Source organism: Meriones unguiculatus, chromosome 18 (genome assembly GCF_030254825.1).
Source record: "Meriones unguiculatus strain TT.TT164.6M chromosome 18, Bangor_MerUng_6.1, whole genome shotgun sequence".
Taxonomy (NCBI): Eukaryota; Metazoa; Chordata; class Mammalia; order Rodentia; family Muridae; genus Meriones; species Meriones unguiculatus.
In genome coordinates, this window is record NC_083365.1 from 49,870,967 (window position 1) to 50,015,145 (window position 144,179).

Here is a 144,179-nt window from a genome sequence, read left to right on the forward strand (position 1 = left end):
TTTCATATCCTCAGACCTTAAATAAACTCCATTCTTTTTCTATCCAGTTATTTACCTCGGTGCACAGGTGGTTGGTTACTGGGAGCAGTCACTGAAATGAAGGAATAGTAAGCTACATTGAAATCTGTTTACTTTTTAGCATAAAGCCTGTGAGCAAGACAAACCTCTTTCCTTCTTAAACAAGAGACCTAGTACCTAGTAGTGTTAACTAGCTAATGAATTGACTAATAAATTAACGGTGGATCTAATTGTCTGCTCTACGGCTATCAACCTATCCTTAGCCTAGCCATCAGTGTGATCAGAGACCTGAGAAGAATAAATTGTAACCTAAATCAATCTATGTATCAATCAAAATGACAGAGATTACCAGTCAGTCCACCACCTAGACAGCAGTCCCTGGCTCTTGTGGTTTCATGGAATCATGGGCAGAGGCAGTCCAGCCATCAGGTACAAAAGACGAGAGGCTATTTCTGTGGAAGAAGAACACGAGAGACTGACCTCAGCTCGTTTTCAGCAGCACGAGACAATAAATTTCCAGGTGTCCAGTTTTGTTCATAGTTCAGGCTGGGCCTTAGTAGCAGGCCAGTTGAGGCAGTCTTGCCCAGTGGTTAGTATACCACAATCCAGAGTTGAAGCCATCTGTTGTTGTGCCCAAATCTTCTTGGAAACCAGGGGTCTCTGCATCACACGGGCACACACGTAGGGTGCCCTCAGGGTACAGGGTGCCCTCAGGGGACACAGCCCCTAGAAGAACACACACTGCAAGGCCTCCCCTTTCCTGCAGGGCTGCAGGCCCCTGGGCATGGGCAGACACTCACAGAGAGCTCAGCAGGCTTCCAGCAGGGTGAGCCTGGGGCTGCCTGGAGCTGCCTGGAGCTGCAGGGCTGGGCACAGGGGAACACCCTAAGCTCTGCCACCGTTGCTGCCCCCTGTGCAGCCACCACCATGGCTAAGCCACCTACCACCGCTGTTGCCTCTGACTGAAACTATCAGCAAAGTGATCCCTGCCTCTGCCAAGTGGCCGCCCTACCTGGAGGCACACACGACAAGGCGCCGGCATGGCTGCAAGGGCTCCTCGCCTCTCACTGGCCTGCTCCCCTCATCTCCCATCCTCTAGCTGCGCACGCTCTCACTCAACCCCGCTGCACTGAAAAAGAGTAAGTAGCAGCGATGGCCACTCTTGCCTCCTCCTTGCTTTGATGGTGCCACGAACCGGGAGAGAGGGCAGGGGTGCTGAGACCACCGCATCAACCACAACAATGAGCCAATTATAACAGTTAAGGCGACTATGGAAAGAAACAACAAAACATTCCCAGGACTTTGTTCCCTTTTCTGATATCTTATTTCATGTAGTCCATGCCAGCCTTCACCTCCATATGAAGCCTCAGATGACCTTGAACTGATTCTTCTGGCTTCAGCTCCAGAGGCAAACATCACTTGGCAGCATTTGCTTTCTATTGTAACAAATTATTAAAAAAAAAAAATCAAGCCCTGTACTCACTGTAATGGAATCTGTGTGTGTTAGCCCATAGGCAAGTAACTGTGTGACCTTAATTAACAACCTTTCTAAAGTAGTTTTACCTTATTTGCTGGTTGTTGGTTGATTTTTGTGGTACTTTGGAATTTTTGTTTGTTTTTCTTTTTTTGAGGCAGGGCTTCACTGGTCCTGAGCTGGGATGAGGATAGATGAAAGAGCAGTCCTTGCGTCTTCCCTGCTCCCATGACATCTTCAGGTCTGCTTTTCAGCTTTCCCCTCCCTGACCACACAGAAACAGGGTTGGCATACTCTCCCCCAGAGGGTTCCAGGGGCTCCAGAACTCTCCACGGCTTTGTAATTTCTGCTTCAAATAACATAAATCTTCATTCACGTGAGCTACATGATTAAGCAGCTTTGTTTTATGAGACAGGAGGACCTGAACTCAGGCCTTCTTCTGAGTCGGATGAGTCTATCAAAGGCCTGGATTCTCTTCTGTTACTTTCATGCACACTGGAAACTTTGCAGTGTACTACAGAAAAATGTTTATATAATATATATATAGTATATATTATATCTGATTTACATATTACATTTTATGTTATATAACATTATATACAATAAAAAGAGACTTGCATTCCTTTTCTGTTTGTTTTTCAAGATAGGGTTTCTCTGTGTAGCCTGGTTGTCCTGGACTTGCTTTGTAGATCAGGCTGGTCTTGAACTGACAGAGATCCACTTGCCTTTGCCTCTCTGTCTGCTGAGATAACAGGCGTGTGCCACTATGCCCAGCCAGACCTATATTCCTTATATCTCTCTATTCTTCATTCTTAGACTGGCAGTAAGAAAAACATGGGAATTACCTGTAACAATGACATATGGGAAAGAGAGGGAAAGGGAATATTTTTTGAGACAGGGACTCATGTAGCCCAGCGAGCCTTAAAGTCCATATGTACCCATGTAGTCTAGGATGATCTTGGACGCTCATCCTCCTGCTTCTCCGGTTGGGTGCTGGAATTACAGCTTGTACTACGCTGCCTGGCTTATGCAGACTGAACATGCTAGGCCGGCACCCCAACTGAGCCACATTCTTATCTCAAGAGGAGTCTTTCCTTCCCGCCCCTTCTTAAAGGAAAAAGACAAAATACAAACATCTTTTCAAAGTTTCCCCAGCAGACACCTTCCCATGAGTCACTGGAAGGAAGTGGCTCATCTGCTATCACCTGAGCCAAGGGCTGCCCAAGACCAGTGTGTGCTAGCAAGGGGCAGTCCTGCCTACAGGAGACATTCGACAACTCCTGAAACATGAACGGTGTGGCTGTGGAGAAATCTGTGTGTGGTGGAAAAATGAGGTTGCTGGGAGCTGAATTTGTTGCGATGTCTACAAGTCATGCTGGGTGGGTTCCTTGAGTTCTTTGCCACCAAATTAAATTCAATTTATCTAATAAAAAAAATAAACTGACATCATTCTGTAAGAGGAAAGGCAGACTCTCTTTGCTGCACTTACATTTCCTATTTTTGTTTTGGCAAAGTGTCAAGTATTCCAGGCTGCTACCTAGCTAAGGATGAGCTTGAATTTCTGATCCTCTTGCCTCCATCTCTCCATGCTAGGATTACAGGCATGTGCCAGCATGTCTGGTTTTATCCTCCTGCTTTTATTAGTTCCTTAAGGAACAGTTAGACCTTCTTATGGAGAACACCTTTCTTATGGCAGAAAGGTATCATGGCAGGCTATGTTCTGGGGAAGTTTGCTTCCAGGTTCAGGCAGAGTGGCGGAGTTCTGTAATCCTGAGCATGTGGTAGACAGAAACAGAAGGATAATAGGAAGTTTGGGGCCAGCCTACCCTAAATAGTAAGTTCTAGACCAGCCAGGATCAAATAGTGAGATTCTGCCTCAACTGATCAAAAAGGAGCAGCTGGGCGTGGTGGCGCACACCTGTAATCCCAGCACTATGGGAGGCAGAGGCAGGTGGATCTCTGTGAGTTGAGGGCCAGCCTGGTCCACAAAGGGAGTCCAGGACAGCTAGGCTACACAGAGAAACCCTGTCTTGAAAAACAAACAAACAAACAAACAAACAAAACGATCAAAAAGGAAAATAAAAAGTTTATTTTCAAATTCCTCTGATGGGCTTTTTTCTCTGAACAGAAGGTTGTAACTTGTCTTAGTCACTGCTCTATGGCTGTGATGAAACACCATGACCAAGGCAACTCTTAAAAGGAAAGTATTTCATTAGGAGCCGGCTTACAGTTTCTGAGGTTTGGTCTGTTATCATCATAGTGGGGAGCATGGCAGCATGCAGGCAGACATGGGGCACCAGCTGAGACCTTTACGTCTTGGTCTGCAGGCTGAAAGGCACAGAGAGAGAGAGAGAGAGAGAGAGAGAGAGAGAGAGAGAGAGGAGAGAGAGACAGAGAGAGCGCTTAGGCCAAGCATGAGTTGGTTTTGTACATTTGTTTGTTTGTTTTGGCTTTTCAAGATAGGGTTGTTCTGTGTAGCCCTTGACTGTCCTGAACTTGCTTTGTAGACCAGGCTGACCTTGAACTCACTTGAGATTCGACTGTTTCTGCCCGCCCATTTGAGACGGAGTGCTTTAATTACAGGTATGTGCCACCACACCTGACTCAAAAATTCCTTCCTTCCTTCCTTCCTTCCTTCCTTCCTTCCTTCCTTCCTTCCTTCCTCCCTCCCTCCCCTCTTTCCCTCCTCCCTTCTTTTGTCTTTCATGGTAGTGGGAACTGAATTGAAGGCTTAGCTCTTAACCAGTTTTTTTGTTTGTGTGGGGGATGGGTAGAGAACAGTTTTCAGTTGTTCTTTCTCACCACTTGGGTCCTGGGCATAGAACTTGGTTGTCAGACTTCAATATGCTTTTACCTGCTGAGCCATTTTGCTGGCACTCAACCAGTTCTTTTAATAAAAAGATTGACATAAAAGTAGTTGTGAATGTAGCTCAGTGCTTGTTGCAGGATACTTGATCCCATTGTGAAACCCGAGATTGTGAATTATAAAAACCTGTTTCTAGTTGTGGTGAGGCTCAGCCCTAGCGCACGCCTTTGGTCCAAGCGCTTTCTGTACACAAGATTAACTAAAGTTAACCTTAGGTCAAGAAGTAGAGTGAGTAACCAGCTGACGGGGATTAAACAGAGACATTTGAGTTGAAAGGTTTTTAAGACATTGTGGGGAAAAAGAAAAGGCTTCTGGATTTTGGCTCTTTCCTTCCGGGATGTGCATCCAGTAGGAAGATCAGCTGGGTGCTTTCTCTGCCTCTCTGAGTTAGCAGGTTTTCACCCCAGCCTCTGGCTCTTGAGTCTTTTTTGGTAAAATCAAACGTTGGGATTTTCTTTCTCTGTAACAGTAAGTGGCAGACTGCATGCCTACTAAGTGCAAAGCCCCTATGCTCAATTCCCAGTACTGGACAAGATTCGGGAAGTTACATCTGCGATGAACATGCACAAACTTCTTTCTTGTCATTATTCCCTGGACAATATGGGACAACAACGTTTTCCATGACACTCACTTGCATTACAAACCATCAGTAAATTACAGGGGACTTAAGGTATACAGGGAGGTTACAGGCAGGTACCATACTGCATTACTGTATTACTTGGACTGTTTATAAGTGTGTATGCATGAGACCAGAAGGTGTCATATCCTCTGGAACTGGATACGGGTATTTGTGAGCTGCGTGACATAGAACTGCTGCTGGGATCTAAGTCCAAGTTTTCTATGAGGGCAGCACGTGCTCTTCACTACTGAGCCATCTCTTCAGTGCCGTATTTGTTCTCCTGTGGCTTTTTGTTTGTTTTCGTTTTTTACACTGGGGATTGAATGCAGGGCAAGCCACAGGCTCTAGCTGAGCTACCCCCAGCCTGTAACATCGTGTGTGGGTTGAGTGCGTGTATTTGTGTGTGCACTCGTATCGTATTGATGCTCGTTCAAATGCACATGGAAGCCAGAGCTCAACATTGGCTGTCTTCAGTCACTCTGTTTTATTCTTCTTCTTTTGAGACAGGTTCTCTCGCTGAACCTGTAGCTCATTTGTTCGGCTAGACTGGCTGGCTGGAGATCCCCAGAGATCATCCCGTCCCACGTCTGGACCCCTCAGCACAAGAGTTACAGATGTGCACCACTACATCTGGTTCCGACATGAGTGCAGAACATTTGCTCCAAGTCCTCATGCTTTTATGATAAGAACTTTACTGAGCCGTCTCCCCAACCTTACCCAGAAAAGTAGTTTATACGAAGGACTTGAGCACATTTGGATTCTGGAATTCACAGGGGTTTCTAAGATCAACCACCCGTAGGTACTGAGAGGCAAATGTAGAGACATCAGGTCACTGGCTCATTTCCAACCCATTCTCAAAGTGTGTGTGTGTGTGTGTGTGTGTGCGCGCGCTTCACTTCCAGAATTTTTTTTTTCACTTCCACAGTAAAAACCTTGGTCTTAATAGTAACTAACCTATTAATTTGCTCAATTATATAATAATAATAATCTAGTCATGTAATGTAATGAAGTAAAATAGTTTCTTTTTCTTTTTTTATTATTATTTTCCATTTTATTTGAGACAGGGTTTTTCTGTGTAGCCCTGGCTTTTCCTGAACTCTTTCTGTTGACCATGTGGCTTTGAATTCAGAGATTTGCTTGCCTCTACCTCCCGAGCACTGGGGGTAAAGGTGTCCATCACCATACCTGGCTAGAATAGTTTCTTATTCATTTCACCAACGTGAAACACAAGCAAACTTACCAAAGCAAGTTTAGAATCTGTCTCTATCGTCGTCCTGCTCTGGTTTCTGAGCCATTGCCACTCAGCACAGGTAAGAAAGACAGTAGCATATAGGAAGTAGGAGCTTGAAGAAAAAGGGGAGATATAAAAACTGAGGGTGTCTGAAGCAGAGGATACGTTTTAGAGCAGCAAGCAATCCATTTGTGGTGACCCTAGTACCCAGAAGGCATTTTTTTTGGCAGCCACATTGGCAGGCTAGGATAGGGGTAGAGAAGACAGATGGCTAGGATGGATGGTTGAGCCAGAGGTAGGGGGCGACCAGATGGAGCTGGTAGGAAGACAGAGGGTGAAAACACTGGAGTGCTGGCAAGAGAACGGTTGACGTCAAGGCCCATGGAGTCCAGGCTGAATGGGAAAGGAAGAGAGACCAAGAAGCTGTAAGAGGAATGAATAGAGCTTGGACAAGCTTTCCTGAAGTGACTTCTCATTGATGAACACAATGTTCTAGGAGCAGTCAGCTCAGGGTGTCTGTGAAGTGAGACGGCATATGCCAAAGAGAATCTGTACTCAGCAACCAAAGAAGCCTTGTTACACCTAGAGCTAAAATTATTGAAACCCCTGCTGGCCTGGGCTGAAGTGGGGCACTGCCTATAGCTCATGCAATATATGGCTAACAGCAAAGAGTTGTGTTCAAATGAGGGAGACTTCACAGGGACAAAGGGAGTGTTTCACCTGCAGTCACATCACTTTGAAGATTTATTTATTTTTTATTTTCATTTTCTGTGTGTTTGCATGTATGCATGTCCACATGAGTACAGATCCCAAAGAGCTGAAGTTAAAGGTAGCTATGAGCCACCATATGGATGCTGGGAATTGAGCCACAGTCCTCTGGAAGAGCAGCCAGTGCTCTTAACCACTGAGCCATCTCTCCAGCCCCTGTAGTAACTTCACTTTAAATCTCAGGAAGTCAGCCCAGTACGTGGCACAGGCCTGCAATCCCAGAAATCAATACATGGAGATAGGGGAATCAGGAGTTCAAGATCATCCTCAGCTACACAGTGATTTCAAGGCCAGCCTAGGCTAAATGAGACCTTCTTTCAAGACAAAACAGAACAAAAACCTGAAAAAAAAAATCCAAAAAGGGCAGGCGTATGCCTTAGTTGATGCGGTTTGAATGATTATGGCTCCCATAGGCTCAAGTATTTGAATGTTTGATTCCCAGCTGGTGGAAATGTCTAGGAAGGATTAGGAGGTGTGCCTTTGTTGGAGGAGGTATGTCACTGGGGGTGGGCTCAGGAGTTTCAAGACCCCACACCAGGACCAGTCTTGATCTCTTTCTCCCTTATGGTTGTGGATAAGATGAAAGCTCTCAGCTGTTGTTCCAGTATCTTGCGTGTCTGCCTGCTGCCATTCTTCCTGCCACGATAGTCATAGACTAGCTCTCTGAAACTGTAAGCAGGCCCCCAAGTAAACAAGCTGCCTTGACCACGGTGTCACCTCATAGCAACAGAACAGTAACTAAAACAGCTGAGTATGTGTCCTTCACCTAGCATGCGTGAGGCCTAGGTTCAATCCCCAGCATCAGAGAAACCTGGCTTGTTAGTGCATGCCTACTATCCCAGCCGCAGAGGCAGGAGGGTCAGGAGTTCAAGGATGGGCTAGAGACATAGCTTAGCAGTTAAGCGCTGGCTTTGAAATCAAAAGGACCAGAACTCAGATCCCAGGAGCCACAACAAGTCAGGTGTTCTGTGCACACCTGTAATTCCAACTCTGAGAAGGGTGGAGACATGATGTTTGATGGAGCTTGGCGGCTTCCAGTCTAGCAAACATTCAAGGGGAAACCCTGCCTCAAAGGAATAGGCAGCCCCTGGTCCTGGTGATGAACGTCTTTAATCGTAGCCCCTGGGAAGCAGAGGCTGGTGATCTTTGTGAGTTCAAGGCCAGTGTGGTCTATGTGTTGAGTTCCAGGCCAGATAAGTCAATATAGTATGATCCTATCTTATATAAAAAAAGCAAAAAGAAAAAAAAACCCAAGAAAACCTGGGCATGGTGGTACACGGCTGTTATCCCAGCAGGCTGGGGGGAGATATCTGTGAGTTCGAGGACAGCTAAGGCTACACAGTGAAATCCTGTCATGAAAAACTAAACAAACAAACAAACACCACCACCACCAACAAAAAGCCAGAGAGATGGCTCAGGAGTTAAACCTGATGCATTTGCAGAGATCTGGGTTCAGTTCTCACAGTGGTAGCAGGTGTGACTCCAGCTTCAGGGGTCCTGACACCCTCTTCCAGAAGCCTCAGGCACCACATGAGTGCACACACACATGCAGGCAAAATATTCATACACATAGAATAAATAAGTCTTAAAAAAAAATAGGTAGAATAGCCAGAGGCCAGCCTGCCACATGGCTGGAAGTGAAAACCACTACAATGTGCAAGTGTGTAATGAACAGAGGGGAGAGAAAGAGAAGCAGAATAGTTTAAGCATTGCGAGGCAGAACGGGAGACTCGAGGGTGCCAGAGTAACAGCCCGCACTGGCACTGAGGCCATGATGAAGTCTTGGCTGTGCTGCTGCTGAAAGCCATGTCTGGGTCTGAGTCCATGCAGCAGTAGGGGTCTGTGTCAATGTCTGTGGCTCATATTACCCCCAGAAACCATGGGGACATCCCTGGTCTGGGCTTCTCCCTGGGACCACGCTGATGTCCAAGGCTGTGCAGAGCCAGCCCTGTCCCTCACTGGCTGCAGCACTCAGGAGAGTGCCTCTCCTGGCCGCACCTCACCTGGGCAACCAGTAGAGCTGGCCCTGGTGGAAGGGGCATGGGTAAGACCGCCTGAGGACATGATGGTGGGAGAGCTGTGCCTGCGCCTCATTGGCTGCAGCACTGGGTGAGCTAGCCAGGAGAGCTTCCCCTGGTGGCGAGGGTGTGGAAGAACTGTCAGCTGACCAACTCAGTTACCACCCAGGCCCAGATCCAGCACTCTGACTCGACCTACCCCAACATCTACCTCATCCATCAACAACCGGAGCATGTGAAGGGGGCCAGTCCTGCTGACCCAAAGCCCTGGGTTCTCCATGATACAGGGCAACAACAGGCTATCCAAGAGGAGTCCTGGTGAGGATCTGTATTGATGGTGTAGCAGAACCCAGAGGCCTCAAACCAAACCAACGACTCAGACTCACCGATCTGCAAGTGAAGATGCGTGGACAAAAAGACACAATGTGAGAAACACTGAGACACACTACAGCTTCCACAGTGACAGGATTTCTGGTTTGTTTATTGTCTTTTATTTTTTAATTTTCTTTTGACGGGGAGGTTGAAAGGGCAGAGCATGGCTACAAAAGGATGGGGAGATGAGTGAGACTGGGGTACACGGTGTGAAATCCACCCAAGGGTATCTTCAAGCACCCATCGTCACACGCCCGAATCCCACCAAGCGTGTGACAGCACTCTCACACACAGACACAGAGACAGACAGGCTGGAGGCTCAGCAAGCGAGGGTCCAGAGCAATCATGCAGCTGTCCCCTTTGTTCCCCACTGCAGCCTGGAGGGCTTGGAATACGGTGGTCCCGGACTCCAAGCTGGTGACACTCCGACTGGCTTGTGTGTGCTGGTTTGTGTTTGCACGGTAGGGAAGCATAGTGTTGCGGTTCTCACAGTTCTGAAGTCAGTCACTGCTCCACAGATCCTTCCCGATGATGAAATCAGTGGGAAAAGCCCATCTTGGGTAGACAAGTGGCGGTTTGAATAAGGATGGCCCCGATAGGTTCACGTATTTGAATGCCTGGGGAGTGGCCTGAGGAGAGGTAGCCTTGCTGGACTGGGTGTGGCCACGTCTGAGAAAGTGTGTCACTGGGGGGTGGGCTTTGCGGTTTCAGAAGCCCAAGTCGGGCCCAGGGGCTTTTGCTGTCTGCCTGCTGCCTGTGGACACGGATGTGGACTCAGCTACTTTCCAGCACCATGTCCGCCTGCATGCCACCATGCTTTCTGCCATGGTGACAAATCTCTCAACTGTAATCAAGCCCCAATTAAATGCCTTTCTTTTCAAGAGTTGCCATGCCTCAAACTCTTTAAGTTCGAGGCCAGCCTGGTCTACAGAGTGAGTTCCAGGATAGCCCAGGCTACACTACACAGAGAACTCCTACCCCTACACACACACACCAAAAAAAAAAAAAAAAAAAAAAGAAAGAAAGAAGAATTGCCCAAGGTCATGTGGTCATGGTGTCTCTTCACAGCAACAGAACACTGACTAAGACAACACGTCAAATGAGAATTGGAATTTTCAGGAGTGTCTGTCACAGGTTCAACATCTTTTATCTGAAATGCTCAGGATCAGAACATTTTTTATTTTGGACTTTAGGATCTTAGAAATTTTGCACACATGCAATGAAATGTCTTAGGGAAGGAACCCAAGTCTAAACACAAAATTCATTAGTGTCTCATATATACTTTGGACACATAGCCAGAAGGTAATTTGACACATAATTTTCTTCATGTAACGTGGTTTGAAGGAGTTGGAGGGATGGCTCAGTGGTTAAGAGTGCTGGCTGCTCTTCCAGAGGACCCAGGTTTGGTTCCTAGCACTGGTGGCTTACAAACATATGTAACTCCAGTTCCAGAGTGTCTTTGGGCTGCTGTGGGCACCTGCATGCACAGGCATGTTTTTTAAAAACATGTTTTCTGATGATCATCCTTACATCCTCATGCTTGTAAGGCAGGTACTCTAACAACTGAAAAAGGCCATCTCAGCCCTTTTTCTGAATTCCTTGGCAATCTTTTACTTCTACTACCACTCCCAGACCCACCCTGTCACTCTCTGACAGGGTCTTGCTATGTAACCAAGGCTAGTCTGAAACTCTGTATGTAGCTCAGGTTGGCCTGCAGCTAACTGTTCTCTTGTGTCCATCTTCTAATCCAGTATTATAGATGTAGAACACCACATTTGGGTTGTCAATTATTAAATGATCATTATCAGGATGTGAAGGAGTACCAGGCTTTGCCATGGTGGATTTGTCAGTCAACATATACATGCCTCTGTGAACCTGATTTCACGTGAAAGTTTGGTTTATATAGATCACATGACAACTGCACAGAGCCTCGGTGGAATCCACTTACCATGGAAAATAGATCCCAGGTTTTTTTTATACTTGCTGAAGCAGCTTCAGGGTAAAGAAATGAGTATAAAGATGTTGGATTTTGGCTAGCACTAAGAGAGATAATCTTGGGCTAGAGAGATGGCTCAGAGGTTAAGAGCAGTGCTTACTCTTCCAGAGGTCCTGAGTTCAATTCCCAGCAACCACATGGTGGTTCACAGCCGTCAATAATGAGATCTGGTGCTTTCTTCTGGCATACAGGTGTACATGAAGGCAGAACATTGTTTACATAATAAAAAAACAAAACAAAACCCCACAGATGATCTTGCCTTTGCAGGAATACTTCACTAAGAAATGAACAGAACTTGGGCAGTAGTGGTGCATGCCTTTTATCCCAGCACTTGGGAGGCAAAGGCAGGTGGATCTCTGAGAGTTTGAGGCCAGCAAGAGTGAGTTGCAAGATAGCAAGGACTACATAGAGAAGCCTTGTCTCAAACAAACAAACAAACAAACAAAAAAACAACAAAAAAAAAAAAAGGAAAAGGAAAAAGAAAGAAAAGAAATGAACAAAAACATCCCTGGTCAAATTTAATACAATTAAACTGAGCCTATACACTTTTTAAATTGTATTGAAATAAGGTCTCATGCAGCTTATGAGACCTTGAGCTCACTATGTAGCTGAGATTGGACTTCAACTCTTTTTTTTATTTCAATTCTTTTATTATTATTAACTTTTATTTTTTTATATTAATCACAGGTTATTTACTTTGTATCCCAGCCGTAGCCTCCTCCTTCATTCCCTCCCTAATTTGAATTCTTGATCCTCCTGCCTCTACATCCCAAGTGCTAGGATGGATGGCAGGCCTGCACCATCACATTCAGCTCTGTCTTCATACTTTAAAGGACAGAGTAGGCTTTGTAGCTTAAAAGGGATCTGGGGAAGAAGTTGCCAAGTCTCTGACCTGGAAACATCTCTGCTATTCTAGATAATGAAGCCAGAATTAGTGTGAGAACAGCTTGGAGAACTTGAAGTTAGCATTTCTGTTTCTGCAGAGAAGAGCATTTTGTGTGACATTTCTCCCATTTCTCCACCAAGCATTGGGAACTTTGTTCCAGTGTGGCAGTGTCCATGGTATTTGGAGGTGTGACTCTGGTAGGTGACTGGGTCAGGAGGGTGAATGGGTTCATGGGTTAATGAACTGATTAGCAAAGGAGGGCTTTGTAGAAAATCAAGATCTCCCTGGCTCATGTGTTCTGAGCAATGAGGGGAAGGTTTTGATTGCCATGAGACTCAGTGTTGTCTCCAGCAAAAAGCATTTAATGAATTTAAATGCTTTACCTTGGGATTTCTAATCGTGAGAAATGTGTTTTGCGCTAGACATGCTGGCTCAGGTCTATAAACGAAGAGCTCCCAAGGTACAGGCACGAGGGCCAGAAATTCAAGGTTATCTTCAATACACAAACGTGAACTCAGGCCAGCCCCAGCTGCCTAAGATCTTCTCAACACCTATGCCCTCAAATGAGCTTCCTTTATTCATCAACTCCATTTCCTGCACTCGGTTACAGCATCATAAAATGGACTCGGATGTCTTGGACAAAATTTTGTGACAATATCACTACAGCTAGTGGTCATGGGAGTTTCTGCATCGTCAGATATCCGGTAGTTCTCCAAAATTCTTACGCAATCCCTGCCTCCAATATAGGGTTTGATATATAGTCTAGGTTGGCCTTGGATTTTTGACGCTGTGCCTCAGCTTCTAGAGTGCTGGGTTACCGAGCATGCACCACAGGCGGCTCAAGTGACTGTGCTTTGACTGTTGTGCTGCTTAGTGTTCCGTTAACTTGACACAAGCAGATGAAACCCTAACCGAGACAATGCCTCCCTAAGAAAAATGTCTGTGGGCAAGTTTGCGAGGGCAGTTTCATGATTAATGACTGATGTGGGTGGCTCCAGCCCACTCTAGGTGGGGCCATTCAAAGGCAGATGGTTTGGGGCTGTCGGCTCCTGCAGCTAAGTTTCTGCTCCTGCTCCTGCTCCTGCCATGACTTTCTTCGGTGATGGACTTTGGAAGCAACTTACTGGAACTTATAAACCAACTAAGCCCTTCCCCCACCCTCCAAGTTGCTTTTAGTCATGGCGCTTATCACAGCAAGAGAAAGCAAGTTAGGACAAATGCCAAAAGGAGGGGAAAAAAATCACATGGGATTTTTGTTCTCTAATAGCTTCTGTATCTATACAGTTTCTATTCTACCAACAGAGTTTCTGTTGCAACAAAAACTCAGTCATTGTCCGTTGTTTGTTTTCTGAGACAGGGTCTCTCTGTGTAGCCCTGGCTGTCCTGGACAGCTTTCTAGACCAGGCTGGCCTCGAACTCACAGAGATCCACCTGTCTCTGTCTCCTGAGTGCTGGGATCACAGGTGTGTACCACCACGCCTGGCATTTCAGGAGCTGTGATCAGGCCAGGTATAGTGGCACATGTGTGTTATCCCAATACTTGGGAGGTGGAGGAAGGAGGATCAGGAGTCAAAGGTCACCCCCCTTAACTACATAATGAGTTTGAGTGCAGCCTGTACATGACAGCCTGTTTAAAAAAAAAAAAAAAAAAGCGGAAGACAAGCAAGAGCTGTGGTTACCTCACCTCTCCAAATCCAGAAAAGGGGGCTGGTGAGATGGCTCCCCAATAGCTTGAGGGCAACCACTGCCAGGCCTGGCAATGCGAATTCGATTTCTAGGATTCCACATGGTGAAAGGAGAAGACCAGCTCCCATGAGTCCTCCATTAACTTCCAATGCGCACTGTGCATGCACGTGCTCAGACACGTACACATTAAGTTAAAAACAAACAGAAAAGGGTATGCTGCCACCAGATGGTAATAGTACCCCCACGAGCCATGCATCCCCAAGAGGAAGGCTTTTTAAAAAGGACTGGGGATAGGTTCTCCACATGCACACGTATGTGAACATGTATACGTACAGGCATGCACGTGTATGAACATGGACAGGCACACAAAACACACATACGTGAACATGTAGAACACCTACAACATACATGAAGATGTGCACACACGTGAACACATACATTCATACATGAACATGTACCCACGCATACATGAACACATACACACACAAATGAAAAATATGCTACGAAACTTTCAATTTAATGTGACAAAATAAAATAAAAGTAGGAGTTGGCCTACACAAGCAGAAGTATTTTCTCTCTAGTTTCCTTTCTTCTTGTTGAGTCTGAGTCTCACTCAGGAACTCACAGCAATTCCCCTGTCTCAAGTGCTGGACTTACACATGAGCCACCGTACCCACCTTGGATTAACTTTTATGTACAAGGTCTTACTTTGTAACCCTGGCTGGCCTAGAATTTGGGATGTAGAACAGCCCGGCCTTGAACTCCCAAGTGCTAGGATTATAGGCAGGAGCCTCCATGCCCACTTGAGTGACTCTTCTTTAATGTGACTCTGAATTCTGACATGAATAGCTGGAAGACTGTGCTTGGTGCTCATGAGGGATCACAGAAAATAAAGGGCTGATCTTTTCACATTGGATCATGTAGTAAAACAGTCAAGGAAAACTAACTCAAGAGAACAATTTTTAATTATTGAATTAAAAATTTACATAACCTTGTTGAACATAATATATGGAACATGAAATTCACATGTAACTTTTTTTTCTATGTAAGAATATCTCCCTTTGGGCAAACTTGTCACACCACAATCTGACTGGTAATTCACCATTTGGAAACTTTGGCACAGGACTTTTCACATGGCACATTCCCAAGACATGTTTAAAATGGTTTGATCTTTTAAAAACTGATTTGTATCTAACTTTAGAGATTGGTTAAAATGAGGTATACTGTGCTGAAATACATGCTTCAGCTTTCAATGAAGGCTTTTCGATACATCAAAATATAATGTCATTTTAGGGAAAAATTACTGAATTCATGAGGTATGCATCTGAGAATATGTGCAGAGTGGAAGGAAGTAGAGTCCAAGTCAGTGTGTGGGGCGCGTACGACACGCTACATCATAAACATTTCCATTCCAGTCACAGATTTCCACCTTAGAAAGTACAATCCACAACCTTTTCAAGAGAGCTTGAGACAGAGCTCAAGGTAAAGCGCTTGCGCAGTGTGCTCAGTGCCACAGATTTGGTCCCCAGCATTGCATACAAAACCAAACCAAACCAATAAGCTTCCCCAGAACCTCTGGAGGAAACACCTGTGTGTCATGGCAAAAGCACACCTATGGGAATGAGTATACGTGCAAGGATGGGTGTACCACCATAGTGGCATGGTCCTTCCTTGCGGCAGGGCATCTAGTCCTAGACCAGTTTGGTTTCACATCTGGAGCTGGCCCTAGGCTGGAGTTTGTGCTTCTCTTTGGAGAGCATGATGCTGGGAAGCCTGGCTTCTTGCTCTGCACGAACAAGACAAAAGAGTTGAATTCACTTTCTGCTGCAATGTCTAAGTTATCCTTAGGCTTGAGGTTGGCCTCACCAGATAGGAACTAGAAATATTTGCATTTTCTCCCCAAACACCAAAATGGCTGACAGTGTTGCAGGGCAGAGGTGAGTCAAATATTTGATCAAGTTTCTTAGCCAAGCAGAGGACAATGGGCAACACTGCCATTGATCTGGGAAGTAGAAGGAGTGCTTTTTATGAGCTGCCCACCAACATTACACAAAGAAAGAGAAACTTAGTGTGTCAAAAGGGCTGCCCACCTTTCCAGCTCTGACATCTGACATGCTTTGCTACAGGCTAATCAGCATGTTTTAGTTGTACATATGGTTTTGTAATGTATAGGCTTGAAGTGATGGATGCTGAATGAGGGAGGAGGACAAGCTCCTTACTTGCTAGCCTGCTACAACTCTTACTTTATTACCCACTAAAAAGTACGATTTTTGAAGTCTTTTCTGTAAAAGCTATTTTATCCATAATAAAACAAAAATAAAACAAGTGCTTTTACTGTGTGTTTTTATGTGCACCAGAAGGTGTCAGATCTCCTGGCATAGAATGGATGGCTGTGAGCCTCCGTGTGGGTACTGGGAACAGAACTCAGGTCCTCTGGAAGAGCTGTAAATGCTCTTAACTGCTGAGCCATCTCTTTACTCTCTGTCTCTGTCTGTCTGTCTGTCTCTCTCTCTCTGTCTCTCTCTCTCTCTCTCTATATATATATATGTATATATAAAAGCTTAAGGCTGCTGGCCTTTTGCTGGGGCAGTCTCTCAGCTAGCTTCCAACTTAATCTGACTCCTCTGCCCTTGCATCTCTACATGGTTCTCACTGCTGGCTTTCCAACTCCATCAAGTCTCCCTTCTGCTTCCTTCTCTGTTCTGGAACTTACTCTGTAGACCAGGGTCACCTCAAACTCACAGAGATCTGCCTATGTCTACCTCCTAGGTGCTGAGACTAAAGGCATGTGCCACTCTGCCCAGGTTCCATAATTATTATTTTTGAAACAAGGTCTTGGATGTTGTCATGGCTGGCCTCAAAATCATTGCCTGGCCCCAAGCTTATGATCCTTCTGCCTCAACCTTCAGTTTCATTTAAATGTCCCTTAGCCGTGCTCTTCAGTTGGTACTACTCCATGGTAATCATGTGTCACTCGTCCTCGAGGATTTTATCTTTAGGAGTCTCACAATGACAGGTCCTCCAGAAGACTCTGATAGGTAAATGAGAACATCTACACAAGAATTAACCTATGCAAGACCTATATAAAACATCAGAGACTTCATGGTGGGAAGACTTCACATGGTTCACTGTATAGGCAACTTACCTCAGCTAATGTAGAGGTTTTCAACTTTGTTCTACCCAGACACATGTGAGGGATATCCTACTGGCACACCCAGGGCCCAAAGCCTAAGCCATTTTTCTCCTTTTCTGAGACAGGGTCTCACTAGTACAGCTGCCTTAGCCTCCAAAGTGGCTAGAATTCCAGGTGGGCCCCACCACATACAGCTAACCCAGGGTTATTCGGAAGGAGCCTCATTAGTTGTTGCGGTCACTAAGTGCAAATGGGTGTGAGATGTGTTATTAGAAGGACATGTTATAATTAATTCTCTTGCTTTACAAAGGTAAAAACTTGGAGAGCTGGAGAGATGGCTCAGTGGTTAAGAGCAGTGGCTGCTCCTCCAGAGGTCCTGAGTTCAATTCCCAGTAACCACATGTGGCTCACAACCATCTACACTGGGATCTGATGCTCTCTGTTGGCATGCAGGTGTATATGCAGACAGAGCATTCTATTACATTAAATAAATAAATACATCTTAAAAACACCCTACCACTATGGTTTGAACATGGTCCATCTGCTCTGAATCTCACGTGGTGGTATGGGAGGTAGGGCCTGAAGAGCTCATTCAGAAATTTTAATTCTTACAGAGCTGGGCTATTTTGAGGGGCTGTATTAATTACTAGAAAAAAATGTTATATAGTAAGGCCACTCTGCCAAGGCATGGTGGCACACACCTTTAATCCCAGTACTTGGGAGGCAAAGGCAGGCAGATTTCTAATCCAGCCTGGTCTACGTAGTGAGTTCTAGGACAGCCAGGGATATGTAGAAAGACCTTGTGTCAAAAAAACAAAACAAAACAAAACAAAACAAAACAAAACAAAACAAAACTGAGGCTGTTCCTTGTAGTCTGATCCTTCTGCATACGGCCTCTTATTCTTGTAGTATGTTCTGAAGCAGCACAAGGCATCAAAAGGATTCTTGGACTCTAATCTCCAGAAACATGAGCTAAGTAAATACCCTTCCAGCCAGGCATGGTGGTACATACCTGTAATCCCAGCTCTTGGGGAGCAGAGGCAGGCAGATTCTGTGAGTTCCAGGTCAACCTGGTCTACAAAGAAAGTCCAGGACAGGCAAATCTACACAGAGAAACTCTGTCTCAAAAAAACAAAAATAAAAAACAAAACAAAACAGAAAACAAATTCCTTTCCTTTATAAATTACCTAGCCTCAGGCATTCTGTTACAGCAACATAAAATGGACAAGTCATTTATATTTATATACTTCAGTTTTGAGTGATCATTGTTAATGCTGGCCATACATGCCAACCGTGACATGACATGATGACATCACAAGACATTAACATTCCATACCTACCATCAACTTCAACTGACATACTTCCATGGATCTTCAAAATGATGGCAGCCTAATAGATACTAGTTGAGATTAAACTCTTTTTTTTTTAATAACTTTTTTTTTTTAACAAATAGATCATTTTTTATTTTGTCTTTTCCTTTTTTTTTTTTTTTTTTTTCCAGAGCTGAGGACTTAACCCAGGGCCTTGTGCTTGCTAGGCAAGTGCTCTACCACTGAGCTAAATCCCCAACCCGAGATTAAACTCTTGATATCCAGATTTTGGCTCTGTGTGAGCCGGCTCTAATCCTGTCCTATCTTGAGGGCTGTGCCAAGGTGGTTTGAGCCTGAGGGTACAAACTACCCTGGATGCTCACCAGAGCAGAACAAATCTGAGGAGGTGACAGTGTGGACAACAGCACCGCTCATCCAAATCACACAATATGTGTGAAGATTAATTAAGCTGGGCGTGGCGGTGCACATTTATAATTTTGGCACTTGGGACGCAGAGGCAGGAAGATGGTTGGAAGTCTCCATGAAGCCAGCCAGGTCTATATAGTGAGTTTCAGGCTAGCAGAGGCTATATAGCAAGAACCTGTCACAAACAAAACAACACACAGACAAAACAAAACAAGAACGTTGACTAAGATTAACTGCTGGCATGTGTATGTACAAACGAGGCGAGTACCTGAATTTTTTCTTTACTCTTAGGTAGAACCAGGCTGCTCATTGTTGGATCCACGGAGGTGTCTTTGTTTCTTCCACTTAACTGTGTCTAAAATAAATGAATACATCCTCGATAAGTTCTCCTTGTGAGCATTTCGGGTATATCGACTACACAGTTTTCACTCATGCATACTGGTTGAGGAGGATAACCCAAAGGGGAAGGCAAAACACACAGGAGCAGCAGCTCGGAAGGGCAGGACGGATGTTTATTCAGTACCCCTACGGGCCTGGGGCTGCCCAGTGTCCCATCTGGTGCTAATGACGCAGGCATTAGCATCGCAGACGCTGTGCTCCCGGCTGAGCAGCTCATGCAATAGAGGATTCTCAGAAATGCTTAGGAACACAAGTGTTGTGGATTTCAGGTTTGTTTGTTTGTTTGTTTGTTTTTCCTGAAACATGTGCATATACATAACAAGATATCTTATAGATGGGAGCCTGGTGTAAACGTAAAATTTACTGAGTTTCAGATGTGCACTTACATACAGGGCCTGCTAATGTATGGACGTGTTGTGTGTGTAAGTGTAGTGCATGTTAGTGTGTGTCGGCCAGGGTGACATCAGGTGTAGAGTTTCGTTCTAAACCTGGAGTTCATCAACTTACTAGACTGGCCAGCCAGGCCCCGGCACCTTCCTGTCTCTGCCTCCTCTGCTGAGATTACATCGTAAACTGCCACACCTGACTTTACGTTGGTAGTAAGGGCTCATGCTCAGGTCCTCACGTCTCCTCAGCAAGCTCCCACCCATTGAGCCAAACCTTGTCTAAAGATAATTTTACATAATAAAAACGTATTGTTATTACTGTGTTGGTGTGTGTGTGTGTGTGTGTGTGTGTGTGTGTGTGTGTGTAAGTGGGCAACTGTCTGCACGGCACATGTGTGGAGGTCAGAAACAACCCGTGGGAGTTGTTTCTTTCCTTCTACTGTGAACTCTGGAAATCAAATTTAGGTTGCAAGTTTGAGCAGCAAATGTCTTTATTCACTGAGTCAACTCACTGACTTTTATATGACGCTTGTTAGTACGTTTTTTGTTTTTTTTTTAATGAAACCGGTTTCATGGTACGGAATTTTCCAATTTCAGAGTCACGTCTCTCAAACTGTTTCAGATTTAGGGGCTGGAGTGGGGCTGGAATTTGAACAGACTTGAAAGCTTGTGGTCTTGGCACATGTATTAGACATTCAGTAGTCCTTAGTGTTGGTCCGAGGTGGTTGCACTCTGTGGGGTTTCCCCAGGGTGGTGCAGTTGGACTCACTGGACTTGCTGTATTCTTGTTAACCACAGAGAAGCGTTCTATATGAGGAAGGCTCATTTTCTTTCTATCCAGTCGACTCAGAACCAGCCACTATTGTATCAAAACCTGTGAGGTATGTGTATGTGAGTGTATGTGTGTGTGTGTGTGTGTGTATGTGAGTGACTGTGTATATGTTTGCATATGTATCTATCTGTATAAGTGTGTATGTATGTATGTATGTATGTGTTAGTGTATGCCATGTGCCTGTGAAGGCCAGAAAAGGCAATATGTATGTATACGTGTATGTATAAGTGTATATACAGGTGCCTGTGGAGGGCAGAAGAGGCAACAGATCCTTTGGAGATGGAGTTACAGACAGTTGGGAGCCACCTGATGTGGGTGCTAGGAACTGAAATCAGATCCTCTGCAAGAACACAAGCACCCTTAACTGCTGAGCCATCTTTCCAGGATCTTTTCTTCCATATTTTGAGAAGCGTCTTTCTAAGGCACCCAGACTTGCCTTAAACTTGTGGTCCTTCTTTCTTAAGTCTCTCCATGAGCTGTTATTACAGGCCTATGTCACTATGCCTGGTTCAAGAAACATTTTTTAAAGCACTGCTGAGAACTGAACTCAGAGCCTTGCACACACAAGGCAAGTTTCCTACCACTGAGCCATAAACTTTTTCTCTGAAATCTACATTTTTTCCCCTCTTGGTACTAGATCTCAAGTGGATCTCCTTGGTCTCCTTGCTTCTACTTCCTAAGTGCTCAGATTACAGGTGTGTGCCAACATATCCAATGAGAATCAGGATTTCAGCTGTAAGATTCTAAAGCACTGAAAGCTGTCTGGGCGCCTCCTCTCCGTGTATCTTTCTCTGCAGCACCTGAGATCTCAGGAAAAGATGGCGTCTTGTTTCCTGCTGCACTGTCAGTGTCCAGTAAAGGACCCATCATACCATAGGCAGTCTGTTAATGTGTGGGTATATGTATGAATGCATGGCTGGATAAGTAAAGTAGCCTCCTCTCATGCTCTTCATATAAAATCACAAATCATCAATATTTGATATAAGATTTCAGTTTTTAATCCAAAACAATGTTAGCATCATCTTCATCCCCAGGTAACATAATGGCTACTGCATCCTTCACTTAGCAGGACTGATATGCTAATTGGAGAAATCAGAGAACCTGTGACAAAGAGTCAAGCAAAAATACCTCATTGAGCCTTGGCTTTTCACTTCTCATTATTGAAGAACTAGAATTCTGTGGACTTTTCAAAAAAGTAGATTTCTTGTGCAGAGTAGAAGCAAATCTTGGCCTTCCCTGCAAAGATTGAGTGAAAAGTTTTTCAGTTGATCCTCATCTACCCAATTCACCCACCAGTGAATTTTCAAGAAGTGCTCTTGAAAGCACTTCTCTCTACAGAAAGCACAGAGTCCAGGCAGGGTGGCTTTGGTGACTATTACCATACTACCATACCATATTCCCAGACTCCAAAAAAGGGGGGAGAGGCGTCCCCTCCTGACCCTCATCTCAACCACCCGGCCACGCTAGCTGAACTCTAGCTAGCACTCCCCAGCTCCCACCTCTTTCTCGTGCGAACTCAGTTTTAGTCGTAACCTGGACCTGCTGTGTCTGAGTGAAGGATAGGAGAAGACCTGTGGGATAAGGCTGCAATCTGCTCAGACACATCAGAAGACCTGAGGAAGGGCTCTGACCTCCAAACAGAAAGCACCTCCCCTTCCCACCACCCCTTCTGGTTGGGAATAAACTCTAGCCCTGTCTCCTGCCTCGGCCATGGAGCACCGCTGACAAACGGCAGAAGTGGGCAGCAGAGATGGCTTACTGGGGCATCTTCTGTTAACTTTAACTCCCGCATCAAATAACTTTTCTGGTACTGCTCATTTCGCTGTTTTCTAGTCTGGAGTCTCTTCTTTTTTGGTTTCTTTAACACCATCTTCTGATTCAGCTGTTCCAGAAACGACAGAGAAACTGGTCAGAGGGGGTGGCTGAGTTATGCTCATCATAACTCACATGGCAGTTTTCATGTAATAGTGAGCAGGTGGTAGCCCACGTGTGGAGAGCGAGTCAACAGTTCAACCAGCTTCTGTCCAGGGGCTGTTCCCTATTAAACGCACCTGACTCCCACCAATATAGATTGCTACCAAAGGGCACCTGGATCAATGCCCAAAAGTCCGTGATTTACAACACAAGACCAGGTGGCCTATGGTAACAAGGTCAGGTCCAGACCTCTCTGATCACTGACACGTGGCCAAAATATTCAGCCTGATGTTACTCTAAAGAAGCTCCAGAGGTTAAGCAAGAAGCACATAAAGGACACAGCAAAACACTCCAGGGCAGGGTGACCAGCTTGGGCACAACACTAATTTTCTGTTTGACTCACTGGTAACTGAAACCAGGAACTCACTCGTCCTTAGCAAGTGCTTGCGGCATCCCCGGGACCAGTGCTGCTGTATTTTCTGAAGATTCTAGGACCGTTGGAACAGTTCCCCTATTATCTAGTGTTACGATGTTTTAAGGTTGTTTTCTTTTCTTTTTTTGAATGTTTTGGATGCGGACAAGAATCAGTGCACTCTCACCTCATCTGCTATGCCTAGTAGATGAACAGGAAGACCATCCGAGAGGGAGCTGTCGGAACCACTCGTGCTAGTTCCAAAAGGGGAAAAGAAGAAGACGACGACAACAGCTGTTATTAAGGAGGCAGTGGCTCTGTACTCAGGAGTTTACAATCAGCAGAAGCAAAGACTGGCAGATGGGCAAAGGTGCCCTGGTGGAGGGCAAGTGAGACCACGGGACACACAGTGTGCAGCCCTAGAGAATGTGATTTCCCTGAAAGCAGAGGCTTTCTCTTCTTTGTTTCTTTTGAGCTGACACTAACTTCCAAAAGCCAGCATTCTACCAATTACTCTGGGAAAACGTGCTGAATGTATAAATACATAAACGTGACAAATAATCAGCAGGCTAAACACCATGAAAATGACTGCGAGAACTTCTAGGCAAGCCAGGCGCATTGGCACGCGCCTGCAATCCCAGCACTCTGAAAGGCAAAGACAGATGGATCTTTGTGAGTTCGAGGCCAGCCTGGTCTACAAAGTGAGTCTAGGACAGTCAGGGTTATACAGAGAAACCCTGTCTCAATTGGAAAAAAACAAAACAAAACAAAACAAAACAAAAACAAATAAACAAAAAGAACTTTTAGGCAGGTGTAGTGGTGCACAGCTGTAAGTCAGCATGCAGGACACTGAAGCAGGAGAAATGCTGGGTCCAACCTGGGCTACTGTTACACCTGTCTCAATAAAGAAAACAAGCTGGATGTGGCGGTGTGTCTCTCTAACTAAAAACACTCTGGAGGCAGGGGCAAGGGGATTTCTCTGGATTTGAGGCCAGCCTTGTTTACATAGTGAATTCCAGGCCAGTCAGGTCTACTTTGTGAGACTCTGTCTAAAAACAAACAAACAATAAACAAACACACATAAAAGGAAGGAAAGAAAGAAGAAAGGAAGTTAGGAAGGAAGGAAGAGACAAAAACATTTGAGGGGTCTGGAGAGGTGGTTCAGGTATCGAGACCACGGTCTGCTCTTTCAGTGGACCCTAGTTCCGTTCCCAGTGCCCACATGATGGCTCACGACTTTCTATCATTCAGTCCAGAGAGTTCTATGCCCTCCTTTGACCTCTATGGTCACTGCATGAATGTGATGCACATACATACATGAAGGCAAAGTACATATCCACATAAAATAAAATAAAAAAGTCTTAAAATGTTTTGTTTGTTTAAGGGGAAGGGGCTAAAGACTGATTCCAGAGGCTTACACATGCCGAGCAGTTCTTTGCCAGCGAGTTACATCACTGGCCCTGGACTACTACTGTTAATTATTTCAATTCTTCATTCACAACTTCTGGATATAAATACAGACTAATCTAAAATCTTCCTCCACAAACTCTCTTTTGCCCTTTCTTGCAAGGACTAGAAAGAAAGAATGGGGACTCAGTTAAACTTTTCATTGCATCACATGGGTTTATCTCTTCCTGAAATATGTGGTGGAGTAGATCTGAGAATTACACTATATAACAAAGGCTCCAAAAAGTGCCTTCAGGGCCAATGGAATGGCTTAGTAGGTAAAAGTGCTTGATGACATGAGTTCAGCTCCCAGAAACAACAGCGGAAAGAGACAACGTGCTCCTGAGAGCGATCCTCTTATCTACATACACACACACACACACACACACACACACACACACACACACATACACACTCCTGGACCCCTAATAATAGTAGTAGTAATAATAATAATAATAATAATAATAATGTATATCAGATACAAAACTCAGATTTCACAGGGGAAAAAACTAGCATTTCAAACCACCTGCCCAGCCCTTCAATCCATTTTGCTCTGTCCCCTCAGTGTGCAATGAGCAGACCCAGCAAAGCCCAGCAGAAAGACATTCCTGTCATCTGTGATTTAATTTCCAATATGCTGTTTTCAAAGGCTTCTCCAGTCAAAAGGAAGCCTTCGAGGCTGCCAGACGATAGGCTCCGTAGTCCCTTTGATAACAGACTACTTCAGCAAATGGTATATCAAGGCGTTAGTTGTAGCATGCCCCAGAAAATGTCAACCGTGTGTGCACACAGGGCAAACTCACCATTACCAGCTTGATTTTATGTGCGCTTGTGAGAACGGACAGGTAAGCCCCCGGGAGGCTTGTGACATCTGACTTTCTGGTAGAGAAGGTAGCCAAGTGTTGCTTCCATTTCTTAGCTAAATACGGCAGTGTTTCTGCTGAGTCAGCTATAGTGTAGAGCCTGGCTATCTCTGCAATTGGTTGTCTTGGGCTCTATGTGAGCTGACACACACAAGGCATTTTGTTTTTCAGGCTGCAGAGAAAGGCTAGTGCAGTGGGCCGAAGGAGAATGGGAAGGGTAATGAGTTAATCGGGCACCCTGCCTCGTCTTATGGTCTGGTTTACATTTTGGACAGAAACATTTGTGAGCCTGGGCCAGAAGAACTGCTTAGGGCCAGTTCTCAAAGTGCTACCTAACGTGGATGGAACAGCCACACCCTTCCAACTGTCTTGCAAAGATGGACGACTCCAAGCCTAGCCCTGCAGGCTTTGAAGAATTATAGGGCAGCCAGAGGCAACTTGGCCAGTAAGCTGGAGTAAGGGTGTTATTCTTGCACATGAAAAAAGCAAACATAAAGTTGGAAGGGAAAAATACTAGTGGGAAGAAGGAAGGAACCTGAGGGACAGAAATGGTAGTTGGATTCAAATAAAATACACTGTGTTCTCTGCACAGGCAAGAGGGAACAAAGATTAAGAGCACTGGCTGCTCTGGAAAACCTTTCTTGGTTACCCAGTGCCACATGGAGGCCTACAACCATGGGCAACTCCAGTTCTGGGGATCTAATGCCCTCTTCTAGCCTTGATGGTCACCAAGCACACATATGATAAACATACATACATGCAGGCAAAACAGTCATACGTATAAAATAAAAAAACAAATCTTTAAAAAATTAAATGAAATAGTAAAGGCTTAATAATAAAAAATACATTCAGGCAGGCTGGGGATAGTGGCGCACACCTTTGATCCCAGAACTTGGGAGGCAGAGACAGATGGATCTCTGAGTTCGAGGCCACCCTGGTCTACATTGTAAGTTCCAGGACAGCCAATGCTACACAAAGAAACCCTATCTTGAAAAACCAACCAACCAACCAACCAACCAACAAATAAACAACAACAACAACAAAAATACAGGCATAATTGTAGCTGTAGATAGGCTGACTGTATTCTTGCCAATTGTAGGTAAGTATAGATCTCTTGGACAGTCACCTCTGAGACCCAGAATTTCAGACGTAAAAGAACGCAGCTGTGGGATATAAGGATGACTTTCTTCCCTGTCTTCTCCATTGTTCTGGTCCCTCATAGTACTTCTGTAGATTTCCTGTCTGATTTTAGGATGCAGGAGTGGATCCAATTGGAATCTGAGAAGCCTGAGGAACACCGAGAGGCCAGTGGCCTCACCATCAAGACATCCAACTGCTTTGAACATAACAGGATCTAACTGTCTTGAAAGGCTTTACCAGTTGCTAAGTTGGGCTTGGGAAGCCCCACCTTCCTCACTTCTGTTTGCTGGTCTGGCTCTTTTCAGAGTATGTAATTATGACTGTAAGACTGAAATCAGTCTAGATCCAATCAGACTGACACCTCCTTCAATCACCACTGATATTTTGTTCTAAATTACTATCACTTTTCATTTGAATTATTACAAGAGCCATTTTTTTGTTTTGTTTTTGAGACAGGATGTGGTGATTTGAATGAGAATGGCCTCCTAAGTTCATATATGGGGGCCCAGTTAGCAGAATTGTTTGAAAAGGATTAGAAGGTGTGGGCTTGCTGGAGGACGGGTGTCGCTGAGGGAGGTGTTGAGGTTTCAAAAGACTGGAGCCATTCAGTGTCTCCTTCTGCCTCCTACTTGCATATCAAAATATGAGCTCCCAAGTCAGTTCCAGTGGCATGCATCTTTAATTCTAGCACTCAGAGGCATAGTCAGGTGGATCTCAATGAGTTCGGGGCCAGCCTGGTCTACATAGTGAGTTCCAGGACAGGCAGAACTATGTGGTGCCTCAAAGAAAACAAGATAAAGCAAAACCAAAAAGGAGATGTGAGCTCTCAGCTGTTCCTGCCACTATTTCTTCGTTCACAGACTCTAACTCTTTGAAACCGTAAATCCAATTAAACACCTTCTAAGTTATCCTGGTCATGGTGTTTTGTTGCAGCGATAGAAAAGTAACTAGACCTAAGGTCTTCCTATGCAGCCCTGGCTTTCCTGGAACTCACCATGTAGATCAGGCTGGCCTTGTACCAACAGATACCTGCCTATCTCCCTCCAGAGCACTGGAATTAAAGGCATGTGCTACCATACGTGGCCCAGGTCTCAAGACATGGACATGCTTTTATCTGAATGGGCATGCCTTTAATTCAACAAGGGTAGACAGATCTCCATGAGATTCAGGCCAGCCAGGGTGATACAGTAAGACTGTCTCAAAACAGATAGATAGATAGATAGATAGATAGATAGATAGATAGATAGATAGATAGATAGACAGACAGACAGATAGATAATAGCAGACAGGTAGATAGGTACACGATACGTAGATACATAGATACATACACAGTTAGGCAAATAAATAAATACATACATACATAAATACATAAATAAATAAGAGGGCAGGGTATCGTGTAAATGTAACTTAGGCTTTCCTTAAACCTCCAATGCCCCTGGCCTCTGTTTCTCAAGTACTGGAATCAAGGATGTATTACCAATCTCAGCTTTTTTTTTTTTTAAAATGAAGTTTGTTACCTGGTTTCAATGTCAGACAAAGGAATATCACTCCAGTTTACTTCTAAATCCATATCTTGTCCAAAGTTATTGAACTTTTTGTAGATTTCTTGTTGTAAGAGATCCTTAAGCTCTTGTAGACAATGCATGTACTATAGCAGAGGGAAAAACAGTTTTATAAGCTTTTCCTGAAACGTTTTTTAGTATATGCTGAAAGGCACTTAATTTATTGTTGGGGTAAGCTGTAATGACTTCTACTGAGGACATTGTAAGTTATATAGGCTATACAAGTAAAACTATTTTAAAGTAGAAGATGACTGAGCAATGTCTTAGCCACTATTCTATGGCTATATCTCACTTCTGCAATTGTTTCATTTATTTTTCTAAGTTGCAAGCATGGTGTAGTGGTTTGAAAGAAAATGGCCTCCATAGGCTCCTAGGGAGCTATTAGGAGGTGTGACCTTGTTGGAGTAGGTGTGGCCTTGGAGGAAGTGTGGCATTCACTTCCTGCTGCCGGAAGATCTAGACACAGAACTCTCAGCTCCTTCTCTAGCACCATGGCTGCCTCCATGCTGCCATGCTTCCTGCCATGACAAGGATGGCCTGGATAAAGATGTAAGTAAGTAGGAGAGGCCTTCCCTCAGATGAGGGAGGAGGCCTTGTGTTCCATCTCCAGCATCACAGGGGGAGGGAAGTGCTGGCTGAACAGTACTTCTAATTCTTTACCAAGCATTGCACCCAAGGTAGTACACAGCAAGCCAACACTTCAACAGGGACATGAGAGATGAGTTACTATGGATGCATACCCCCTCTCAAATTGAGTAAGAGAATCAGAAAAAGCCACTGGAAGAACAAGGCCAAAGGAAACCTTCATGCTTTAGGACAGAGGCAAGCTTGAGAATACTTACAGTGGAGGCGAAGGATAAGATTTTAAGAAACTGAAAGGACATGGGAAAGGAAAGCAAGTGAGGCCTAGCCGTACTTAGGGGCTACAGGGGTATCTGCTTCTGCAGAGGGCAGTATTCGTTCAGTGAAGTGAGTGTGACATGTGTGCAACCATGAGTAAAACTGTAAGTTAGGGACAGTTTACTGTTGTTGACAGTTTACAGGCTAGGGGTTCTATTTTCTCTGATGATAAAAAACATCAGGTAAAAATAATATTAAGAGGAAGACAAAGACTGTCTGGGTGGACTCTGGACCCATGTGAAACTCAGCAGAGCAGTGGTGCCCCATTATCCATTTTTACCTTGGTTTGGTCAGGATCACAGAAATCCAGAAGCGTGTCACAGACATGATAGCCTAGGGACTTCAGATCTTCAATAGTGAAGTGAGTATCTCTTTTACTACCTGGAAAAAACAAAACAAAACAAAACAAAAAACATTTATTAGATTAAAAAAAAAAGGGGGGGGGATGGAGAGATGGTTTAGCAGTTAAGAGAATTTTCTCTTCTTGCAGAAGACCCAGGTTAGTGACCCCAACCTACATGGTGGCTCACAACCATCCATAACCCAATTCCAGGGGAATTCATTGCTCTCTTCTGAATTCTGCGGGCACTGCCTACACATGGTGCAGGCAAAAGACTCACACACAAAAATATCAAAATAAAAATGTAAAAATTATGTGTAGCCATAGGTTTCTATGAGCATAAGTACAAAAGTGCTCAGAAAGATCAGAGACATTGGGTCCTCTGGAGCTGGAGTTACAGGCAGTTGTGAGCTGCCTGACTTCAGTGCTGGGATTGAACCCAGGTCCTCTGGAGGAGCAGCAAACATTTTTAGCCACTGTTATGTCTCCAGCCTTAAATCTTTTACTTCTAAAATATTTATATTTATTTTAATTTTTTCTTCTTTCTTTCTTTCTTTCTTTCTTTCTTTCTTTCTTTCTTTCTTTCTTTCTTTCTTCTTCTTCTTCTTCTTCTTCTTCTTCTTCTTCTTCTTCTTCTTCTTCTTCTTCTTCTTCTTTTTTTTTGAGACAGGGTTTCTCTGTGTAGCCTTGGATATCCTGGACTTTCTTTGTAGACCAGGCTGCCCTCAAATTCATACAGATCCACCTGTCTCTGACTCCCAAGTTATGGGACCACAGGCATGTGCCACTGCCCAGCTTAATATTTATTTTATGAATATGAATGCCTTTTTTTTTTGTATGTATGTCTGCACCATGTGTGTGCTTGGTGACTCTGGAGGTCAGAAGAGGGTGTCGGATCTCCTGGAACTGGAGTTACAGATGACTGTGTGTACTTGGGTTCTGGGACTCAAACCCAGATCCTCTCCAAAGAAGAGTGAATGTTCTTAACAACTGAGCCATCTTTTCGACCTCTTAAATCTTACAGGTTAAATGCAAACCTAATTTGTGAGCAGCTTTTTAGAAAAATACCACTTCTCACAGGCCTGGATGGCTCAGCATTAACAGTGCTTCCACAGGACCCAAGACTGGTTCCTAGCACCCACACTGGGTCACTCACAACTGCCTGTAACTCTAGCTCCAGGGAATCTAACACCCTCTTCTGACCCCAGCAGGCAAACTGTACACACATAGGACACACACACACAGGGTACACACGCACACACACACACACACACACACGCTATACACACATACACAGACGCATACAGATATACACAATACACATGAATAAAAATAAATTTAAGGTACCATGTCTTATTCTAGAATAGCAGGTTTCTGAACAGGATAGCGCCTCCCCCACTCCCACCCCGCCCCAGCTTTAGTTTCACTCAGAAGAATCTTTGACAATAAAAAAAGTTCACTATTGCAATGGATTGTCAAGTTCTTTTAAAATTATTCTGGTTTTACTTTGTGGCGTGTCCTGCCTGGTAAAGTGCTATTCAAAACCAGGTCGTAATATTGTCACTTTGAGGGAATGTGAGCATCCCAGAAGTTCAACAAGTGACCCAGGGTCACAGAAATAATAAATGCAGCTGGAAGTCAAACCTGGATCGTCCCAATTCCAGGCCCTGAGGAAACATTACGGCAAAGCACTGGATTCTACGTTCCTGTTTAGGGTACCTAAGGCCAGCGAGGAGATCCTCTGTAGCCATGAGGTCTCCAGCTTTACCCAGCCCTTTCCCTCCCCCACCCCAGACACTGCACATTTCCCAGCTTTCCTCTTACCCAGGGTGGACCCACCAAAGGTGGACTCTATGGTGTAGCTGTTGGTGATGCCCATCCGCCACATGACGACTCTTCCTGTTCCTTCTTTGCATTTTTGCACCTTAAAGTTACAGCTGTCGAAAGAGAACTAAAAAGAGAACCACGATCGTTAATGTGAAACGAGGGTGGTTCTTCGGGAGATTCCGAGGCATTATTTCCTAAAGTATGTTCCATTAAGACACTGATTTGGAGAATTGTCAAAATGTAGTGGTGGCTGAGGAGCTCTATGGTCGCCTCAGCTACAGAGATAATAGGCCTCCCAGCATTTAATGTGGACTGTGGTCTTTAAAAGGGAAAGAAAAAGATAATTACACTTCCTAGCCTTCTTCACCTTCTGTCCCAAAACATCTTGCCAGATAAAGATCCCTAGGAATCTGGGAATACTGGCACACTTTGATCAGGTACTGGCCAGCTTTTGTAAGTCTTTTTCTTTTCTTTTCCTTTCTTTTCTTTTTTCTTTTCTTGACATGTATCCCAATGGATTTTCAATCCTCCTGCCTTTGCCTTTTGAATGCTGGGACTATACGAATGTGTTTCACATGGGCTTTATGACTTACTCTCTGCCACAGAATATGAACTCTCAGCTCTAGGTTTTCCGACAAATAAGTTTTTTGTTTGTTTGTTTATTTGTTTGTTTGTTTTTCAAGACAGGGTTTCTCTGTGTAACCCTAGTTGTCCTGGAAATCACTCTGTAGACCAGGCTAGCCTACAACTCATAGAGATCAGCCTGCCTTAGCTTCCTGAAGACATGTACCAGCACTGCCCGACCTCTAAACAAGGTTAATGATATTGATATATATGTTTTTAACTCCCTCCCCATAGTCTCTGTCTAGGGCTCTCTCCTTCCGTGGCTGTTGCTTTAAAAAAGAAAAAGAAAAAGAAAATCCCAACCGCTCTATTTTAACAATACTCAAGAGCCAGATGCTGGGATGAAAACCTGCTAGCTCAGAGAGGCAGAGAAAGCACCCAGCTGACCTTCCTTTTTAGCTCAGGTCTGGATGGAAAAAAATCCTAAAGGCTCGGACTAGAGCAATCGCTCAGCAGTTGAGAGTGCTGGCTGCTTTCCCAGAGGTTCTGCGTTCAGTTTCCAGCAACCACATGGTGGCTCACCATCTGAAATGGAATCTGATTCCTTCTTCTGGTGCATGAAAACAGAGTGTTCATATACATAAAATCAATACATAAAATCTTAAAAAAAAAAAAAAAAAAGGCCTAAGCTTAAGCCCCAAAGAGCCAGCTCAAAAACCCAGGGAGCTAACGCCTAAGCTATAGAGCTAAAAATCCCCCAAAGCCCTTTCTCCCTCTCCACACTGTCTTAAATACCCCTCAGCTCAAAGTCCCTCCTAGTCTTTAATCACCGTTAGCTGGTTTCTGTGCCACCTCTTGACCTAGCGTTAACTTTATTAAATCCTGTGTACAGGATTAAAGGTGTGTGCTAGGCTGTTTAAAATAAACAGAAAATTCTTGGGTTAAAGGTGTATGTTAGGGTTCAACCATGGCAAACCGGAAGCAGGGTTTCACAATTTTGGGGTTCACAATGGGATAAAAAACCCTGCAACACATAGTGTTAGTCTTTTCACTAGGTTTTCAATGTCCTTTTCTTTTCATGCCCAGCTCAGTTCTTCAAGATCTGCAGCCTGTAGCATATCTGGACATCATCCTGTCCTTCTACGGAGGATCACAGTGGGAAGGGATTTCAGTCTCCAGCGCTGTGGGATCCAGGGGTTCTAGAGGAGTACCTTAGAGCAAGCCTGCCTGAAAGGCTGAAGGAGCCAGAGCAGGCAGGGTTCTAATTCCTGCCCCATAGTTCTGCATTTAGCCGTTTTAGCTACTGACTTATAGATATTATTTCATCTGAAGAAAAAAAAAGGAGAGAAAAATGCTTCTTTTGTAATAGAGAACAGGTTGTAAAACATTTCTCACACTGGTTTTCTGTTTTTGTCATGGGGCTAATGTACCCTAGGGCTGGCTTCAAACTCACTATGAAGCCCTGTGTGATCCTCCTGTCCCCACCTCCTGAGTGCTAGGATTTACCAGTGTGTGCTGCCATGTCCTGCATATGTGGTGCTCCTGCAAGCTAGGCAAGCCCTCGCTCAACTGAGCTACATCTCCAGCCTTGTCACACATAGCCCAATGTGATAAAATTTGAACTATCATTTTTCTAAATCCAACCCAATCTCTAATGACAGTTATACTTGTGAATCTACTTATAATGGAAAAAAGCAACTTGTAAACTAACGTACATTATCTGTATTTGCCCAGTGGTCACAAAGCTGTTAGTTAACTATTAAGCTTTAAGTTGTTTTCAACAGTTGTTAAGTTTTTAGCCTAGACTAGCTTCATGATGTCTCCTGTCTTGGCCTCCAAAGTGCTAGGATTATTACTTTACTTGGTAAAAGTTTCAACTTTTGACCAGGCGAAATAGCCAGAGCAATTAAAAAAAAAGGTTATCTTGCCACGTGGAGGTGGTGCACACCTTTAATCCAAGAACTTGGAAGCAGAGGCAGGTGGATCTCTAAGTTTGGGGTCAGCCTGGTCTACAGAACAAGTGCTAGGTCAGCAAGGGCTACACAGAGAAACCCTGTCTCGAAAAACAATCAAACAAACAAAAAAATGTCTTGAGACAGGGTTGAGCTCAGTGGTGGGGCACACGCTTAGTATGCAGGAGCCTGAGTTCAGTAACCCCCCAGTCAAATAATTTTTAATTGAGATAATTTACACATAAAGAAAATGAATTAATTTAAATTACACAGCTGCATAAACAATGTATATAATGCTGCTGTTAGGCATGGTGTTGCATGCCTGTAACCCTGGTATCTGAGGGGCAAGGACAGATAGATGGCTGCTGGTTTAAATAGAGAACGTGGGGCAGCCAGGGCCACAAATCAAGACCATGTCATAGACAGACAAGCACACAGCCCCAAAGTTTAAAAATACCCAATTCAGCGGTTTATTTACACAGTTGTTCACCTATCACCTCAGTCTCGGTTTAGACCATCTCCGTAACCCAGAAAGGAATCTGAGGTCTAGGGGTGAAGCTGCTGCTAACGTGCCTGCCCTCATATACAGGTCCCAGAGTCAGGCCTGTCCTCTGACCTTCACACTCGTGCTGGGGCACACTCACAGTGCCCTGTTCTGAAAACCAACAAATGAACAGATACAGATTTGCCTTTTCTGGGTTGTGGACATAGCTCAACGGCTAGCGCAAACAAGGTCCTGGTTGATCCCTAGCATGGTAAGGAAAAAAATGTCTCTTTTGAGCATCATATAATATTGGAATAATATAATATTGCATCTGGCTTCTTTCACTTAATGTATTCAAGGTGCACTTGTGTCCTAGCTTATCTTTCTTTGTAGCCCTTGCTTGCCCGGAACTTTCTATGTAGACTAGTCTGGCCGTGAAGCACAGAGATCTGCCAGTTTCTGCTTCCAGAGTGCTGGACTTAAAGTCATTCACTATCATGCCTGGCTGACCCACCATTTAAAAAAAAAAAAAAAATGGTCTCTCTGACTTTCTCTCTGGGGGTGCCCCAACGTCCCCCTCTTTCTTTTCTCCTATGCTCTTCCACATTTCTCTCTATCTCTTTGTTTCAGTCTCTTTCTCCCTACCCTCTACAATAAATCTCTTCATATGAGGAAAATTTGTTGTAAATTAGATTTTTTTATGTGTGTAATGTTTTGCCTATATGTATGTGCACTATATGTGTGCCTGCTACCATCAGCGAACAGAAGATGGTATTAGATCCCCTGGAGTTGGGGTTATATATGGCTGTGGGCCACCATGTGGGTGCTGGGAACTGAACCTGCATCTTCTGCAAGAGCAACAAGCGCTTTTAATGGCTCAACCATCTCTCCAGTTCCTGATAAAGCAATTCTTAAAGCTACACTTTAATTCTTGACACCTAGGGGGCTAGAGAGATGACTCAGCAGTTAGGAGCACTAGCTGCTCTTCCAGAGGACCCAGGTTCACTTCTCAGCACCCACATATCTGCAACTCCAGTTCCAGGATTTCTGACACACTCACAGAGACATCTATACAGGCAAAACACCAATGCACATAAAATGAACAAATAAATCTTTTTTTAAAAATCCTTAACACCTAGGTCCCTGGGATTCACCGAAGACAATAACGTTAAACACAATGAGCCAAACACTTCATCTAGGAAGCAATGCGTCCCTTTGTCCCTCAGTATGCAGTCAGAAGATTACAGCACACGCTTACCTTGTCTGGTGCATTCTTGCTCAACATTAAAGGGAAGACTCGCTCGTGCAGCCAGTGCTTGCGGCTGTTGCTGTTACAGCCGTACAGGAAAATGTTGTTCTTGCGGCTGTGCCCGTGGAAGTCACAATACAAGAGAACCTCTCTTTCCTCCAGAAGTCTATTGGGGGACAAGCAAAGGATGCGGTGAACATCCAAACTCGTAGGAGAGTAAATCACTTGCCCATCCGTGGCCGCAGAATCCGTCAATAGTAAGAGCAATCCTTACACGCTGGCCAAACCCATCAGTCCAGCCCTTTTCCTATGTGGACACACAGGTGTGATTAGAAACTTTCACCCGTATCTTATCTGTTATGTGCTCACTTCCAGCGGAATGGAAGATTTTTAAGGTGGGTGCTATTACCTGACAGCCTCAAGCTGCTTTCACACAGTCCTGAAAGGGCAGACTAATTTATTACTTTCTCTTCATTAGAAGCAACATATGGTGATGTTAGGGCCCTCAGATTCTGCGTCAGAGAGCCTGTGTTCAAATTCGTACCCTGTTGCTTGCCAGCTCTGTGACCTTGTTCAAGTTATTTAACCATTTTGGAACTCAATTTCCTTATTGCATACAATAATGGATATTGACCACATGCAATCTCCGAGGGTGAATGGGGACAGCAAATGGGCCGAGGTGTAAAGCATGGATCATAGTATCTGTTATTTCATACTTAGGCACTGTTAGTTTCATTATGATTACAGTTTCATAGCGATAAAACTCCCCTGATCTTTTCCATCCAGTTGTGTTTGACTGAAAAATGAGACTGAGCCCAGCATGGTGGCACAAGCCTTCAATCCCAACAGAGCAAGGCAAATCTCTGCAGTTTGAGGCCAGTCTGACATAGTGAATTCCACCCCAGACCTTCCATCAGAAATGAACATGTAATTACTGGGCTGGAGAAGTGGCTCTGTAGATAAAGTGCTTATTATGCAAGCATGAGGACCTGAGTTCAGGTTCCCAGCACCCACGTAAAAGCTGAACATGGTAGGGGAGTGTCTACAGCCACAACACAGAGAAGGCGGTTGGGGAGATACACAGATTCCAGGAGCTTGATGGCCAGCTAGTCCAGCCAAAACAGGAAGCTCTAGGTTCGGTAGGTGATTCTGTCACAAAAGAGAAGACGGAAGCCAGGCAGTGGTGGTGCCCACCTTTAATCCCAGAACTTGAGAGGCAGAGACAGGCAGATCTCTGTGAGTTTGAGGCCAGCCTAGTCTACAGAGAGAGTTCCAGGACAGCCAGAGCTAAAACAAAGAGTCCTGTCTCACCCCCTCCCCAAAAGGATGAAACTGGGACTATAGCTCAGTGAGAGAGTGCTTGCCTAGCATGTGCTAAGCCTTAAATTCAATTCCAGAGGGATGGGAGGAGGGTTAAAATGGTTGCTATATTGATGCATGCCTAGTTTTCTTTTAGAGACCTGATGCGATTTAAAGGTCTGAAAATTAACTTGTGACTGCAAAGACCCTCCAAGCCATACCAGACCCTCAAGTAAGAGAGAGCCTCCTCCTCCTCCTCTTAAGGTAGGAGTACCTAGCACTAATGCTCACAGCGTTCGCAGAATTATCAACAAAGAGGTCTCACCTTTTGATCATGGTCTTGGTGTGCCAAATGCAAGGGAAAGAATCCTTAAGAATAGTCTTATAATGCCTGTTCAGGTCCCTTCCAGCTAACGAGCACCGGTAATTCCCCACAATCACACCATCTGGATTTAACATGGGAATCACTTTGAAGACAAAGATGTCCCTGAGCAGCTGGGCATCTGGGCTGTTGCTAAGGATGAAGTCCAAAAAGCCTCTCATGATCCAGGAGCTGTTACTTTCTCCAGGGTGAACTCTGGCGCTCAGCACCACAGCTTTCTTTGCAGCCGCCGCTCGAGGGTCCCCGGATGGGTTGGTGATGGTAAGCAAGTAGACTGTATTCCCTGCTAGGCTCCTGCACAAAGCTCGCAGCTTGCAGAACTGAGACTGGATGGGGTTGTTTGCTACTGACAAGAGATAGTACTGCAAGTCAGTATAAGTGTATGGGTAAAAGTGTGCAAAGAAGCAAGTGTCCTGGTCATGAGGAAACTGAACGGTCCAGGTGAGACAATATAACGGCTGCTGCCTGTCGTCCACGTTGTTCTTATAGTACTTGATTTCATGACCTTCTCTCCTCCAGCCAATGTTGTAGGTGGCGGCATCCAACTGAGAGTACATAAGAGGTTTCATCCCTTCTGCATAAAGGCTCTTGGGTTTCAGCAAGTTGACAATAGTGAAGCGATAGGTGATGTCCTTTCTGGTGTTCTGAACTCTAAAGTAAAACCACTGAGTGTGTTTGTCTGTGTAGAGGTCAGTTCGCAGCGTGAGCTCATACTCAAAGATGCCTCTGTAACATAAAGAAAGAAAAAAGAACATTTCTACAGCTTCATCACCTCCCTCTCAAAGCAAATATGGGAAAGTATTGTTTTCTCCTTGGAAAAACAGATTGATGACAACTGGCTGGCACAGCTGTTTCTTTTCAGGTTTACCTACTTTTCCAAGTCTCATAATATACTAGTGAAGCATGTGGGAGGAAAATTTGTTTGGGACTGAGAAGGGAGAGTTCCAAATCTCACTATGAGCTGGCTATGGTGTGACGTACCAATAATCACAGCACTTGCGTGGCTGAGATAGAAGGATAATAATTTCTAAGCCAGCTTGGACCACACAGTGGATTTCGGGCTGGCCTGAGTTACCTAGGGTTTTTGAACTTAGGGAAAACTTGTTTTAAAAAGCCAAACAAACAAATTTACTGCTGCAAGGGGTGTTTGGAGGTTCTGTTAACTTCTTGGTCTCTTTGTGGTCCGTTGCTAAGCAGTGTCTTGTCACTGTAGCATGTTTCCCTGAAACACACTGCACAGTGCCCTCTCTTGGCTGCTTGCTAGCTATCCATCTCACAGGTGAGATCAAGTCGTGAAAAGCCTCAAGCCCTAGTGCTGATTTCATCTCTGGTCATCAATTTGAAGATCTCTGGAGTACATTCTCTTTGCATAAAGGGAGCAAGATACTGGGGCTGGCGAGACAGTTTGGAGGGGAAGGGTCCTTGCCACGAGGCCTGATGACCTGAGTTCAGTTCCCAGAACTCATGTGGTGAAACCCAGAATTCACGAAGTAGAGAATCGAGTCCTTCAAGTTGTCCTCTGACCTGCACAAACACATACACACATGCATGCCCCAATGTGTGTCCTTTCCTCTGTAGGAGAGTTTTTTTTTTTTTAAAGAAAGAAGCTAGGTACAGTGGATCACACCTACAATCTTAGGACTGGAGCCTGAGGCAGGAGGTCTCTAAAGTTAAGGCCAATATCAGAGACATAGCAAATCCTGTCCCCAAAAACAAAGAAATAGAGATGAAAAGCCAAATTCACAAAAGGAAATGTATAAGGCAAGGAGAACAAGCCATTCACCCACGCCCATAATTACGAAAATGTATATTGAAATAAGTGGACAGTGGGTAGGGACAGCTCAGCGGTGGGGCATGTGCTTAGTATGTGTCAGGCACTGGGTTCAATTTAAAATCTTCTTTAGATTTATTTATGTGTCGAATGTTTTGCCTGAGTGTATGTATATGTGCCATGTGTGTAGCTGGTGCCTGTGAAGGTCAGAAGAGGGGGTCAGATCCCCTGGAACTGGAGTCATGGGTGTTTGTGAGCCCCCGTGTGGATGCTGGGAACCTGGGTTTCCTGCAAGAGTAGCAAGTGTTCATAACTGCTGAGCCACTGCTCCAGCCCCGGGCTCCATTGCTTCTTGTCTGCTATTTTGTTTTGGGACAGAGTCTCTTTATGTATCCCTGGATATTCTGGAACTCACTCTGTAGACTAGGCTCACCCTCAAACTCAGAGATCCACCTGCCTCTGCCTCCCGAGCGCTAGGATTAAAGGCATGCGCCACCATCGGTTCCTGGCTCAGTTTGTAAATGCTGAACCTTCCGTGTTTATCTGGTCAGCATTAGGAAAGAGGCCTTTCCACGTACCAATGAAGGGAACTGAAGCCACAGTGGAGCTTCAAGTGTCCAAACCCTTTGACCTAATAATTTTCTTTTCAGAATTCATCCTGTAAGACCACAAAAATTTAAAAACATAATTCATAAGGGTGTTCATTCATTAAGATAACTAACCAAAAAACCATTGTGATTGGCCCTGAAGGACTGGGTAAATACGGTATGGCATAGACAAAAAATTATATGCACGCTTCAGTTATTTAAAAATGAGGACTTGCATCATTACCCAGGCTGGTCTTGCACTCCTAGCCTCTAGCAGTCCTCCTCCCTTAGCCACCTGAGTAGATGGACACACAAGCACATGTCACTGTGCCTTCACAAATAAACACGAGGAGGCACATATATTCACATATGTATACTTACACATACTTGTACATGTAATCTGTGTGTACTACACATATGCATTTGGACACACATACCAAACTACTGATAGTTCTTCCACACAGGGCTTTTTATGCTGCACAAAGTGTTAGAGTTTTACGTGTTGTTGTGTGTGTGAGCGTGTACACGCGCCACGGTGTCTGCGTGGAGAGCGCAGGCCGACTTCGTGGGGCTGCTCGTCTATTTTGACCTTCAGGTGGGGTCCAGGGATTGAACTCAGGTCGTAAGCTGACAGGCAAGTGTCTTTACCCACTGAGTCCTCTTGCTGATACGACTATTTTTTTTTTGGTCTTTTGAGACAGGGTTTCACTGTGTAGCCCTGGCTGTCCTACACTCGCTTTGTAGACCAGGCTGGCCTCGAACTCACAGAGATGCGCCTGCCTCCCAAGCACTGTGTGCCGCCGGTGCCTAGCTCACTGATACAACTTTAAAAAAAATTATTTTTTTTATTGATTACAATTTATTCACTTTGTATCCCAGGTGTAGCCCCCAACCTCTTCCTCTCCCAAGTGCCCCCTCCCTCCCTCTGCGCCTCCCATGCCCCTCCCCGAGTCTACAGAGAGGGCAGATACAACTTTGCAGTGAGCTCTTCTTTTCTTTTGTAAGCAGAGGAAATGACCTAATGTTTTATTCCGGGGGAAATTAGTCATAATTAGTCCACTCTTTGTCATCCTCTTAGTGCGTTTTCTACCCCTCCTGGATTCCTGAAGTCATTCCCAAAGACACCCCTCGGCCTTCTTGGTCTCCACCCTCCGAGAAGCTCCTTGTTACTCACACTCTGACAGCTTTCTGCAGATTCCCACTCTCAAACCGGGACTCGAACAGCAGGGTACTATCTTCCGGCCCTTGTAACGGAACGGCGAGTTCCTTGATAACTCCTCGTTTGCCTCCTACTCTGGAATTTGTGAAATAGGTACCTTCCGTGGGCACTGCAGATGAGAAAAGAGACTGTTAGGCTCCATTCCATTCAGAATTAATTCATCGCTGCCGAGCCCTACCCACCCTACAAACATTCCATGGGTTATTAACTGTCCTTAGCTTTACAGCTGCCAGATGCTGTAGCAACCCCCATAGCAATGGGGGTTGAACCCAGGGCCTCACACACACACATCTCCCCCCCACACTAGTGTTCTGCCTAGTAAGCTCCAGCTCCAGCAGAGGCCCTTGATTTCCTACAGTGCGTTGCTCTCAAGCCTGTAAGTGGTTTAGAGTACTGCCTTTTTCGTCAGAGCCTTGGCAAAGCGGATACTGCTTGTCTCCATCTAAATATTGATTTTAAAGGATGTTGATGAGAGCTGAAGTCCTCGCCCAGCTTCCTGGAATTCTGGTGGAGGCTAGGGTAGGAGGATTGCCACAAAGCTCTGGACCACGCAGCAAAACTATACCAGATCACCAAAGCTAAAACAACCAACCCTGACATCCTAAATGTCAGAAAGTGAGAGAAATCAGAAACAGGGCTATTTTGGCTGCTTCTTAAAAAAAGCTCTGAAAACATCTGCAGTCTTGTTCTATAAAACATTCGACTAGGACTAAAAAGGATAATGTCAAATAAAGTACATTGCATATAATGTTTTGCCATATTCTTCCAGGATAAAATGAAGATAAGACATTTGAGAAGAATTGGCATGGGTTAAATTTTCCTAGAGGAGATTCAAAATGTCAGTAACTAGTGAAAAATAAAGGTTATGGTGAGCATCTTATTTTTAAAACAAAGCTATGGGGAATGCTCTTGTAGAAGACTGGAGTTGGGCTCCCAGTGGCCACATGAGGAGGCCCCTAAATGCCTGAAACTCTAGTTGCAGGGGATCCAACAATCTCTTCTGATACCAGAGAACCCTCTACTCATATGTATATATACACACACCTACACACAGGTAGACATAATTAAAAAGAAAAATCTTTTGAAAAGAATGCTTGGCCGGGCATGGTGACACACGTTTTTAATCCCAGCACTCAGGAGGCAGAGGCAGGTGGATATCTGAGTTCGAGGCCAGCCTGGTCTACAGAGTGAGTTCTGGGACATTCAGGTCTACACGGAGAAATCAAGGCTATAACAAGAAGTGTAGCTTAAGAAAATTAGGTATTCTGTCGTCAAGATGGCTCAGTGGATAATGACAATTGCCACCAAGCCTGATGACCTGAGTTGTGGTCCCAAGGATCACATGGTGAAAGCAGAGTACCAGCTCTTACAAGTTCTTCTAATTTCTAAACATATGCTGTGGTACACATGACCACCTCCCCCAAATAAATAAATGTAATTTTCAATCCTTCCTTCCTTCCTTCCTTCCTTCCTTCCTTCCTTCCTTCCTTCCTGCCTTCCTTCCCTCCTTTCTTTTGGTTTTTTGAGACAGGGTTTCCCTGTGTAGCCTGTCCTGGACTCACTTTATAGATCAGGCTGGCATTGAACTCACAGAGATCTGCCTGCCTCTGCCTCCTTGAGTGCTGGGATCAAAGGCATGTGCCAACACGACTGGTTAATAAACTAATTTTTAAAAATAAAAAATTAGGTTATTTATAATCCATTCCTCCTGATGCTTCAAATAATAATAAATTGTTTAAAAATATTTCATGACTTTGCATACAAATTTAGTGAGAGTGTTACGTGTTTTTTGTTTTTTTCTTTTGAGACAGAATCTCTGTATGTAGCTCTGGCTGGCCTGTAAGTTCATACATAGACCAGGCTGGCCTCAACTCACAGAGATCTGCCCTACCTGCCTCTGTTGGCATTAAAGGCACACACCACACCAGGCCCGACCCCTTACTTTTGTTTTTGAGCCAGGGTCTCCCGTGTACAGGCTGGCTTGAAGCTCCACATGGAGCCCAGGATATGCTTGAGCTTCTGATCTTTCTGCTCCTGTCTCCACAGTGCTGCCTGCTCTCTGGTGCTGCAGACTAAGCCCAGGGTTTTGGAACTGCCAAACAAGTACCTTTCTATCTGAGCTGTGTTCCCAGCTGGCATCTGCAGGTTTCACACATCAGATCTTTATAGTTTCAAAGATCTCTCTTTGTCCCACAGTATTTAGTATTGTTTCCTAAAGAACCTATTTTATCATTTTTCTTTGATACTCCTGTTAATTTGGTGAAAATTTATTTTCTTGCTTATTTGTCAATGACTTTGTGATTTAGGCAATTTTAGTATCCATCAGATACTTCATAAAATCCTGCATTTCTTATGAAGATCACAATTGTAAGCAATTTTTACTATACTTTCATTATATTTATTATATTATTATATAATTATAATATTATATTATATAATAAAATATACTTTTATTATACTTATTATATTAATATATTATAATATACATTATATATTTCAGCAGTTAAGACTCACTAATTGTCAAGATAATGCTATGAAGTATGTTGACCATGGGGCATTAAAAAAAAGCAGTGTTTGTAAAGAATCTGATTTTTTTTCATTCATTTGTATGTGCATGCTACGTATGTGCAAGTACCCATGAAGACCAGAAGAGGACATTAGGTTCCCTGGAGCTGGAGTTACAGGAGGTTGTGAGCTACCCATTGTGGATTATGGCAACTGAACGCAGGTCCTCTGGAAGAGCATTAAGTGTTTTCAGCTTCTGAGCTATCTCTCTAGTCTCAAGGATTTATGCACATTTAATCATATATAATCATATGTATGTATGCATCTTTGTAGCACTCGATGGCCTGGAACTCTCTATGTAAACGAGGCTGGCCTTGAACTCGCAGAGTTCTGCCTGCCACTGCCTTCCAAGAGCTGGGATGAAAAGTGTGCACTACCACTCCTAGCCTCAGGAAACCGATTTTCTTAACTGAACCTTGTTACGACTTTTATTTTCATATGCAATTTTGTCTCTGTAAAGTTTAGATAACAAACAGCCGGAGAATAAACTATGGCAAAGGAGAAAATACCCAAATAAAGAAGTGATCAGGAGAAGAAAATAAACACAGAGGAAGTAGGAGCAGAAATAAAATCAAGTGTACAGGGCTGGAGAGATGGCTCAGAAGTTAAGAGCACTGTCTGCTCTTCCAAAGGTCCTGAGTTCAATTCTCAGCAACCACATGGTGGCTCACAACCATCTATAGTAAGATCTGATGCCCTCTGCTGTCCTGAGGCACACATGCAGGCAGAACACTGAATAAATAATAAATAAATCTTAAAAAAATAAAATATTTAAAAAAAAAAATCAAGTGTACAGAAGCCCATTCTAGCCGAAAGCTGGAAGCCTACAGAGCAGTTTTTTTTTTTTAAGAAACTGCAAAGTACCATTCAGCAAACAGATGCCATTAATATAGAAATTTCATTATTTTATTTAATATTTCAAAGTATCATTTAAGGTGGACTAACTTCTGTAACTCAATAACATTCATCAATAAAGAGAAATGTGCTGGGCATGGTGGCACACATCTATAATCTCAGGACTTGGGTAGTAGGGGCAGGTGGATCTCAGTCAATTCAAGGCTAGCTTGGTCTATAATAGTGAGCTTCAGGACATCCAGGGTGACATGGAAAGATGCTGTCTCAAAAACAAAAGAAAAGAAAAGAAAAGGAAAGAAAGAAAGAAAGAAAGAAAGAAAGAAAGAAAGAAAGAAAGAGAGAGAGAGAAAGAGAGAGAGAGAGAGAAAGAAAGAAAAAAGAAAGAGAGAAAGCAAAAGAAAAAGCAATGTATCATCATTTAAAAAAATAACTATTGGGCTGGAGAAATGGCTCAGCGGTTAAGCACACTGGCTGGTCTTCCAGAGGACCCAGGTTCTATTACTAGTGCCCATACAGCTGCTTACAACTGTCTGTAACTCTAGTTCCAGGGGATGTGATGCCTTCACACAGACATAAATGCAGGCAAAACAGCAATGCACATAAAATAAGACATTAAAAATGTTAAACTGGGTGGTAGTGGCGCACACTTCTAATCCCAGCACTTGGGAGAAGAAGCAAGAGGATCTCTAAGTTTGAGGTCAGTCTGGTCTACAGCATGAATTCGAAACAGCCGGAGCTAGAGACACCCTGTCTCAAAAATATACATGTATAAATATAAATTAAAAGGAACTATTGAAGAGCTAGAGAAAGATGGTTCAGCGGTTAAGAGCTCTGGTTGCTTTTCCAAAGGACCTGGATTCAATTCTTAGCACCCACATGGTATCTTAAAACTACCCGTAACTCCAGTTTCAAGGATATACCCTCTTGGGACCTCCATGATTATTGCATGCATGTGGTGCACAGACATTCATGCAGGAAAAACATCCAAACACATAGACCAATATTTAAAAGTAATTAAAAATAAACTGTTGAAAACATACAGCTCATCGGTCATGACTGTCAAAGCTTCCGCACAGGCCAAAGATAAAATTATCATTAAGGTGGCAATTTTAAAGAGCACTGTTAGAGGCAGGAAGATCCAACAAGTAAAAGAACTTGCCACCAAAGCCTGACAACCTGAGCCTAAGTCCTGGGTCCCTCCTAGTAGGAGGACGTAAGTGACTCTCAGAACTTGTCCTCTGACCTCTCTTTTACTGCGTATGTTATGGTGTACCTTTTCCCATACAACACATCCTCCTTATTCCCACGCAAGTATTTGTAGTAAAAAAGGAAAGATGTGAAGCTATTTTTAGGGCAGGCAAGATGTCTGAGAGGGTCAAGGAGCTTTTCATCCTTGGAACCAACGTCAAGGTGAGAGAGGACTGACATCAGGTGTCCTCTCACCTCCAAATCTACACCATGGCACATGTGCCCATAAACACACAGACACAGGGATGCGTGTTTAAAAAGTCAGATCACTTTTATTGTGCACGCTAGGTTTACTGTAACTCTGTGGGACTTATTATTCGCTGTTCTGACAGTACCTGAATCCAGCTGGTAGACAACTGTGCCTCGCTCTTCTCCCACAACCTCTGGTAGCCTTTCATGTCCCGTAGGTTGGTAGAAATACTCCGGCTCAGGTGGAACCCACTCTGAAAGAAGATATTTTCCAAAGTACAGAATAAGAGACGACACAATAAAAGTGAATATAGAATTATAATTACTCGAGTAGTTAATGTTGTTCAAGCCAACCTAATTCTCATCCCAAGTTTCTGGCCTGCTTATAAATTCAGTGTCATGCTTCCTTCCGTAACAGCTACAGGCAGACACTGAACAAGCGGCATGCCAAATGGTAGCATGTGCCCAGTATGCACAGGATCCTGGGGGTATTACCAGCATGGATCCATATACAGTAAGAACATAATTTTTTTAAATAATTTGTTTGTGTGCATGTGCCTGCGTGTGTGTACACGGGAGCTCTGAGGACAGCCTTCAGAAGTTTGCTCTCATCTGCGCGTTGAAGGCAGTGTCTCTTTGTTTCTTCCCTTGGACTGTGTACTCTAGGCGAGCTGGACCTCAAGCTTTCAAACAACTCTGTCTCTATCTCCTGGCAGCGCGGGGATGACAGACGTATGCCGCCCATCAGTTCGAGCTTTCTACGTAGACTCTGGCATTCAAACTCAGCTCGTCAGGCTTGTGTGTTGGCCGTCTACCCCCCCACCCCCCATTATAAATTTTAAAAGAAAATTTAAAGTATACCAGAACGGTTACTATCAGTGGTTGCATCTTGACCCCGGGTTTCCCTGAAGTAAGGGAAATGTGGTCAGATACATGCTATTTGATTCTTTTATATTTTAATGTACGTGTGTCTGGATGAGTGTATGCCAAGTGTGTGCAAGTGCCTGTGGAGGGCTGGGGTTACAGGTGGGTGTGAACTGTCTGACCTGAACTTGGATCTTCTGGAAGAGAAGCGAGAGCTCTACTCTGGGCAATTTCGCGTCAACTTGGCACAAACTAAAATCATCTGAGAAGAAGGAATCTCAATTGAGAAAACACCCCCCTATGCTCGGGTGGTGAGAAAGCCTGGGGGGGCATTTTCTTAATTAGTGAGTGGTGGGGGACAGCCCTCTCCTGGGCTGGAGCCAGGGTTCTGTAAGAAAGCAGGCTCAGCACGCTAGGAGGAGCAAGCCAGTAAGCAGCCCCCCTCCGTGGCCTGCTTATCAGCTCCTGCCTCTGGCTCCTGCCCTGTTTGAGTTCCTGCCCTGACGTGCTTTGAGGATGAACAATGATGTGGAAGTGTGAGCCAAACAAACCCTTTCCTCTCCGAGGTGCTCTTGGTCACAGTGTTTTATTGCAGCGGTAGTCACCTAAACCAGGAAAAGTTCTTAACCACTGAGCCATCCTTCCAGCCTCAGAGACACAGTTTGTTACTACAGAAAAGCACCTTCCTTGTTTCAGAGAAAATAAAGCCTTAAGCGATGAATTTAAGAGTCAGAAATTTTGTCTTTTTTGCTTGTTCTGTTTTTTTGAGACAGGGACTCTCTGCATAGATCTACACACATATGTGTATGCATGTGTGCCATGTGCATGCTTGGTGACCTAGGAGGGCAAAAAGATGGCGTCAGGTCTCCTGGAACTAGAATTACAAATGGTTATGAACCACCACGTGGGCGCTGGAAATTAAAGCCAGGTCCTCTGGAATGGCAGCCAGGGAGCAGAGCCGCATCTGTTTTCCAGGTTCTTTCACCAGCCTGGATGTAAGTGATGGAGTGCATAGTGCAAAGAACACACTTTTTACTGTTCTTAATTTTATTTTGAGCTTTTTATGCGAATAGCAGAGTTGGGCTTTTGTGTTTTGTTTCCCCGCTGCTGAAGATGAAATTCAGGCCTTTGTTCAGTAGCCAGAGCTACGTAGGTTAAACTCAAAAAAAAAAAAAAAAAAAAAAAATATATATATATATATATATATATATATGCAAAATATTGTATGCCAGTTGGGTAGTATATCACACCTTTGATCCCAGCACTCAGGAGACAGGCAGGAAGGTCTGTGAGTTCAAGGTTAGTCTGGTCTATATACCAAGAGCTCATAGGCAGGTAGACAGGACTCTTACATCACAAAACAGAGTCCACAAGCTGAGTGGGAATGGAGCTTGGTGACAGAACACTAATGCACAAAAGCTGAGAAAACAGGCTTGAGTATTTATAAATTCTGGCCTCAAAAAAGCTATCCTCCCACTCCTGGACACAGAAGCATTCTAGTGTCTGCTTTGGTTAGTTACCAGACGTACCTCCTGTCTCACCTTCTATGTCGGCATGAAACAGGAAATTCTAAGGCTGGAGAGTTGGCAGCAGTGCTGAAGTGTTTTCTGTGTGAGCATGAGGACCTGAGCTGGACTGCACGAACACACACTGGAGAACTGGGAGCTCTGGGGAGCTCTGGGGAGCTGGGGAGAGGCGGGTCTCTGGGGCTATCTGCCACATTTGTGAGGTCCCAGCGAGAGCCGCTGTCTTAAAACCTGGGGCAAAAGGGCCTGCTCCTGAGACATGATACCTTGGCCTGATCTCCAGCTTCCGTGTGCCCACAATACAGGTGCACGTGTGTGCACATACTCAACTTTAAATCCTACAGCCTTGTAACAAAGCATGATAAAACAGTAGGAACACACACACACACACACACACACACGTTACCAATGTGGTGAATGTTTTCCTTGATGACCTCACACTCTACTGGCCATCTTGGAAGCTGCAGGGGCCCTCGGCTAGAGATGAACGAGAAGAGCTCTCGGGGTTCTCGAAGGCGTGGCTTTACTTCATCCAGGTCATCGTAAAGAAGCTGCCTGCTCCTCAGGAGTGGGGAGCTTAGCATAAGGGAATCTGCTGAGAGGAAGAGGAAACATAGGAGCAACTTCCTTTTCCACCCCCAGGGATTTACTGCTCTTTTATAATGAGATCACTTTTAACAGCAATCCGGGTGTGGTGGTGCACAGCTCTCACCCCAGCTCTTAGGAGGCAAAGGCAGGAAGATTTCTGTGAATTCAAGACCTGTCTACACAGAGAGTTCAAGGCTAGGTGGGCATACACAGTGTACACAGAGAGATGCTGCTGTAACATGCCCCCATCACCATTAAAAGCTTAAAGAAAATAGACCGCATAAAATGACAGATAAAAATTATAAACCGCTAGGTCAAAATTCTGCATAATCTAGATTTTTGTTTTTCAAGACAAGGTTTTTCTTGTGTAGCTTTGGCTGTCCTGGAACTCATTATGTAGACCAGGCTGGCCTTGAACCCACAGAGATCTGCCTGCTTGTCTCCTGAGTGCTGGGATTAAAAGTGTGCACTGCCAATCAAGAATGTTTAAAATTCAAGTTAATGGGTCCAAGATCTCCCAACAGTGAAGACTTTCACTTCTCCTGTCAACACGATGGGGGAAAGCACAAACACTCCATTAACTCTAGTGACAGAAGCACACAGACCTAAACTTAAATCTCCAGGACATAGGCAAAAACATTGGGCATGGTCACATACGCTTGTGGACAGCATTTCTGAGAGGGCACCCAATGTTGTCCTCCAGCCTACATACACATACACACACACACACACACACACACACTCACACTCACTCTTAAAAGACAGACAGACAGGGGGCTGGAGAGATGGCTCAGAGGTTAACAACACTCACTGTTCTTCCAAAGGTCCTGAGTTCAATTCCCAGCAACCACATGGTGGCTCACAACCATCTATAGTGAGATCTGGTGTATGGGCAGAATGCTGCATAAATAATGAATAAGTCCTTAAAAAAACACAGTTAAGAAAAAAAAAAGACAGAAATAGGAAAAAAGGAAAGAAAAAGATGATAAAAGAATGAATTCTCAGGTGGTGGCGGGTACTTCAGCTGGTAGACTGGTAAGCTGGTTTGCTGCCAAGGGCCTGCAGGCATGAATTCAGAGGCCACGGCCTATATAAGAAGTGGGGATAAAGGTGCAGGGCTTTTTTCCCAGTTTGGGATGGTCAGAGGCAGGCAGATCCACTGAAGCTCACTGGCCAGGCAGTGTAGCCAAATCAGTGAGTTCCATGTTCAGTAAGAGAGACCAAGTCTCAACCACACGCCCGCCTGTAATCCCAGTACTATGGGAGGCATGGAAGGCAGAGGCAGGCTGTGAGTTCGAGGCCAGCCTGGTGTACAAAGTGAGTCCAGGACAGTCAAGGCTTCACAGAGAAACCCTGTCAAAAAAAAAAGCCCTTTCCCTTTCCATCTCTGGCCGCCGTAGGGTGGGGCTGCTGCTATGTCCACGCATCTGCAATGGATGGTTGTTCGGAACTGCTCCAGTTCCTGATGGAGAGGAGCAAGCAGACATACAGCACCGAGCCCGGTAATCTAAAGTGCTGCAGCTCCTTGCGCTTCAACGGGCTGATTCACCGCCTGAATCCGACGGCAAAAGGGGCCGTGGCCGCCACGAAACGCAGATCTGGTCAGCGAAAACCCGCCACTTCTCACTCAAGGACCACCATCAACAAGAGTGCTCCGGCCACCCTCAGCAGCACCAGACACATGATCTCAGAGAGGAAGCACCGCCCTGATCGCCGAAGCGCGGCCGTCCGCAGTGCCACCCTGCCAAGCCAGAAGCTGGTGGTGAAGAGGACCAGGACCAGTCGCACCAAGAGCTCCTGAGCACCACACCCCAGAAACAAGAGTCCACTGACTTTTTAAAACACACACACACACACACACACACACACACACACACAAACATACACACACGAGAGGGGGGGGCTTGTCTCAAAAATTAAGGTTGCGAAGGATAAAGACATACAGCATTGGCCTCTAAATGTGAACATGCACACCCACAAACATATATACAACATACACCATGCAAACACACACATTTAAAAAAAAACTATAGTGTAGCAATTGACAAATACAATTTCAGATCCATGCTATACTTATCTGAAGTTCAATACCTCTGGGTCCAGTGTCTATCTGAGCATGCGCAGTTGAAGATAAACAGGTAGGCCCTAGAAAGAAAGAAGGAAGTACCATTTGCTTCCCTCCCCATCTCTTTTTGCTTTTCATCCCCACACTGGGCCCCTGAATTTCTATATAAATCTTTACCCAATAAATATGGGTGAGACAACAAACATTTGGAAAGGTAGCAAAGTGAATTTAAAAGAAAACCTGAGGCTGGAAGGATGGTTCAGGGACTGAAAGTGCTTGCTGTTCTTGTGGTGGACTGGGGCTCAGTTTCCAGCTGGATGGGCAGGGGAGCTCACAGCTTCCTGGAACTGCAGCTCTAGGGTATCCTGGTTTCAGGGGCACTCATGTGGACATACCCACACAACACACACACACACACACACACACACACACACACACACACGTAATTTAAAAATAATCAATTATTTAAAAAAGATTTTTGTTGGGTGCAGGGGGGGAGGGTGTTGTAGAAGGATGCTGTGTATTGTACGGATGTAGCACCTGCCAATAATAAACCGGATGGCCGATAGCTTAGGCAGGAAACAGGAGGTGGGATATTCAGTAGACAGAGAGGTTTCTGGGATAGAGCCAGGTGCTTGAGATTCAGCAGGCAAGACGTGAGCCCAGGTAATCAGCCATGTGGCAGAATGTAAATTAGTAAAAACGGGTTATTTTAAGTTATGAGCTAGTCAGAGAAGAGCCTTGCTATATGGCTTAGGTACTTGTAAATAACATTTTGAGTCTCTTGAGTCATTATTTCCAGGGAGCTATGGGGGCAGGAAAAAAAAAGACAAAAACACAACAACAACACTGCGCCCTACAACAGGATGCCTTAAGCTCCAGCATTTGGGAGGCAGCAGAGCAAATCTCTGAAAATATGAGGCCAGCCAGGACTACATAGTGAGAGGCTGTCTTGTGACTTCATTTTTTTAATTAGGATTTTATTTTTATTTTATGTACATTGCTCTTTCCCCTGTTTGTATGTCTGCAGGTGTTTGGATCCCCTGGAATTGGGGTTACACACAATAGTGAGCTGTCATGTAGGTGCTGGGAATTGAACCTGTGTCCTCTGGCAGAGGAGCCAGTGCTCTTAACCACTGAGCCATCTCTCCAGCCCCTGAGGCTATTATAGGGATTATAGACATAATCCCTATAATGTACACAGAAGATAGAAGCAGGAGGATCAGGAAATCTGTTCTCCCGACCCCACCCCCAGCACAGGGTTTCTCTGTGTGGCCTTGTTTCCCTGAAACTCACTCTGTCGACCAGCCTGGCCTCGAACACACAGGGATCTGCCTGCCTCTGCTGCCCAAGTGCTAGGATTAAAGATGTGTGCCACCACTGCCTGGCAGAGGATCAGGATTTCTAAACCAATCTGGGACAGATAGCAGGACTCTGTCTCAAAAAGTCAAAGGCTGGAGATAAGGGATAAGGCTGTTGCCTACCTCTGAGTTTGATGCCTAATTGTGACATTGTGTGTGTGTGTGGTGTGTGTGTAGGGTTTTCCTTAAAAGTTATTTTTTTGCAAAGATTTGCAAAAAAAAAAAAAAAAAAAAAAAGAAAGAAAAAAAATACACACACCGAAAGATGATCATTACAAGAAAGGTAGAAATAACCAAGACAGCCATTGAAAAGGAAGCTAAAAAGTAACTACAGCACAGTAATGAGAAGTAATCCTTTTTTTTTTAAACATTATTTTATGTGTATGGGTTTTTTAAGGATTTTATTTATTATTTATTTTATGTATGAGTGCTCTGCATGTATACCTGCATACCAGAAGAGGGCATCACACCCCAGTATAGATAGTTGTAAGCCACCATGTGGTTGCTGGGAATTGAACTCAGGAAACTCTGGAAGAGCAGACAGTGCTCTTGAGCTCTGAGCCATCCCTCCAGCCCCAATGAGCAGTAATTCTAAGAGTATCTTTAAAAAGAGAGATGTAGAGGTGGGACATGTTGGTGTACCCTGTGATCCTAGTTTCTTCCAGTTCAATCTTTTGTTTTGTTAGTGGTATTTGTTTCTAAATAGTGGTATTTGTTTTTGTTTTTTGAGACAGGGTAGGGCAAGCTGACCTCAGACTCACTAGATAGTCAAACCTGGTCTGAATTCCTGATTGCCTTTCATCTCTGCCTCCCAGATGCTGTTATCACACCAAACTCTAGAAACAAATTTAAACTTTTCTTCTAAAAATTATCAGCTTTCTATTCGATGGCTTTTGAATCTGTGATGGTGAAAAGTTTTAAATGAAAAAGGGATACAGTCATATTTGTATATAAAAAGGGACATTGCTATAGACTGGGAACAGGTAACTGGGAGGCCAGTTAGAAAGCCAATGACGGCAACTTGAACCGGGAGTAAGAGGATGCAAAGAAAACAAAAACGAATTGGGGTTTGGATAGATATGTAAGTTGCATTCTAGCCCCCTTGGATTTGAGATGCTACCTGTAATCCTATAAAAAATTACTTTTGACCTTCATCAAGAAGCTTCTCTTTATAGCAAACGGAAACCATCAGAAGAAACTACTGGACACAATGCAGAGATGAGTGGATTGCGGGGACCCCATCCTGAAGGATACACTTATATCACAGCTCCTGCACCTACAGCTCAGAGAACATTGCTGAAGAGAGGTGGAAAGACCATAAGAGCCAGAGTACCGGGGTGTCTGCTGTGAAACAGTCTCTCCTAGCAATGGCTGCATAAACAAGACCCCTGAGCAATGGCAGTATCAATAGACATGCTAACTTGGAAGGAGGAAGTCTCACAGAGTCCCATCCTAGATCAAGAACTCCAGGAGACTGAACAGAGAGGGAAAATTAGCCTCTCTCAGCAATGAACCCCCTAACTGGTTTCCCAACACAAAAGAGTTATCCCTGAGACCAAATACACAGAAATAAAAAAAGGACTCAGCAGGCTGTGTTTATGCTTGTGCATACATACACAGATATAACAACAATAATCAAAGAAAACAAGGCTATTCCTGTGACAGTATGGAACAACATGGAAGGAAATGGAGGGGGGACCTTGGGAGGGGCAGGAGGGAGGAAAGGAGTAAAAGGACATAATTATGTTTTAATTAAAAATGTACATTAAGCCAGGCACAGTGGCCATGCCTATAATCCCAACACCCTGAGAGTCAGAGGCAGGCGGATCTTTGTGAGTTCAAGGCCTGTCTGGTCTACAAAGAAAGTCCAGGACAGCCAAGGCTACACAGAGAGACCTGTCTCAGAAAACTCAAACCCACATACATACACACATATGTTTATGTGTTAGCTGGAATTGGTTTCCTCTGCTGTTAAGCAAAGCACCTTAATTATTTATACTCAACAACAATTTAATGAGAAAAACAATGTGTTCTTTTCATGAGGGTCTTAACAGATTTTCAAAAAATTTGAGGAAGAAAACCCAGAATGTACAGAATTTTAATTTAAAGCTATAATCCAAGTCAATTTATAGCACATTTTTAGAGCTGGTGAGATGGCTCAGAAGGTAAAGGCCTGAGTGTGATCCCCAGAACACACATGGTAGGAAAGAATCAACTTCCCCAAACTTAACCTCTACATGCGTGGTGTGCTTGTGGTATGCCTATACACACACACACACACACACACACACACACACACACACGCACATACACACACACACACACACAAAAGACCCAAGCAAACAGCACCCCCAACAAACAAACAAACAAACAAACAAACAAACAAACCAGGAGCCAAATTTGGCTGCTTGGTTTCTCCCACATCAAGTCATGTTCTCTGGAGCTCCTGGGGTTCTCAAGGCAGTAAGGTAGGTAGCTGGAGCAGGTGCCACTCAGGCTGGTTATTACTCACATAGAAACGCCTCTTTTTCCAGCGTGTCTGACATGAAATCATCTCTTTCTCCAAAAGAGCCATTCAACTTGTACCGAGGGCTCGTCTTCCAAGCACGCTGATGGGTAGCAGAGTTTGGTAGATTGCTTTTCTGAGCTAAGAATAAGCGGTTTAGTTAAAGTTGCGTGTAAGTTGTTTCAGTAGCTCTAGTGCTGAGGTCAATATTAAAATCCCAACCACTCAAACCACTACCTTCATTACCACTGTCTATTACACACTCTTATAAAAACACATCCCATTTTTAAAAGATCTTCCTTCCACATTCCAATTTGTGCAGAGAGAGGATAATTATTCCCATTTGACAAGACAGGAAAGATTAACACCATGGTATAATGGAATAAAGGGCTTAGGGGGCAGAAAACTAGTGTCTCTAAGAGCTAAGAGGGCCAAACCCAAGTGAAAGCAGGTACCAGAGTGGGAGCAAAGTATTATGTCAAAAGCATTTTTTTTTTTTAATATGGGTCTCACTATGTAGCTCCTGGAACTCCCTATGTCAGCCAGGTCCTCAAATTCAAAGAGATCTGCCTGCCTCTGCCTTCCAAGTGCTGGGGTTAAATGCGTGTGCCACATGACCCAGCTTCAAAAGTCATGTTTGTCCTAAGGATACTTATTGAATCTGACAAACTGAAGATCTCTGGTCAACAAGTAATAAAGTAGAAGTTGTTAATAATGATGTGGAACGAGGTTGCTGGCCACGGTGAGTAGACAAAGGTAGCAGGACTGCAGGTTTGAAGCCACTTGGACTACTTGGCAAGACTAGCTCAGTGGCAGAACACCCACAGAATATGTGCAAGGCTCGACTTTGTCTTAAAACAACAACACAGCGGGCTGGTGAGATGGCCCAGAAGTTCTGAAAGTGCCTGCTCCTCTTTCAGAGGACCCCAGTTGATTTCCTTGACTCTCGTTCCAAGGGATCCCTGTTCTGTAGCCCTGGATGTCCTAAAACTCACCATGCAGACTATGCTGGGATTAAAGGCATGTACCACCATGTACGGCAAAATTTATCATTTCTTATAAAATCTGATTGGATCTACATAGTTAATCCAATCCTAATAAATGTTGCTGTTTGTCTGCTGAGACGGGGTTTTTAAACCGTGTAGTCCTCTGGCTTGATATCCGAGGCCCAGGCTGGCCTCAGATTCCACGTTTCTGCAAGTGTGCAGGGACACATGCACATGGAAGTAGAAGCTTGACATTGGGTTGACATAAGGTTGACACTGGGAATTGTCTGCAATTGTTGTACAGTAGTCACTGAGGCAGGATTTCACGACTAGGTGCAGAGCCCGATGCTATCTGTAAGCCTTGCTGGCCATCTTGCTCTGGGAATCCCGGCTCTGCCTTCCAATGCTGGGACTGCAGGTGGGCCATCAGCCCATCCAGCATCTACGCTGGTTTCTGGGGATCCAAACTCCAGTCCTCACATTTTAGTAGCAGACACTTTAATCCCTGAGCGATCTCTTTACCCCCACCCCCACGTTTTTGAAAGAGGAGCTCATGTAGACCAGGCTGGCTTCCAACTCGCTATGTAACTGAGGACAACCGTGAACTTTGGTCCTCCTGCAGCTGACTGAATAAAATAAAGACATATTTTAAATGTTTTTGTTTTGTTTGTTTTTTTTTTTTTTTTTTTTTTTTTTGCATCAGGCTCTCTCTGTGTAGCCCTAGCTGTTGTGGAACTCACTCTGTAGACCAGGCTGGTCTCAGACTCACAGAGCTCTGCCTGCCTCTGCCTCCTGAGGACTGGGTTAAAGGCATGTGCCACCAGGGCCTCACTTGAGGGCCCCAATAGTTTTTTTTTTTTTTTTTTTAAGATTTATTTATTATGTATACAGTGTTCTGCCTGCACACCAGAAGAGGGCACCAGGTCTCCGTACAGACGGTTGTGAGCCATCATGTGGTTGCTGGGAATTGAACTCAGGACCTCTGGAAGAGCAGCCAGGGCTCTTAACCTATGAGCCATCTCTCCAGCCTGCCCCAATAGTTTTTAAATTAAAACTTTGGGCAATGGATGGCTTAGCACTTACAAGCGCTTGCTGAGAAGACCCAGAGTTCTCTTTCTAGCACCAACATCACACGTTTCACAGCCACCTGTAACTCAAGCTCCAGGGGATCCCACACCCTCTTCTGACCTCTCTGGGCACTTACACACACATGTGCATACACAAACATATATGCACACACACACAACTAAAAGTTAAAACAATAAAACTCTTTAAAAAACCAAACATTTTTCCTAATAAACTACAACTCTGCTTTAAACAACAGAAATGTCAGTAGGGGGTACATAGTACATTTAAGATAGACCTGGTATACACAGACTTGTCACACACACACACAAAAAAAACCCAAGTAAATAAAAAATAAATAAAAACAAAATATTTCAAGGTGCTGGGGATTGAACATTGAATGCATCCCCTGGGTTATGGTAGAAATGTGTTCTACCGCTGAGCTACATCCCTCCAGTCCCTAATAGTTTTTTTGTTGTTATTTTGTTTTTGTTTCTGTTTTTCTGGGACAGAGTCTCTCTGTGTAGTCTTGGCTGTCCTGGAACTCACTCTGTAGACCAGGAGTCCTCAAACTTACAGGGATCCACCTGCCTCTGCCTCCTAAGTGCTGGGATTAGAGGCAAGCTCCACCATGCCAGGGCCTAATGATTTTCTTAATGTCTCAGATTAATTTTAAAATTTACATAAAGAGGACTTAGCTGATTTGCATAGTATACTGTACTGAACATAGGTTCAATGTCCAGAACAATGAGAGGGAGGGGGGAGAAAGGTGAGAAGAAAGGGAGGTAAGAGGAAGGGGAGGAGAAATGACCATAAAAGCTGGGCATAGTGGAGGAATAGTGAGTTCCTCATCAGCCTGGGCTACAATAGTTAAGACTCATCTAAAATAGAAATGGGTTTAGTGTCATACAGCAATTAAGAGATGGTAGTTACTGGTGCCCCAGTAGAAAAACAGGCCAATAAACTACACACACACATACACACATAACACACACACATATGTATACATACTGAGCCTGTCCTTTGGCAGAGGTGACACAGCTCAATGGGGACAGGAAGTACTTTTCAACCAACCAACTAGAAAAATTATTCACGCAGTCTTATCTACACAGTTGGCATCATTTCAGGTAATGCAACAATTCAACTTGGTGGTGCTGGGAAAGAAGGAAGGATTACCTTTAAAGTATCCATAATACTGGAGGTGATGGCACATAAAATCCTCATAGGGATCAGGAAGAGTCTGAAAGAAAAGGCATTCTCAGCAGAACATCTCATTCAGACGACGACACCGAGTTTTTAACAACATCAAAAAAGCCAAGCATGCTGCATAGGATAGGGTCACAAAATAAGTGAAATCCGTGCAAATATTGTTCTATCTTGGGAATCATAACTCCAGCAGGTCTGGTGGTGCACGCTAGTAATCCCTGCACTAGGGAAGCAGAGGTAGGATGAGTATGGCAAATTCAAGGCTAATCTGAGCAAGAGTGAGTTCCAGGCCAACCCGGACTACACAGAGAGGTCCTATTACCCGTCCTTCCTCCCCAAAAGCCAACTACAACACGGACCTCCAGCTGGGCCAGCATGCCCCCACAGTGAACCTGTTGGGTTTCTGTGAAGTTACTGGAAATGGGGCGTACCGACCTCCTGCTTTAGCTCTGTTTCCAACGCCGGAAACATGTCACTGCCGCATAGAATGTAGGCAAGTCAGTAGCACCGCACCCAGCTGCAACCTCTGCCTAATTTCCAAAAAGGTAAAAGGTTTACACAGGAGCTACAAATCACCTTAGGAAAAGCGAAAAGAAACCCAACCAACCAACCCCACTACCAAGAACACAATGTGCGGGTCCTGCTCTTTCACACCGCAGCCACTGGACTTCGGGGAAACCCTTGCCAACCGAGCCTCCGAGAAAGCAGCAGGCAGCGGTTCCCAGGACGCACCTGAGCAGTCCCGGCGCTCCGCGCATCCCCTCGCCTGGTCCTCCAGACTCACCGGGACCCTCGCTGGCCCCATGCTTAGCTTACGCTGACAAGAAATGCCCGACACCAGGACGCCACAGAAAAGGGAAAGGAACCGGCTTCCGGCCTCGCGCAGGGTCGCCTCAGAGCAGTTGAAAAGGAAAGGTCAGGGGTCGGCAGTGAAGGCCCTGGAAACGTTCAGTTCTGAGCGCTCTGTCCCGGAGGTGTGGACTGCCGGGGGGGGCGGGGGGGGGAGGTCACGGGAGGGCGAAGTTTCCACCAGGGCCTGCGGGGCGACACCGGGCTCCCTAGGCCCCCCTCTCCGCCCCCTAACTGGTCCCCAGCCGGGGTGGATGCCCCGACCCCGACCCTCCCACTCTTTCCACAGGGGAGTCCACCCTCCAAGGCTCCTGAACACCCTGCCCTCCTCACCCCTACCCTCCTCGGCTACTTCCCGCCTCCGCTCCTCGGCAGGCCCAGACCCTCAGCTCTCTCCTGCGGGAGCTTTCTGCTCCAACGCTGGGAGCCTAGCAACCGGGAGTCCGAAGCGGAAGGAGGGCAGGACCCCGCCCTCATCCGTCTGCTGCGAGCCCTGGGGTGTCAGGGCAACTTGAGTTTCACACACGGATTTATTCGTCTCGGACTTTACAGACGCAGTCTGGGACCCTTCAGCCTTTTCTAGCTTGCCCAGTTTTAGATAGTTTACTCTGTTCAAGCGGGCTGAAGCGCTTTCTTTTCGGGGGTGGGGAGGGGTGGAGCTGTACCAAGCAAGCCTTATTTAAAAAGGAAAAGCGGACAGGCCTAAAAGGAAGTAATCAGGCTCCTTCCAGTTTACATCATTTCTTCTCCCTTTGACAAATTTAAAATCTCGTCCTTTCCCCTTTTTCTTGGTTTAAAGTTAATCCTCTGAAAAATCTGTGTCTGTGTGTGTGTGGACAGAAGTCTTCAGATCCCCAGGGAGCTCGTTAACGGGCAACTGTGAGCTGAAAGAGCTTTTTAACTCCTGAGGCACCTTCCCCGCCCCCCACCCCCTTTTACTTTTACATGATTGTGTTACTTGTGCAAGACTAATGTAGGCACACCTAGAGGTCAAAGAACAACTTTGTGGAGTCACTTCTTTGCTTCCCCTTTTGTGAGAGTTCCAAGGACTAACTCGGGTGCCGGGCAAACACACGCACTTGTCTGAAAGATGTGCTTTCTTAAGAGCGAATCTCCTCAGGGCTGGAGAGATGGCTCAGCAGTAAGAGCACTGACCGCTCTTCTTCCTGAGTTCAACTCCTAGCACCCACGTGGCAGCTCACAGCTGTAGTCCTATGGGATTCCTCTTGTGGTGTGCAGATGTACATGGGGGCAAATATCTGTATACATTAATAAATCTTAAACAAAATTTAAGTGATTCGCTTCATAAAACCACACTCTTTCACATTAGTTGTCTGAATGTCCTCCTTCCAAACACACTGGTCAAGATCAGATACTTAACACTTACTCTTTATTCTCTACCTTCCAGCTATAATGAAAAAAAAATTTTTACACAAAACCCAAAAACCTCGTTAGCAACAAAGTTGTGGCAACCCACTCAAGTGCTCAGCTATGCAGGACACTAAGGAGGCCGGTGCTCTTCAGCAACTCCTACACACCTGGAAAACCGAGTTAAGACAAAAGCCTTACCAGCTAGTTGATCATCTTTATTTGTAAAATTTACTCTGTGCAAATTACAAAACAATTATGTACAGAACTGGCATCTCAACATTAGCACATGATAAATAAAATCTAATACACTGTAATACAAGTTAAAAAATTTTTAACTGCATAGGAATATACTAGAATAAAATCTGAACTATTATCTTTGGTTAACTATTATGATTATAATCTTAAGTATCTATTTACTTACCATAATCAGCTTTGTATTACTTATAAAAAGCTATAAAGCACCTTTCCCCCCAAAATGTTGACCACATTACATTGTTTCCAGGACTTAAGTAGGAAGCCGGTCAAATATCAGCTGTTATCACTAACAGGACACAAGCTTCAAAAGCTGCAGTCACACATAGCACCATCCTGTCTAGAGGGCTGTTTTTTCTTTTTTCTTTTTTGTTCCCTTTTACCCCAGGATGCTACTTTTTCCTGATGTTCAAATGTCAGTGTGTGCTCTGTACCATATCTGATTTCAACTGAAAAAGAGCGGACACACATCAACTCCTGGTTAATATACTTTTGGGTAACATGCTTAGAAGAGCAACAGGATAACCAATCAGAAGTATAAAAGAGCTTTATTAGTACATATATACAAATTTACAATGTCAGAAACTGGAGAAATACAAACAGCTTTAAGACACAATTTGCTTTTTATTCAGTTTATAGTGACCTTTCCTGATTGTGATACAATAGAAAGTACACAACAGTGAACTGCTTCTTAAATACTGGAATTTTATGGAGAATATATCCACACATAGAAGGAAGTTGAATTTTTAAGGGGTAAGACAAAGAAGACAATACACAAAGTGGCTTATTATACTTTCTGCCACATACTTAGGGAGGAATTTCTCAAAATCAAGGATCTGAACACCTGCTGCTGCTCCTGCCTGTGTGAAATATGCCACCTAATGTAAAATGAGTGTTCTAGGACGTCTGAGAAAGAACTACTCCAAAGTGTGGCCATCAGCACAGATCTCAACACCTGAGGGGCAGCAGACGAGGAGGAGGTCAGAAAGAGATCCTGATGGTCAAGCAAGGTAGGATACAGAGCTGCCTTCTTAATTGCACTTGTTCTGGAGTAGAAGGTAGGGAGAGTGCCAAGCTAGGAACTAAACAAGCCTCTACTGGGCAGGAAAGCCCTTCACTTTTGCCAGCAAGTCCTGTACAGAGGTTTCATGCCCCGTGACTCACATGTTTGACTCATATCTAACATGCTAACTTTGCCAGTATGAGAATAAAGACAGCCAGGTCAAAGCAATCCCAATCATGTCATCTTCAGCAAACAGAAAAGCTACATTTCATAATTGGACAACTTTGTGCACACGTGCTCTTGTCCGGAAAAATGTATGCATTCTCCTTTATAACACTGACAGTCCGTTTCACAACAGCTTAAAACTGGCTACGACTGAGCATAAAACAAAACAAACTAATTTAAAAACTATGTGTTGGGAGCCATTTTCCTTCTTTTCAATCTTGCTCGCCAGTCCTCAGGAAGGGCCTCAAAGTTAGCGTTTCGTTCTGCCATGCCACTGTGAAAATAATATGCATGTTATCACCTCATAGGAAAAAAAGAGAACTCACCTTTTTTAGAAATAAAAACTCTTTAACTGAAACTGAAAATTGGACCTCATGCCTATTCAGGAAAATGTTTCAAGTTTCTCAGTACCCATGTATCCTTCATGAAGGACTGTAGTTTTAAGAATGTAACTAGCGGGCTGGAGAGATGGCTCACAGGTTAAGAGCACTGGCTGCTCTTCCAGAGGTCCTGAGTTCAATTCCCAGCAACCACATGGTGACTCCCAACCATCTAATGAGATTTGGTGCCCTCTTCTGGCCTGCAGGCATACATGCAGGCAAAATACTGTATACCTAATAAATTTATCTTTTAAAAAAGAAAAAAAAGAAAGAAAGAAAAAGAATAACTATTCTGAGACAACCACTGCAAACTGCCCTTCCTTTACCTGACCAGCTGCTGTTGTTTCCATTCCTCGATTCGCTTCTGTGCAGTTGATTCCCGGTCCTCTTCACTGGAACTTGAATTATCTTCTTCATCTAACTCCCGCTGGATACTCTGCCATTTCTTTACCAAAGATGGCATTTTGGTTTTACTTTTCTTTGCCTAAAACAAAGTTATACATCAGAGGAATGCAAGACCTGAACAAGGAAATAGATCCTTTACAGTGGCGATCAAGATATATTATATTGGATGCATCCAGAAACTCCAAGACTCCGAAGTATGGAATTGGCAGAAAGGTCTTTTTGTTTTTCCCAGAGCTGAGGACTGAACCCAGGGCCTTGTGCTTGCATAGGCAAGTGCTCTACCACTGAGCTAAATCCCCAGTCCCCTGGCAGAAAGAGTACTGAGTGGTGTGTGTGTGTGAAGGTGGTACAGAACGCTGACTTATGCACGACATGGCTGCTGCCCTCTTGAACTCACAGCAGCTGTACTGCCTACACAAGATTGGGCTTATCAATGACTCCCTGTCAGGAAGGGGCAGGAGCTCACGGGGACCCACTCTTCCTCAAGGATTTATACAGTTAATGGTTGATGGAGGAGGGAGAGACATTATTTTTGGTAGTACAGGAACTGGTAAAGTGCTTATGTCCCTGTAAACTAAAATTCTTTGGGTCATCATCATCATGCACACGTTCGGGGGCGGGGGGATGGCAACAAACAGAAAGAATGTAGACAGCGGAGGAGAAAGAGGGTCAGTGGGAGTGGGAAAACAAACAAGGTAGTGAGTATGTCTGAGTATGCTCAAAACACATTATGTATTAATACATGGACAAAACTTTCATAATGGGGGAATGAAGAGAAGGCTCAAAGGCTAAGAGCAGTCGCTGTTCTTCGTAGAGGAGCTGGGTCTGGTTCCCCGCACTTATATCAGGGGACTCAACCACCTGTAACTCCAGTTCCAGTAACTCCAATGCTCTCTCTGGCCTCTGCAAGTACCTGTGTGCACACAGGCACATACACAGACACAGAAAGAAACTAGATAAAGTATTTTTTTAAAGTGTTTAATTGGGGAAGGAGGACAGAGGCACCACTCAGCAGTGTGCTCTTCAGAGGACCTAGGCTTCATTCCAAAACTGACCTGCAACCACTGTGTCCTCAGTTCTGGGAATCTGCTACCATCTTCTAAGCTCCGTGGGTACTAGGCACACAGATGGTACGCAAATATACACACAGGCAAAACACTCACGCATACCAAACAAAATAAATCTTTTTTTAAAGATAGAGTCTCACTATGTAGCCTTGGCTGTACTAGAACTCATGATGTAGACAGCTCATGGTGTAGACAAGAAATCCATCTGCCCCTGTCTTCCAAGTGCTGGGATTAAAGGCATTTACCAACACTGCCTGGCAATTAATTTATTATTTCTTTAAAAATAAAATGTTTAGCCAGGTGCGGTGGTGCACGCCTGTAATCCTAGTGCTCAGACAGGCAGAGGCAGATAGGTGGATCTCTGTGAGTTCAAGGACAGCCTGATCTACACTGAAGCTACAACAGAAAAACCCTGTCTCAAAAAAACAACAAAGGTTAACTTTGCTATGTATTATTACCCAAGTTATTTTTTAATTAACAAAAAGCAAGGAAGACTCACCTTATCTTTCTTTCCTTTTTTTGTCTTCTCTGGTGGTGGCACTTTGGGAGCTGGTGGGGGCGGCGGTGGCGTAGGTGTGGGTGGAGGTGGTGGAGGTGGTAGCGGTTCTACAATGGCAGGTGCTGACATGGTTCCTCGAACCTGAGCTGGCTGCAGTGATGGAGTGGTCACTCCAATGGGAACAGCACATTCCGTGTAATTCATAATTGCAGGTGCTGCTGCTAGTCCCAGGTAATTTGACTGCAGGCTCATCCCTCTGGCCTGATGACCCATTCCTGCTGCTGCATGGCTAACTGAAACTGCTTGGTGTGCCGTCCCGACAGGCTGGTGTGCAATCCCCATTGTCTGGTGACCTAACGAAGGAAACGTACAACATTACTACAAAAGGGCACCATAACAGGACAGAGGGAAAAGGAAAACTAGAAGTTAAATCACCAAATGATTTCAATAGGCTTTTTCCTTAAAAAATAGGCCATATTTGCTCGCAACAAAATATTCAACTTTGTAGCTGGACCTGGTGGTGCACACCTTTCATCCCAGCATTTGAGAGGCAGAGACAGGCAAGCTACCTGAGTTCAACGCTAGCCTGGTCTACACAGTGAGTGCCAGGACAGTCAGTGGGGAAAAGTATTTAGTCTCCTCCTCTTTCTTTTTCTAAGACAGGCTTCTTTGTGTAGTCCTGGCTGTCCTGGAACAAAGATTAATGTACTTGAATATAAAAATAACTTGTATATGGACATACACAGAAAACCATTTTGTAGAGCTTGAATAATGGAGCATGCCTAAAATGGCAGCACCTGGGAGGAGCTACAAAATCAATTCCAGGCCAGCTGGACCTACATAATGAAACCCTGACCTTTTCTGGTTTTGTTTTTAAGGATAAGGATAAAGGTAGTTCTCAGTAACTAGGAGAAATAAATATAAATAGCATTTTCAATCGTCTTCTACCTTTCTCAACTTACAGCATCTAATGAGACAGAATAACAAATGAGATATTAAGAAAACCCCCTCTAATTATGACGCTTACCTGCAGCTATAGCCGCCTGGCTGTAGAGAACTGGAGAACTACCAATAGTAGCTGACCTCTGAACCACGGCAGTACTAATTTCTGCAGCCTTTCTCTTCACTGCTTTAGTGGCTGGAGGACTAGAGGTGGCTGGATCGATGGAACTCTGAAACACAAACACTCCAGTCAGGAACTACAAGGCCCTACAAAGTGTGTTCTTCTAGAGTAAAGCACGTCAGTCATGCTTCAGTCCCCATCACCGCCGAGGACGTCATTACCTGGCTAGGTAGAAGTGTGGTCTGTGTTGAAGGTTTCAACGGAGTATCTTCCTCTGTCCCTGGGGCAGGAGGCTCCTCACTTCCCTCATCCTCCATTTCTACTTCCTGAATCTCACCATCTTCTAGAGGTGGAGGCGGAGGGGGAGGCGGAGGCGGAGGGGGAGGCGATTCTGGGGGTGGAGGTGGGGGGTGGTGGCATTTCCAGGGGTAATGGAGGTTGAAGCACAGGTACATTTGACTGGAGGAGGGTCCAGAATGGAGTAAGCGGCATGAGTGATGAAGAAACTTGACCAGAAAACGATTCTTTACAAAGAGAACCTGGAAAACAGAGAGTAGTCAGGGAAAAAAAAAAAGGGACAAATTCTTCACAACTAATGTTCATGTGACCAGAACACTAGACACCAGTATCAACCAGGACAAATGTGCACAGTAGTTTCAAACAGAGGAACCAGCCATGTCTCCCATAATCAAAATTTGACTCATAGCTAGCCACTGGTGTCACCGAAACACTGGGCAGTTCAACTTAGAAATTGCGTCCACAGATAGGTTAACATATAATGCCGAGAGAACTGTCCCTTAGCTTTATTATGCTAGCTGCATTCTTTAGGTCTAGATTTATAGCTAAATAAACACAGAACAATGAGAAATTCAGTCATCCAAATATGTAATTTGGAAACTGATTTTACTTTTAAGTGTGTGTGTGTTTAGGTATGTGTTTGTGTGTGCCCTTTAAGACCAGAAGAGGGCATTAAATCATTGGATCCCCTTAGGGGTAGTGTTCAGAGAGGTATGAGCTGCCCAAAGTGGGTGCTGAAAACCAAACTCAGGTCCTCTGCCAAAGCAGTATGTGTTCTTAACAGGTTCAGTCCCTAGAATTTCTTTTTCAAACTTTTATTTCAACATATGAAAAGGCAGCAATTCTCTGAGGTCTTTTCAAAAATGAAGTGAACCATGTATCTGTAATACTGATTCCATATTATTATTACTCTTCAGTGAGCTAGTTAAGCGGGGATGCCACAGTAAAAACCCATTCAAAACAAGAAAAAATCTATTTTGATTAAACTGGATTACTAGCTTTAAAAATTCATTTACAGATACTAGCGACTGTGGACTCTCCATCTTTTATATCTGTGTATATTACATTTGCAAATGGAAGGTAATTTTTATTTCTGTAATGAGAAAAGGGAACTCTAAGACAAAATGTCAGAGTAAATGATAATAACTGAGATCTTCACAGACACTCTCCCTGACTAGTGCAGCTTCCCTGTCAGGGAAGCTTTCCTTAATGGTTAGAGACAACAGGAGGAGATACTTACTTGTAGCCTTCCCATCCCTCTTTATCGTCAATAGGGTGTTTCACAATATCTGGGACTATTAGATATAGATCCCAGGAAGGTTGAGGGGATTTTCTCCCTAAAAATCATAGAATTTAGGAGTAGAAGAAACGTGAGAAATCATCTACTTCAGCTTCCTCACTTCAGAGGTGATGAAAGCCAGGCAGGAAGCGACTGGCCTGGGCTGCTAAGGCTACTGGGGCAGGCCTGACTCCTAGCCTAGCGCTTACTATGTAACTAGAATCCTTAGTGAAGGAGGTGTTTAAGACCTTGAGAGACAGGAAGATCTCACTTCTGAGAAAGTAAACATCCACATGCAACTGCCCGTCAAAATTTATTGTCAGAATTGGATTAAATAAAGGATTGATTATGGAAGGCTCTAGGTCAAGAGAGAAGGCTATACTTGACACCTGATGAGGTAAAACCAAAAAGCCAACAACACTGGGCTTTCAGAGTGGCTTTGAAAAAGGATCAGACAGGTAATGTATAGAGCATTAAGATGATTCATACTACTTTTTACAATTACGGAAACATTCCTTATTGTTAAAGGACACTTAAAAAAGGATTTACCAGAAAACATGAATGCTGTTTTCAGCTAAAAGAACTGTTATAACTTCATTAACTTTTTTTCTTGTATTGGCATCAAGTAACACGGATTTAATTATATACCAGCTTTCAGACGATAACATTTCAAAAGATTGATTTGATTAAAAAGAGTATGTATATAGCTAGAAATCCTGTATTATAAAACAGTATATCAAGACTTTTCCAGAACACCAAGGCAATAAACACTAAAGACTATTAAATTAAAAAGTAAACTTTTGTGAGGGGGCTATAGCTGGGATACAAAATGAATAAACTGTAATAAAAATAAAATAATTTTTTTAAAAATTAAAAGTGATATGCTGCTAATTAATAAATGCAAGGAACCACAGCAGGCCAGGGTTGTTAAAGTGGTCTGTGACCCAGCAAATGCAATCGGGCATCCAAACCTTGTGTAAGTATTATTCGATTAATCTACATTTGATGGGAAGGTTGTGGTATGCTTGCCCAGCATATACAAAGCCCTACACTCCATCCCATTGTATAAAACCAGGCACAGTAACAGACATCTGTGACCCCAGTCCAGTACTTGGGAGGTACAACAGGAGGATTATGACTTCAAAGTCATTCTTAGCTACACAGCAAGTTTCAGGCCAGCTTGGGATCCATTAGATCCTGTTCCCAAAAACACAAAAACAATGACAAGACAAACCAAACACACACCCAACCACCCATTACCCCCCAACAAACACCAAGCTTGATAAATTTAGCAACAAGTATGTATTCAAATACTTTTAACCTAAGCTCCTAAATTTACTCAAACATAAAATTTGTGTCTCAAACATTGATAAAATAATTCTTTTGGGGTTTTTTGTTTGTTTGTCTGTCTTGGTTTTTGTTTTTTACTAGACAAGGTTTCTCTGTGTAGCCTTGGCTATCCTGGAACTCAAGAGACCCTCTTGCTCAGCCTCTCAAGTGCTGGTAATAATGGAATGCGCCATCATACCTGGCTTCCTCCAGCTATCTTAATTTGTAGTTAGTCACTTTACTCACCATGAAGAGATATCACCCCACTTTCAGAGACTTGATGCTTACTATACACCAAAACAATGAGCCAGGACTAAAAATAAAGTAAACCTTTATATTTTATTTGACTCATGGCATATTACCTTTTCTGTTTTTTGTTTGTTTGTTTGTTAGGTGGTACTAGGGATTAAACCTAGGGGCTCACAATGCTAATACACTATTACTGTGTTAATATCTCCAGACTCTAATTAAAAAAAAAAATTAAGTTATATTTTATGTATTTTTCATGTGTGTATATTTACTATTGAAAAAGTCAGTTCTCTCCTTCCATCATGTGGGTCCTGGTGGCTAAATTCAGGTCATCAGATGTGGCAGTAAGCACTTTTACCCACTGAGCCATTTTGATGGCACCGGACTTTTCTTTTTATAAAAGATGGTTTTAGGGGTGGGTGTAATGGCATACACTTTTGATCTCAGCACTTGGGATGCAGAAGCAGACTGATCTCTCTAAGTTTGAGGCCAGCCTTATTGATTTACACAGTGAGTTCTAAGACTGCCAGAGCTACATAGTGAGACCTTGTTTCAGAAACAAAAGCTGGGCATGGTGGCCCAGAACTCTTAATTCCAGAACTCAGGAAGCAGAGACAGGTAGATCTCTGTAAATTTGAGGCCAGCCTGGTCTACAATCAAGTCTAGGACAGCTAAGATTATTTATTCAGAGAAACCCTGTTTTGAAAAACCAAAACTAAAACCAACAAACAAAAGAGGACAGTTTTAATCACTGCTGTGCCAAAACAACAAAACAAAACAAAAACAAACAAACAAAACCATGTATATTTTATCATCTTTATAACCTTAGAAGGGAACAATATTGCTTTTAAATCCCCCTGGCCTTGATGTAAGATTTGGATTTTCTTTAGACTAAGTTCATCAGGAATGTAGAAATCAGTTTTATCAATGGTTTCCCCTTCTACAGTTTCAACCTCTGCTCTAAGAATGGCTTTCAGAGCCACGGGTTAGGTAGCGTACGCCTGTAATCCCGGCACTCAGAGAGGCAGAGGCAGGTGGATCTCTGTGAGTTCGAGGCCAGCCTGGTCTACAAAGTCACAAAGTGAGTCTAAGGACAGCCAGGCTACACGGCTACACACAGAGAAATCCTGTCTCAAAAGATTAAAAAAAAAAAAAAAAAAAAAAAGCTTTCAGATAAGAATGACCCAAGGTTCACCTTTTATCACACAGCACCAACTGTGTTTGTCTTCAATAGGATAAACCAGCTTAATGTTTGACATTAAAGTGTTTTTTAAGTCACAACACTGTACAGAATTCATTAAGGATATACAAAATGAGACATCACGGTCACGAACCTCAGTGGTAGTGTATACCTGTGATCTCAGCACCTAAGAGGTATAGACAGGAGGATCACGAGTCCCAGGTCATATACTTCTTGTCTGTATAGAGTTTGAGAACAGTCTGGGGTCTATCTCAAAAAACCAAAGACAGTCAAGTAGTCAGGAACGGAACCATCTACTCAGAACCAAAATCAAGACTCAGTTCATTAACTACTAAATAAAGAATAAGCCTAAACTGTTATTAGAAATATCTGCCACTCATGGCTACCAAAAGTAGACTTCTGAAATGTGATAGAATAAAACTCTTTCTCTTTGCTATCCTCTAATTATTGCCATAATCACTGGATTTTCATTTCATTAAGTAATCTGATGTTAGCTAGGCTACTTAAGAATGTTAACAAAATCATTTGGGACACAATTGCAAATTTTTTGACAGGAGCCAAGGAACAAAGCACCTTCCTTTGCACTGGAAGCGCGCGCGCGCGCGTGTGTGTGTGTGTGTATTCCACCAGGCTACCCTCAAATTCCCAATCTTCCTGCCTCGGTCTCGAGTGCTAATAAAATGATCTATATGACAACCATGCTGATTAATCCAATTAAAAGTTTTGAGGTCTTTATTAATGGCCAGACCAAGAGTGGCCTGCACCTCTGCCAAGTGTCCTGGTGCTGAAGATGAGGGGTATAAAGTTTTTAAAGACAAAGCCGTAACAGCATCGGTGCTGGAAGAGGCTACATTAGAGAAAGACTTAGAAGAGCCTATAGAATAACATCTGTTCTCTTCGCCAAGTTGGCGGCATCTTCCTGACACCACACAGTAGGTTTGAACCACGGCCAAGGTCACAAACAGGCCCAGAAGTGTTGCCAATATGAAGGTGGCTGTTGGGTAGAAGGGCTAAGAAGTGGCCCACCAGGTACAAAATGACATTAGGACAGGACAGAATTACGTCAGTCATTTCACTGAGACACGCCAGTACACTTTACATTATATATAGAACCATACTCTTCCTGCCTCAAATGTCACTGTAACAAACTGCTAACAGTCTTTTTTTTTTTCCTTGAGACGGGCTCTTGCCACAAGTCTCCTGATAGTACCAGTCTATAATCCCAGGAGGCCAAGGCAGGAGGATCATATGTTTAAGATGAAAACCTAGGTTACAAAGTGGTGTCTGGTCAAAAACAATCTGGAAATGCAGCCAGCAGTGGGTAGGAATGTGTGCAAATCTTGAGTTTAATTCCCAGTAACACTAAAAAATAGGAAATAAGGAAGAGAGGCAGAGAAGAAGGGAAAACAAAGAAGGAGAAAAAATTTATTTTCTTTTATAAATTGTCCATATGTGACTCTTCTGAAGAGTTAATTAGATTTCAGGATAGAATTATGGAAGCCCATTCAGTTACTCAAATGGGGGTGGGGGCACACCCCGGAGAGATGGCTAAGAGCCCTGGATAATCTTTCTGCACATTCATTTCTTCCTGGATGTGAGTACTAGCACCTACAAGGCAGCTCACAATCATCTGAGGAATACGACACCCTTTTCTGACCTTTGAGGTGCCAGTTAGCAGTCACTCACAAAGTGCAAAAACATATATGGTGCAAGCCTGACAACCTGAGGCCAGTCCCTAGTGACCATGCTTTAAAAACAAAAAATCTAGGTGTGGCCACAGTCCACCTAGCACCTGAGAGGCAGAGGCAGATGGATCTCTGTGAGTTTGGGGATGGCCTGGTCTATATAGCAAGCTCCAGACCATTGAAGACTGCGTCGTAAGACCCTGTCTTAAGTGGGGAGAGGCACGCGTGGCGGCGCCCTGTTGGGTCCCAGCAGCACTGACTCTGAGAAGGTGGATCCCTAGGACTGGACGGTCAGTGAACCACCTCATCAAGAACTTCCAGGTCTCAGGGAAAATACGCCTTTCAAAAAAGAATGGGTATGGCTTCAGAGGAATGAGATGTAAGGCGGGTGGGTCTCTGGTCTCGGCTTGTGCATGCAAACAGGGAAAAAAGTTCAAAAACCACTACGATTCCTCTAGGATCCTCTTAAATGGGAAGTGTTACCCATTTCTCATCATCTTATCTAAAAATATCACTGACAATTTTCACTGATTGCTAGAATAAATTCTATTTTTATAGCCCTTCTTCCTATCATTTTGCTTTGTACCAGGAATACATAAAATTGTCAAATTCAGCAACGAGGCAAAAATATAAATAGACTAAACTGGATAAAATGAAGAACAATCCTTATTTTTACTACATATATATGGACAATCCAACTACCTAGTCCTCTGTATACCATTCCTGTTTCTGTGTTTCTAAAACTTTCTCTGTGCCATGACAGAAGTATGGTTATCTTCTATTTTTAAGTTTAATGTGGATTATTGTTTATCTGATGCATAAAATTTGTATATTATTAACCAAGTACACAGAACATGTACATAAACTCTTTGAGAATCAAAAGAGTATTTTATTTATTTTGATGCACAGTCTGATATACAGTACTAGGCTTTCCAACTAATGATCGATGTCATTCCTTTCAGTGTGGCTCATGCATTCTCTCAGTTTAAGTTGGGCTTCAATTAGCATACGCTTTTCTTATGTTATAAAACTGTCCTATAATAAAAAGACTGATGCTCTTTTCTCTATAACTCTTGTTTAACCAGAATAGAATAAACTGCCTTACCTGTGGAATTCTCAGAGCATTCTGTAGAGTTTGAATCAGTGCAGGTTTTGTCTTTCACAGTCGGCTTAGGAAGAATGTCATCTCTAACTTCCTGTGTTTGGCTTTCTTCCTCCTCCTCACCATCTGGGAATTCCCACTGAGACTCGCCGGACTGTTCATTTACATAGAAATATCGTCTATGATCCCTAAATTACAAGAAAGAAAATGCATGTTTTAAAATCTGTTCTCCTACAGAGACACTTCCATTTGGTCCTGTCCCAGGACAGCAAGCAGTCTGCTCTCACAGGGACGAACCTCTTCTTATGGACTGCTATTCACAAAGGCAACAAAGAGCTTTGACAATTGAGGATGGAGAACCCAGGATAATTCAAAGCTATTTGCACTGCCAGCAGCTCTGTGAATACAGCCCTTAGCCCTCTCCAACAGATGACTTAGAATTAGAAATCATTTCTTTTCTTTTGTTCTTTTTTTTTTTTTTTTTTTTTGCCAATGCATAACCAGGTTCCAAGTTTCCTTAATGAAGGGACTCAATTGCCTAGAACACTAATTTCCCTTCCAAAGAAGAGAACATCGAAGTGAAAGGTGACTCTTCCCCTCTTGGACCGTGGAATTCATTTCAAATTCTTGGTATCAAACACAGTGAAAGCTAAAGAGAGGGAGAGGATCTGGGAGCTGAAAAATAAAAGAGCAAAGATTTCAAATAACGAAAAAAAATAAATAAATCAGAAAAGCCAAATATAAAAAGAAATGTTTTCATCTGACCTGCTGGCAGAGGATAGTAATCCTGTTCTTCATTCACATCTTCAGTCACGAAGTTTTCCTTAACTTCACCGAGGTTAATCAGGAGTAGTTGCTTCCAGAGGTCCTGTAAAGCGCACAGAGCTCTCGCATGCGCTTAACCCCCAAGCCCGCCCTACTCCGTGCAACACTCTGGAGAGTAAAAACCGGCTTTGTCCAATCTTGGAAAAAAATCCGTTACATGGAACACTTTTAAACATTGCTTTTGTTTTTCCAAATGTGTGGCTGGCCAGACTCTGCTTGCAGTGCTTTGTCTGCCAGCACCGCTAACTGCAGCTGCTCCCAGTCTCCAGACAGGCTGTCATGGCGGCAGGTGGTGGTGATCACAAATCATGTCTGAGATGTCAAAGGTCAAAGGTGAATAGGGGAGAAGAGTGCGTACCTGTCCCAGTGGCAGGACCAGCCTTTAGGAGTGGCGTTTATTTCATACTGTTTTAGTTGCTCTGCAGCATCCTGAAGTTTTCGTTTTAGGTAATTTCCATTAAGAGCCCCTTCCCTCCAGTCTGCAATTCGAGTCTAGAATCAAGAAAGAATTAAGACTTATGTCAGCAAACAGAGGTAAAAGGAATTCCAAGACTGTATCACTATGCTCTAACAGAAGAGCAGACCAAGGATGCAAAGAAAGAGCATCTTATTTAAAGGTGTGTCTGTTAAGGTGGTATGTTTTAACAGGGTTACTATGTGGGGCTGACAGTTCAAATATGAAATCCAAGTTAAAATTGCAAAACATTTTTAAAAATTTTATTTAAAGCTGGAAGTAGTAGCACATGCCTTTAATCTCAGCAGAAGTATGATGATGGCAAGGCCAGCCTTGTTTACACAGGAAGCTCTAGCGTAGTGAAGTTTTGTTGTCTTTAAAAACTCAGTTATGTTATGTAAACATGTTTCATTTTAATCCCAGTGTGGGATATGAAGCTGATTCAGATTTTCCACAGCAGCAAACTATTTGCCTTGTGCAGGCTCTGAAAAGGGCTCTTTGCCAGCTGCAGATAGTTTAATTCTAAGGACTCTGGAGAAGAAATAAATGCAAAGCCGAGACACAGGGAGAGGAAGAGGGGGATGAGGGAGGGCGGGACAGAGAAGGAGAGAGAGACAGAGAAGAGGAGAGAGGGAGAGGAGAGAGGCAAGGGGGCTCCGAGAAAGAAGGCTGCTGTTTGCCCTGCTGCTCCTGGTTGCGGTTAATGCAGCTTGGAGAGAAGAATTCTGAGATACCCTGAAAACGAAGATTGGACTGGCCCAAAGGAACCTGATGACCCTAACCAGCAGGAAGAAGATAAAGAGAACTACCACACCCCTCTCCACTAACCCTCTTTCTCTCCTACCTGGTGTTGGGGGTGTTGTAATGGACTCGGGTGAATGGAGGTGGAGGTAAAGAACTCCACCAAGATAGATTTAAAAAAATACGTCAACACTCCAGGACAGCCAGGACTTCACATAGACTCTGTACCAACCCCACCCCATAAAAGTATGTATTACTATAGTTTAGGAGTGTGTCTTTTCTGTGAGTATACGATGACTGGAGGGTCAAGGACAGCTCTATGGAGTTAGTTTTCCCACCTTATGGGTTCTGGGAATCCAATGAAGGTCATCTAGCTTTCACACTAGTGTTTATACCCACTGTGACATCTTCCCAGACCATAAAACACACTCTTTTGTTGTTGTTGTCACAGCCCTGGCTGTCATAGAATTCACTCTGTAGACTGGGCTGGCCTCAAACTCTGAGATGCACCTGCACTTGCCTCCTGGGTGCTGAGACTGAAGGTGTGTACCACCACTGCTGCCCTGCCACAAAACACATTCTTAGCACAGAATGCCCCTTACACACAATTTATGGGCTATGGAGATAGCTTGGTGACTGAAGTGCTTGCCTCAAGTATCAGGACAGGAGTTAAGATCCCCAGATTCCACATAAAGCCAGGCAAGCACGATGGCTCCCCTGTTGTCAAACAGGCAGAAAGTGGAGACGGAGAACACCCTGCGCAAGTTGGCCAGATAGACCAGCTGTATCAGCAAGCTTTGGATTCAACTGAGAGGCGGTCCCTCAACAAATATGGTGAAGTGCAGTGGAGAAAAATTCCTCATGTTCAGCCTAGACCTTCACTTGCAGGCATGCACAAACACACATGTATGAACACCATACATCCATTAACAACAAAAGAGGAGCTCAAGAATTACTTGGCAGTTAATCCTAAAGTTGATTCCCAGCATCCATGCCAGGTAGCTCACAAATGCCTGTAATTCCTGCTTCAAGGTATTTGGTATCATCTTCTGGCCTCTTTAGGCATCTGAACACATATGGCGCACACACACAGACCCATGAATAAAAACAAAACTTTCATGAAATGTAGTAGGCAGAGTGTAGTTGCACAGCCATTCACCTCAGTACTCTGGAGACAGAGCCAGAAGGATCTGCGTTGAGGCAATCCTGCTCTGTATCGTAAGCTCCATGTCAGCCATGGTTACACGTAAACAAACCAAAACCAAAACCAAAACCAAAATGCCATTTACATAAAAAACAGCTGCATTACCTCAGTCTGTAAGAGCAGCATGTGAAAGTTGGAGATGGACTGTCTGTTAATCCCTAGGAATTCAAATTTACTTGTCAGGGTATTTGCCAGTTCTCCAATCTGAAACTGTAACAGAGAACATAAAAATTAAACTCAGAACTCCAGCATTCCTTCCTACCCTAGGTAAAGCCAACCATTTATTATTACAGACAGTAGGAATTTATTGTCTGCATACAAATAACTAGTTATGTTTAAATTTCTAATTAAATCACACAGATAATGAATAAAATGCATACTACTCACACTATATTACAATGCATTCAAACAACATGGATTTCAACAGCTGAACATAGATCCTAATCTTAAAAAAATCCAATTTTTCATAAAGAGAATATCAAAATGGTGGTTGCAAGAGGGTAGATAAGAAAATGCTGGTCTAGAGTAGAAACTTTCACCCATAAAACTGAGGATCTAACATACAGCAGTGACTATAGTTACCTCAAAATGGCTGAGGAGAAAATATAAGAATAACATCACACTATTGCCCAAATCTTCATTTACGTATACTAGCTACATGCCTTATTCTCCTCCTGCTCCCTTCTACATGGCTGCACAATACACTAGTGATCAAACAAACATCTTCATAATTACCATGCTAGTTTTTCTCAGCAATCACATTTAAAGAGCCACACTGAACCAACCAGACTTCAAATTTTAGGAAAAAACTTGTCTATAATTCAAGACGTATACACATTTTTGACGATACTCTTCAATAAGCTGTGTGGTAGTAAAAGCTAATAATCCCAGCAACTCAAGAGGCTGAGTTGTGGAAGAGTTCCAAACCTGCCTGAGCTACAAAATGATGTTTCAAACAACCATAACGGAGTATTGGGTATCATAAGCAGCCTAGAGCGATTTAACTTGTAAGGAGGATGTGCATTCAAGATATATACAGCTGCTGCTCTGCTTTACAAAGACTCAAACACTTCAGATTTGGGTGTATCTGATGGGGTCCTGACTATAAATCCTCTGTGGATATCCGGGAATTTCATTATGAGGTTACAAATGAAACTGGAAACAAATTTGCCTTTGTTTAAAGACATTTGTTAATGTTATTTTTACAAACTGTGTTTGTCTCTCAGTTTCTCCTAGCTATCAGCCAAATAATTGAGACTATTTACTAGTTTAACAAGCTTCACAACACAATGATGAACAGTTATTACTCTATTCTTAACCCTCTAAGCTAATTTGACTTCCTCCCAGCATGTATCCCGCAGATACTTGCTCTTTGTAGCTTTCCTGCTCCAGCTCCTCTCTCTTGAAGTCTCCTGGACTTCTGCCTGAGGCTGAATCCCCTACTTGCTCCTCTAACTCCTCCCCTGGATGGCAGGAAGTCAGCCCTATTCTCTCCTCTGCTCAGTGACAGGCTGTAAGCTGCTTTACTGGTACATCATAGGATAATTGGGGAGGAGTGTTTACACAACAGAGACAGGAGACTCTCAAAACAAGGACTGCAACCAGATATAGGGGGTACAGAAATCATCATTTGAATTATAAGTATTTCACATAAAAATTAAATCTTTTAGCATCTTTAGTACTTGTAAATCAGAGAAGCCTATATTGGCAGATTCTTTTCAACAAAGGCTTAATTTCAAAGAAAGCAATTGTTTAACAGAGTGGAACTCTTAGGTTTGGACAAAGTAAAGCTTATGATTTGCTAACAACAGTTAGTAATCTGAGGACTTAGAAGACCAAGGCAGGAGGACCCTGAGTTTCAGAGCAGCCTCATCTACGAAGACCTACCACCCTCCACCCGCCCCCCCCAGGGTTAGGCCTGACAAATACCCGTACTTTCAGATCCTGCTCTTCTTCTGCTTTAGGTGCTGTCTGGACTTTTATCTTCTCAGAAGGTTCTTCTACTTCTGCCTCTTTGTCTGAATTTTCATCTATTTTTTCCGAATTTTCAGTACCAATTGCTGTAAAAACAAAAACAACCATGTGATTTCATGTCACCTTTTCAGAAAGGACACCTTTGGGGGATGTGTGGACAAGTTGTCACATCTCTGATGAAGCAGGCACGAAACAGTAGTAGTACTATTTTTCAGGTGTCTCCTATAAAGAATAAAATGTTTTAGAGCTCTCAGTTGTTTGGTTTGGCTTAATTCATGGGGTTTAAACTATTTCTGGTCATCCTCTGGCACAGAATGAATATTGTCTTAACAGGTTTTCTACAGGATTAAATAGATAAAAGCCATATCCCATCTAAAGTAAAACATGCCTAGATTTAGTGAGCGGACAAGACCATTAACGATTCATCTGTTACTAGAAAAGAGTTCTAAATATGACTGTTGTAAGCTATAGTGTTAGGTACAAAATCAATTTTAAGCATCACTCTAATTCTGACTAGCAGGTTTTGTAGGGCAATTAAGCAAGATTTATCAAGTTATACAAGTGTGAGTACTAAGTCCCTAAGGCAGGATGTTGTGGCATTGGGCAGAAGGCAGACAGGGTAGAGAGAGTCTAAATCTGGCTCAGTGACAACTGACGGCAAAATGTAAAGACTCCAGGCCACTTAGCAACTTGACTGCAACTCAGACTGTGGGGGCTGGGGAGAACCACTTCACCACCTGAGGGTCCTATCCTCAGCTAAAATAATCTACAGTTAGAAGACAAGTGACTTTGAAATAAATTAGAAAGAGGCAAGGTTGTACTCTCCCAATCCCTGGGAAAGCATTTTTGCAACAGCTTCCTTTCACAGATGATAGGATATTTGATGACAATGTCATAAAGGAAAGAGAGCAAGAGCTAAAACAGTTTATATAAACCATGCCACTAGTCATCCTCTGGCACAAAATGAATACTGTCTTAACATGTTTTTATAGGATTAAATAGGTAAGAGCTATACTGCATCTCAAGTAAAGGACAAGGACAAGACCATTAATGATATATCTGCACCAATTAAAAAGTTGTAATTAACTGGTGGTGTTCATTTTTAATCCCAGGACTTAGAAGGCAGAAGCAGGGGGATCTCTGGGAGTTCGCAGCCATCCTGGTCTATAGAGTGAGTTCCATGACAGCCAGGGCTACACAGCAAAACCCTGTCTCGAAACCCAAAGGAAAAAAGGTGCTAGCTGCAGGCGTTGACATGGAATATGCACTGGGTACCCCACACTCGCATGTTCCCATTCATTGTTCTGTCCTGGCAGTTGACAAGAAGTTACTCTGATTTGGTGAAACCTTTCTTATCCTAGCTTCTAAGTGGCTCTTCTGTGCTGTGTACACACACACTATAATCTTAGAAGCTGCCCTTTGGAACCTGTAGTACCCTAATTAACGTTGCTTGACTTGGTATTATTTGCAGATTCTGTGTCATGCCTGCTTCTTGAATCTGACTGATTAGAACATCCTCCCCACCCCCGTTAATGTGTGACATCACCACTTGGTCCTAATTTATGCATAGGACAAGCCACCATGTTTCCAGCGCCACACATACAATACACTTGTGTGCAGAAACTGTCTTCCTTTTGTCCTGTAATTCCTTTCACACAGAAGATTAATGAAGAAAATCTTTATATTCTATATTTAAGAAACCACATTTACATACTAAACTCATGCTTAGAAATCTGTTTTCAAAGCCAGGCTCAGTGGCGCACACCTGTAATCCCAGCACTCAAGGCGGCAGATGCAGGCGGACCTCTGCAAGTTCCAGGCCAGCTAGGGTTAACAGAGAAACCCTGTCTTGGAAAACAAAAACAAACAACAATACCCAAAACTGTTTTCAAATAAAGTGAGATACAAAACACACACGCTCAAGAAATGAATAACTAAGAACCTTCCTACACCAACACTAAAATGTGCATAAAGATACATGTAAGAGCATGTTAGTAGAGTACTGTATGCTGTTGAACACCCTGACAAATACATACAATACAGTGTAGACGGAAAGAACAAAAGAACTACAATTTGGATCTCTGTACCTTGTCATCAACCTTCCTACCTATCACCTTCCTACCTCTATTTTGATGGTGTCATCAGGGACAGACTATTAAACACAAACTTTTTTCTGTTTTCTGACTTATGTGTACAAATCAGCACTCTGTGTGTATCTCCATGTCTTTTTGTTGTTGTTTAACACTACTGTCCCCCAAATTCCTGTCAGTACATTCATTTTTGCACTGCTGCATAGAATTCCACGACAAAAATACACAATTTTGCCCCCACACAACTCCAGATTCTCTGTTTACTTTAAAAAAAAATTAGACCTATTTATTGTGGGCTATGGGATGCGTGCACGCCATGATGCATGTGTGGAGGTCAGAGGACAACTTTTAGGACTCTCCCTCCGTCCCTCCCCCAACCCTCCTTCCCTGAGAATCAAACACAGACTGCTGTCCTTAGGGACAGGTGCTTTCATCTGCTGCGTTACTGTGGGGTGTGGGGTATGTACTTGCATGGTGCATGTGTACAGTTGGAGGACAAGGGTCAAGATGGTTTCCTTGAGGGCAAGTACTTTATCTGCTGTGAGTACTTTATCTCACTGAGCCCTATTTATTTACTTTTAAAAGTTTTCTATTTTATTGTTTTACATGCATCAGTGGTTTGCCTTCATGTCTGTGTACCATCTTCATACCCACCAATAGCTAGAGGCCAGAAGAAGGCACCTGATCTCTTACAACTGGATTAACAGACGGCTGTGAGGCACCCCATGGGTGCTAGAAGCTGAATATGGGTCTTCTGCAAGAGCAACAAGTGCTTTTAACCAGCCATCTCAAGCCCCAGCCATTTACTTACTTTGAGACAGAGTTTTGCTGTATTTTACAGACTATCTGGAATTCATCATGTGTCCCAGGCTAATTTGATATTTGTAATCTTTCTGCTTTGGGTCTCCCAAGGGCTGGAATTACAACTGTGCCACCATGCACTAATTATTTTTTTTGGGGGGTGTCCTTCAAATATGAATGCATGCATTTATTTATTACTTACATTGTTTGGTACTATTTTAGCTAGAACTCATAAGAAGTGTCTTCTACTAAATATATTAAAAGTTCAAATCTTACTCCTAAAATTAGGGTCAACTTGGGCCCCATGACAGAATCAAGTTGTCTGTCTACCCACAAGGTTTTTCTGTGTAGCCTTGGCTACTCTAGAACTTGCTCTGTAGACCAGGCTTGACCTTGAACTCACAGAGATCAACCTGTTTGTATCTCTTGAGTGCTAGGATTAAACACATTCACTCTACAAGAGGGTAACTTTTACACAGAGCAGTACTAAGAGATAGACTGAGCTGGTCAGAGGTAGATCATTTATGTTCACCTGGAGGCAGTAAGGAGAACTCATAGGTCTCACACATAAGGCAGAGAAATTTAGCAGCAGGCAATAAAAAAGGAGCTAATGAAATGGTTCAGTGGATAATGGAGCTTACTGTCCAAGCTTAAGGACCTGATATCAGTCCTTAGAACCCATGCAAAGGTAGGAAAGAACTAACTCCTCAAAGTTGTCCTCTGATCTACAGATATGTACCACGGCACACATGCACCCAAATACCATATACACACAAATAACTGAAAGAAACAATCGTATTCTCCAAGGACATAGCTCAGCGGTAATGGGCCTTCCTTGCCTACTTCAATTACTAGCACAAGAGTGAGGGGATTTGAATTTGGAAGGGAGAAAGTTTTATGGGAAGCAGAAATTACCAGTTTCTCCGTTTTCAGGAGTCTCTCGTCCAGTTTTACTAGAACTTCTGCTGGTGGATTCTGGACTGGTAGCTCGTACAAACATCTTCCATTTTCCTCTTTTAGACATAAGCCTACGCATTCCATCCTGAGATGCTGGCTGGCTGATGTCAGAACGTGGACTAGACCCTGACACACTGCCATCTCCTTCTTCCAAGGCTCGTAACTCTGCCTAGAAAGCACGTGTTGATAAGGTTAGCATTGCATTAGCACTCATCCACAGGGAGTACTGAGAAATAACAAGGAAGGTGGCGGCGCTTTTCTTGGGTGTTGTAACTTCTGTGAAACCAATTTCCTTCACAGCTCAGCATTACCTCTGTGTGCAATATTCTTCTGCTATTAGTAACTGTTCATCCATGATTACAGTAACAAATTTTGATGGAGGGGCAGGTTCTAGAGATTCACAAACATAACACACCTGACATGCACACATAATGGAAAGTTTTATTAGGTGTCCCCTACATTCAAATCCCCAAACAGAAGGCTACAGGTTCCTGTTACTGACCTGATTCATACTGAACCTTTTAAGACAGCAGCAGATGACTTCCCCAAAAGAAGGGAAATGTCAGAAAATCTTTTGAAAAGGAAAAAAGGATTGGGTGTGATACAACATGCTTGTAATATAAACCCAACACTCAGAAGACTGAGGCAGGAAGACCACAGGTTTGAAGCCACCACACCTCTATCCCTTAATAAAGAAAGACACAGGGAATTTTAAGTTCATTTTATCCCTCTGTCATCTCACGAGACCTATTTATTGGCTGACAACTACCAAAAGCACCGTTGGAAACCAAAACAACAATTCTGTAATTCATAAGCTTACGAAGAACTTACACACTCAGCAGTTCCGAGCATCTGTTACTCTGGCAAAGGCCCTGGGTTTAGTTCCCAGCACCCACTTGGTGGTTCACTATTATCTGTAACTGCAATTCCTGGGACAGGATGACTTTCCCCTTCCCTTTGCAGGCACTAGACACTCAATACTTCTACACAAAATACTTCTACACATAAAAAATAAAAATAAGCCAGGTATGGTGGCACACATCTTTGATACCAGCACTCAGAAGGCAGAGGCAGGTGGATTGCTGTGAGCTCAAGGCCAGCCTGGTATAGAATAAGTTCCAGGACAGCCAGGGCTGTTACACAAAGAAACCCTGTCTCAAAACCATACACAAACAAACAAATCTGCATTTAAAAACTTAGAACAGGTTAAGAGACGAGCAAAAGCAAAGTTCCAATAATGGCTGTAAATTGAGCATAACAATCTCTGAGTGTAACAGTAATAAGGGGCGCTATGTCCTTTAAATCTGTGATTAATCACCACTGTCCACCTGACTGGCTTTGGAAAAACCTAGGGGCTCTGGCTGTTACTAAGGGCAGAAAGACTTTAAATGTGGGCAGCACCCTGCCGCGAGCTGGGGCGAAGCAGCCAGCCACACAGCAGTACTCCTCTTTACTTCCCAACTCTGATGGGCACAGTCCTCAAAGGAGAGCCCCAAGGAGGGCCATGCTTGCTGCCACACCTCCATCCAAAAGAAACCCTTCCTTAAGATCTTTGTCAGACATTTTGTCATGATAATGGTAACTAAAAAAAATAAAATAAAATCTTCAAAAGCTTACTTTTTTCCTTTCCAAAGCTAGCTCCAGCTCGAGGGTGTCTTGCTCCTCCTCTTCCTCCTCCTCACTTTCTCCAGATTGAACAACGCTGCAAAGTTCCTCCTGAGAAGGGTCTTCTATGCTATCCATCGTAACTTCCGGGGGCTTTATGACTGGCCCCGATTCCTCTGCTGCTGTGATTGTTTCCTTAGTCTCCGACACTGGATCTGCTTCTTTACAAATTACTTTTCGCCTCCATCTTTCTTCCTCCTCTTTTACCCCTTCAGGCAGTAAGGGAGCAAGCAGTGCTGCCGCCACCCCTTTCCTCTCCTCCTCACTGTTGGAAAGAGCTTGGATTCCTTCATTCACTTCCTATAAAGAATGAAAGCAGAGTTACAACTTTCAAAAAGAAAAGATTATTCAATTATTTATATTAACTTCTTAATTGTTGGATACTCATAAAACACCTTTACATTAACACTGCTTCCTCTGGATATCCAAAGGGAAGCTAGTAGGAAGCAGAGACAGCATTTTGTCAAAGGGAACTTGGAGGAAAATAAAATGTGAGACTATGCTGGAAATAAAGGTGAATGTTTAAATGCATCCAATATGGGAGACAGGAGGCTAAGGACCTCAGAACTCAGTCCTAACTCTACAGTTTGAGGACAACCTCAATCTCAAAAAACAAAGCAAAAAGCGCTTGATTAAATCCGGGCTCGGTGGCACACACCTATAATCCCAGCATTCAGGGAGGCAGAGGCAGGCATATCTTCGAGTTCAAGCCAAACTTCATCTACAAAGCGAGCCCAGGACAGCACAGCCAAAGCTACACAGAGAAACCCTGTCTCAAAAAACCCCAAAAAGTTTGATTAATATATTTAAAGTAGTGAGGTGATGGTGGAGCACATCTTTAATCCCAGCACTTGGGAGGCAGAGGCAGGTGCATCTCTGAGTTTGAGGTCAGCCTGGTCTACAGAGCAAGCTCTAGGACAGTCAGAGCTACTCTGTTACACAGAGAAATTATTTCATCTATCAGAACACTAAACCTTTCTAGGAATGTAAAGATGACAAAAATACGAGGGGTGGGATAGGGAGGGTAGAGCTCATGTAACCCAGGTGGTCTCAAATTTGGCATATAGCAGACTATCTTTCAAGTTTGTACTTTGGGGATTAGGGATACGACTTAGTAGCACAGCTCTTGCTTAACAGGCCTAACAGGATCCTAAATACTGCTGTAGGGTAGAGACGGGGGTGGTCACTCTGAATATCAAGGTAAGTTGTAATTCAATACACATTCACAATTGTCTTTTACTAGTATGAGTTGACTAGCTCTAATCAAAAATCAAAAATCACAGCAAAGCAGCTTTGAGTGCTAGGGTACCATGACTCCTCCACGTGTGGGGCTGCAGTAAGAAATGTCGGTGTAGTGGAGCACTCCTTTAACCCCAGCATCGTGAAGCAAAGGCAGCGGAAATCCTCATGAGTTTGACACTAGCCTGGTCTATATAGTGCAATCCTGTCTCATATAAATCAGTAAAAATGTTTAAATACAAATCTATCATATGAAGGCCTGTGAGAAAGGTATCAATAGATAAAGGCACTTGCCAAAAAGTCTGACCAGCTGGGTGTGGTTTACTAGTGAGTTCTAAGCCAGACAAGACTGCAAAGTGAGACCCTGTCTCAAAAACCCAAACAAGTCTGATGGCTGCATCTGACCAGAGCCCGTATGGTAGTAGAGAACTATTAGGATATCAGACATCCCCAATGTCACAGACTTCCATTCTGGCAACTGTTCTAAGCCCCAATAAATAAGTACATGACGCAGGCCTGTAATACCAGCACTAAGGGAGGCAGGTGATCTCTGAGTTTGAGGCCAGCCTGGTCTACAAAGTGAGTCCATGAAAGTCAAGGCTACACAGAGAAACCCTGTCTCAAAAAGAAAAATAAAAGTATATGAAATTACCTTCAGGCTATGTGTATATGAAGAATTATAAATGAATTTTTATGTTCTGACTTTAGACCTATCCACAAGATATGTCTCTATACATTCAACTACTCCAGAATCCAAAATCCCAACTCTAAAACATTTTGGATAAGGGCTACATAAGCTGAAGCAGTTCATAGTCTTTCTTAAATTTTGTTTTTAATTGTTTGTGGGTATACATAAACACAGGTGCCCAGAGAGGCCAGGAATTGGACCCTCCCAGAGCTGGACTGCAGGCGATCAGGAGCCTCAGTGTAGGCACTGCTCATCAGGAAGAGCAGTATGGGTTCCTTGTTGGGCTCTTTCCAGCCGCCAGCTTTAATTCTTAAAGAAAGCAACACACGCATGCACACATGACTTGCTATCTAACTCAGGCTTGCCTATACTTAAGATCTTCCTGCCTCTACTACCTGCATGCTGGGATCACAGGTGTTTGCCACACCTGACTTAAGGTAATTAAGTCAGATATACATGTCCTGGGTGGTGGGGAGTGGTTCTTAAAAGGAAACCCAAAATGAGAAGATGACTTATGTCTCAAGTAAGGATTCGAGTCTGAGACCTTGTCACTGCTGATACATTTTGCTGATACATCAGAATACTCTACAATAGCCATGCTTTCAGCTTCTAACCGGTAAGTTTGCTAAGTATATAAACAAGTAAAAGAAGAACAGCAAATAAGACAAAAACATCCGATAGATAATAAACCAAACAGAAGTTTACAACATCCAGCAGAGATAACTGGAGTACCCTAAGAGCAAACTGAGGTGCCGTCATCAAATCAGAGGCTTACAACTACCTAGTACAGTGATCCCAAGCTTCCTAACACTGTGACACTTTAATACAGTTCCTTATGTTGTGGTGACACCCAAACCTAACATTATTTTGTCAATTCTTCCTGACTGTAATTTTGCCACTGTTATAAATTGTAATGTAAATAAATACCTGATATGCAACACCCAAAAAAGTTGGATCCCACAGGTTGAGAACTGCTAGATCAAGCAGAAACTACGGGGAAACTGCGACAGTCAGCAGGAGTTCCCAATTGAGTCTTCTCTCCATGCATGGCTAAGCTTTCCATGACTGAATTTCCAATCTCCTGTTCCCATTGCAGGTTTTTTTTTCTTTCTTTCTTTTTTTTAAATGAAGGAGTAAACCTCTGCCTGAAATGGTTTACCCTCTGGTTGTTCTTAAGGACTAACTCATATTGCTTTCTTTTAAAAAGATATTTGTTTGTTTTGTATACAATGCTCTGTCTGCATATACACCTGCAGGCAAGAGGGCACCAGATCTCATTATAGATGGTTATGAGACACATGTGGTTGCTGGGAATTGAACTCAGGGCCTTTGGAAAAACAGCCAAGGCTCTTACCCTCTGAGCCATCTCTCCAGGCCCCTGACTCATGTTTTTTAATAGCCTTAGCTGCCTGCTGTTTTTCCTTTTCACTGTTACAATTAGGGTATCAGCCTGCTCCGAACGCATAGGACTTTAAAGATAACTCACTGCTCTGAAATGGGGCTGGAACCCAACTCCTGAGCAGCATCTCAAAAAGCTCAAGCAGCACACAACAATTTATCGATATAGTGTACAGTACAGCTGCTCATGTCCTGGTAGATGGCTTAAGTAGTTTTCATGAACTCTAAAACTCTGAATCACTACAAAATGACTCCTATAACTGTTGTGTAAGACACAGAAACAAATTAGGTAAAACTAAGAACACATGTGTTGGGAAATACTATCCTCTCCAGCCTCTCATGACTAGAAAACAAGCAAATACGATAAGTTATGTAATACTAACCTTTTTAACTTCTCGTTTGGCGGTGGCCGGTCCACTTTTATTACTGGAAACAGGAATAATTTTCTCCTTCGTATATATGTCTGTATTTACCACAAAACCAGCTTCAGTAACTGCTACAGAACTGGGGACAGGGAGTTAAGAAAAACAAAAGGTAATTACCCACAGCATCTATTTTCTCTTCATTTTTTTCCTACATAATTTCTTCTTCAGGTCTGGCCTTACCTGGGCTGGTAATGTTGTAATCCCTGCACTTGTGTGGCAAGATACTGGGGTAACTCCCAAGTCACTTCATTTGTTTGTGTGTTCCAATAATAATAGCAACCTGTGTTCTCATCCCAGACTTCTTGCCAGTCTCCCATCTCAATTTCAACTGTAAGAAAACAAAGCATTTTAAGTATAAACTCTATGTGGTCCTGACTTCTATCCCAACACAGTTGTAAAACAATGACAACATAACACAGGGTTTGCAAATCTGTGTTGCAGTGTTTAGAAACATCCAAAAAATATTCCCTGTGAACAACTCCTCCATACCAAAAGAACTGCTGGTCTAACACCTTTGTGTAAAGCAGGCTGATACTCAAAAAAAAAAAAAAAGTATTTTGAAACCCCCTAAAACTTAACTTTCACAATAGTTTTATCATTCACCTGGCACAATCTGGTACCAGTTAAAATCATCACTCTATCAACAGCTTCCAAACACTACATTTAAAAGGCCAGAAGTCTCAATACTAGAGCTAAAGCTTCACACAGAGGAAGGCCAATGCATAACAGACCACTGAGGATTATTTGCAAGTGTTCTTGAAACAGGGACCACACTCACCTCCTGCAAGTGAGCACTGAGTATCATAATGCCACCCTGTTGTCTGGGCTGAGTCTGTCCCATTTGATGAAGCGGAAGGAACAGCAGGTGTTGCTGCCTCCTTTGGTTCTGGTCGAGGTGGAGTTGGAGGTGGAGCAGAAGCTACCACAGGAGCTGCAGGCTGAGGTGCTGTGATAGCATCAATCTCCTATGGAATGAAATCAGCAGTAAACATGAAATCCTAGCCCTTGGGAAGCAGAAGGCAGCTTCAAGTTTTCAAGACTAGCTTGGACCATGTAAATACAGGCCAGCCAGGGCTACAAACATACGATCTCAAAACAAATAGACGTGCAAACAAAAGCATCACTAACCGCCAGGAAGTTCGCCAGGGTGCTATCAATGTCAGCTGACTGATTTCCATTTGGCTCTTTGGACTGTGCTGTTTTTTCAGAAACATCACTCTCATCATCATCACTGTCAGCATAAGCACCAAGTAAGCACAGACCTCCTAGAAACAAAACAAAATTACCAATATACTCTAGGAAGTAACTAAGAAAAGAGACAGCATCTAGAGAGCTGGATTAGCAGTTAAGAACACTTAAAAAAGACCACATAGTTTTCTGCTGTATTTATTAGGTGTGGTGTGCACGTGTGTATGTATGGGCGCACATGTACATTCTGATACATATACACACGTGTGCACGGAGGCCCTTAGGCAGGAGCTGGGGGTGTTTCTTGCTAAACCTGGAGCTTGCTGTTTTAGCTAGTTTGGTTATCCAGCTTGCTCTACAGATTTTATATATTCCCTCACTGGGATTATTATAGGCTGACGTACCCACCCAACTCACACAAAGGGATTCCAACTCAGATCCTTATGTCTTTGCTAAGGTACATCCCTTGGCAAACCACATGATTTTGGTGTTTTGTTTTTTTTTCCAAGATTTTATTCATTTATCTTGAATGCTCTATCTGCATGTAGACCTGTAGGCCAGAAGAGGGCACTAGAGGGTAGAGATGGTTTGCCACCACATGGTTGCTGGAAATTTGAACTCAGAACTCTTGGAAGAGCAGACAGAGCTTTTGATGGTTTTTTTGTTGTTGTTGTTGTTTTTTGTTTGTTTTTTTTTTTTAATCCTTAAAAATCATTTTATTATGTGTACAAGTATTTTGGCTGCATGCATGTCCACGAGTTACATGCACGCCTGGGCCTCAGGAACCAGAAGAGAGCAACAGATCCCCTGGAACTAGAGTGTCAGACTGTTTTGAGGCCCTAAATGGGTACTGGGAATCAAATCCCAATCCTCTCAAAGAGCAGCCAATGTTTCTTAATCACCCAGCCACCCCTCTAGTCCCAAGCACATGGTTCTTGGGAGTCAGTCTTATGTAGTTAGCCTGGACTACATAACAAGTTCCAGGCCAGCCAGAGATACACAACGTGACCCTGTTTCTACCCCACCAAATCCTTCAAGATAATACAATCAATCTACATATACTTGATATCCTCTCCCAAAACATACGATGGACCACTGAGCCCACTTTCTCAAAAATAACCACAGCTGGTGATGAAACTTCTATTCAAGCTGGGCACTGCATGTCTGTCATGCCACCACTTAGGAGGCTAAAGGGTTGTACTTTGCTGTCAAGGACAGACTACTAGTGACTTCTAGGCCAGTCTGAACTACAAACGGTAGCCCTGTCTCAAAAATTATCACATGCTAAACACCTAAGCCAATCAAAGTATAGCAGCTAGAATGCAATTAATAATTATCCCTCAAGTGGAAAGCTGAGTGAACTAAAGTACATTATTAAGACAAATTTAACTGGGCTGGGCATAGTAGCCTTTAATCCTAATACAGGGGAGGCAAAAACTGGCAGAAACCTTGTTTGAGGCCAGTTAGGGCTGCCAAAGTGGAGCCAGACTCAGTGGCACACACCTGTAATCCCAGCACCCGGGAGGCAGATCTCTGAGCTTGAGGCCAGCCTGGTCTATAAAGTGAGTCCAGGGCAGCCAAGACTACACAGAAGAGGTGGAGAGATGGCTTAGTGGTTAAGAATACTGTCTGCTGTTCCAAAGAACATGGGTTCAATTCCCAGCACCCATATGGCAGCTCATAGCTATCTGTTCCAAGATAACTGGAAGCTATCCAGTTCCAAGAAATCTGATACCCTCACACCAATGCATATAAAATTAAATAAGTTAAAAAAAATCAAAATCTTTAAAAAAAAAAAAGAAAAAAAAACTACACAGAAAAACTGCATCTCTAAAATAACAAAAGTGAGAGAAACTCTCAAACAAATATTTTAGACTAAAGTCACTATAATTATAAAATATTAAAATATTGTGATCTGTGCTTGACAGATGGCTGTTCTTCCAGAGGCTCAGAGCTCTGTCTGGTTCTTAGCACCCATGTTGGCAGCTCACAACCACCTGTATCTCCAGGTTCATGGGATCTAATATCCTCTTGTAGCTGCCTCAGTCTTTCACACACGGCACACACCCACACAGACACATACCTATAAAATGTCAAAAGGAAATAAACCCCAAAAGATTTTAATCTTCAGCTGGGTGCAGTGGCGAACGCCTGGGATCCCAGCACTCTGGGAGGCAGGGGCAGGTGGATCTCTGTGAGTTGAGGCCAGCCTGGTCTACAAAGAGCCAGGACTACACAGAGAAACCCTGTCTAAAAACAAACTTTATCTTCAACACACATAAAATGCAGAAAAAAAAAAAAAAAACACCAAAAAAAACCCCTTGCTTTTTCCAAGATCAAAATTTTCTGTGTGTGCATATATAATTTTTAAAACATACATGTAAAATTTAATCCCCTAAAAAACTTAGGACTATAGTAGATCCAGTTTTAGATGAGTAAGTTTCAGCTCAGTAACTGTCCTAAAGTCTTAAAGAGTGAAAATTAAGAGTGATGACTTGAACTCAGGTTTGCCAAGAAAACCACTGCTGCAAATATTACAGCAGAGTGCGATTCAAAAACTATATAGGGTGGGGAATACTTAAAGGGGAATTTTCAGCATCACAAATAGTTGAGGACAACCAGGCAGTGTTAAAAGGGCTGTGTGTGGTGGAACACACTTGTAATCATAGTACTTGGGAAGTAAAGGCAGGGGTTACCAATAGTTAAAGGGCCAACCTCAGCTATAAAGAAGGTTCTAGGGCAGCCTGGATCATGAGTCAATGGAGAAGGAATATAGATAGATAGATAGATAGATAGATAGATAGATAGATAGATAGATAGATATAGATAGATAGATAGATAGATAGATAGATAAAAAGTAAGGTTCTCCTAAAGAATACCAAAAGGCCAAAAAAATAAAACAGAACTCTATTGGGTAATGGCTGAGTTTGTAAGCTGCTTAAGGACTTGCATTCAGACCCAGTGTACCCATGTTTTGGCTGAGTATGAGGCACCCCTCTTTAACCAAGTGCTGGGGTGAAGCAGAGTGGTTCAAGACAGACAGACTGGGGGAGGGGCTCACTGCTGAGGTCATCTAAGGTTCGGGTTCACTTGAGACAGTCTGACTCAAAAACAGATAAACAAGTTAGGTGGTGCAGCCCTAGCAGCACACAAACTTGTGTGTCTGAGTGTGTGGATGAACACAGACAGGGACACACACAAGGGACTTGGCATAGCAGTAAATAAATGAACCAAAAATACATCATTTAGTGTTACTTAAAGTTTGTACACAGCAAACCCTTAAAAAAAGTTCTTTTGTTTTTTGTTATCTGTTTTGTGTAAGCTGGGACTGGAGCCCAGAACCTTGCATCTGCTAAGCAAAAACTCTTATCACTGATATACAACCCCAATCCCAGAAAAACTTCAATTACTTATTATGAGAAATAATCAATTTAGCAACACTTAACCATGCCACCGATAAGCCAGGTACAAACTCAATTTTAACTTAATGAAAGACATTTTAGAGAAGAGGTAAAAGAACAACAAAAATCTATACCTGTTGCCTTGACGGCTGTGGGTCTGGTGGTCATGACTGGTTTGGGAGGGTTCTGAGCAACCTTGGGAGCCTCCACCACCACTTCCTGTTCATCTGTATTTGAAATAAACAAAGGGAAACTGCAGTCAGTTGGTGGGCCAGGGACAACACGAAAGGCAAAAATCAAAACTTCACCTTTCAGGCCTGGATTTCAACAGCGTGTATCACCGATGCAAACTGGGAGTGGGGTTGGGGGGGGGGGGGTGAAAACCAAGCTGATCTAGAATCTTCCATTCAGTGACATCGACAGTAAGAATGTGAACACTACGAAAACAGCACCCGCAATACTGAACGATTAGTATGCATAAATAAACCTGCGGGTTTCCACACATTTTGTACGTCCTATTAACGTGATCGCTTAACACATAATATGATCATGCTCCTCCGCCATGTACCCCACGCAGCAATTGTTACTCTTAAGCCAAGTACGGTTCCAGGAAATCCCACAGGTTCTGTCACTTTCCCATAAGCCTGGGGACACCGATACTTTGTCCGGCATAAAGAAAAAAAAAGGGGGGGGGGTTGTTCACTTCTAAAGAGCGGCTGCTTCGGTTTCCACAAAAGCGAAACCAAGTGGGTGACACGTACAGATTCAACCGTCTCAGGGCTCGCACGTGGAAATTGCCCTCCACCTTCCGCGTAATTAGGATCGCAGGGGTCACGGGGGAAACACACGGGGGCCCCAGGCCCCGGTGGATTGCACAGGTTCCCGGGGGAACTCCCTGCACCCGCAATGGCGCCTCAGAGGAGTCCGGGCCGGGCCTTCCGCCGCCCCGAGTCCACGGCCCGCGTCCCGAGGGCCCCAGGGCGCAGGCGGCCGAGGCTCACCTCGCCCGCCAGGGTTACCTGCCCTCTCGGGATCCGAGGAGGCACCGGGGGCCTAGGCCGCATGCCCCGTGCTCGGGTTTCGGACGCCCCCAACAGAGGCAGGGCCCCGCGCGCCCTGCCTTACCTTCCGAAGGCGAGTCCTCCGGGGCAGCGCCGGCAGGCGCCGCGGGCGACGTCGCGGCCGCCGCCGCCGCAGCTGCCGGGGCCGGCTGACTGGCCGCCGCCGCCGTCGGCTCGGCGTCGGGATCCGGGTCGGGGTCGGGATCCCGGCCCGGGGTGCTGCTACGAGGGCCCGGCGGGGAGAGCTGCAGGATCGGCCTCCGGCCGGGTACCGCCCGGGACTTCTTCCCCATCACGAGCCCGAGCGCGAGCAGCGAGCCTCGGCGGGGCAGCGGGGCGGGCGTACGGCGCCGCGGTGCGTCATCAATATTCATGAGCCGCGGCGCCGCCTCCGGAGGACGGGCGCCCGTAACCGGCGCGGCGCGCCTGCGCATGCGCCCTCGGCCCCGGCGCCCTGGCGGACGCTCCGCCCCATGCACGGAAGGGTGGGCTTTGTTCTCCGCTGTTTTGGCTTGAGAAGGGACCGGTAGCCAATAGCAAGGGGAAGAGACCGGACGTCGAGCCAATCGTGCGGAAGAGGCCGCGTCTTGGGCGAGTTCCTCTGGGAGGCTGGGCGTCGGCCATGCGCTGTCAGCCAGATCTTGTCTTTCGTGCTTTGTCCGCCATCTTGTGCTTGCCATTTAGGAGGATAGAGATACGTTGCACCATTCTGCAAGGTTCCGTCAATTATTGTGGCTTCGTTTGGGTACGGTATTAAGCAGCAGTGACGATGCTAGGTGTTTATACCTCGGCAGGCTCTTAAAACGCAAATACGTTGTGATGGGTAGGGAAAATGACGGAACCTTGAAAACGGCCAAACTGTTCTTATGGGATACAAAAGCTTTCCCTCGCCCTGCTTTATCTTCCGTAAACACTGCTTACTGCCCTACCTCCAAACCCTCCACTTGCTAGCTAGACGAAAGGCCTTGAAGAGACTGCGACGTTGAGCTCTTCAAATTCTGAGTCTTCCTTACTTGCAGAAGTGACCTCCTGGCCCCTAGAGGGAGGTGACATCCTGAGATAGTAATGTTCTCCCCAGAGATAGTTGCCATGTAAGATAATGCTGTTTTTCTCCAGGACCCAATATTACCAATCATCCCTCTTTGTTTCTAGACCTAATGACAGCAAGCCTGTAACGAGAGAAATGTACTTCTGGGGAGATACTGAAGTGTTCTGATAGTCCTAGCGGAACTAGTTGTCATGGTTCATGTTTATAATCTCAGCGGAGGGCAAGGCTGAAGGATTACTATAAGTGAGTCCAGCCAGGTGTGCATAATGCCATAGGGTACAGAATGAGATCTTGTCTCAAAGACAATGAAAATAACAGTAAGTTAATAAAATAGTACACGCAGAAATGTGGGGAAGATGTATGGGAATAAGAGAATAGTCTGGGCAGGTGGACCTCTGAGTTCCACTACAGCCAGGGCTGCGTAGTGAGAGCCTGTCTCAAAAACAACAAAATCCAGAGCTAGAGGGATGGCTCAGTGGTTAAGAACATTGGCTGACCTTCCAGAGGGACCTTCAATTCCCAGTGCCCACATGATGGCTCACAACTGTAACTCCAGTGCCAGGGGATCTGTTGCCTTCTTCCAGCACCAAATATGCATGCAGTGACATGCATGTATGCATTCAAAACATGTACACACAAAATAAAAAATTAAAAGAAAAGAAATCTACTTACATCAGCAAAGTTGAGGAGCCATAACTTTCATCAGTATTTTGAAAAATACAATAGATTTTCAAAAGCCCCAGCATCAAGGAAGCGCTTGATGGTGGGCCAGACATTACAGGGGACATGCAGTCACGCACTTGGAAAGGTAAAAAGTAAAAATGGATCCTGGCGTAGGAGGGGCCAAATGGGGACACTCAACAAAAGCCTAATAGAAAAAATGTGGTAATAGCACAGACTGGTCAGAAGATTGAGTCCAGGGAGGCTTATGGAGTCAGCCTAGATCTACACAAATTATGGCATTCCCACAAGTGCACTAGGAAGCCTAAATTTTTGATCTGTATAAGTAGATGTCTTTCAAGCCAAAAAAAAAAAAAAAAAAAAAAAAAAAAGTGGAATCATGAGAGAATTGTGGACCCGCTATTAATAATTAGGCCTGCCTTTGTCCTTTCTGAAGACAGCCTTTGACTCAACTTCCCATCCATTTCATCCTAAATTTCATCCTTTACTCTAGTTGCAGTGTTGCAGTAACTACTGCATCCCATGACAAACATCGCTCCCCCAAAGCAGAGTGTAGACAAGGCCTTCCTGAGCATTGAGTATCTTTGTTCCTCACTGTCAAGCCCCTCCTTGGCACTTGACAGTAGTGTAGATAACCATCTTCCTCTCTTAAGTTTAACAAACAGCTGGTGGAATACATCTGTATTCCACAAATACATCTGTAAAGCTACAAAAGCTACCCAAGAACACTAAAAATACCTAGTTTTTTTATATACTTACTTACTGTTTGCTGTGTGACTGTGTATTAATATATAATCACTTGGAATGTAGAATTGTATTTGATTCTCATAACTTTACATGGTAAATATCTCAATTTTGGGTTCACCCACTAATTGGTTGTTGAATACAAAGTCCCCAAGAACAGTGACTTGATTTCTTTTTTTTTTTTTTTTACTCATTGTTTCCCATGTATATCAAGCATACTTTCTGGAACATGAGAGGCATTCAGCAAATGTCATAAAACGCACAAATTTGAATAGATGAATGAATGAACATACACAAACTTGAAATAAATTAGATTATTGTTTTCTTTTTCTTACCTATGGATGACGAATCTGTATTGAGAGGGCTGGAGAGATGGCTCAGTGGTTAAGAGCACTGTCTGCTCTTCCAAAGGTCCTGAGATCAATTCCCAGGAACCACATGGTGGCTCACAATCAACTATAATGAGATCTGGTACCCTCTTCTGGCCTGTAGGCATACATGCAGGCAGAACACTGTAAACATAATAAATCTTAAAAAAAAATCTGTATTGAAATGTCCTGAGATTTGTACTCCTAAGATTTGTAGAAAAAAAGAAAATGATAATTAGCCATTTTGAATTTATTAGCACTTTTCTTGGGAAATTAGCAATCTTCTTGGGAAGAGTGCCAGTAAAATATAATTGTGTGGCAGAATTCTTATAGAAATGCATTACATTGGAAACAGAAAAGGCGTGTCCCTGGAGTTCAAGGCCAGCCTAGTCTGCATAGCAGGTTCTAGGCCAGCCAGTGAGACCCTATTTAAAAAGTTTTAAAAAAGTGTGTGTGTGTGTGTGTGTGTGTGTGTGTGTGCGTCTATGTAGACATGCATGCCACAGTGAGCGTGTGGCGGTGGGAGAACTTGGAGAAGCGGTTCTCCTTTTACTACTGCGTAGTGCCATGACTGAGCTCATGGCAGCAGGCCTGGCAGCAGGCACCTTTACCTGTCGTTCGAGTCGTTCGCACGGACCCTGTTGTCAATTAGAAGAAAAACATTGATGATTGGTTGATGGGGGTGGGCACACATGCGTCCTGGTGTACATGTGGAGGTCAGAGAGCAACTTGCAGAGGTCTCTTCTTTCCCTCCAAACTCAGCACTGGGGTGACGATTGATTTTCACCCCCTTACCCATTCCCCCTCTATTTTTAACTTTTTGAGAAACTTTACTGATTTCCTTTTCTACCCTCATCAATGTGTTGTTGGCACTTGTTCTTTTTTTTTTTTTTCCCCCTTTGGAGGGGGGATGTTGATACAGGGTTTCTCTGTGTAGCCTTGGCTGTCCTGGACTCACTTTGTAGACCAGGCTGGCCTTGAACTCACAGATATCTGCCTGCCTCCCAGAGTGCTGGTACTGATTTCAGGCAAGTGCCACTGCACCCTGCTGGCACTTGTTTTCTTTATGCTAGTCATTCTAAATAGAATCTGAAGTATTTTTGTGTTTCTTTGATGGATAAGAATAACCACTTTCAAAATATTGGCAATTTGAGGACTGTCTTGCTTAGTTCATTAGCCCATTTTTTTTTATTAAGTGTGGTTTTCTTTTTCTTTTTTTGAATATTTATTTATTTTATGTATATGAACATTGTTTTCATGCACAGCAGAAGAGGGAATCAGATTCCATTACAGATGGTTGAAAGCCACCATGTGGTTGCTGGGAATTGAACTCAGGACCTCTGGAAGAGCAGCCAGTGCTCTTAACCTCTGAGCCATCTCTCCAGCCCTTCATTAGCCCATTTATTGATTGGGAGTATTTATTCTGGACATTAGTCCCCTGAAGCATAGTTGACAAAGATGCCCCATTCTGTAGGCTGTTTCTTTTTTCTGTTGATAATTTCCTTTGCTGCACAGCTCTTTTACTTCATGTGATCACATTTGTCAATTCTTATGTTTATTTCTTATATAATTGGTAACTTTTCAGATAGTTCTTGCTTATGCAACTGTTCACATAGCTAGGAAATGGAATCATTTTAAATGTCCACCACATGAATGAATTAAATAAATGTACACAATGGAATTTTATTCAGCTCCCAAGAAAAGCCAAACCATGATGGTTGGAGAAAAGTTGATGGGGCCAGGAATTATTAGAGTGATATAACCCAATCTCAGAAAAATGACACATTTCTGTGGGTCAGGTAGGCCATGCAACTAGGGGAGCCGGCCAGAGCAAGAGTGGGGCTGAGGACCATGCTGTGGGCCTGCATGCCCTAACCTTTCGACCCCCGCCTCTGCCACCCTCGAGGTAGTCACATAGCCTGGTGGCCGGGTTTCAGGTTATAACTTTCTATTTCCTCATAAGAACATCCAGCTAGCATCCGGAATTCCTCTTCATGCAAATGAAGCATTCCCAGCATCTCAACCTCAGCCAATGATGTGCATTCACCCCGAAGACCCAACCCACCTGCCCAAGGTTTATATAGCCCTTATTCCCCCCCCCCAAGAAAGGAGAACTGTTGCATGGAAACTGTCTTGGAGATGGCTGTTTCTCCCCGAGTTACCCGCCCTTATAACCTACTTACCCAGGTTACAGTCTTTCCTCCCAGTAGGAAGGTGTGCAGGCAGTGTCTGGATGCCCGAGGGCGAAGCCATTCCAGAACGGCACATTTCATCTCTTACATAGATCCCAGAGAGTAGTTTATATCAATAAATGTGTGTGAGTGTGCTTGTGCGTGTGTTCATGACACTAGAAAAGAGACCATGAAAGGAGACAAAAGAGGTCTTAATGTGAGGGTAAGATGAGGTTAGTAGAATGAAAACAGAAAGGGGTTACTAAGGGGAGAAGGGAGTCAGTGGTGTTGGGGAGAGGTGCTGGGAAGGAAAGAGGATCAACAAAATGTATGGAAATAGATCTCATTACTTAGTATGCTAATCCAAAAAATTAAAAACATTTGACAAGTGCAAGTTTTTAATATCGTTTGAATAAATACATGGTCTCTATTTCTACTTTTCAGCACACATACATGTGTGTGTATGTGTGTGTGTACAAGTGCCCTTGGAGTCCAGAGGCATCATATTCTATATAGGCAGTTGTTAGTTCTGGGTGCTAGGAATCAAATTACGGTCCAAGAGCAGTACGTGCTTTTTTTGTTGGTTTGGTTTGGGATGTTTTGTTTTGTTTTTGTTTTTTCTTTTTGCCCTGGCTGTCCTGGAACTCACTTTGTAGATCAGGCTGGCCTCAAACTCACAGAGATCTGCCTGCCTCTGCTTCCTGAGTGCTGGGATTAAAGATATGTGCCACCATGCTCAGCTGCAGTTCTTAACCATTAACTGAAGGTTCTTAACCATTGACCCATCTCTCATCCATGTATTGTCTTTAAACAAACATTTTCAAATGGATTTAGTCATACTCATTTGGTAGGTGGTCTTACTACTTGGTAATTTTGAACCTATTTAAAAGCATTGCCTTTAGGAACTTCACTGCAGTTGGACAAGCCTCAGAAGAGCCAATTCAGTAAGGTAGGGTTAAGTTTCATGGCTGTACTGATTTAGCTAAGTGTAATTATTTTTAGTTTCACTTCAAAGTGGGTATACTTTGGTACAACTCAATTCTGGCCACTTGGAAATTGCACTAGACTCATAGATTGAGGGGTTCAGATTTCATGAACACCTGCACTTGACTGGCTATAAACCTGCTACCTCCCCATGCTTGCTTTCCATAATTCACTAGAACCACTTGTGTAGGGCTCAGAGAAGTTCTATACCTGTCACTACAGTGTTATTATAAGGGCAGTAAACAGGGTGTGATGGAGGGAACGGTGAGGGAGAGGGTGAGCATGGCTTCCCCTCAGCCTCCCTCTGTAGTCAGAGTGTGTGGGTCTCCAGTCTACCGTGTAAGAAGCTCCATCTTGATTTTTCTTTTTTTAAGGGTCTTGATTTCAAAGGCATGATTGTTCAAATTGCTGGCCACAAGGCTGGACTCAGGCCCCAGCTCTCATTGCTCCCAGGAAGCTGGGCAGGTTCAAAGTTCCAACCCTCTAATCTTGTGGTTGTTTTCTGGTGAGTAGCTCCGTTTCCGAAGCTAGTTAGCAACTTAGCAAGACTCAACTTATTAAACAAATTCCCACAGCCCAGGAAATTCCAAAGGGTTTTGAAGTTCTCTGCCAGGAACCAAGGACAAAGGTCAGATTATTTATAATACCACATTATTTGACTTTACATGTTTTATGGAAGTTCATTTAAACTATGAAGCCTGGTTTATTGAAAGAAATACCTATATTCAGTTCATAGGTCATTTGAACAATAAATTGGCTTTTTACTTAGAGTTCTGAGTAGACACAATGACAAGTCTCTAATTTTTTGGGGTGTGTGGAGAACCCAGTAATACAGGAACATCTATGGTTTTAGGTAATAGGATTGGGAATGACAGAGTAAAGGAAACTTTAGAAGTTTCTATGATGGGGCTGGAGAGATGGCTTGATGGCTCTTGCCTCACAGGGCCCAAGTTTGGTCTCCAGCACACACATTAGTGGCTCACCACTGTCTGGAACTCCAGTTCCAGGGGTTCTGATGCTGTTCTGACCCCATGGTCACCAGGGACACACATGGTGAATATACGTATGTTCAGGTCAAATACTCATAAATGCAAAACCAGAAACTACACAATGTAATCTATGTGCTAATGGAAAATGTATCAGACTGAAGTAAGCTAGCTTGATTTTCTTATTTATGCTGTTAATGGATAAACTTTGCTATTTAAATATAAATTCCATATTCATCTGAAAGGAGTATTTGTGTTTTCAATAGCCTGAGAACTACATGGGAGATTCTACTAATCTACTCGATGTCAAACCCCCACCCCTCCTGTTTTGCTGTGCTGGAGATTACTGTACTCAGGTTTTAAGCTTTTGTTCTGCCCAATAGGATTTACAGAACACAATTGGTTTGCCTCCTGTACTAGACCTGACATGGCAAACCAAAATAGAGTCACTCAGGTTTAATGTTCCACATCACCAATCGGAAAGAAGTTATCTGACTTTAAAAGAAACGGGGAGAATAAAATAGTAGCTAACCTCAACAAGCAAATTGCTTTTGTTTTGTTTCATTTTTGGTTTTTCCAAGATAAGGTCTGTGTAGCGTTGGCTGTCATGGAACTAGCTCTGTAGACCAGGCTGGCCTCACCTCAAGAGAGATCCACCTGTCTCTGCCTCCTGAGTTCCGAGACTAAAGGCACACACCACCACCGTTAACGGGTGCAAACTTTTTCACTTTTTAAAAATTATTTTTGTGCGTTGTGTATGTGTCCCATGTGTGGATATGAGAGAACAAATTGCAAGAGTTAGTTGGTTCTACCATGTGGGCCCTAGGTATCAAACTCAGGTCACTATGCTTGGCAGAGAGCACCTTTTCCCACTGAGGCACCTTACTGGGCCCATCTCTGTTGCTAAAAGCCAGTATCCGCTCATCTCAACACAACACATAGATTTGTCTATGGGTCTGTGGATGAGTGTATGTACTTGTGGAGACCAGATGCTAACCTCGTGTCTCAGGTCTCAATTCCAGGAACTGTCTTTGGTTGTTGGTTTTCTTGGGTCAAGATCTCTCCTGGTCGTACCAAGTAGGCTAGCCTCACCGGCTAGCACCCCAGGGATCCTTGTCTCTACCCTCCAGCATGGGGATGACAAGCATACATGACCATGCTCAGCTTTTTAAAACCTGGGTTTTGGGGGACAGGACTCTCTCCAGCCATAGATGAGGTGTTTCACAGATGAGGTGTTACTTGACTCTATAATCTCAAATAGCCAAACAAGGTCTTCAAGCTGGGGCTGGAGCTTGGGATGCAGCTCGGTCGGTAGAGTGCTTGGCTTAGTATACAGAGAGACCTGGGTTAGATCCCAACACTGTACAAACTAGGTGGTGGTTTATAACCAATGCTCATACTTTAGAGGCAGAGGCAAGGCAATCAGAAACTCAAGACCATCTTTGGCTATAGGGAGTTCAAGACCAGCCTGGGAAGCACAAAACCCTATGTTGGGGGAAATGGAAAAAAAAGGATTGTTAAGGTACATTTGTTGTAATTTTTTGAAATTTTAGAAGACAGCATAGCCAGGACTTCCAGAAAAGAGACAAGGCCTAGTACTGACCTGGTGACAACTGACCCAAGGGTTTTTGTTTGTGTGTTTGTTTGAGACAAGGTCTCTCTACATAACCCTGGCTGTCTTGGAACTCACTATGTAGACCAGGCTGGCCTCAGACTCACAGAGCTCCTCCTGCCTCTGCCTCCCTATTGCTATGATTAAAGGTGTTTACCACTTCACCTGGCAGACCCCAAGAGTTCTTAAGCAGTTAGGATTAGTGAGAAGGGCTGGCAGAGGGAAGGAAGTACTGAAAGAGCTTTGTAGCTGGGCGTGGTGGTGAACAGCTGATGATAGGCAGAGGCAGGCAGATCTCTGAGAGTAGATTTCCTGGTCTACAAAGTGAGTCTCCAGGACAGCCAAGGCTACACAGAGAAACAAACTCTGTCTTAAAAAATAAAACAACACACACACACACACACTTTGTAAAGCAAATTTTGCAATATTACAATACTGACAGTAATATATTCAGCAAAAATTATCAATATGAAAACTCAGTGACACTATCTTTTTCCTTCTCCTTTTGTGGTATTGGGGATCAAGCAGGGCTTGGCACCCAGCCCTACCAAACCCAGTATTAACATAAAGGACATACATCTGCTACAGCCACTGCAATTACATTTGCTGGGGACTGAGTGCCTGGGTCTGCTAAGTAAGTGTTCTATCACTGAGCTATACACCTAGCCCAACAAACCCTTTAACAAAAATCCCCCAAATCACTATTTTTCTTTTCTTCCTCTACAGGGTTTATGTAGCCCTGGAACTCTCTCTGTAGACCAGGCTGGCCTCCCAAGTGCTGGAATTAAAGGTGTGCACCACCACTGCATGGCAAACAAAACAAAACAAAAACCAAAAGAACAAAAATCCACTACTTTTTTATTATTTTTAATTATGTGTTTATGTGTGTACTTGATTGCAGGTGACAGTAGAGTTCACATGAGGGTGTCAGATCCCCTGGTGCTGGTGTTAGATGTTTCTGAGCTGCCTGACATAGAATTCAAACTTGGGTCCTTTAGAAGAATTAACTACTGAGCCATTTCTCTAGACACTCAGGGAACTCTTAAACAATACTTTGTGACAGAAAAATCACAAGAGTAGAAAAAAAAACAAGAAACGGTCATACTTCTATGGACTAATAAAATATCACAGGGCACAATAAAAACACGGACACAAAATGAAAGTGAAGTTCGAGTACAATCCCCTTCTGCTCTGGCTGGAATCAAAGTGAGGCAGGTAGAAGTCAATGGAAGGAAAAGCCAGACTGGCTTTGACCTGGGCATCATCAGGAACCCAAACCTCTTGTACAGGAATAGACGGTCAGTGCTAAGTGGACTCGCGGCAGTGGAAGGCACTGCTGAGATCCAGAACCACCCCGAGGGACCCTGCTGCAGCACCAGGATCCTCCTACTTGTTGCTCTTCAGATATGGCTGCAACAGGGCTGGTCATTTTTCAGACTATGATGATGATTGTGGTTTAATATGTGTACAGAGATAGGCCAGTACCTTTCTTGTTATAGCGGAAAACCATACGTTTAGAAACTTGGGAGATGAAGCCAATCTCTAATACTTCATATTAAAGCTCTGTAGATAAGAACTATGAAACACAAATAAGCTATTGACAGCACAAATTCTAAAGACTTATGAAAAACCCCAAAGTCAAAGGGCATTCATTCAAACAAACAGAATAAAGACTGTTTTTCCTTGAAAGAGAAATCTTAATATACAAATAAAATCAAAGAGTATTTTTATTATTTTTCACCTTTCCCAAAGTTTGTATGCATGAATGTTTCTGATTCTGACCAGTAAAATTCTATTTTGGTCTAATATATTATCAGACTAACTGTATGATCAAGTCCAGCTTGATTGTTATAAATCACATAAATTAATACATTTTGAAAAAAAAATCTGTTGCTTTTATAGATGATGGATAAATTTTTTCTGATGTTTACTCAAATTTAGCCTTTGAGCCAGACTCAAATATATTTTCCTTAAAAAGCTAGTCATAATTTATCCTTAATCTAGGCAAATTACTTAATACTTTATTGAAGGTCATATGAAAAACCACAATAAATAATGACGAGTATGCAAAACCACTATCCTTTGTTTGCAATACAGAAAATAACATTAGTTTTGGACCAAAATAATCCCACTGAAATACAGAAAATGACAGGGGAAAATCAAAAGCTGTGCTGTGACTATTTGGTGGTGGGCTATAACAAAGCAGCAAGCACTAGCTGCTATGGAAAGTGACGAAGAGTTTGCAGATAAAGGATGTCTTCGGTAGTTTAAAAAATATAAACTCTGAAAAAGCTCGAGAATCATATACAAAAGCAGCTGTTAGAGACAAAGTTCGAAAACCAGAAACCATGTTAGCACCACCAGCAAGCACAGGCCATCCTGACTTTTGTTCTCTTCCGCTGTGCCGAATTCAAGGGCCATACACATCGTTCACAGTTCCACGACTGGCCTTGAGCACAGGGTTTCTGTAGAGCAGTCCCAAGCCCTAAGAGGCACCAAGGTTATAAAGGCTGAGCAGGTTTGCAGATCACAAGTCTCGTCGGTACAATAAATCCCGTGTTGCCTTGTCAACTTTTTGCTGGTAGTCTTCTAATTTGTCAAGAATTTTCTGGGATAGCTGTAAGGGAAAAAAGTCATTCTATAGCACAGTGAAGACTGAACCACTCTGACTACCTGTCAGGGATGTTAGCTGCTCTGCTTCACTTATTTAACACTCAGCGCACAAGTCTGCTCTGTGCTCTACAGACAGAACTGGTCCTTCTTTGTTATATGTAATCATCATTCCTGTTTTTGTAATAAATTCTCTAAATATCAAGCCACACTTTTGTGTGCTTGTGGACTCAAACTCTTAGACACACCAGGCTGTACTGCTGAGCAGCATCAACTCAGCTACACCACTGTGTATGTTTGTATATGGTTTCCATGTGTGTGCACACACATGCATTCATTTATTTAGGACGCAAGGTCTCATTGTGTGTCTTCCTGTTCTAGTCTTCCAAGGGCTAGCAACCAGTTTTTGTTTTGTTTTGAGACAAGATCTCAGTGCATAGCCCTGGCTGGCCTGGAGCTCACTATGTAGACTAAGCTAGCCTTAGTCTAATCCCCTTGGGATTAAAATTGTGCACCACAATGCCTCATGACAATGTGACCTCAAACTCATGATCCTGTTTCTTCTTTACTATATGCTACCACTGTATTCTACTGCTAAAGGTCACACCAACAATTTTCCCCTTTTTCAAGACAGGGTTTCTCTGTGTATTTCTGGCTGTCCTGAAGTCACTATGTAGACCATGCTGTCCTTGAACTCAAGCTCTGTCTGCCCCTGCCTCCCGAGTGCTGGGATTAAAGGTGTGCACCACCATCGCCCAGCTCCAGAATACAGTATATTAAATGAATTACTACCTCTTTTTCCAGAATGAGACATATTTGATTTAACTAGTTCATTAGCTCCTTAGTGAAATACAGGACTAATATTTATTGTATTTATCTTAAGTTGATAGATCCAATGGATAATAACTAACTTTCAGGGTTACCTTGTCTTCTTCCTGCTTAAAAGCAGTTTATGTTTGGGTGTGGTGACACTTACCTAGAGCGAGAACTTGGGAAGCTTAGGCTAGAAAATGACAAGTTTGAGAGCAGCTACAGTATATACATCTATCACAAGTAGCATGGAAAACAAAAGAGGAGTTTGACAAAACAAAAAAAAATAGGGAGCTCATATCCTGAATCATCTTTCACTCATTTTACTAAGATGTCACCTCCTGTGATGCCCAGGCTGACCCTGAACTCCTAAGATCAAGGGATTTATTTCTTGTTTTTTTTTCTTTAGAGCAATGTTTACTTTTATTATAGTTTACATTTTTAAGTAAGCTTATAGGAAAATATAGGGAAGGAAGGAGGTTTTGTTTTTCGTTTTTTTTTTTTTCTTCTTCTTTTTGGTTTGGTTTTTTGAGACAGGGTTTCTTTGTGTAGCCTTGGCTGTCCTGGACTTACTTTGTAGACCAGGCTGGCCTCAGATCTATAGTGATCCCGTTACTTCTGCCTCCCTGAGTGCTACGATTAAAGGGTGTGCCACTGTGCATGGCTGGAAGGAAGGAGACCTTTGTTGTATTTCCATAGCTGTTTTCAAGGGGATTGATTTCTTGCCTCAGCCCGAGTAGCTAGTACTACAGGTTTGTGCTACTGTAGTAAGCAGCTTACAACCCCATTTTGTGAGCCCTAGTTCACAGGGCTAGGAGACACTTTAGAAAACAAAAAGTCATCTTTATAATGATTGAGCAAGCAAATACTATTTTATCTGGTTTATTTACTTTTAAGGTAAGTAGTAGCTAGTATGGGTTCCCAAACAAACTGTTGTGTACAGAGGTCACTCAGGACACCGATAATGTATCCCACTGTGTTTCAACACTATTCATCCTGTGGCATCTGCCCTAATAAACACCTTTTAAAGATGGTAGGTCCTATCTCTGTGTAATCGAATATACCCAATTCCTTCTTAAGACTCTTGGACATGGTTGCTTAGATCTTTTATATATAGAGCGATGGAGGTGTAGCACATTATGGCCAATAAAGGACTCGTCCCCGCATCCTCCCTGAGAAGCAGTAATCACAGCCTAGGGTGTGCCTGACAGTAGAAGACGACTCGAGGGTTTACTTACTACAATGTTGTGACTGTTGGCACTGTTTTCTCCTAGAGCCTGGAGAAGCTGATCAATAGAGGAGTATGGAAGCCATACCATTGGAGCTGTTGCAGACAGTGGGAACTGAAAGAAAATGTCCATTATTAAAATGATGCAATTTCTCCCAGGTAGTTGCTTTTGAAGGACTCTATACATGAAACACTTTAAACCCCACTCCCTGCCACCACTAAGAAACTGTGGTGCTCATGAGATGGTAAAGGTACTTGCCACCAAGCCTAAGTAACTGAACTCCTGGCCACAGGATAGAAAGAAAGAAATGTATCCAAGTTGTTCTCTCAACTACGTGTGCACTGTGGTACACATATACGTACAATAAGTAAATATATATATATATTTTAAAAAGTAATTATGTGTACATACACACACACACACACCTGTATTCTTCCCTTTTCTTTCAATTGGGTTAAATATGTTAACACTTTACATCATCACTCATCTGGTCTACATAGCTAGAGTTTTAGGACAATCAGAGCTACCTAACAGAGAGAACCTATCTGACAAAAAGTCAAAAAGGAAGAGTGCAAGTGATTCTTCCGGAGGATCGCAATTTGATTCCCAGCATCTGTATCAGACAGTTCACAACTGCCTGTGACTGCAGCACCAGAGGACCCCGATACCTTTAGCCTCCTGAGGCACTCACAGGCATGTCAAGCACATACATAATTAAAAATAAATCTTAAAAGGTAACTAGAGACCCATAGTGTACCAATATCTCACTATTGACTAAACATATACTTAATAAATATACTTAGTAAAGACTAATTGCATATTAATATATGCAATTTTTAGATACTTCCTTAGTGTGGAAATACACAATCAAAGTATGAACATTCATATGTATCTACCTCAATCCCAAAGTACTGGTGTCCTTTCCCTAATACGGCGTCTACATATTCAGAGACCAAATCCACAGCTTCTTCTAAAAGGTCATAGTTTAGGTACAGACGCAGCAGCTCAGCAGCATCAACTTTCTGTAAAAAGCAGCACTTGTAAGCATCAATTTGAAATAGAAGTTAACAGTGCTTCCTTCTAGAATGTTTTAGAAATTATCCAAGAAACCAAATGCATACACATCTATTGCACTAACAAACATGCTGATTGTTTCTGCAGTATCAGGTTTCCCTAGTAACCATCTCAATACAGTTGTTAATGGCTGGGCATGGAATCACACACTTTTAATCCCAGTACCTGGGAGACAGAGGCAGGCAGATCTCTGTGAGTTCAAGGCCAGCCTGGTCTACAGAGTGAGTTCCAGGACAAGCAGGGTTGTTACACAGAGAAACCCTGCCGTGTGTGTGTGTGTGTGTGTGTGTGTGTGTGTGTGTGTAGGGTTGTTAATGTGTGAGAGCATGTGTGAGCGCTTGTTTATTCATCTGTTCCTCAGGGTAAGATCTGTCAATTCCCCAAGAGCCCAGTTACCTCCAGGCACATTGCAAAACTGCAAAGTTCTGTCTGTTAAATGGCTTCTCTCGTCTGTTTTGTGATCTAAGACATGTCCCTATTTCTTTTTTTTTTTTTTTTTTTTAAAGATTTGTTTGTTATTTATACAGTATTCTGCCTGCATGTGTGTCTGCAAGGCAGCAGAGGGCACCAGATCTCACTATAGATGGTTATTAGCCACCATGTGGTTGCTGGGAATTGAACTCAGGACCTTTGGAAGAATAGCCAGTGCTCTTAACCTCTGAGCCATCTCTCCAGCCCCGACATGTCCCTATTTCAATTTTACCTTAGTATTGTCAACATGTCTTCCCAGAAATGCTGAGCACTAAAGTGATAGGATATATACATTAATTCTCAGAAATAATGAAAGTACTACCAGCTTTAAATTTGTTTGTAGCTCAAGGTGATAAAAAGATGCACAATCTCATTTTGGAACAGTAAGTATGCTTTACTGTATTACATGAAGATGCTGTGCAACCCCTCCCCCCAACCCCAAGAGGACCTCTTTGTGTGGCCCTGGCTGTCCTGAAATTCACTCTGTAGACCAGGCTGGCCTCAACTCAAGAGATCTGCCTATCTCTGCCTCCTGAGTGCTGGGATTTAAAGGCATGTGCCACTACCAACTGGATTCTCTGATCTCTACCACAGTGAGGGTGCTGTATTCAGTGGATGTTCTATTACAGTGAGAATGCTGCCCTCAATGGATACTCTATTACAGTGACAATGCTGTATTCTATTACAGTGAGTAAGATGCCCTCAGTGGATACTCTATTACAGTGAGGATCCTGCCCTCAAAGGATACTCCATTACAGCAAGGAAGGATGTATATTCAATGGATACTTTATTACAGTGAGGATGCTTTTTCTGCTTTGATGTAATCTCAATTTTACTTTTCCCATTCTAGCTATTTTTCTCCACTTTCTCCTCTATTTTTGAGACAGGGCTTTATGTAGTTCAGGCTTCCCTTGAACTTCTGACCCTACTAGTTTATGCAGTACTAGGGATGGAGCTGAGAGCATGTGTGAGAGCATGTGTGGCTGCATGTTTCCTGCATGCTAGGCTGGCACTCTGCTGGGAAGAACTGCTTTTTTTTTTGAGACAGGGTCTTGCTATATAACCCAGGATGGCCTTGAACTCATAGTAGTTCTTCCATAGTAGTTCTGTAATTACAAATTCCTAACACCACAATGGCTTTGTGTGTGTGTGTGTGTGTTGAGACAGGGTGTCTCTGTGTAGCCCTGGCTGTTGGATCTTGATCTGTAAACAGAGATCCACACGCCTCTGACTCCCTAGTATTGGCATTAAAGGTATGTGCCACCATGCCTGGCTTAGGCCTTTTTATTTTTTTATGAGATAAAGAGAGGGAGAGAGAGAGACCAATTTTACTACTAGTAATAACTTTTAGATTCTCTTTCCTTATCCCACTGAAAGTGCTTCAGATATTATCTTCAAACTCAAGTATACATCTAAACCAAATCACAAGTGCTTGCCTCAGCAGCATATATACAAAACCTGGGATGATGAAGAGAAGACTGGCTTGGCTCCTATACAAGAACAGCACATAAATCCATGCAGCATTCTATATTGAAACAATAACAAAAGCTTGGCTTGGTGTTGCACCCTTTCAATCCCCATACTTGGAGGGGAGGTTAGCAGATCTTTGAGTTCAAACCCAGACTGGCCTACAAAGCTTTTTAACCTAGTTACAGTGAGTTCTAGGCCACACATGGATACAGTGGGACCCCTGTGTCAAAAATATAAATAAATAAATACATGAATGAATGAATGAAGAAAGAATAAAAGCTTGTCAAAATAGTTAAGGTTCTTTGCCCCAGGTAATCTGACTTTGTAGTCTGACACGAGAGATCCAGGAATCTACATTAAAGAAGCTACCATTCAAACCATTTTGCTACAGATGATTTTGTTTAGTCCAGATGTGGAATTGTATGTTGAAGGTTTGGTCCCCAATGTGGTACTACTGGGAGAGGAAGGAACCTTCGAGAAGTGGGACCTAGTGGGGGATGTTTAGCTCAAGGATGGTATCTGTCTTCTCTGAAGAGATTAAGACAGTTTTCAGGAGAGTGAGCTATTATGACAATGGAGGCTGAATTGCCCTCTAGCTTCCTGATGATATGACCACATTACGCTTCCATGCATTCCCACCAAAATGTAATCTGCTATGATACAATGCAGAACAGAGGGTTCTGACTGGAGGCCAAAACAATGGGCCATGTATTCTTTGACGTTTATCTTATACAACTGTGAGCAAAATAAACCCCTTTCTCTAACATTCTACCCATGGCTGGGTTTTCAAGCTGTGATAGTAGACACTGTGATATAAATAATGCTCACTATTCTAACTATAAGCTCACTGTTCAGTGAACACAGGAAGTAGATATTAATCTCACTACTAGCCCATGAAACTTTAATCTAAAGTTCTAGCACTCAATTGTTGGAATGCTTCTTAAAGTCCCAGTATGTTAAACTGTTTTAGTCCTGTCAGTGATGACTGAGAACCAAAGCATATAAGTCAGTCAACTCTCCCTTGCCAAGCTGCCCCCAACTTTGACAGTGTCTCATTTAGCCCAGGCTGGCTCTGAACTCACTATGTAGCAATGGCTGGCTCTGAAAATCCTCCTGATCTTCTTGCCACCACCTCCAAAACTGCCACCACAACTGGCTTGTAAATCAGTGTATTTTCTCAAATTATTACCCCAATTCAATACTACATACCTTGTAACTGTTTATAAGCCAATTAGGTAGAGGGACTCCGTGAGACAACAACTTGTTAATCACACAGTGATGATACAAATTATTCTGGACTCTGTATCTTTCCAAGTAAGTTGACAATAGCCTCCATGCTTCATCTGTAGCACTTGAAAAAAGCAAAAAGGACAAAGGAGTTCATATTCCTATTTTTATTAGTTAATAAATTAGACACAGGGCCTTACTCTGTGTTTGTCTGTTTGCTAGAATCTTAATCTTTTTGTTTGTCTGTTTTTATTGAGACAGGGTTTCTCTGAGTAAGTGCCCTGATTGTCCTCAAACTCACAGGGATCTGCCTGCCTCTTTGTCTCCCAAGTGCTGGGATTTAAGGGGTGTGACATGATGCCTGGCAACCAGGCTGATCTTAAGAACTTCCTATCTGCCTCCTCAGTGCTGTGATTGTAGGTGGAAGCAGACATATTGAAGTAAAGTTTACATTTTTTCATTCTTTCATTCATTCATTCATTCGATGTGTGTGTGTGTGTGTGTGTGTGTGTGTGTGTGTGTAATCATATGCCATAACATCGATGTGCAAGTTTTGGGAACTGACTCTCTTTTCTACCATGTGGGTACCAGGGAATCAAATTAGCAGCTCTTAACTGCTGAGTCATCTCTCTAGTTAACAACTGAATTGGTAATTACAGCTAAATGGTAAGTAGAAATTATATGAACTAATAAAAATCTTTAAAGAAATCAAATGAGTTAAGATTTATTTTTCTCCTCCTAGACACATAAAATTTAACTCCTTTGTTTTAGGAGTTTAAAGAAAAAAGGAATTGACTCACATCACTGGTCTCCGTCCTAAAACTGACTAAGCAATAGATCCATGTAGAAAAACAATTAAAACCTTTCCTTGTATATGCATATTTTGTCTGCATGTATGTATACATGCATATGTGTATTCCTGGTACCCATGGAGGCCAGAAGAGGGTGTTGGATCCTCCTGGAACTGTGGTTATGAGCCACCACAGATGTTGCAAACCAAATCTAGTCTTCTGCAAGGCCAAGAACTTTTGACTGCTGAGCTACCTGATCTCTGCTGGCAAGCCTGGGACCTACATGGTCGAAGAGAGAACTGACTTCTGAAAGTTGTCCTCTGACCTGCACATATTCCCTGAGCCAGACATGTCACTCTCAAAATAAATGCAATAATAAAATGAAATAAAAACAAGTCCAAAACTTGTAATAGACAGTGTGAGATGGCTCACTGGGTAAAGGATGCTTGCTGAGTGAGTTTAGAGACCTGAGTCAGGCTGTGGAACCCAGATAAAGGCAGAAAGAAAAAACTGACTCCATAAGCTTCTTCTTGAACCCCACACATAACATTTGTGTCTATTTCCCACAAATAATAAAAACAAAGAGTAAGAAAGCTGTGATCTGAAAATGGGCCTTCTAAGTTCATGTGTGAGAAACATTTTTGGAACAAGATTTATTTTCATTTATGTGTATACATGTAAGTTATGTGTCAGTCAGATCCCCATAGTTACAGGTGGTTCTAAGCAGGCCAGCATGGGCGCTGGGAACTACTTTAACCATCTCTCCAGCCTCTGTGAACATAATCCCCAATGTAATAGTTTTGAGAAGTGTGGTTTAGTAAGAGGCTCCTGTCTCATGAACAGATCAGTGTCCTCACTGAAGACACAGGTTAGTCATGAGGGATGAACTTGGTGTAAAGGAGAGACTGCTCCTTTCCCATCTACCACCTTCTCTGCTCTAGAACGACAGCAAAAAGGCCCTTGTAGATGGTGGAATCTTAATGCTGGACTCCTAGCTTCTAGAACATGAGGCAAATAAAGTTCTAACTGTTCATAAATTATGTAAGCTCACATATGCTATAGCATCAGTAGAGGAGAGATTTAAACAAAAACTTTCAGATTCTAAAATACTATCATTTTAAATGCTAAGCTGCCTAATATATTACAAATGCATTTCAGAAAAGGTAATTTACTAAAGAAACTGAGTATATGCATACTACCTTGAGACCTTGGTCACAGTAAACACATATATGTCAGAATAAAGTAGACAGTGGAGGTTAGTACACAGCAGACTGCTGAAGAGTAACCTGTAAAGAGGACACTATGATGCTAGCCATTAGTCTCAGCTTAATGGAAGGAGTGGAGAAAGCAAAAACTTGCACCAAACAATAAAGACTTTTGTCTTTAAGAGTATCTTGAAAAAAATGTTTTTTAGATCTATTAAAAAAATTTTTTTATGTGTTTTGCCTTCATGTGTATCTGTGTACCACATGCATGCATGTAGTACCTAGAAGATGGGGTTGGATCCCTTGGAACTAGAGTTACAGACAATTGTGAGCAACCATGTGGGTGCCTGAAATTGAACCCAGGTCCTCAGGAAGTGCTCTAAAGCACTGAGTCATCTCTTTGGCCCCCTGGTTGTGGCTTTCTTTCTTTGTTTGTTTGTTTTTCCTTTGAGAAATGGTCTTGCTATGTTGCCCAGGCTGGCCTTAATTTTATGGATGTGATATTCTTGCCTCAGGCTTGATAGTAGCTGTGACTCTAGGTTATTTAACACCACACCAAGCTAAGAGCATACTCTGAGGAAGAGGATGTGGAGAAGGAGATAGCGCATAGACAATACATCACGGTTACCCTAATTATAAACTTCCAGTTTCTATTTAAATTTTCTGAGACATGGTCTCCCAATTACATAGCTCTGGCTGTCTTGGAGCTTCGCTATATAGGCCAGGCTGGCTTTGAATTCACAGAGCTCCACCTGCTTCTGCCTCATAAATGCTGGGATTAAAAACATGCTCTACTACAGCCAGCATTTATTTACTAATTCTTAAATTATGTGTCTACATGTGTGTCTGTGCACATGTGAATGCGGGTGCCCAGAGGGTCAAGGAGAGGGTTTGGATTCTCCTGGCCCTTCAGTTAAGATAGCTGTGAGCTGGCTGATGTGGGTGCTGGGAACAAAACTTGAGTCCTCTGCAATATGCAGTATTTTTTCCTTTTTTCAAGATGGGGTTGATACATAGCTCTGGCTGTCCTGGAACTCACTACATAGACCAGGCTGACCTCAAACTCACAAGGGCTTGGCCTGCCTCTGCCTCCCTAGTGCTGGAATTAAAGGTGTATGCCACTACATGTGGTTGCAACATTCACTCTGAACCACTGAGCCGATCTCTCCAACCCCAATTTGCAGCTTCTATAACTTAGCAGAGGGGCTGGAGAGATAGCTCAGAGGTTAAGAGCACTGGCTGTTCTTCCAAAGGTCCTAACTTCAATTCCCAGCACCCACATGGTGGCTCACAACCATCTAAAACGAGATCTGTTGGTCTCTTCTGGTGTAAAGGCATACACACAGGCAAAACGTTGTATACACAAAGCAACAACTTAGCAGAGGGCTAGATACCCCAGTGGTTAAGAATGGTTGCTGCTTCTCCAGAGGGCTCAATTTGGTTCGCAGCATCAACATCAGGTGGGCTTACAACTTCTGTAACTTAAGTACACACAGACCCTCACACACAAATAAAATTTTTAAAAATCTCAAAAAAAACCAAAGCTGGGTGTGATGGCACATGCCTTTAATCCCAGCACCCAGGGAGGTAGAGGCAGGTGGGTTGCTGTGAGTTTGAGACCAGCCTGGCCTACAAAGTGAGTCCAGGACAGCCAAGGCTACACAGCGAAGCACTGTCTTTAAAAAACAAAACAAAACAACAAACAAGAAACCTCCCCCCCCAAAAAAAATCAAATAAAAACTCCCACAAATCTTAGGTAAGATAGGTTTAATATTGCATGCCTCTAACAGTCCTATCATTCCTGAGGGCTAGGCAGGAAAACTGAGACCTTGAGAACTATGAGGGCTGCATAGTGAAATCATAGTTCAAAAGAACAAGAAATCTGAAATTACCAGCCCCCACTCCCCCCCCCAAAAAAAAAACAAAAAACAAAAACAGGAGTAAGAAATATACGAGTGAAATGGTCAGCATTTAAGGGACTGGAGAGCACTATTTAAGGACCTGGAAAGATGGTCCAGTAGTTAAGAGTACTTGCTGTTTTTGCAAGTACTTGCAAGAGGATCTGGGTTCAGTTCCCAGCACTTTCATGGTGGGTCACAGCCACCTTCCTGCTCACCAATGGTTCACATACATACATTCTGGCAAAACATCCACACAAATAAATCCTTTAAAAAAGCTATCAATTCAGAGACTAAGTGTTACAGCTTTGCAAAAGGTAAATCCACCCAGGGCTAGGGCTGTACCTGGACTCCTTAGTGGTGATGACGGAAGACAGCTGATTAGCTGCTAGCCAGGCCCAGGCTTCTGCTTGTGCTGCTTCTCCTCCTAACTGCAACTTGATACACCTGCAGTAGAACCGGTCACACACCAGTAACTAATTGCTCGAGTGGGCCACTTTATTTTGCTACTACAACTAGGCAGATAAGACAGTTTTAAGTCAGGTGGTGGCGGCGCATACCTTTGATCCCAACACTTAGGAGGCAGAGGCAGGCAGATCCCTGAGTTCGAGGCCAACCTGGTCTACAGAGTGAGTTCCAGGATAGCCAAGACTACACAGAGAAACTATCTCAACAACAAACGACATGATATGGCCTACCACTGAATTATTAGTGTACTGCTCCCTTGTAAAAGCCATACAGCTGGATAACCTTTATGCTTAGCAGCTGTCAAGAGACAGTTTGCATACCTTTAATCCCAGCACTTAGAGGAGGCAGAAGAAGGTGGATTTCTTTGTCTCAAAAAAACAATTGCTCTTCTTGGAGCAATTGCCCCAGTGCTCTTAAACTCACTGGCCTATCGGCCTAGCCTAATAGGCCCTGGTGAGAAATCATGTCTCAAATGGGATCTGAACCCAGATCATCTTCCAGTTCCAGAATTTCTATTTGCCGATTAGCTAGAAACCAAATAAGTCTCACACTTTGTTAAGTGGACAATTTCTAAGGAATAATATCCCAGGTTGTTTTCTGACACACACATGATTGCACGAGGAAGAGAAAAAAAAGAAACAATTTTCAAAAAGACTACAAGGGCCAAAGGACTGAAAAGAGCAGATGCCTCATCTAGGATGAACACCATCATCACTGAATTCAGCATGTCTTCTCAAGAAAGCTCAAACAGAAATCCAAAAAAAATTTTTTTTTTTTTAAATACATGGTCTTACATAGCTGAGACTGGACTTGAACTGATGCTCCTGCCTTTACCTCTTAAGTGCTGGTACTGGAGATGTGCTCCACCACTCCTGATAAGGATTCTTTTTAAAAATAAAATTGATACATTATAGTTTTATCAAACAATTTTTAAAAATTGTGCATAAATAAAAAATTTTGATTTATGCAACAGAGCAGCTCTTTCTCTTTTTTTAAAAAAACTATTTTATTTACCTTTCTTTTCTTTTTTTGAAGATTTTATTTATTTATACATATGAGCACTCTATTTGCATGTATGCCTTCATGACAGTAGAGGGCATCAGATCCCATTATAGATGGCTGTGAGCCACCATGTGGTCGCTGGGAATTGAACTCAGGACCTCTGGAAGAGCAGACAGTGCTCTTAACCTCGGAGCCATCTCTCCAGCCCCAGAGCAGCTCTTTCTAATGGCTTAGCAGTTTCTGATTACTGCACCACACTAAACAGAGTCTCCACATTAGAAAATTAAGGCTATTAAAATGTAATTTTTACTTACTTGAAAGCAAGCCCCTCAAAGACTGGTGTTAAGGGAAGCTTAAACGTCTGGCAGAGTGATATGGCAGTGTCAAACAGGCCAGCCTGCACTAAAAGAGTGACCATCTCCTTTGCTGATGAACTTCCTGTGGAAATGGAGTACAGCTAGTTAGTGCACCTAAGAGCAGACACAAATGAGACCATCACACTTTCTTGACATAGACCTACCTACCACAATACCCAACTGCCTGGCCCTGTGTCATTGGTACAGGTCAGATAGAAGTTAGTATTCCTACCTGCAATGGCAATTGCTGATGGGTCATGCCGAGCCAACATGAGGCGAATGTGAGCTAAAGAGCATTCTTTCTCAAGATCTTCCAGTTCCAGAATTTCTATTTGCCGATTAGCTAGAAACCAAATAAGTCTCATTACACAAAGTAAAAAGGAGTGTCTATTAGATGAACTTGTCGATTCTGAGTAGACATTTAATAACAGTCTCCTTTTGGGGAGTGAGAATGGGACAAAGTCTCTTAGTCTAATTTTTCAAGGCACAGAGGAAGAAATGAAGACATAGAAATCTGTAAAAATTAAGTATTGTCCTTTTCTTTACAGACACAGCTGAGTCAAACCAAAGAAATCAAAACCTGCAGTTGGGGAGTGCTTAAAACACGTAACTTTATTTAGCTGTTATGACCACCACGTGAGGGAGAATACAATCTGAAGCCCAAGTTCTCTGTGAAAGGCTGCGGCCCCCGCTTATGAGGGACCCTGGTCTCTGTGAAAGGTTGCGGCCCCTGCTTATAAGGGACCCTGATCTAAAGATGTTTGGTCTAAATGTGTGGTACTAGATGGTGACTAAACACAACAAGTAGCATAAGTACTTTTGCTTTCTACCCTTTTTATTTTCTCACTACAGCCCTAGCCACCCTCAAACCCGGAGATACACACCTGCCTCTGCCCCTGAGGGCTGAGATTAAAGGCTTGTGTCACACCTGGCTCTACCTTGTTTTTTAAGACTATGTCTTTCACTGAACCTAGAGCTCACCAAATGGGGACGAGTAGCTAGCCTTAAGTAGCTAGTACTTAAGTTCTTTCTGTCTCTTTGTCACAGCTAGGCCACAGGTGCGCAGCACATGCCTGGCTTTTATGTGGGTATCGGAGATCTGAACCCAGATCATCTTGCATGCACAGCAAGTGCTTTCCCAGAAAGCCATCGCCTAAACCCAAAGAAACACTTTCATTTTCTTCTATGACTGCAAGCTATTTTCAAAGACCTCTTAAGACAACTGTTAGCAGATTAGAAAGTTGAAACTAAACTAAAATGAGGTAATTTTATCGTATCTAACAATTGCGTGTAATATTTGTAGCATTATATATGAGTAACGCTACTATCTGTCTATATTACATATAAATACTTAACACCATTCACATACACTCATACTCACTCATACTCTACACACACACCACTTAATCCCTATGTCTACTGAACTAGAACAATAACTACTATCCACAGATCAGAAATCCCTGACTCACTTGGCGCAGCTGTGCACTCGCCATCATGATTTCTCTTAGGAGATGCTCCAGGGCGATCAGACTGAAAGACAAAAACCAGTCACTGAACTGTAAAAAATAGTATTTTATTTTTTTAAAAGATTTATTTATTATTTATACAGTATTCTGCATGTATGTATGCCAGTAAGTCAGAAGAGGGCACCAGATCTCACTATAGATGGTTATGAGCCACCATGTGGTTGCTGGGAATTGAACTCAGGACCTTTGGAAGAACAGTCAGTGCTCTTAACCTCTGAGCCATCTTTCCAGCCCAGTATTTTATTTTATGGCATTAACTGTGATTAGAGCCTTTATGCTTAATGCTTAAATCTGCAATAGATTTTTTTTTTTTTTGTAACTTACGGTCACACTATGTAGCGTAAGCTGTCCTGGAACTCACTATGTAGACGAGGCTGGCCACAAACTAAGATCCAAGTGCTAGGATCAAAGGTATGTACCACCACACCTGGCATGAATTTATTTTTATTTCAGTTGTCTTAAGTCTTCCTACAGGGGTCCTATAACTATAACACAACAAAATAGAGCTGTTTGTCAAGAGGACTCATTTATCTACAACATGCCATTTAGATCAAGGTCATAGATTTGACATGTATATAGATCACATATTTTCACTGGCTCCAGAATTTTGTCAGTCACAGGGAACCTTGGGTAACAGCCTAGTAAATCAGCACTCTATAACACAAAAAGCTATCAGCAGGATAGAAAACACTAGTCTGCCTTCTCTAACAGTAACTATTAACAAGCAAGACAAAACTAAAATCAGCTATCATTTATTAAGCACTTTTTCAGACAGGTTCTCAGTCTAGGCTGGCCTTAAATTTACTATGTGGCTGAGATTTGTCTTGAAGTCCTGACTCTCCTCGTCTTCATTTTTTCAGTGCTGGGATTATGTGCACCACAACAACCAGCATCCTCAGTAGACATTTTAAATGAAATGACACAAAATGAGACAATAGTTGAAAGGAAAAAAAAAAAAAAAAAAAAAGCTGTAATGATTCAAAACTCTCCAAGTAAAGTTTTCCTACCACTGGCCCAGAGGCTGGCTGTACGATCCATGCATACTCCGGGCGAATAAGCCGTAAACAGTTAATAGCTGCCAGGTAACAGTTGCCTTGCTTCTCGAGGCCCCTGAGAGTCCGAACCTCTCTGCCAAGACGCATACCATATTCAAACATCACTGTACCGGCTAGGAGACAAGAGTAAATTACACAAAAATGTTACTTTACGGATATAAAGAGAATGTGTTACACATGAGATTAATAAAATTTGAGGCAAAAATTGAGTGTAACTTGTAAGTTACTAAACACACAAAAACACTGGTGAGAATATGGGTACACCCTGTGGTATCTTTTGGGGAATGTAAAAAGTATAGTAGCCAAGAGTGCTGTTGGTCTTGAATTTACTTTGTAGCTAAAGATGAGTTTGAGTTCTTAATCCTGCATTCACCTCACAAGCGATGGAATATAGGTAAGGACCACCATGTCTGGCTATTTATTTTTGTGTCCCTGTGTATGTCAAGGCCAGAGAACAAACCTGGGTGTTGTTCCTTAGAAATCATCTACTTTTTAAGACAGGATTGTTTATTCGTCTGCAGCTCTTGTTAGGCTAGGCCCACTGGGTATGACCCCAGCTTTTTAGGTGGGTTCTGAACTCTAACCCAGGTCCTCACACCTGCTCACTGGGCATTTTACTGGCTGAGCTCTCTCTCCTTTGTACTCATACCTAGCTTTTCAAGATATATTACACTGCAGCATAATTCACAACGGCCAAAATGCAGAAGTGATTCACTTACCCATGGATGAAAGGATAAACAAAACATAATACACCCCTAACATTTTTTTTGGGGGGGGGTATAATGTACTGGCAATCAAATCCGTGCTAAGTAAGTTCTCTACCACTGAACCATATAATTCAATATTAAAAAATAAATTCTAACATGCAATTACATGGATGAACCCTAAAGTCATGCTAAGTGAAATAAGCCAGTTCCAAAGACAAGTACTGCATATTGCAGTAGCCAAATTCAGAGAAAACAACCAGAAAAAGCATATACTAGGGACAGAGAATGCCAGGGGAACAGGGGCATAGAGCTTGAGTTTCTTAGCAGAAAAAGAGTTTTGGAGAGTGGTCATACAACACTTGGAATGTCTAGTTACCTCTGAACAGTTCACTTACAAATGGCTAAAATTCGGGAGGACGGGGAGGAAGGCTAAAAGTAGCTCTGTTGTAGAGCTTTTGACTGATGTCTGGGTCTTGAGTTTGAGCTCCAGTAAAAAAAAAAGACAAAAACAATAGTAAAACCTGCCCAACCTGGGGCTGGTGAGATAGCTCAGTGAAAAACGGTACGTATTGCCAAACCTGACAGTCTGTGTTTGATATCCCTGGAACCCACACAATCAGAGAAAAGAACCAAATCCTGTAAACTGTCCTCCGATTTCCTTCAGTCTGCCATAACACATGTACACAGAATAAATTAATTAAACAACTTTACTCAGAGAGACGGCTCAGGATTAAGAACTATTCTTGCAGAAGGATTGAGTTCACTTCCCAGCACCTACATTGGGTAACTAACAACAGCCTATAATTTTCTAAATTATGGCAGGAATGATGGGCACATGCCTCTAAACCTAGTATTTGGCTGCCTGAGGGAGGAGGATTATGAGTTGGAGGCCAGGCTAAGCTATACTGTAAGTTCCTATCTTAAAAACAAAACAACAACAAAAAACCATTTTTTTAAGGTTTTGTTTTTTTCAGTTTTAATTATATGTACATGGTGGAAGAAGGTATACACGCACACATGTACAAATGCCTATAGAGGACATCACATCCCTGGAGCTGGAGGCAGTCATGAGCCACCTCATGTAGGCTGGTAGCCAAATTTGAGCCTTCTGCAAGTATAAGATGCTGAGCCATCTCTCTAGACCCCACAGTCCTTTTTAAAGAGCGATAAAATGTATATGGCCTTTTCTTTACCATTTGGTTGTTTAATGTGCATGGCCTTTTGCCTATATTTATGTTTGTGCATCACCTAGTGTTCTATGCATCTGGTACCTGAACTCCAACCCTTATCATTGTATAGCAAATGTTCTTAATCGTTGGGCTAACTCTCTAGTCCTTATTTTTATTTTTGCTGGTATAAGAGATTGTCACTGGTGGCACACATCTTTAATTCTAGCAATCAAGAGTCAGATCTCTGAATTTGAGGCCAGCATGTGTACCTAGTGAGTTCTAAGACAGCCAGAGTTTACCTTTAATTTTTTTTTAAAGATTTATTTATTTTTATTATGTGTACAATGTTCGGCCTGCATGTGTGCCAGCACATCAGAAGAGAGCACCAGATCTCATTGTAGATGGTTATTAGCAACAATGTGGTTGCTGGGAATTGCCAGTGCTCTTAACCTGTGAGCCATCTCTTCAGCATAACTTACTTTATTGTTTGTTGGTATAATATTCTTATGGAATGTATACAATTTATCCTTGTTCATTCAAATGCTGATTTCTCTACCCCACTATCTGGTTTCAATCCGGACATTGTACTGTGATGCTTATTCTAAGCAAGAAGCATTGCTGTCTCAAGTTTGTGTAAACTTGCCACCATTTGTTCTCTGTAATTGTCAATTAAACTAGGCAGTGCTGTGCAATGGAAAAAAATAGGGTGGGACATCTTGGTCCAGAGGGGAGGAGAAAGAAGCCAGTGGGAGGAGTAGGAGATTGGATCGGCAGGAGAGGACTTGGAACCACGAGGAGAGATGAATCGGACCTTAGGTATGACTAAAAGCAAGTATAATGGGTGAAATCTGAATGGTAGGAAACTATGCAGGCTTGGAGGTTTAGGATGGAGTAACTATTGCCCATCACTGTGCTCTAGGTTAATTAAATAAATCCTGTGTGGTGATTTGGGTACACAGCTGGTTTAGGAATAACTGCTGTCTAACTAAAAGATAAATCAATAATAGATATTAATAACCCACAACAATTGTTGTTTTGGTTTTTTGAGTCAAGGTTTCTCTGTGTGGCCTCGGCTGTCCTGGAACTCACTCTTTAGACCAGGCTGGCCCCGAACTCAGAGATTTGTGTGCCTCTGCCTCCACTGCCTAGCTATAACTCTTCACAGGATCAGGTTTCTGGGAATCAAAATCACCAGGCAGCAAGCACCTTTATCCACTAAGCCATCTTGCTGGTCCCAAAATTAGATTGTTAAGGCATTATCTGATAATCTCTTATTTGTAAATTTTTTTTCTTTCAGTTCTGAGGACTGAGCGTAGGGCCTTAAACATGCTGAGAAAATGATCTGCCACTGAACTATATCTTCACATCTCTACTAAAATTATTGAAGACAGGATCTCACTACATAGCACTGACTGGCCAGGCGCTCACTCTGACCAGACTGGCTTCTGCTGTGAGTACAGCTATGCACCACCACACCATTCATCTCAAATTATTTTTAAGTAATTTTTTTCTTATTTTATTGACTTTTATCTCTAATCTAGCCCCCCCCCCCTCTACAACCTTTTTTTAGATCTGGTCTTGTGTGGAACTGGCTGTCTAAGAATGACTTTGAACTTGTGACCATCCAACTCTCAAGTGCTAGGATTACAGGCATGTCGTGTACTACCACTCCCGCTTTATGTGGTCCCAGTCACTGAAACCAGGGCGTGCTGCGTCGCCAACACTTAGCCTACTAAGCAATATCCTGGCTCTTAATAAAACAGATATATATCAATATTACTAGATAACCACAGAAAGGTCGAAACCATTCTTGTACTTACATGTTCCAATACACAATGTTTTTGGAAATATGATTAAATTAAAAAAGTTGCTTTTAACACCAAGGTTCTGGTTCAGTTGCTCACCTTTTCGGTAATTGTGGCGGTAGATGTGAAATGCATAGAGAAGTTCATAGTAATTGTGAGTCATAAGGTCTACAGCTCTAGCACGTGATTCAATTATTCCTACAACCTAACAAGAGACGAGCCATCAGATGTTGAAGTTAGTAGTAATCATGGCAACTAAAAGATTCGTTATTAGGGCAAAAGTGGACACATTAATTACCTCATTATGCAGATTCACATAGGGAAACTCTACAAGATCCTGCAGTTGGGAGCGCTCACAAAGAACTACCACCAGCTGTCGCAAACAGTCTAACTGCCTAGAAGGAGGGAAGGGAGGATTGTCTTAGTGAGTTAAGCAGGGCAGGTAAACTGCCTTCTCTAAAAACGACTAGGAGATCACCTGCTGGAATCAGGAATTTGGGTTAAGGCCTCATATGCTTGGCTATTGTGTCCCAAGTCCAAATGATGTTTGAAAATGCACGTTCTTAAAGTAGCCTAAATCAAATATAAAAAAAGAACAATAGAAATTAAAATACTACCTTTATAACAAATCTTCAGGAAAACAATCAACTTTGGTTAGTTTTACCTGACTTTTCCAGTCATCACCTGCTTCAGTAATTGCTGATGTAGCCAGCTGAATAACTAGTTCAGGCAATCCAACAACATCCAGTAGACGCAAAACCTACGAAGTTAAGAAATATCATTTAAAACTCATGTGATTGGGGTCTGGAGAGATAGCTTAGTGGTTAGGAGCATGTACCGCTCTTGCAGTATACCTGAGCTCAGTTCCTAGCACCCACACTGGGAAGGTCTCATCTGCCTGTAACTTCAGCTCCAGGGAGATCGGAAGCCTCCTTGGGCACATTCACACACAGACACATACAGATCATTAGGAAAAACTATCATCTGATAGTAACACCCCAGTGGTTCTACGTTATTTAGAAAAGATAATTAGGCAAGGCCATGATAGCAAGTGTGAGGCCCGGGGAGGTTAACTAGCACCGCAGCAGGGAGGTGCTAGGAGAAACAAGATGATATGATAAAATTTAAGATTTCCTAGCTGAAACCTCATTATGCATTATGATTATGTATTATGATGCATGTCTGTAATCTCAGATTTGGATGTGGAGGTAGGGGGAATAAGAGCTACACAGTGAGTTCAGCTAGCCTGGGCTACATGAGATGCTTTATCAAAAACAAGCCAACCAACACAACTACCCACAGCTCAGTGTAAAATCCATTTGTTTTACCAGAAAATGCTACCAGAACAATGACCGGCTCTAGTTACATCTAATTTTGTTTGCTAGTGTTAGGTTGAAACAGGTAAGTTTGAGAGATAACACAAACATTCTCTATAGAACACTAATTTATAGATCGGGCCCTACTACATTGCCAGACTGAATGGGACTCCTGAGTTCAAGTAATCCTTATGCCTCCGCCTCCCAAGTATTGAGCGCACAGGCATGTACATTTGTTCTATCGGCAGATGTGATGGAGTAATGGAAAGTTCTCGAAGACGTGGCTATATCTATGCCCTCACATTTGCATCCAGTACGCTGAGTACATGATTATAGAAGGCCTATATGCTATAGGTATGACTAGTATTCCCTATCATGGCAACTGGACGAAGAGTTTACAGACCATCAGTAAACAACATATCCACGCTCACTCAGAGCCTTGGAACATAAACCTCCACACTGAGACTGTAGGTTCTACCACTACACAGCTTCCAAGATATTTGGAAAATAAGGTAACATCTCTTTACCCACCGACCCCCCCCCCCTTTAAATTATTTTTTATAGTTTATTCACTTTATATCCCTATTGTAGTCCCTTCTGTCTCCTCCCAGTTCCACCTTCCCTTTCTCTTTTTCCCATGCCCCACCCCTAGTCCACAGAAAGGGGAAACCCTCCTCCCCTTCCATCTGACCCTAGCCTATCAAGTGCATTGTCTTCGTCTGCGGCCTGGTAAGGTTGCCCCACCAGGGGAAAGTGATTAAAGAGCAGGCTGTCTCTGACCTGGCCTCTGTGGCCTGCTCTTTGATCACTTCCCCCTGGTGGGGCAACCTTACCACCAGCCTTAGCTGGGAGACTTTGACTTCTCCAAAATGCCTCGCTCAGAATGAGTGACAAAAGGACAAAGTGTACCAGCTACCTGTGCTGTCTAACACGGTTCCCTACACGAGAGAAACACAATTTCTCCACACACATACTTCTGTTTTCACGTGACAGTTCTAGGAACAATTAAATCCCGAGAAAATGTACCTCAGATGCACTTCTGCACAGAGTGGTAGAAGAAAGGTACCTTGTCGTAATACTGCAACTTGGGGGTGGACACAATCTCCCCATCCTCCGAGCGGATCAAACGATCTAAGAATTCTTCTTTGCCCACTTCAGATGCTGCTTGACAGAAACATTCCAGGGCCTGAAGAGATGAGGATAAAATACAAAGTGACTTACTAGAGATCACTCAAAGGCTGGGCATAGTGGGACAGACAAACCTTTAAGCTCAACAGTCTTGATGCTTGGGCTATCTAACAAGACTGTTTAAACAAACAAAGCTCATTCCAATAAATCAGGAGGCATGTAACTAGAGAAAGCTAAAATAGAAGCAAAATTTAAGAAAGCCTATACTACATTCAAAATTTCTGTCATATCTAAATGCCTTTTATGTTTTGGCTTTTTGAGACAGGGTCTTTTTATGTAGCCCTGGCTGTCTTAGAACTTATTCTGTAGACCAGGCTGGCCTCAGACTCAAGAGATCTGCCTGTCTCTGCCTCCAAAGTGCTGGGAGGCACTATGCCTGCCTATCAAATCTAAATTATGAGAAATTATTTTCCTTGAAATTTTCTCATTTAGAAAAAATAATTGTTTTTTACATCAATTTTGTTTCATAGTGTTCATACAGAGGTCAGAGAACAACTTTCAGGAAATGGTTCTTTCCTTCCAACATGTGGGTTCTGGGGACCGAACTCCAGTTCAGGCTTGGCAGCAAGTGCTCTTACTACTAATAAGCCATCTTATTTGTCTCTCACCTTTAAGATGTTCTTATATATCTTAAAGATTTACATTTTGTCTGCATGTATACTTATGTACATCAAAATAGATGTCCGATTCCCTGGAACTGGAGTTATACTAGTGATTGTAAGCCACCATGTGCAGGCTGGGAATTTAACCTCCTTACATACTACTAAGAAAACGTGTTGTCGGATCTGATAACAAGTCCCAGGGGATAGAATTCATTGGTTTTTTGTCAGTTCAAGGCCAGGCTGGTCTACATAGTGAACTGATGGTCAGCTAGGACTACATAGTGACCCTGTCTCAAAAACCACACAAAAAAAGAAAAGGGCAAATATGTCGGGCATGGTGGTTCACATTCCAAGCACTCAGGAGGCAGAGGCAGGCAGATGTTTGTGAGTTCTAGGCCAGCCAGGGCTACACACCAAGATCCTGTCTCAAAACAAAATGCAGCCATCTAAGCATGTGACTTGGTAAATGCCAATAATTCCAACAATTTGGGAGGCTAAAGCACCAGGACAGCAAGTTCCAGGCCAGCCTCAAACCCAAAATAGTAATTAAAAAAACAAGAAAGAGAGGGTCATCAGAATGTAGCCAGTTCTATCACTACCTTGATCTTACATTTTGAGGAAATAAGTTCCTATTATTTAACTAGCAAAGGTGTAGTTGGTCCATGGATGTAGCATGTTAGGCTCTGGGTTTAATCACTAATATCTTGCACATACATGCAAACTTTAAGATGTCTATCTGGGTTTTTTAAAACTTAAAAAATTTTCATGTTGATGTTTTTGTAAGGTACATCTGTAATAAAATAACTACTGCAGCACATTACCGACTGCAGAATGTGATTATATATGATAGATATACGGTAGACATATGACTGGTCACTAGGTGACTCTTTTGCTATGTATGGGTGTTTTGCCTGTCTGTCTGTCTGTGCACCGCTTACCAGAAGGCTTCTGATTCCCTGGAACCACAGTTAACACCTGGCTGTGGTCTGTCACATGGGTGTGAATTAAACCTGGATCCTGTGGAAGGACAGCCTGTGCTCTTAACTGCTGAACCATCCACCAGCTCCAACTACGTAATCTTTAAGGTAAATTCAACACTAAAAAGGCATCAGTGAGCATCACTAAGCAGTGGTGGCTCACACCTTTAAAACCAAGGGCTTGGGAGGCAGAGGCAGGTGCATTGCTAAACTCCTGGCCAGCCCGGTCTACACAGAGAAACCACAGACCCTAACAAACAAAAAGAATCACTAATTCTAACAAGGTCTTCACTGGGGCAGAGGGACTTGAGTGCTTCTTACTCTCTGTAATAATAAAGCCCAAGTGGTTGGCTAATCCCGACTGACACGTACGATGGCCTTTACTGCTCAGTCTTCTCTAACCTTTTCTACGAGATTCTATGCTCCCTTTCCTACATCCTAATTAGATGGAAACCCAGTGTCTTCCTTGCGCCAGTTTGTTCACCACTCAAAGGTAGTTTACCTTCTGTACTTCTCCCGTAACCAGGTAACAGCGTCCCAGCATAAATCGACAGGATCCAACGTTGACTTGACACCAGGGATGCAACAGCTGAATATAATCCTAAAAGGCATAAAATAACTACTTAAAAGCAGACGTTTTCAACTTCTTTAGCGGGAGAAGATAGTGATCAGTATAAGACTTTATTTTTGAAATACCCGGAGATTAAATATGAATCTGGTTAATACTTTTTTTTTTTTTAAATAACGAGCAGGGCAACATTAGAAAGCAGAGCCAGGGATAGTGACACATTCCCGTAATCACAATTATTCCAGGTCTGGGACAGGAAGGTCACTTGTGGTAAAGAGTACAAGGCCAGCCTGGGCAACATAGCAGGACTCCCCTTACTCACAAGTAAAGGGGTCCAGAAACACAGAGGTAAACACACACACACACACCTAAGCTGTTTCACAAATTTTGGCACTCCCAATTTTTGGAGACTACAGTCTAATAAAGGATTTATATGTAAATGGTCCATTTTATTGTAAAGAGCACCTAATAAGGAATTTTAAAGTTGTGGGTTTTTTGTTTTTGTTTTTAAATCTGAGGACAATTTTACTAGAGTCTAAGAGAAAAATCCCAGGGCAGTCAGCTGCCTAGAGGAAGAATATGGAAGCTGTTTGAGTTAAGCTGGCATGGAGGCCAGCTACACAACAAGGAGGAGAGCTTTGAAGTGGTGATGCCCAAATGTTAGAAAAAGCATGCTCTGAAAAAGTTAGGAAAAAAAAAAAAAAAAAAAAGGAAAAGGCATGCTTTTCTTGAATTTAAAGATTACATAGTTGGAGCTGGTAGATGGTTCAGAAAAGTGAGAATTAGGCTGCATGGCTGTGCCTCTGTGAGCTACTATTAAGGAGGGAAGAATTAAAAACAAAATGACTAGAGATGGCTCAGCAGTTATGAGCACTTGTTTTTGTAGAGAACCTGTGTTCAGTTCCAAGCACCCACATGGTAATTTACAACCATCTATTAACTCTAGTTCCATGGGGTTCAATGCCTTCTTCTGATTTCCATGGGCATCAGAAAAGCATATGGTACAGAGATATAATGCATAGATGCAGACGGTATACAGGGCCTGTACACACACACGCACTAGAGAAGCCAGGAAAGTTTAGCTCTTCACTGGAATGAGGTGCTTAGCTGTTTTTCCTGGAATGCTGGGAATGGATATAGTTTTATAACCTGGTGATCCTTTTCTGTCTGATGAGTCAGGCTTGGCTTGTATTACCCAGAATTTGTTTTACTTACCCCAAGCCCTTTTGTCTTAAAACTTTTGAACATTACATTCTAGGATACAAAACTTATCCTTGTGAGAGATGTCATTTTTGTCTTTACAAGGGCCTATGTGACTTCTATGCTAATCTTAGAGTTGGCCAAACCCTAACTCACAGAGGAATAATGTTTGCCTCTAGAGTCTGGGGATATAGCTCCATGGCAGAGCTTTCCCTTCCTCTTTCTTTGTTTGCTTATTGAGACATGGTCTCACTTTGTAGCTCTGGCTGGCCCGCCTGCAACTTACTATACACACCAGGCTGGCCTCAAACTCACAGAGATCTGCTTGCCTCTGCCTCATGAGTGCTGGGATTAAAGGTGTGCCACCATGCTCTTAGTCTTTTTTTTTTTTTTTAACACATTCAAGAACCTGGGTTCAATACCCAGGACTGCCTAGAAATGGAGAGCGAGCAAGTGAGAGAGACAGAAAGAGACAGAATTAATATGAATATCCTACTGGGGCATGTTTTAGCATAACCAGGTTTAATTTTTGTAGTTCTTCCTATCAGTCCAATTAAAATGTAGCTAACATTCACGTAGACTTTCTTTATAAGAATGGTAAGAAATGATCAACAAAACTTACCTGTAGTTGTACATACTGGCAATTTCCCATCAAACATTCTAGAAAGAGACAACCAGGATTGCTAGGCCATCTAGTTACTATATTAAGGAATTTTGCTTTTTCTCCCTTTTGAGAGAAACTTAAAAATATACATATCAAAGGGCACCAAACTTAGGAGAATCACTAAAAACAGTTTAATTAAAAACAAGAGTGGGCTGGAAAGGTGGGTCAGAGATTAGGAGCACTTGCTGCTCTTCCAGAGAACCTGGGTTCAATCCCCAGAACCTACCTGGTGACCCACAGTCACCTGTAACTCCAGTTCCAGAGGACCCAATGCCCTCTCTGGCAGCCATGGGCACTGCATGCAGCATGTAGCGTATAGACACTTATGTAGGCCAAATAACATCAAAAACAACACAAAACAAAAAACAAAGAAAGCCCTGGGGCTGAGGAAACAGCTTCATTCACAAAGTGCTACGTGTGAAAGCTTGAAAATGAGTTTGATCTTTGAACCCATGGGAGAGGGAGGAAAACAAACAAACAAACACAGAGCAAGGTATAGTGGCTCATACTTTCAATCCTGGCACTTGGGAGATAGAGGCAGTTCAAGTCTAAGTTTAAGTTCAAGTCTAACCTGGTCTATATAGTGAGTTATAGGCCAGCCAAGGCTACATGAGTCCTTGTCTCAAACAATAACAAAAAAGGAGATACCTTAAAATAAATCTGTCATCTCTTGTTTGGGGATTAAGCATGCAACTCATCTGTGTGGGAGTATGTGCAGATGCCCTCAAAGGCCAGAACAAAGGTTCAAACCCTTGGAAGATGGAGTTACTGACAGTTTAGAGCCGCCACACATGGTGCTGGGAACTGCACTTTGGGTCCTCATACATGCTCTTAACCACCAAACCTTCTCCCCCCCCCACATGTTTTTAAAATGTTCCTCATGGGTCTGGAGGTGTAGCCAGCAGTGTCTAGTCTATGCTGCCCTGGGTTTGATCTCCAGCACTGAGAAAGAAAGGAAAACTTCATTACACAAGCAGAATAAATGCTTTAGGGACAATCTCGACAAAATTGTCACCTGGCTTTCAAAAGGATACAAAAGCTGCAACAAGTAACTGGTAATTGCAGTAATCATTTCAGGCCAATTCAATGCAGTTTGGCTTAAAGGAGCTTTTGGTTGAGAGAAGAGATGAGAGATAATATGTTTTCTTGCAACTTCTTGGAAGAATAACTCCATAATTGTCTGAGGGCTAGATACTTAAAAAACAAACAAACAAACAAACAAAAAAACCTTGTAATTGCAGTGTTAGCTTTTAATCAAGATCATATAAATTCGTTTTGTGCCAGTAACAAAGGGCAGTGATCATTTTAAAACATGCACCCTGAGTATCATCAGTAGCATATCAATGAAAGCAGTTTGCCAAATGTGTCATATTATATAAATGCAATGGAAAGGCCACTTAAATTATTTTATGATCTCACTCTATTTAAGCAATTTGTCTAGAAACGTTCAATAATTAGTTCCAAGATTCCATATTTTAGCTTAAACAAATTCTCTACAATAATACTAGAGCATGAGCTCCTTTAAATATTGCTGACTGATATGAGATTACAAAAGCCATTTAATAAATTTAGAACTAGTAAATTTTTATTTTGTTGAATTAATCACTGGAGTATCGAAAAACAATGGACAAAACAGCAATATAAGAAATACTATATACACAATGGAATACTATTCAGCAATTAAAAATAAGGAAATCATAAATTTTGCAGGCAAATGGTGGGATCTAGAAAAAAATCATCCTGAGTGAGATATCCCAGGAGCAGAGACACATGGTATATACTCACTTATAAGTGGATACTAGACCTATAAGATAGGATAAACATACTTAAATATGTACACCTAAAGAAGATAAACAAGAGGACCAGGGGTAAGATGATTGATTAATCCTCATCTAGAAGGATAGAGGGGATGGACATCGGAAGTAGGAGAAAACAAGTAACAAGACAGCAGCCTACCACAGAAGGTACCTGAAAGACTTAACCTAGCAGTGCATCAAAACAGATGCTGAGACCCATAACCAAGCCTTTGGCAGAGCGTAGGGAATCATATGAGGGAAGGAGGAATTAGTATAACCTAAAGGGGACAGGGAACCCCACAAGGTCCAAATATATCTGGGCACAGGGGTCTTCTCTGAGACTGTTTATCCAACCAAGGACCATGCATGGATATAACCTACAACAACCTGCTCAGACATAGCCCATGGTAGCTCAGTATCCAAGTGGGTTCCCTAGTAAGGGGGACAGGAATTGTTTCTGACATGAACTCAATGTCTGGCTCATTGAGCTTCTCCTCTTCCCCGATGGAGGAGCAGCCTTGCTAGGCCACAAATAAAGACATTGCAACCATCCTGAAGATACCTGATAAGCTAGGGCCAGATGGAAGGAGAGGAGGACACCCCTTCTCAGTGGACTCGGAAGGGGGCAGGAAGAAGATGAGGGAGGGAGGAGAGGATTGGGAAGGAAAGAGGGAGAGGGCTACAGCTGGGATACAAGTGAATGTACAAAAATATTTAAAAATAAAATAATAATAATAATAATAAAAAAGAAACACTAAATGCAAGAGTCTGAATCTAAGGAAAGTTTCTGTTGGTGGTCTTTTAGTATCTTCCTAGTAGTGTTTATTGTGACACATACTCCCTATGACACTTTTCATTTATGCCTGATCTGGGACTGCATCTTTCCAGATGCCTTGCCACAACCACAGGTCTCAGGCCATAGGCTGCTCATGGCACAAAAGCAAAGAGCAAGGCTATTTCTACAACAATGGTGACAAAAGAACATTTTAACAAATATACAATAAACCCCCAAATTAAAACAAATATATACATAGCCTACTCCTTACCAAATTTATTTGCCATTAAGGCACCAGAATCAGTTAGTTCCAGTACTGACAAATGTTGTAGATTAGACTCCCTATGAGAAAAGAAAAAATAGATTAATACTCTATGTTAAGTATTATCTCTCTAAATTTATTTTATATTGTTGATTTAATTAATATAGTGCATATAAAAACTCCACTGACAGCTTTAAAAAACAAAAAAGGCAGAAAACAGGATTCAGGATTTAAACTGTTGCCTATCACATCATCCAAGAACTGTTCAAAGAGTCACTTGTATACCAGAGCTCAATGACTAAAGAGAGTAACTGACAACTTCACAAAACCTAGAATCACCTAGGAGGCAAGCATTCAGGCATAGCTGTGAAGGATCACCTAGACTAAGGTTATCTTCCAAGAACATCTCTGAGGGATCTGAGGGAGTGCCAACTGGCATGGGAGACCCATCTTAACTGTGGCTGGGACCACTCCCCAGGCAGGGATCCTGGACGGTGCAACGTGGGGAAAGGGAGCTAGCACTAAGCATACATTTACTGTGCTCTGCTCCCTGAGCGTAGAGATGACCAGCTGCTGCAAGTTCCTGCTGCCACAAGGACCCTCATCCTTGACCTGTGGGCTGAAACAAGCCCTTTCTCCTCTGAGGTGCCTTGAAACAGAAGCACACTGTAATCACTGGATTTTTCTTTCTTGTTTACATATAAAGTTCAGTCCACTTCTAACAACCATTCTGTGTAGAGTTTAACGTCTCCAGCTTCGTCTTATTTTGCCATCAATATGCCCTGTTTCCATTTTACACACAAACTTAAGTATATATACATGTATATATAAGTAACTGTATTACTGATAAATTATACTGAACCTCAAAATAATGGAGGACCTAAAAATGTTAATTCCTTTTTAAATTTTTTTGTTTGTTTTTGAGACAGGGTTTCTTTGTTTTAACAGCTCTGGCTGTTCTGGAACTCACTCTGTAGACCAGGGTGGCCTTGAATTCACCAAGATCTGTTGGCCTCTGCCTCCCAAGTGCTGCCACCACTACCCAGCTGCTTATTATTATTTTTTTAAACTCTACTTTTTTGTGTAAAGGTGCCCTGCCTGTATGTTATGTCTCTCTACCATGTTTGTGCAGTGCCAGTGGAGGCAGGAACAGGGCATTAGACTGAAGACTGGAGTCAGAGATAGTTGTGAGCCACCATGTGGGTGCTGGACAGTGACGCCCATCCTCTGAAGAGTAATTGGTCCTCTTAACAAATGAGTCATCTCTCTGGCCCCAACCTTTCTGATTCTTTTTTTTTTTTTTTTTTTCTTTTTTGGTTTTTTGAGACTGTGTAGCTCTGGTTGTCCTGGAACTCACTCTGTAACCAGGCTGGCTTCAAACTCATAGAGATCTGTCTGCCCTCTGCCTCCCAAGTCCTGGGATTAAAGGTGTGTGCCACGGCGGCCAAGCTCCTTTCTCATTCTTAAAAGGCAGAAGCAAACCCAACAACCTATTTTACAATAAGTTAAAAAATAATAAAGGATAAGGGAACTCACAGTGTGTCAACTGGAACATCAGTTGCCAAGCACTGACTTGCCCACTTAATGAGGTAGTAAGACAAGAGCAGGGGAGCTGTGCGATGCAGTAGGTCTTGCTGAGCTTGAAAGAGCTGACCAGCTCCCAAGATCACCTATGATAGCAGAGACGGTAAGCTGTTAGGAATGATAACTCCCCAGGCTCAGGAGAGATAAAGTAAGGCAATACAGTTAAGGGAACAGCATTTTACAATACACAAGCTACATTTTTGTTTAGCAACTAGCAAGTATTTTGCTGAATAGTACCGATCAAAACAAAAAAAATATAAACAGCAACAACAAAACAAAACAATTTACTTTTTTTTTTTCCCCCCAAACAGGACTTCTCTTCTAGTCTTGGCTGTCTAGAATTCACTATGTAAATCAGGCTGGCCTTGAACTCACAGAGATCTACCTGCCTCTTCTTTCTGAGTGCTCAGATTGAAGGTATGAGCCAACACAGATGGCTCAAAACGGTTCTATGACTCGGAATAAAGGAACCAAGTCCCAAGAGCGAGTGAAGACAAAGCCTTCCTCCCTGAAGCTGCTTTTGTCAGGGATCGTGTCTCAGCAGTGAGGACAGTAACCAACACTCCTTTCTGGTGTTTGCAGAGCCCCTATCAGGCCTAGCCAGGGTATAAAGCAGTGAACACAGACAAGTCTCTGGCTCCTAGGACTCCATCCGGTTTGAGAGTTTACAGCCTTCCCTCAAGTAGTACTTACTGCATCTCCTAGCCTTGTTAACAGCTGCTGTAAGATCAAGAGGTCTCGGCAGATCAGGAAGCGAGTGCTGGCAATTTTATACACACCTCTGCATACAATATACCCTGCTGTGCTACTACCATAGAGCTGGGAAAGATTCATGCGAACGTTCAAAGGCTGGGCTGTAACAAGAAAAATAAAGGGAAAGGCTTGCAAGGTGTCTCAGCAGGTAAAGGAACCTGCTGCCACGCCTGATAAGCTGAGTTCATTCCCAGGGACCCATATGGTAGGAAAAAGCTGGCTCTTACAAGCGGTCCTCTGACTTGTATGTGAACCATAGTGTGTATGTACATGCATGTACACAAAATAAATGAATAAATGTAGTAACGTAAAAAAGAAAAATTGAATTAATTTTATCATTAAATTTTTTATTATTTTAAACTATGCATATGTGTGTCTCTCTATATGTGGGAATGTACACATGAGCACAGGTGCCCACAGACTAAACATGTCAGATTCCTCCATGTCATCCATCACCTGGATGGAGCTGGCTTGAGTCACCTGATGTGGGAAGTGAATTCAGTTCTTCTGGAAGAACAGTTCATGGTCTTAACCTCTGAGCCATCCCTCTAGCCCTGCATCATAGTTTACTGTAAAACACACTCGCTCTGTTTTTTACCTGGATCAAAGCCCTTCTCCATTTCCACTTCTGTTTCATAATCCATTTCCCGTATAAGAAGTCCAATGGCATGGACAGGGTTTCTGATCTCTTGTAGTTTACTACAAATGTCTTCCATCACATTTTCTCTACACGACAATTAGAAAACTCCTGTTATTACGACAACGTTTAAGACATGCTCACAGTAAAGCAGTAGAGACAATCATTCTCCATAAAATCACCCTCAACTTTTTAGTAAATGACTCACAAAATGAACATGAGGAAAATACTTGTACTTTTTACAACATCCAGTTTAACAGGGTTATAGAGTATAATAGTTTATAAGTTTGCTTTTGCATCTGAATATGCTAATGCTGCCCCTGTAACATCTCAAATGGGCTGCAGATGTAGTTCAGTAGTAGAGCACTTGCCTAGAATACACAAGGCCCAGGCTCTTCGGCAGCATCACACACAAACACACAAAGACCTATTTAGACTCAAGAAAAGCCACTTTAACATCAAACCACGATTTTTTTTTAATACACTTGACCATATATAATAATCTAATAACAAACTGCTGAATTCCGTTAGGAAATGCACTTTACCCTAAATTCTCCTTACACATCAATAGTGATCAAATCTTCCAAAATGTGCTCTGCCGCCTTCTCTGGAGACTGCAAGTTATAACAACTGGTTTCCATCAAGACTGCCATGTCCATGGTAACCGACTCTCCAATCATCCGCAGGCATTTTATGAGACATATGACATCCCGTGCTACATCTGCATCTATGAGTAAGAGAGTGTTAACACTGAAGCCAGGAAGGTCTATTAATTAACACATTAAAAGAGGCATCAATCAATAATTAGATGGAAGGGATCCCTTTTCCACAGCATATGTATTTAAGCTTCTCCATTTAAAAACATCTTCAGCGAGGTAAACTCATTAGGATAGGTCACAGTGACAATGATTTTTGTGGCCAAGTGAAATAAAATCTAAGGTTCAGATAAGAAAGGGTCAACTAGAGACAGAACAATTATTACCATCAGATATGGTTGTCTCATCCTCTGTCAAAAGGTGCTCATCAGGCAGGAGATATAAATGATCTACTAAAGAAGACGGTACCAAGAAAGACAGGTATCCCTGCAAGTACAAGCCTTTCAGTTATTTTCTTTTTAATAATTATAAAAGAAAACACGTAAAGTAACTCATAATCTATAATGTATCATACAGAAAACAAATCATGTTGTATATAATGTTTACACGTAATTTCATGTCTTTTTTTTAAAAACTGGAAGGGGCTAAGAGATGTAGCTCAGCGGTAGAGGCGAACCTAATACATGCAGGCCTTACATTTGATTCTCAGTAGAGACAGAGAAAGAGAACAGAGCAAATATACAGAATGTCTGCATATTTGTATGTATGTGTCCAGCTGAGTGCTGCACGCACGTGCGTGTGTACAAGTGAGTGTGTGGGTATGTGTAAGGCTACATACAGGATAACCTTGCATTCTCAGAAATGCAGCCTACCTCCTTTGAGGTAGATTTCTCACTGGCCTGGAAATCATGAATTAGGCTGACTGATCAGCAAGTCCCCAAGGTTCACCTGTCTCTGGTGGATCATTATGACCATTAACATGCACAGCCACAACTGGCATTTGTACATGTGTGCTAGGGTCTTTCTGCTTGCAAGGCAAACACTCTACAGCCTGAATTATCTCCTTAGACACTGAATCGTGAGGAAACACCAAATTCAAGTCAAGATAAAAGAAATGTAGTCTTAAGCCAATAAGAAAATAGCTCAAAAGGTAAAGATGCTTGCTGCCAAGCCTGGCTACCCAGGTTTGATTGCTGGCATATATGTGCCCACAGAGATACACATCTGAAACAAATTAAAAACATAACTGAACACATACACACAGTTAGACCCCAGAAAATGTCAATGTCCTAAAGAGAAAGAAAACTTGGTAACAGTTGAGAGTATAAAAAGGCAAGGGCCTGCAAGGTGAGATAGTTCAGCAGGTAAAACACTTGCTGAATAAGCCTGACACCTGAGTTTGATCCTGGAACCCAGGACAAAAGGAGAGATGTGACTCCAAAAACTGTCCTCTAGACACCACATGCATGCTGTAGCATGTGCACACCTGCTCACACAGACAACAAACACAATAATGAAAACTTAAACCCAAATGCCACAAGTAAATACTTAAGATCTGAGTACATTGGGCACTAGAGAGGTTAAGGACCTTCACAGCTCTTACAGAGGACCTGGATTTGGTTCCCAGCTCACACACCAAGTGGTTCACAACTGCCTGTAATCCAGCTTCAAGGATCCACACCCTCTGCAGCCACAGGCACCTGCACTTATGTAGTGTATACGAGTTCAAGCAGCCTCACACACATACACAAACATAAAACTGACAGCCAGTCAGTGGTAGTGCACACCTTAAATCCCAGCATTTGGGAGGAGAGGAAGAGGCAGATGGATCTCTATGAGTTCGAGGCTAGTCTGGTCTACAAAGTTCCTACACAGAGAAAACCTGTCTTTAAAATCAAAACAAAAACCTTTTTCCTTTTCGGGACAGGGTTTCTCTGTGTAACAAAACTTTGGCTGTCCTGGAACTCCATCTGTAGACCAGGCTGGACCCAAACTCACAGAGATCTGCTTGCCTCTGCTTCCCAAATGCTGAGATTAAAGGCCTGCACCACCTCATTTGGCTTTTTAGAGAGAAAATCTGAGACTTCCACTCCTTTCTTTCTTTAAATGTGCATTGGTGGTTTGCCTGCATGTATGTCTGTGTGAGGGTGTTGGATCCCCTGGAACTAGAGTTACAGACAGTTGTGAGCTGCCATGTGGTGCTGGGAATTGAACCCGGTCTCTCTGGAAGAGAAGCTAGTGCTCCCAACTGCTGAGGCATCTCTCAGGCCCTGATAAACCTTAAAAAAGAGGTCACACACATGACCTAAATATAATTAAGAATGAATCCTGAATCAGAAAGACAATTATCAGTATCAAATTGCCAGTTTTAAATTATGCTGTGGTTACTTAAGACAGTATCTGTGTTTTGTAAAAAGTATTTATCTCCTTTAATTATGTGAATATTTGTTGTTGGTGTGTGGGTATATGCAGGTGGGAGTGCCAGTACAGGTGACTGCAGAGTCCAGAGGAAGGTTTTGATCCACTATAGCTGAAGTTACAGGTGGCTGCCTCTTGACATGGTTGCTAGGAACTGAATCAGGTCCTGTAGGAGTAGCAAGTACTCTTTACCATTAAGCCATCTCTCCAGTCCCAACATATGTGCTCCTGATATGTGCTGAAATATTTACAGATATCAAGGCACCAGTGGCTCAGGAAAAAAGAATGCAAAAAAGCAAATTAGGGTTGGGGATATAGTTCACTGGCATTTGTATGCTTGTTAGCATGAATGGGCTTAGATTCAATCCCTAGCATTAAAATCAACTCATCTACCAACCAACCAACCAACCAACCAACCAACCAATGCACTTACCAATATGCAAGCTAACATATGATGGATATGGAAGAAGAGAATAGAGAAATTATTGTGCTATCATTATTATTGTGGTTTTTGTTGTTTGTAAAAGCGGGGTCTCATGCGAGCCCAGGCTGACCTGGAATCATAGTGGTGCTCCCATTTAGTCTCCTATACATTAGGATTTACAGGCTATCACATTTTTTAAAATTTGAAAGTGTATCATATAAATAGTAAACAGTAAGATACAAATCTAAAAGTACGAAAAATCATGGAGAAGACTATTAAGTTCAAGTGAACTGCAGCTTCAGGTAAATGACTGAAAAACACAAAGTTCTAAAAATGGCACCATGCACCACAGAAACATTTTGAAGACTCGTTCAAGTCCATTCCCTTACTTTCTTCAGCAGGCACACCGTGTTTGTGAGAGGATTCAAATGTAGAGCAAGAGGGTGGGAGAGGGCTTCCTGATACTGCAGACAGCAGGCATAGAACTTGCACCAGAATTCTTGTTGTAACGTGCGAAATTCATCCTGGGAGAATTCATACTCTGTCACACTTCCTTGGAGCTGACAAAGAAATAAGAGTTGAACTTTCTGGGATTTTTTTCTACAAAATTTTCTTATGCATTAAATCCTATGGAATATGTAAATCATCAAAGCCCCTGATGAAAAGGCTTGCCTGGCATGGTGGCGCACAACTATCATCCCAGCACCTGGGAAGATAGAGGCAGGCGGATCTCTGAGTTCGAGGCCATCCTGGTCTACAAGCAAGTCCAGGACAGCCAAGTCTTTTACACAGTGAAACCCTATCTTGGAAGTACCCCCCCAAAAAAGAGCATTTATACTTTGTACTAACACAATAAAAATGATCAAGTCTGACAATTCTAGCAGACAGACGCATTACCTTTCTGCTCTTACCCATACCTCACCTCATTTTCAACAGCTAAAGTAACTTCTCTTTTTAGTTCACTCCATGAAAGATCCAAGTTCCTCTCAGTTCCCCGGCAGAAAATCTAAGATTGAAAGAAACACTTCAGAATATTATAAAATACCCAAACTGAAGGAAGTCTGGCCTAAAAGGCACTAAGGCAATATTCAGCTACACAGCAACCTCAGGAATGCAGAAGCCCCCTCCTCCTCTAATACTGCACAAATGACTTCTAACAGGAAGATCAATTTTCAAAGTTTAGACCAGAATAACTTTTAGAAATCTGAGTCTAAAAGAATTATAAAGTACATTAGATCATTAAAAAAATCAATTAAAATAAAAATATGTATAACTCATTTAGAAAGGAATATGTGATGATGGTGGTCACTCTACTAGGAAAGTCTTCTAATGGAAATTTGATAAATCATTAATTATGTTTTCATATCTTATATACTATGAAAAATGCTCTTATACAACTATTACATAACTAGGCGTGGTTACACATGCCTTTAATCCCAGGAGGCAGAGACATGTGGATTTCTGAGTTTGAGGCCAGCCTGGTCTACAGAGTAAGTTCTAGGATAGTCAGAGCTACACAGAGAAGCCCTGTCTCAAAAATGCAAAAAAAACAACCTAACTAGTTATTAATAACAAGGACAAATGGTGACAAGAAGAAAATAAACATTTTACTCAGAGGTGATCTAATTCTAGTGCTTCAGAGGCTGGCAAAAGGATCAAAGTTCAAGGCCAACCTGGTCTACATGGGTAGTATGAGGATAATCTAAAGCTATACAGTCATACTGTCTTAAAACACAATTCCAGGAGCTAGAGAGATAGCTTAAAGGTTAAGAGTGCTGGATGCGGGGGCTGGAGAGATGGCTCAAGAGGTTAAGAGCACTGGCTGTTCTTCCAAAGGTCCTGAGTTCAATTCCCAGCAACCACATGGTGGCTCACAACCATCTGTAATGAGATCTGGTGCCGTCTTCTGGCCTGCAAGCACACATGCAGGCTGAATACTGTATAAATAATAAATACATAAATTAAAAAAAAAAAAAAAGTGCTGGATGCTCTTCCAAAGATCCTGAGTTCAATTCCCAGCAACCACTCGGTGGCTCACAACCATCTATAATGAGATCTGGTGCCCTCTGCTGGCCTGTAGGCTACCCACTGTAAACATAATAAGTAAATCTTGGAGAAAAAAAAAAACAAAAAACACAATTCCAGCCAGGTGGTAGTAGTGGATCTGTTAGTTCAAGGCCAGCCTCATCTACAGAGCTAGTTCGTGGTCAGCAAGGGCTACACACACACACACACACACACACACACACACACACACACACACACACACACACACACCCTGGCTCGGGGGGAAAAAAAAAGAAAAAAAAAGTGTATGTGTTGGGTATGTGTGTGTATAGAATTGGTTCAGTGGTTAAAAGCACTTGCTGTTCTTGTTCCCAGCACCCACACAGAGGCTCATCACTTCCTTAGGCACCAAGCATGCACACACATACACGCAGGCAAAACACTCATACATGCAGAAGAAAATAAATCTAAAGAAAGAAAACAAAACAAGACAAAAAGCCATCAATACCAATAAGAAAGGGGAAGGGAAGAAAGTGGGAGGAAAGTTATTTGCATTTAGAAAGACGGCAAGATCTTAAAGTGGACCTGTTGTGCACATATAATATAATCCCAATCATTGGGAGATGGAGGTAGAAGGATAAGAAGCTCAGGCTCTTCCTCAAACAACACAACAAACAGTAACAGCCACAAAATACTTTTTGTAAAAGAGTAAACAACTTTTAAGTAATGACGGTGGAAATAAAACGTTTTCTCTCCAGCCCCCGCATCCGGCACTCTTAACCTCTGAGCCATCTCTCTAGCTCCTGGAATTGTGTTTTAAGACAGTATGACTGTATAGCTTTAGATTAGCCTCGTACTACCCATGTAGACCAGGTTGGCCTTGAACTTTGATCCTCCTGCCAGCCTCTGAATAAACAGTTTCTCTAGGCACCACAGTCTGTTTCTAATCCACGATCCCTCTGCTTCAGCCTCTTGAATCTTGGAACTGTAGTCATGTATTACCATACCTGGCTTGAGGCTAAGATCTTTTTAGTTTTCTATACTCCAAACCCTGAACTTGGACATAGAGAACATATAACCAACCTAAAGGCTACTCTTTAAGGCCCTTCAAGCGTAAAGACGACACAGTGTAGAGCTGCTTCTTGGTGCGCTGCTGTTGGCACACAGTCTGGACTGCAGCAAGCTCCCTAGTCACTGCCAAAGCGCCTCCTACTCCTCCTACCTCTCAGCCAGGAGGCCCACTTCAGGAAAAGAATGTTAAACAATTACAACAGTATTACAGGCAAATATATGAAAAAATAAAAGACTAAGTAATCATACAATACACACAGCAATACAATCAGGAATAGTTTTAGGTAAACATTATTTTCTTGCTTACCTGTAAAGCTTTACATAAAGCGGCATTTATGAATCGTCCTGGTGTAAAAAGGCTCCGCAAATACATTTCCTATTAGAACATTGAAACAAAAGCTACATGATTCTGAAGATGAAGTTGCAAAAAACATAAAAGAATTTGTGACATCAACACGAGCATTTCTACCGCATGAGCTGGACACTGCCTTTTTATACTTGAGCAGTAACAAGTTACACTGCAGTGATATATTTTCACAGTGTAAGTGAAGACTTCAATGCGTTTGGGGGTAGGCTAAATGGTACTCAGTAGGGTACTAAATGAATGCAGACCATTCATACAGCTCCCTACGGGGCACCCATGAGACACAAGGTGTCAGCTGTCAATCTTCAGTGGAAAGTGTGGACCCAGCTTGTTGATGCTATGCATCAACAAGAGCAGTTAAATACGTTGATTTCCAAACCACCTCCACAAGGATTCACACATAAAAGAAACTGACATTAGTTACTCTACAATAAAATGAACTGCAAATGATTCCCACACTAAGAATATAAACTAGAAAACTGCCACGTTGTCTCATTAATTTGAACAAATTACATGAGCCAAAGTCGAGTCTAAGCATCAGGCCTGACTGACCTTCATTATGGATTCATTTCTTTTACTGAGCTTCTTGGTGGGTGATAAAATGAATACAATGGAACAAAAGGCTACTAATGACTAGCTTGTGACTTTGACTTTAAATACAACCTAAAAACCAGTATTTGTTAACTTTAATAATAAGTAACCCTTACCAAGGAACTCTAAGGATTAACACCTCAGCAACATTCAATTTCAGATATTAAAGTGGGTCTTTGTTTTGTTTTCTTGTTTTTTGAGACAGGGTCTCTCTGCGTAGCCTTGGCTGTCCTCTGTAGACCAGGCTGGCCTCAAACTCACAGACAGAATTTGTCTCTGCCTCCTTGAATGCTCGGATTAAAGGCCTGTGTCACCACGCCCAGCTAAAGTGGGGTCTTATGGTCAAATCCTCACCATTTCAGCCTAGTTCATTTAACACTAAGCTATCAAATAGAATTTTTTTTTCATCTTTGAAGACACATCTTTGAAAATGAAATTTTGCTTTATTGTATTACCTTTCCAAATTTAATTTATTGCACGTATCTCTACCAGATTTGTTTTGCCTTGTTTTTTTGAGATGGATTTTCTCTGTGTAGTCCTGGCTATCCTGGAACTCTCTGTACACCAGGCTGACCCTGAACTCAAACATCTGCTTGCATCTGCCTCTTAAGTGCTGGGATTAAGTACTTGCACCAATACCCTGCCCTTTATCAGAATTTTTTTTTAAATTGATTATTTTTTTATTATTATTATTTTTTTATCAGTTACATTTTATTAACTCTGTATCCCAGCCATGTCCCGATCCCTCATTCCCTCCCAGTCCCTCCCTCCCTCCCTCATCTCCACCATGCCCCTTTCCAAGTCCACTGATAGGGGGGACCTCCTCCCCATTCATCTGATCCTGTTTTATCAGGTATCTTCAGGACTGGCTGCAAAGCCCTCCTCTGTGGCCTAACAGGAATGCTCCTCCCTTCGGGGGTGGGGAGACCAAAGAGCCAGTCATTGAATTCCTGTTAGAAATAGTCCTTGTTCCCCTCACTTTGGGAAACCAATTGGTTACTGAGCTACCACAGGCTACATCTGAGTGGAGGTTCTAGGTTATAACCATACATGGTCCTTGGTTGAATGTCAGTCTCAGAAAAGACCCTGTGCCCAGATATATTTGGTCCTTGTGGAGCTCCTATCCTTTCCCCAACAGACTAACTCCCCTTCTTTCTTATGATTCCCTGTACACTGCCAAAGGTTTGGTCATGAGTCTTTGCTTTGAAAACACTGTTAGTTAGAGTCTTTCAGATGCGCTCAGTAGACTCCTGTCATACGTTCAATGCACATCCCATCTGTCTTTCTAAATGAGGATTGATCATCTTACCCCATGTCCGCTCAATTGATTATCTTTTTTAGGTGTATAGATTTCATTATGTTTATCATATCTTATAGGTCTATATAAGTGAGTATATCCCGTGTTTGTCTTTCTCCTTCTGGGATATTTCACTCAGAATAATCTTTTCTAGGTCCCACCATTTGCCTGCAAATTTCATGATTTCCTCCTTTTTGATTGCTGAGTAGTATTCCATTGTGTAAAAATACCACAATTTCTGTACCCATTCCTCCATTGATGGACATCTGGGTTGTTTCCAGGTTCTGGCTATTACAAATAAAGCTGCTATAAACATGGTTGAGCAAGTATCCCTTTTGTGTACTTGACCGAACTTTGGGTATATACCTAGCAGTGGTATAGCTGGGTCTTGAGGAAGCACTATTCCTAATTGTCTTAGAAAGCGCCAGATAGCTTTCCAGAGTGGTTGTACCAGTTTACATTCCCACCAGCAGTGGAGGAGGGTTCCCCTTTCTCCACAACCTCTCCAGCATGTGTTATTGCTTGAGTTTTTCATCTTGGCCATTCTGATGGGTGTAAGGTGATATCTCAGGGTCGTTTTGATTTGCATTTCCCTGATGGCTAATGAGGATGAGCATTTCTTTAAGTGTTTTTCTGCCATTCGCCTTTATCAGAATTTAATCCCACCATGTTACTGGGGACTGAGGCAGGTCTGGGACGTGCAAGTTCTCTACCACTGAGCTATACTATTCAGAGTTTATCTGAATTTCACAGAATATTTAAGCAGATGAAAATACTAATTTCTATAATTTGATCATTTTATATATATAATCATTATCATGTTATACTCCACAAATATGCATAATTATTATGTCAATTAAAAAGGTTTTGGGGCTGGAGAGATGGCTCAGTGGTTAAGAGCACTTGTTGCTCTTGCAGAGGACCTAGCTTTGGTTCCTAGCATCTACATGGCAGCTCACCACCACCCATAACTCTAGTTCCAGGAGATCTGACACCCTATTCTGAATTCTGTGGGCATCAGGCAAGCACAGGGCACACATACATACATGCAAGCAAACGCTCATGCACATGATCTAAAACAGAAAATTGAAATTTCTCAGCCACTAAAGTGGCTCAGCAGGTAGCAATGTAAAGGCTCTTGCCACCAACTACGATGACCTCAGTCCCATTCCTGGGACCACATGGTAGAAGTACAGAACTCCAGAAAGTTGTCTTCTGACCTCCCTATCTACACCTCGTGCATATACGTCATGTTCGCCCAGAATACTGTATTTTTGTCAGTGAATACATCAAGAATTAACATGCCCCTCAGGCCAGGACAATTTGTCACAAGGACACAGGGGTGAGTACTGCAGTTTCCTCTAGGGCAGCTAAACATACAGAATGTAGACTTTATCAGGGCAAGAGGTACTATCTGAGACCAAAAACAGAAAGGAAGTAGAATAGAGTTAAAGCCCAGAACACTATGCCAGCCCTATGTGAAAGCAGGCCCTCAACATCTCAGCTGCACAACCAATTCATTTGCCTTCTCTTCAGTCAGTTCAAACTACATGAGGGAAAAACAAAACAAAACAAAAAAACCCCAAAAAACTAATTCAAGTGGTTCTTACAATAACATAACAATAACTTACTCTGGGGTCTTGGTCATCTCTGATGACAATTTCTTCTTCTGGCAGAGGCTGCATAAAAACTGGATTCCACTGACCTGCAATATTACTACAGGAAAAAGTTCAAAAGTTTACCATAAAATGGGCACACACTTCATCAGTACCTGAACGGTGAACCCCTGCAACCAACCACTTAGCTGTCTTACTGAGAACAGTTTTTGTAGATGTGCTCTTGCAATCTTCGTGTGTATGCAGGTGTACTGATGTGCATGACCTTGTGGAGGTTTTAAAGT

General features: G+C 42.9%; 3 protein-coding genes and 1 pseudogene across 12 annotated transcripts in view; 1 reads left to right on the plus strand and 3 right to left on the minus strand.

Moving 5' to 3' along the window:
- Positions 1-14,881: 14,881 nt before the first annotated feature.
- Agbl2 (AGBL carboxypeptidase 2) lies at positions 14,882-58,682 on the minus strand. Of its 8 annotated transcripts, none has more exons than XM_060371418.1 (20): positions 58,544-58,682; positions 58,088-58,293; positions 57,791-57,885; positions 57,326-57,389; positions 54,105-54,239; positions 50,258-50,311; positions 47,985-48,170; positions 45,335-45,442; positions 40,287-40,440; positions 36,698-37,480; positions 35,083-35,239; positions 30,822-30,948; positions 28,938-29,038; positions 27,713-27,843; positions 22,934-23,000; positions 22,180-22,302; positions 21,549-21,656; positions 19,072-19,158; positions 18,080-18,142; positions 14,882-15,720 (listed from the first exon to the last, which is right to left on the minus strand). In XM_060371418.1, exons 3-20 carry the CDS (start codon positions 57,824-57,826, stop codon positions 15,547-15,549), a joined length of 2,658 nt encoding a protein of 885 aa, XP_060227401.1. In that variant the 5' UTR covers positions 57,827-57,885; positions 58,088-58,293; positions 58,544-58,682; the 3' UTR covers positions 14,882-15,546. The 8 variants fall into 8 exon arrangements, with proteins under 8 accessions (XP_060227401.1, XP_060227399.1, XP_060227403.1 ...); XM_060371416.1 differs by having other exon boundaries at positions 47,985-48,173; XM_060371420.1 differs by having other exon boundaries at positions 18,080-18,170; positions 47,985-48,173.
- On the plus strand, positions 49,582-49,967 carry LOC110550730 (large ribosomal subunit protein eL28-like; annotated as a pseudogene).
- Positions 58,683-60,356: 1,674 nt separating the features above from the next.
- On the minus strand, positions 60,357-92,057 carry Fnbp4 (formin binding protein 4). The gene is given in 18 exon segments (XM_021640812.2): positions 60,357-61,329; positions 61,762-61,919; positions 63,407-63,759; positions 64,434-64,578; positions 64,691-64,879; positions 64,881-65,008; positions 71,615-71,799; positions 72,795-72,928; positions 74,941-75,045; positions 76,771-76,895; positions 80,616-80,826; positions 82,275-82,622; positions 86,031-86,151; positions 86,253-86,400; positions 86,851-87,037; positions 87,201-87,337; positions 90,796-90,888; positions 91,787-92,057. Coding segments are annotated over 18 exon segments (3,087 nt in total). The 5' UTR covers positions 92,016-92,057; the 3' UTR covers positions 60,357-61,238.
- An 8,663-nt stretch (positions 92,058-100,720) lies between these two features.
- The window catches only part of Nup160 (nucleoporin 160), a 56,225-nt gene continuing 12,766 nt past the window's right edge, over positions 100,721-144,179 (minus strand). The window contains exons 10-36 of one of the 3 annotated variants that reach the window (XM_021640861.2): positions 143,911-143,995; positions 140,335-140,403; positions 137,872-137,955; positions 137,339-137,509; positions 134,494-134,593; positions 134,073-134,238; positions 133,473-133,600; positions 132,815-132,975; positions 132,074-132,207; positions 130,547-130,617; positions 128,739-128,898; positions 127,663-127,732; positions 125,775-125,873; positions 123,572-123,691; positions 121,854-121,949; positions 121,668-121,762; positions 121,488-121,584; positions 121,289-121,394; positions 117,461-117,621; positions 116,397-116,457; positions 115,160-115,270; positions 114,886-115,009; positions 113,447-113,548; positions 109,190-109,331; positions 105,862-105,987; positions 104,975-105,079; positions 100,721-102,933 (exon numbers count right to left, since the gene is read on the minus strand). In XM_021640861.2, coding sequence (XP_021496536.1) covers positions 102,844-102,933; positions 104,975-105,079; positions 105,862-105,987; positions 109,190-109,331; positions 113,447-113,548; positions 114,886-115,009; positions 115,160-115,270; positions 116,397-116,457; positions 117,461-117,621; positions 121,289-121,394; positions 121,488-121,584; positions 121,668-121,762; positions 121,854-121,949; positions 123,572-123,691; positions 125,775-125,873; positions 127,663-127,732; positions 128,739-128,898; positions 130,547-130,617; positions 132,074-132,207; positions 132,815-132,975; positions 133,473-133,600; positions 134,073-134,238; positions 134,494-134,593; positions 137,339-137,509; positions 137,872-137,955; positions 140,335-140,403; positions 143,911-143,995 — 3,034 coding nt within the window. In that variant the 3' untranslated portion in view covers positions 100,721-102,843. Of the gene's footprint in view, positions 102,934-104,974; positions 105,080-105,861; positions 105,988-109,189; positions 109,332-113,446; positions 113,549-114,885; positions 115,010-115,159; positions 115,271-116,396; positions 116,458-117,460; positions 117,622-121,288; positions 121,395-121,487; positions 121,585-121,667; positions 121,763-121,853; positions 121,950-123,571; positions 123,692-125,774; positions 125,874-127,662; positions 127,733-128,738; positions 128,899-130,546; positions 130,618-132,073; positions 132,208-132,814; positions 132,976-133,472; positions 133,601-134,056; positions 134,239-134,493; positions 134,594-137,338; positions 137,510-137,871; positions 137,956-140,334; positions 140,404-143,910; positions 143,996-144,179 lie in introns of those variants that run through there. The other 2 variants (XM_060372179.1, XM_060372180.1) reach the window with 2 other exon arrangements.

Excerpts from the sequence above, each read along its gene's own strand:
- Agbl2 (XM_060371416.1), bottom strand. The coding sequence starts at position 57,826 with ATGTTTCCGGCGTTGGAAACAGAGCTAAAGCAGGAG. Across the intron at positions 40,441-45,334 it reads TGTCTACCAGCTGGATTCAG|TGCCCACGGAAGGTACCTAT; the intron begins GTACTGTCAGAA and ends TCTCATCTGCAG. Across the intron at positions 21,657-22,179 it reads AGTTAACAGAAGATGCCCCA|GGAAGGCCAAGATTTGCTTC; the intron begins GTAAGCCATCTC and ends CAATCTTTGCAG.